Source organism: Amborella trichopoda, chromosome 1 (genome assembly GCF_054954075.1).
Source record: "Amborella trichopoda isolate Santa Cruz 75 chromosome 1, AtrichopodaSantaCruz75HAP2 v2.0, whole genome shotgun sequence".
NCBI classification, from domain to species: Eukaryota; Viridiplantae; Streptophyta; class Magnoliopsida; order Amborellales; family Amborellaceae; genus Amborella; species Amborella trichopoda.
In genome coordinates, this window is record NC_142336.1 from 6,015,491 (window position 1) to 6,159,669 (window position 144,179).

At 33.9% G+C, this 144,179-nt stretch overlaps 5 protein-coding genes and 1 long non-coding RNA gene across 23 annotated transcripts; 1 reads left to right on the forward strand and 5 right to left on the reverse strand.

The window, feature by feature from the left end:
• Nucleotides 1-15,782: 15,782 nt before the first annotated feature.
• IPT2 (tRNAisopentenyltransferase 2) lies at nt 15,783-27,828 on the reverse strand. 5 transcript variants are annotated; one of them, XR_016044672.1, is made up of 11 exons: nt 27,643-27,828; nt 27,403-27,457; nt 20,219-20,298; nt 19,686-19,754; nt 18,976-19,072; nt 18,776-18,897; nt 18,286-18,360; nt 17,747-18,126; nt 16,701-16,776; nt 16,409-16,560; nt 15,783-16,172 (listed from the first exon to the last, which is right to left on the reverse strand). XR_016044672.1 is itself a non-coding variant. In XM_006832817.4 (11 exons), the coding sequence occupies exons 1-11, from the start codon at nt 27,793-27,795 to the stop codon at nt 16,026-16,028; spliced, it is 1,401 nt and encodes a 466-aa protein (XP_006832880.1). In that variant the 5' UTR covers nt 27,796-27,828; the 3' UTR covers nt 15,783-16,025. The 5 variants fall into 5 exon arrangements, 2 of the variants coding, with proteins under 2 accessions (XP_006832880.1, XP_088708313.1); XR_016044684.1 differs by having other exon boundaries at nt 18,695-18,897; XM_006832817.4 differs by having other exon boundaries at nt 17,747-18,121.
• Nucleotides 27,829-44,646: 16,818 nt separating this feature from the next.
• LOC110006357 (protein ZINC INDUCED FACILITATOR-LIKE 1-like) lies at nt 44,647-66,350 on the reverse strand. Its single transcript, XM_088855353.1, has 15 exons — nt 66,171-66,350; nt 63,900-64,056; nt 54,155-54,195; nt 52,755-52,815; nt 52,500-52,602; nt 52,274-52,376; nt 52,000-52,038; nt 51,834-51,896; nt 50,305-50,520; nt 49,108-49,195; nt 47,709-47,794; nt 46,626-47,540; nt 46,407-46,495; nt 45,262-45,305; nt 44,647-44,706 (listed from the first exon to the last, which is right to left on the reverse strand). Exons 2-12 carry the CDS (start codon nt 64,045-64,047, stop codon nt 47,400-47,402), a joined length of 1,089 nt encoding a protein of 362 aa, XP_088711479.1. The 5' UTR covers nt 64,048-64,056; nt 66,171-66,350; the 3' UTR covers nt 44,647-44,706; nt 45,262-45,305; nt 46,407-46,495; nt 46,626-47,399.
• A 14,120-nt stretch (nt 66,351-80,470) lies between these two features.
• LOC18426157 (protein ZINC INDUCED FACILITATOR-LIKE 1) lies at nt 80,471-92,459 on the reverse strand. Of its 14 annotated transcripts, none has more exons than XR_016049850.1 (18): nt 92,394-92,459; nt 90,537-90,725; nt 88,179-88,219; nt 86,613-86,673; nt 86,352-86,454; nt 86,126-86,228; nt 85,847-85,900; nt 85,691-85,753; nt 85,206-85,255; nt 85,022-85,097; nt 84,269-84,484; nt 83,604-83,691; nt 83,302-83,387; nt 83,020-83,127; nt 82,459-82,525; nt 82,257-82,345; nt 81,152-81,195; nt 80,471-80,905 (listed from the first exon to the last, which is right to left on the reverse strand). XR_016049850.1 is itself a non-coding variant. In XM_020662379.2 (18 exons), the coding sequence occupies exons 2-18, from the start codon at nt 90,682-90,684 to the stop codon at nt 80,769-80,771; spliced, it is 1,512 nt and encodes a 503-aa protein (XP_020518038.1). In that variant the 5' UTR covers nt 90,685-90,725; nt 92,394-92,459; the 3' UTR covers nt 80,471-80,768. The 14 variants fall into 14 exon arrangements, 6 of the variants coding, with proteins under 6 accessions (XP_020518038.1, XP_020518037.1, XP_088715157.1 ...); XR_016049864.1 differs by lacking the exon at nt 83,020-83,127 and adding an exon at nt 83,128-83,214 and having other exon boundaries at nt 82,481-82,525; XR_016049863.1 differs by having other exon boundaries at nt 82,481-82,525; nt 83,020-83,214.
• Nucleotides 92,460-126,235: 33,776 nt separating this feature from the next.
• LOC18426159 (acidic endochitinase) lies at nt 126,236-127,539 on the reverse strand. The gene has a single exon (XM_006832820.4). The coding sequence runs from the start codon at nt 127,255-127,257 to the stop codon at nt 126,349-126,351; it is 909 nt and encodes a 302-aa protein (XP_006832883.1). The 5' UTR covers nt 127,258-127,539; the 3' UTR covers nt 126,236-126,348.
• Nucleotides 127,540-128,505: 966 nt separating this feature from the next.
• On the forward strand, nt 128,506-129,192 carry LOC148783499 (uncharacterized). The gene is made up of 2 exons (XR_016044458.1): nt 128,506-128,755; nt 128,891-129,192. It is a non-coding gene; the product is annotated as an uncharacterized LOC148783499 (long non-coding RNA).
• Nucleotides 129,193-132,994: 3,802 nt separating this feature from the next.
• LOC18426160 (acidic endochitinase) lies at nt 132,995-134,155 on the reverse strand. The gene has a single exon (XM_006832821.3). The coding sequence runs from the start codon at nt 134,027-134,029 to the stop codon at nt 133,121-133,123; it is 909 nt and encodes a 302-aa protein (XP_006832884.1). The 5' UTR covers nt 134,030-134,155; the 3' UTR covers nt 132,995-133,120.
• Between the last annotated feature and the right edge of the window lie 10,024 nt (nt 134,156-144,179).

Genomic DNA, 144,179 nt, shown 5'->3' on the forward strand with positions numbered 1-144,179 from the left:
TCTCTTCACTGTAGTCACCGCTCTTTTCACTGTTTTCACCGGCGCTCTTGCTCACGCTTTACCCAAGATTTACCCAACGCTCTCTCTCTCACGATTTACCCAGTGCTCTCTCTCTCACGATTTACCCAACGCTCTCTCTCTCTCTCTCACGATTTACCCAACGCTCTCTCTCTCTCACGATTTACCCATCGCTCTCTCTATCTCTCGATTTACCCATCGCTCTCTCTCTCACGATTTACCTATTTTCACTGGCGCTTTCTCTCTCTCTCACGATTTACCCATTCTTTACTGACGCTCTCTATCTCACGATTTACCCATCATAGGTGGTAAACAACCAGGCCGTGTTGCTCTCTCTCTCTTCACGATTTACCCATCATAGATGGCAAAAACCAAGCCGTGTTGCTCTCTCTCTCTTCACGATTTACCCATCATAGATGGCAAAAACCAAGCCGTGTTGCTCTCTCTCTCTTCACGATTTACCCCTCAAACCAGACTCCCTCAAACCAGGCTGAAGCAATCGAGCTCGATTTTAGCCCTAAATCAGCCCACAGGTACGAAAGAGAGTTTATTATTATAAAAATAAAAAATAAATTATTGTTATCTCTGTAAAAATAAAAAATAAATCGGGCTAATGGTTTCTAGATGGTTTTCTCTTTGATCTCACATGTAATTTAACTTTTATAGATTTTATTTAGGTAAATTGTTGATGATTTATATTATGTGACATTCCTTTTGTGGCTAGATAGATTCTTCGTGCATGTATTAAAGATTTAAATCAGAGAGAATAAATTGAATCCACGTGTATCTGTTTCTCAATCTTGATTATCCACTTTGTTAAAATTATCTAAAAGATTAGAGATTGGTTTGAATGTGGTATATTTAGGGCTTGAATGTTATTGGTAGTTGTAAATTTTTTTTTGAAATTGTTTACTTTTATATAAAAAATTGAAACTAGTATCTTTAGGGCTTAAATGTGGCATCTTAGCAAAGGTGTGACTCATTGTGAAGTTAGCTGTACAAAAAATTTACTAAAAGAGAGAGCCCGTTACAGGGAGAATGTCGGGATTATAGAGTTGCCTTTTTAACAACAGAGAGAAAAAATAAAAAGATCAAAACATGTGTCCCCTATGGTGCGCTGCAAATCAGAGAGAATAAAGTGTCCCCCTTTGGTAGATGTAAATTTTTATTCCCTATTGTGAATTTATTCTCTACTGGCTGGAATTGAGTTTATTTTGTTAACAATTTTGGATATGAATAATCCATCATATTATTCTTATTAACTTTAGTTCATTAAAAAATAAAATTATGCGTAGCTCTTTTTTTTTCGTAGGTTATATACCCCCAACAATATGCATACCTCATGTTAAAATTTAATTGTAGTTCTTTGGAAAAAAATTCTAATAGCTTGCTAAACTTCCGCAAGTTCAAGGCTAGTATTAAGATGTTGTAATGCAATGTGTGGAGTGTAAATTATTACAAATCTTGTGCAGGACAAAAAAAAGAGGGTGATAACAGATTGAGTTATTGTATTTTTTGTGGAGAATTTTGATCAAGTGTCGATGGCACTTTGGATTATATTGGTCATGATGCATGTACATTTATGATTGACAGTAGTACTAGGTTAGATGACATGCAAAAATACGTAGCAGAGTGGTTCTCACTTGACATCCACTTAATATCTTTGAGGTACTTTGTCCCGATAAATAAAAGATTTATTGCAAACTTATTCAATGATGATGATATTATTAGGATGTTGAACGCCCATGAAGGTAAGAATGAAGTGCTTGTCTATGTATTTGATGGAAGTACTTCACATAATACTACACAGTCACAGAGGTCAGACCCCTACAATCCTCTAATGTTTTAGTCTTTGTCTCCGAACAACGCATTACACCGAGGTTGCTTAGCACATGGGAAAATGCACTTTCTGGGATAGGGCAGCAGTTTGAATCTTTAGAAGATTTTCGAGAAGCCTAAGCAAACCATTTCACAGATGGTCTTGTTAAAAATGAGAGGTATCGTGTAAAGGCGAAATGCAAGGGTGAAGGATGCAAATGGGAGATGTATGCTCGGAAGCTTGGCAAAACGAATGTTTTCATAATCAAAACACGGATAAAAGATCACTCATACAATATTGAGACAAGCAAAGATGAGCTTCACAGAAATTTATTGCATCCTTAATCAAGGATAAATAAAGTGATACTGCACATTACAAGGCTAGAGAAATTATGAGTGATTTGTCTCAAGATTATGGATTAGAATTACCTTATTGGAAGGCTTGGCAAGGAAAAGAAACAACCTACCTTATTGGAAGGCTTGGCAAGGAAAAGAAACAACCATCAAAGACATACATGGTTCGCAAGAGGAGGCATACAACCAGTTACTAGTATATGTAAACCGTATGATGGAAACGGATCATAGTAGTTATGCGACAGTACAAGTATGGCCAGATGATCGATTTCGTCGATTGTTCTTAAGCTTTTACAAGTCAATACATGGCTTCAAAAATTGACGTCTTCTACTTCTATTTCTCGATGGGACATCATTGAAGGCACGATACCTTGGGACTCTACTTGCTGTTAACTCACTCGATGGGGAAGGACAAATGTTTCATGTTGCATTCGCAATTGTGGATGCTGAAAGTACCGATAATTGGTTATGATTTATGGAATTATCAAAAGTTGCTATTGGGACGGATCATGAAATCAGTTTTTTGTCAGATAGACACCCTGGGCATATAGGGGTGATCGCATGAATTATAAAGTAAATATTATTAAGAATGTCGGGGCTGCCAAATAACAAGTTTGCCTTGCAAGAATGCTTGTAAAGCCCTTTAAGTAATGAATAGGGATCTCGTTGACTATTGTCAAGAATATTTCACAGTTGTAAAATTTCGTGAAACATATTCCATAGCTATCATGTCAGTTACCTCGATCGACTTGTTTGGGTGTAGTTTACGTGAACAGCTTCGTTCAAAGGGAGTAAGAGTACTTCCACCTCACTCAAGACGCCCCCCTGGCCGACCTAAAAAGAAGCACATCGAGTTACAGGAAGTACTAGTACAACCTATGCACTGTAGACGGTGCAAAAGAACTGGTCATAACAGAGCAACTTGTAAAGCACCCACTTGAAGGCACAAACTTGCACTCAGCTTAATTATTTTTCCTTTTTAATTTGTAGCACCCACTTGAAAGCATATACTTAAATGTAACATACTGTTTTTTTATGTATTTAGGTTAAAGAAACTTAATATAAAAAACATACTTTATTAGCATCCATTTGTCTTCTCAGAAGCATACTTTATTAGCACTGATATCCATGCATGATCATTTCATTATTCTTTCTTGCGCCTTTTATTTTTTATGTTTCTTAAGCTTCTTTATTAGCACCCACTTGTCATCTCAAAAGTATACTTTATTTACATTTTCTTCTCAGCAGAAAATTTTACAGTTGTGTACTTATATAAGTGTATTGTACTCGTACAAATGTAAATTTTGCAGTCATTTCCTTTGACTTGGCAACCATATGAAGAGTATAGTCCATGAGATACACTAAGTAAAGAGAATGTGTTGTGCCAGTCATATCTGATACGTTTCAACATTACAGAGTACTATATGTCAAATCGTGTATTACGGCAATTTGGGAAGATACAAGTGATTTATGTTGCGCCACCCAAGTGGGATAGGAGGAAAAAAGTTGGTTTACATCCCACAAGTTGGATTGATGAGTTGAGTACCGAGATAAGCGACTGGCGGCAACAAGAACCAATATTGTCAAGGCAGACGTGGATAATATGGAGGAGTGCCTACAAATGAATATATGGCCTGGTACAGCATATTCATCGATAGATATAGAAATACTACCATGTGCCCCCCCTTGCAGTCGCAATCAAATTTGCCTCCCCTCGCAAGCCATGATTCTAAAAATACTCCCATGTGCCCCCCCTCGCAAGCCATGATGACGAGAGGAGATTGGTATATTATCTAATTTATGTATTTTATTTTTTATTGACTTAATATGCATTCAAAGCAATTTGCTATTTTGTTTTTCATTGTTTACTTGCAGCAATTAACCTGTATAGGGATGCTACAAGTTGCACTTAAGGGTGAAGTATTAACAAGGGAATCAAGATATTATGTACAAGCGACCCATGATTTGCTATTGCAGAACACTCCTATGGAGATAAATACCGAGGAGACGGTAGAGGGAGATGGTGGAAGTGAGCGCGATGAGAGAGATGAAGAAAGTGAGAGCGACGAGAGAGATGGTGGAGATGACGAAAGCGAGAGCGAGGAGGCAGATAGTGGATATGAGGAAAGCGATACTGAGGAGGGAGATGGTGGAGATGAGGAAAGAGAGAGCGAGACCGAAGACGAAAATGAGAGGAGAACGAAAAGCAAAAATAACAAGAACAAAAATAACCAAATTCAAGTTGTGTCGATCTTGCATGAAGAATCAAGGTGGAATTTGGAATCACGAAGAGAGGGAGATGTCCAGGCAGAAAGGACTAGAGAGGAACCCGCTGTAAAGGGAAAGGGTATTACCAGCTAGCAAAAAAAATGGTTGAAGCGAAGAAATTGATTGACATGCATTTTTTTAGATGATACTCGAATATGTTATTTGAAAAGTGTCTAATGCAAGTTATAAACGCTATGAACCTTATTTTGAGTTGTATTTTTTAATTAATATGTATTTTTTGGTTTCTAAGAGTGAAATGCCAATCTTTTTGTACAATTGAAACTACTCTATCATAGTAGCCAACTAATGAAATGTCCCATTCTAATAGATTTTTTAACTTTGAAGTGGCATGTCTTCTTCTTACTGTTGGAATTGTTGAATGCTAGTTGGGTAGCTGAGACCCTTTCCCAAGGTTACTTTTGTTCTTGGAATATTTCTACTTCTCTTGGATGATACTATTCAATGGGCACCTTGAGACTTTAGGAATGGATGTAGATTATATTTATGTGAACAAGTGATTTTCATTTTTCTTTTTATTTTGACATGAAATAATATTCTTGACGATGATATTGTAGCTGTGGTTGTGTATACTTAGATTGATGTCCGGTACAATGCTGATACCAGCTTGCAAACATCAAGTACATGATTTTGGGGGGCGGTCCGACAATTTTGGGGGGCAGTCCGACGATTTTGGGGGGCGGTCCGACATTTTAAAGGGGCGGTCTGACATTTAAGGTCACTAAAACTGCCCCAGTCCGACATTCTAAGGGGCAGTCCGGCAATTAGATACGGCAGTCCGGCATTTGGAAGGGGCAGTCTGGTGTTCAATGTCACTGGAACTGCCCGATCCAGCGTTCTGAGAGAAGTCCGACAGTTTGAAGGGCAGTCCGACGTTTTCGAGGGGCAGTCCAGTGTTTAGTGTCACTGGAACTGCCCCCAGTCCAGCGTTATGATGGGCAGTCTGGCAATAAGGAAGGTCAGTCCAGCGTTTTCAAGGGACAATTCGTCGTTTAGTGTCACTGGAACTACCTCGGTACGGCATTCTGAGGGGCAGTCTGGCAAATATAAGGGGCAGTCCGGCATTTGGGAGAGGCAGTCTGGCGTTTAGTGTCAGTGGAACTGCCCCAGTCCGGCATTATGAAGGCAGTCCGGCAATGAGGAAGGGCAGTCCGGCATTTTCATGGGCCAGTCCAGCGTTCAGTGTCACTGGAATTGCCCCTATCAAGCCTTTTGAGGGGCGGTCTGACAGTTTGATAAGTCAGTCTGGTATTTTGTAGCGGCAATCCGACGTTCAGTGTCACTAGAACTGCCCCGGTCTGGCGTTTTGAGGTGCAATCCAACGGTTAGAGAGGCTAACCCAACGTTTGTATATGACAGTCCAGGGATTTTTGTTGTTGACTAACGATCCGATGTTTTACAAATGCGATCCGACAATTATAGAATTATGAGAGGGCGATCTGGCATTCGTAACATTGGTCCGACATTTCTTTTTATTAGACCCGAAAATGAGTTTTTAAATTACGGAAAGGGTACCTTCGTCAGAAAAAAGTTTACTTTTTGTATTGGGGGGTATTTGGTAGAAAACATGCTTTTCGAGAAAAAGTTGTTGGGAAATCTAAGATGGGGGGGGGAGGGATTGGGCGCTTATGCAATTTTCCCTTTAAACTATAAACGGCATCTCCCTCACTCTCTCTATATTCCACGCTTTAAATTACATGCTCAATGTTTTAATTCTTATTGCCAAAACATTCGATTGACTACTCAGGCGGACGAGGGTATCCTAGGAATTACGGGTGGCAACGGGTCAGGTCCGGTTGGACCTAGACTCGGACTTTGACCCGAATAGTATCCAAATTTAAAATTTGGACCTGTACTCGAACCTTTCGGGTCCTCGGTCTGGTTGGATTCATGGCCACCCTATGACTATGAGTTTTTTTTTTCTTTTCTTTTTTCCTTTTTTAACCAGAAAAAGTTTACAAGAGTCGAAGCTCTAAACAATCAAATTAGAGCCCATCTCAAAAATATCACTAAAAGAGGTTGTTTTGATGCCCAAATATCCTCCAATTGATCATCTCGATATCAATATGCATTAACATATTTGCTCGAGCTACACTATTTTTGAAGTTTAAAATTTTATAATTAAAGATGAAAATATATCTATACAAACCGCGCCCTTTTTTATCATCATATACCCTAAGACTATGAACTTCTTCATCTTCTTCTTCTTCTTCTTTTTTGCTACTATAAATGTTGCCAATGTTGTGACAATATGAACACCAAACGCATGCCTAAAGACACATGATTGCCATCATATAACTTATGACTACGGGTACGGGTCGCGTCCCGTTGGACCCAAACAGTATTTGGATCCAAAATTTGGACCCATACCCAGACCTAAGGTCGGGTATACCAGTCGGGTCCCGAGTCTAGTCGGGTCCCGAGTCTAGTCGGGTCCAGTTGCCCTACTAGGAATCAACCCAAGAGTGAACAAATTTTACACGTTCTAAGCCATTGTTATCATGATCCTAACTTGCCACTAAACCGTCTGGTCAAACTACTCGTCGAATTAGTTGATCTAATTTTTTAAATAATAATAAAAAGAATAATAATTTAAAAATATAAGATACGTCAAAAATCTTCACCTACATTTCTTTTAGCTATTTTAAGTACAGGTTAAAACTAGTCAAAAATAGAAATAGGATATACCCAACATTGTTCAATTAATCGAACCAATCAAAACTAGTCAAACATTAGTTTTGACTAGCTTTTAATAAAGGGAAAAGTTTATATAAGTTTGCAACCTTAAAATGTAAAATCACATATGCACCTCAAAAATCTATCGGAAACGTCGTTTTAATGTAGAAAAACCCTCTAATTGATCATCTCGACATCGAGATGTATGAATATTAAAAAAAAAAAAAATATTTGAGCCCCAAAAATAGGGCATCTTGCAACACATTATCTAGACCGTATATTTTCAAAATTTCTATATGTTTATAGATCTACTTGATTTTAACCATTTTTGAAGGTTCAAATTTTCTAATTAGATATTAAAATAGTTTTTAAGATAATCCTAAAAAAATTTTACAACAAACTTACATGTTATGATAAAATTTGGTGGTGCGCCTTAATTGAATTGTTTAAGGTTGCAACCTTATAAAAACCGCACCCTTTAATGAAACTAGTTTTTGCTTTGTTGGGGTGGAAATGGGTCGCGTCCAAACATGTGTGAAGAGTATCAAGTTTCTCTGAAGAGACTCAGTGTCAATTTTTCATATGAGTATATAGACTTGTCTTTTATAGACAAATTAAAGATGATAAAATATAGAAATAAATCACAGATTCCTCTATACTATACCCAGACTTACTATAAACACAGAATATTGTATCTACCATTTCCATATATATTGATTACAATATATACCTTCCATAATAACCTGGTATACAATATATACTTTCCTTTCACACTTCCTCTCAAACTCAAGATGCTATGAGAGAGCAACTGGAGTTTGAACGCTAATTGCGAAAACGAGCAGTTGGATTTTCAAGTGTATAACATGACCAGTAGATGCAGTATTTACTATGCCCAGATTGCTTGATTAACAAGCACAGAAAGCAGCGACAGATTGAGAAGCCTCATGAACAAATGGCCTTAAGAACTAAGGGCCATATCAAAGTAAGCTCGATCAATCAGACAAAAAATCCAGACAAAGTAGTCAAGATAACTGAGAGAACATAATGGCACTTAGAAGAGCTAACAAAACTCGATGTAGATCCCAAACAGATTCAGCAGCTCACAGACCATAACAGACATGATCAAGTAATAAGACAACAAACTCGATCAAACAACACGAAGATGAACTTTGATTTTTTGTTTTTTTTTTTTTTTTGGATGTGGCAGATTTTCCGTTTTCATAGGACATTTTTCAAAGGTGGAGTTGACAGATCCATCATATGAGGCGGTTTTACATAGGGTTTCATATCAAATTTCAAAGTGATTTTTTTCAGAGGCCGTTAGTCTAACGCTAGTTGATTTCAGAGGGAAGCCAGTGATGTCAGATATTGTGATTTTTTAGAAGCCATTTTTCAAATGGCTGTTTTCAATTGACATAAAAGTTAGCGTTTTAGATTTAACGGTTTTCATGGTATTTTTTATTTTATGATTTTTTGGAGGGTTTACTAACTAATCTGGCTAGGACTGAGCAAATGGGTAATTTTTTAAAGGCAAAATGGTTGTTCTTTAAAAAGGCATAACATGATTTTTTTTCCCTTTTTGTTGGTGTTTTTTGATATTTCATAAGGTCGATTTTAGGGGGTGTAGATCTTGTCCGTTTTGGGGTCTTTTATATTTTTATTTTATTTTACAATAAAAAAATTTATGAAAGCTTGTTGGAATTCCATTGGCACGAAACTAGGCTTTGATGAGAGAGGCTTATGGATGTTGAAGGTGGTATTTATTTCTCTCTCTAAAGGATGGGCTTAACAACGATAAAGCTTTAACCTCTATGAAACGTGAAGGCATGGCCCACCAGAAGGAACCTTTAACAAAAGGCTACCAGGGTAGAGAGAGACGAAACATCGAAAGGAGCTTTGAAGGACGTTTCCTTGAGACAGAGAGAGAAAAAAGCATCAAAACGGCAATTCGGTTTAGGGGAAATCGAACCAGGAACAAGAATTAGGTGCTTGCTGGAGTCTCAAGTGCTTGTTTTCCGCATAGGTTTAGGGGAAAATCGAATCAGGAACAAGAATTAGAGATGCTTGCTGGAGTCTCAAGTGCTTGTTTTCTGTAGATCGCTGGCCAGGATTCCGGCTAAGTCAAATTTCAGACAGATTTGGACCTTAAGATCAAAATCCAGAGACAACGATGATGAATCTTGCTTTGATACGATGTAAATAGTCTCAGTGTCCATTTTTCATTTTAGTATACAAACTTATGCTTTGATACCATGTAAATAGTCTCAGTGTCCATTTTTCATATTAGTATACAAACTTATCTTTTATAGACAAATTACATATAAGAAAATATAGAAATAAATACCAGATTTCTATACTATATTACCATAAATACAAGGTATTGTATCTACACTTCTTATGTATAATGATTACAATATATACCTCTCATAAGAACCTCTTATATAATATATAAAAAAAATATCTCCTTAGACTTTATTTTCAACTCACTTTTTTTTTAACCAAAAATTTGAAAACCTTTCTTCTAGCCTTCGAATAACTTTATTTATTTTTATTTCAACTTTTAACACAAACAAATTAAAAAAAACATTTTTTTTCTGACTCTCTCTCTCTCCTGACGCGTTTCAATCTCTCTCCATGTAAATCTCCCGAATCCCTCCCTCTCTTTTTCTCCACCCTCTATCTCTCTCTCCGCAACCAAAGCAGAAACTTTCGCCGAAAAGTTCACCAAGACTTCGTGGGTTTCGTCGCATTCCGGCCCTTTCACCAAAAATGACTTTCTGGTGCTGGAAAAATTTCTATTCTGGTATAAGAACACGCACTTCTCAGAGTAAACCCTAGCTTCTGATACACCATTACAGTCGCTTAGAGCTTTGGTTTTTGCTTCACTGATTCAGCGGGTGCAATTTCCAGGGTTTTGATCACTTCTGCATTGGGCAAAGTCATAAATTTTAGAGTTTGTTCCTTTGATGCAGACGCCGCGACTTGAGGAATTTGTTGAGGATTCAAGGCAATCTAGGGTTTCGGCGTCTTGAGGAATTTGTTGAGGATTCAAGGCAATCTAGGGCTTCGTTTAGGGTTTTCTGGAGCGGAAGTGGTAGGGTTGTCCCATTACATTGAGATGAAGCTGGAGAGAGAGAGATGAGACTCCGGTTGTGAGTGGCATTAAGAGTAGGAGGATTGGGAGGAGGTAGAGGGAGAGATTTGAAGACATTTGGAAGCAGGATGGAGTTGCAGTAAAGAGAAAGAGAGAGAGGGAAAGATGAAAGAGGCCCTATATTCTGGCCTTTCTCTCTCAAAGACTGAACACCACTCTCCCTCTCTCTAAAACGGTAACATCCATCTCCATTTCTACTCTCTAGCAAAGAATGAAAACAACCTCTCTCTCTCTACTCTCTCAAAGAAGGAAAATGGAAAAGAGAGAGAAAGAGTTGGGGGACATAGAGAGTGAGAGAGAGGGGTTTGAAGGAAAATGGAAAAGAGAGATAAAGAGTTGGGGAAAGAGAGAGAGAGGTTTGGGAGGTTGATAGGAGGAGAGAGAAAGGGAAACATGTAACTAATGTAAAGAGAGAGGTTTAGAAACACTGTTTTTTTTTTATTTGTTTGTCCATGCAAATTAGTAAAAAATAAATGAAATATGTTTAGGGGGATCAGAAGATATAATAGAATGAATTTCTTTGTAGTAAGATAAATTTTGCAAACTGAAAAATAAAAATAAGGCTTATAGAGATATTTTCTCAAATATATACTTTCCTTTTGAACCCTAAAAAACATTATGGAAAAAAAAGCTACATGTTCTGAAAGAAAAGCTGGAAAATAAACCTGTGGGCTAAAATAGGAACAATCCACGGGATCCATAAGGAATGGATGTAGTTTATCTAATTGAAAACATCCATCATGGATTGCTTAAAAGGGAGGAATCGTATTAATGGTCATGGGGACTCGAATACGAAATACTTTCATGTCATTGCCAACTTTCAATGAAGATCAAATGTACCTAGCTAAAAGTCTCGAGCGTCCCATACCAAGACAATGAGACAATGGAAGTCATCATAATTAGCCACTTTCAGACAGCATTTCAAAAGGAAGTTCGGCCCAACACAGATACTTCTTCTATCCTCTTCTTGAAACTATCTAGCTGAAGTGCCTAGCTGCAAAGGTTGTTCCAAATTCAAGAAATTAGAGAGGGTACAATCTCGCTAGGCAAAAACGAAGGCCCCTGGACCTAATGGTTTCCTATCACTTTCTTTCAACACATCCGAGGGATGAGCATTTTCTTTGGTTCCAGAAATTCTAAGGGTAAGGTGAACATAGCCATGAATGCCACCTTTATACACTCGTTCTAAAAAAGGATACGACCAAGTCCCTACCCTGTCTCGTGAGTCTTAGCCTATACAAAATGCTGACCAAAGTTCTCTAGCATCATGGCCAAGGGCTGTGCTCCACGAGGTGGTAGTCCTCCAATAGTCTTCCTTTGTCACATATTGTCAGATATTAGATACAATATTGGCGGCTCATTAATTTGTGGGCTCTAGGCACAAGGACAATAGACCAAAGAATAATCCATAAGCTACATTAGGATAAAGCCAATAATAAAATTAATTGGAACATCTGTCGAAAATTATGAAGCTAATGGATTTGAGAGTCAAATGGCAAACCTGGATCGAAATGTGTATGAAATCCACTCATTTTTGTGTTCTTATTAATAATAGTGCTCGTCTTTCGAGCCTCAAGAGGTATAAGACAGGGGACCCCTTATCCCCCTTTGTATTCACTGAAGTAGCTGAATCCTTTGATAATATACTAATGGCCAGAAACAATAAAGGTATGATGCCAGGATTCCACTAAACACCAAGAGGCTTAGTAGTGTTACATCCGCAATATGCAGATGACACTTTAATATTTTGCAACACTGTGGAATGTCCTCTAATGCTTTGAGGTAGTGATGCCTGAAAAATGCGTCATTGAAAGCATATGATAAGTTGAAGAGCCTAAAACACTGACCCATCGGGATCAATTTTCCCTAGATTCCTCCATACGGTGGGAAAATGGTTTATATATAATTAGGATTCAATAAGGAGTTCCAGGGATTTTCTATCCCTATTACCATTTACATCAAACTGATATGCAGGTTCGAATACCTTGGATTCAGGTCTTCAAGTACATACAAATTTAAGAAAAGAAATATATGGGGAATAAATGCTCACAACCGAGGCTATCTTGATTACCCCTTGTTGGCAAATCAGGATAACTCAAATCCCTACTTGATGTGGTGAGAACCCCACAACATTGAATCCAATACCCAAATAAAATACCTAAGAACAACAATGTGTGTGTGCAATATATTTAGAAAAAATAAAGAAACAAGAAAGACAAGTAAAATGCGAAATCACCAAACTTCAACACAAATAAGAGTGAAAGAAAACATAATTACGTGGTTCACCCAAAATGGGCTACGTCTACAATCAAGAGGGCAAAGATGCATTCACTATCCAATGAAGAAATTTACAAGTTTGGGGTTTTATAGAGATTACCTCATACAATAGCAATGAAAGTTCAAATAGATATTTTTTACCATAATACCACCATCAATCGAATCCCCACTTAGTCACCGTTGACCAAGACTGTCACCACAAAGAATCGTGATCAAATCCTGCCCAATACAAGGGCCACAATGGTGCTAGGGTTTGTACAAGAAACCCCTAATCTCTACCTCCCAAAACTTCTCTACACTTTTTTTTGTTCTTTTCTTTATGTTTTCTTTCTCCAAAAATGCTTTTTATGGGCCTCCATAAAAGGCCCATTTTCTATGACAAAAATACCTTTTAACAAAAGAGAAAATATTAAATGAGGGTGATTTGCATCACCGTCCCAACAAATTTACACCTTGATGCAAAGTCACACCTTTGCTTCTAAACATATTTGGTTATTCCCTTTTTGAAAAACCTAAGGAACTTAGCCAATTTCACAAGCTCTAGCCCAATAATCTCCATGTGTATGCTTTGCTCATCTTCCTTCATGCTTATGCTTCTCAAGCAAACTCCACCTTCTTCAACACTCTCATTCTTGAGTTCTTGAGGCCATCTTGCCTTCACACATGCTCTACTGAAAAATTTTCTGCACACTTACAACTGGTGCTTGATCTCATATCATCGAGATCCCTTACATAAGTCTCCCGCGAAGCCTTATTTATATTTATAACCTTGGCAATGCTTGCCCATACTTCTCAAACTTTGAAGTACCCATTTCACTCCATTCCATAATTTTTTTCTTAGGCTAAACACAAGCCAATCAAGAAAACTACAAACAAGTGAAATAACAAATCTTATACAAATCATGGCAATAATCAAGGTCAACATGCAACACTCTAATTACATCGGCCCTTCTTTCACCAAATTTAAACATTGGCCCAAAGAAAATCCATGTGGTGTTTCTGGCTTCACATCCCCTTGTGAAGTCCTAAATCTTCAATTTTTCCATCTTGCCAAATATCTTCATCAAGACCTTGCTTTATGCCATCGAGATCTTCTATTGCCAAACCATGTACCTCCTTTTGAGTTTCTTATTTCTTTACAACCAAATTTACCTTTTCACTTACAATTGTGCTCCCTAATAATTTATAGGGTAAAGAAAAATATCAACACCAAAAGGCATATATGACTTTTTCTTATTTGAAAATTTTAAATAATGGCTAAGCATGATTATGACCTCCTTGTACTAAAAATAAATGGTTGCATACTAGACAAACCCTCTTCTTATTTTAAAATTTTAAGATACTCTTCTGTCCCCCCAATATCAATCTCATAGAAGAATGATTTAGAGCTCAAAAAATGCTGCAAATCAAATCCCCTTCATGGCAAACTCTGAACCATCCATCTACGGAACTATTAGGTATGCTCCCCTCCCCATAAAACTCTAAGCCATCCATCTATGGATCTATTAGATATGCTCCCCTCCATGGCAAGCTCTGAACTGTCCATCTATAGAACTATTAGGAATGCTCCCCTCCATGGCAAACTCTGAACCGTTCATCTATGGGACTATCAGGTACCCGGTTTTGAGAGCTTTAAAGAATAGTAAGTTTTTGGGTGTTGAACCATTCACTTTAATGGCTGGCTGGTTCTAAATTTTTTTTTTCCTAAATTCTTTTCCATATATTTTGGCTTGCAGGTGCAACATCGAACTCAAAAGGAAAATATTTAATGGAACAATTGCACAATTGGTAGACAAAACACTATGGGATTTAATTCACCCCAGAACCATGGGGACCACCTTTTTACATCTCTAAAAATCACTTTGAAAGAGAAAAAACATCGACTTGGAAGATCAGAAGATATTCCATACCCCTAGCCAGTTCAGGCTCGAACATTAGACCATTCATTTGAATAAAAACATGATTTAGGAATTTTGCAACTCAAAGATGTTTTTTTTTTTTTTTTTTTTTTTGTTGGTAAACACAAGAATGGCACAATCACTCCATCCATTAGGTCCAAGTTTCGAGATTTTTTTCTTTGTTTGGACTTCGGGTCTAGTTTGGTCAATAGCATACCTCCAGCCACTCAATCATACATCCTACAATCAGAAACTAGTTGTGACTTCCTTATACTAAAGATAAATGGACTCATTGTATATTTTTCTTTCCTTTATGTATGACCTTACCCAACCAACAAACCGAGGGCACAAAAGCATCAAGAGAGGGATTGGACACAGATGGGAATTCTTAGGGCAAGCCCGGACTCAAGAGCACAGCTAAGCTCACAGCCAGCAGTGAAGGATCAATGCGGCGGCTAGGCCAAGACAAGGATCGAGGAAACCTTAGATGCAAGTATGGATGAACATAATAAATACAACAAAACAAACACAAACCGACGGAACTACTTACAAAACTGCGATTGATTAGGCAGAACTGCTGAAGCTAGTTGGGTAAGGTGGTCGGGTTGTTCACATAGGCATGGTAGTCCTCAACTGCTTCAAACTTGTCAGGCTGCCGTCAAAGTTTGTGATAGTTGTTTGGTAGGCAATACTGCATGCCCCCATTATTTCCTCAAAACCTGAACCTAACCCTAAATCTTCCCCTACATGGAACATGAGACTCGAAAGAATTAAGCCGAAGCTCCTCAAAAATAGCCTTCTCCATGAAGATCTCCCATACGCTCCACCCAAATTTCTTCAAAACCATCACTTTCCCTCTGCAAACCATCCCGATCCAATTTTGCCTGCCCCTTTAACTCTTGCCAGAAGCTTCTCAAAAGAAATTGATGAGAAGCAACTCGTCAGCGATAAAATTTGAACCAGTAGATTCCTTACTCAAATTCAACCCCACTCTATTTCCAATCAAAACAGACCTCTTTATGCTCACGAGCTTTCAAAGACAGCAATCATGGATCAAAACCCTTCACCTTTACATGATATTCCTTACTATTAATACCACCATAATTTAGGTTCGTCTTTGCCAAACATGATCAGTTGAATGGTGAGTTTTTCACTGTAAATTGGGTCATCATTGTTCTTCTGAGCAATCCAATTATCCATAATCGTCAAATTATGCACCTTCTAACAGCCACTTGGTCGATGAACCACGTAACAATAATTTGATCCCAATGGACCACCATACATGAGATCTAACAAACATAGAGTCGAGAAAACGAGCATCAAATTAGAAGTATGACTGGCATAAGAAATCGACAATTGTGCATACTAACTGTCACAAACAGAGGAGACTATACCACACTCAATTAACAACAACCCACAATCAACCAAAAACACATAAAAGGCCATATAGGTGCAAACCACAGTAAACATCTATGGGGGGAGAGAGAGAGAGAGAGAGTCCCCATAAGATGGTCTGCTTGGTATCTAGTTGAAGTTGATGGGAGCTAACAAGAAGAGTCATCAGGAAGTTGTGTTTGCATATTTACAGTTTGAGATGCCCTCTTGAGGCGTGCAACCCGCCTACGATGGCCACGACCCTGTCTGTGCTGCTCCCATTCATGAGCTCCTCGTAGAACACGAAACCCACAGTACTGCAATTAATTCTCATGAGATAATCACCCACAAAAGTTCGGGTAAATCTCAATCTCTCTCTCTCTCTCTCTCTCTCTCAACAACAAAAAAGAAATGGAAATAAATGTGGCAATCATGTTGACCCCCCAACCCCTTCCTCCTCACACACACACATGTGCGCGCACGCACACACATCCAATGAAACAAATCAAAGGGTCACAATTGTAACACTCTAGAACTGATGAAGCATACTGACCTCACAGATATATTGGGTCCACAAATCCCTTGATGCCAAATTGCTAATCTTTTCCGACTGAATTCCTACAGTGGCTTCATCTGACAAGAAAGACTTAATAGTATCCACACAGGGTTCAACTACTAGCTTTAGCCATGACTCGCTCGATTTGCCTGCACAGAAAGAGAGAGAGAGAGAGGTATGTAAGGATTATCAGTGGAAGCTAAAGAATTGAGAAAGGAAACCGCTCTCTGACAAGAACAATATTATTCTGAAAGAGCAATTCATTACTAAGAAATAATGTGAGGCATACATATGAAGAAGTCCGTCGCATCGAAGTAGTGAATGTTCCATCCAAAGTATGCCATTAATCTATTGAGCCTCCGTTTCTGGAAAGTTACCACAAATTGTCAATCATCAGCTGAAAATACTGAACCATCTTCATGTTATAGACTAAAGAAATTGTGACTTTTTTTTTCCCTCAGGGCAAGCTCTTTGTGCCCCCATACAAGCAAATGAGTTTGAAGACCGACACTCATGATCTTGATTAAGGGCTAAGAGAAAGCCAATAATAATATCATACATTAATTACAGTCTGACGAGAATAATTGATGCTAGTTTATGACAAAGTTAGCAGCTCACTTCCAAACATCCAGTCAAAGATCAGATAGTTGTTAGTCTCTAGACAAATATAAATTATGTATACAGAGACATGTATCATGGTTTCCCTCTTTCCAGCCATTAACTTATTAAAAAATGTACAGCACTACAAATAGTTGAAATTGCATATATGATGAAGTTTGAACTACAACACAATATAGAATCTCCTTGTCCATAATTAAACCACTGGAGAAACATCCTTGCATAACATACAATCCCAGAAACCAATCCTACTGCCTCACCAATCCAAAACCTAATATCCTTCTCAAACCCTAGAACCAACCCTACTAAGAGTAATATCTTATTTAAAGGAAAACAAATGAGTTTCTGAATTATTATTAAAAGAAAAACAAATGAGCTTCACTATCTACAGTGAAAAAAGCAATAATGTCAGGTTTTGAAATGGTTATGAGCAGTTTGGAAATTGGAAAGTGGTCAAACTGGATTAACAGAGATAATTAACAAATACATAGACTCGACATTAACATTCTACTAAGTCTGAACCATGGCACATTTTGGCCAAATGTATGATAACAATTATGGTGTGGACACTGATTGGTAATTCGCTTTTCCTAATTCCCATTTCATACAGGATCAAAACTTAACTAAGGAACATTCTAACACAAATAACAAAGGCAAACTTAAATAAATACAATGAAGTTATGAGTTATCTGAACAAGAAAGAACAATCACACTCACTTGACGTCTAACAAGTCTGCGTGTGTTTGCCTTCATCTTGTCAATGGCTCCACATAGCAAAACTTTGTCATTGCTTTCTACAGAATTAATGAGTGCCCTTATGTCTGGATTTGGGATATCGTTAGTTTCCATGCAACTTTGTTGAGTAGGGTGGTAAGATCTAAAGAACTCCTCAAACTCGCGAACGCCAATGGCTTGCCGTAATCCTCTAGTATAATCAGCATTTGGTTGGTATATTTCACAGACTTCATTTAATAAACCGTCATTGATCATGCTTTCAACTCTCTGCTCAACAAATGTATCTAGTACACACAGAGAAGCATCCACCCAGAGAAAACAGCAATCAAATCGGAAATTATCTGATCTACCCCACTTCTGCCCTGCCAAATTCAAACATCAAAGCATTATTTCCATGTAACAATTCTGTCAAACGGTTTATTGAAAACATTGTCATATGGTTTCTAAAGAAAGATACAACAAGCGAAAAAGTTCATTTGATAATTAATCAAAGTGGTAAGCAATTAAACAGGTGAACAAACCTCTGAGCCCTTTCCCTGAAAGAGTTTACTAGGGGGGATTCCTGTAGTTCCATAAAGATGAAGGTAATGATTTATCTGCAGAAACCAAACATAGCTTACAAAATGGACAAAGGCACATTATATCTTATCCACCAAAAAGAACTCTTGACACATAAAGGTCCCCCAAAAACCAAAATAAGACAATTTCTAACTCAATACACTAGAAGGTCAGCGATGTAAATGCAGGCTTGCAGAGACAACCCCTAACAAGTTCTACATGTAAGTAGGACATGCATGGGAATCAAGTTGAGTGTAATGCAATCATGAAGGAGGTTAGAACAGTGAAGCTAATAAAGATGGGGTAAATGACGTGGTTGTAGAATAAATAGCAGAAAGCTATGATAATCCAGATACGGTAAACCAATTTTACCCAACAAGGACCAAATTCCAAGAGCTAAATGAAACATTTCAGTCCTCAACAAGCACAAACTGGAATAGATTCCAGTCTTACTTTTCGCTGGTCATTTGGATGAATCCTTTTCGCTGCATCAGGATCAATCTCTTTAAGACGGTCATAACCATGATTTACATGATCATGACTGGAGTCACAAGTTACATCTGGTCTCACTTCTCCTGAAAGAAGAAGATTATCAAAATTGCGGACAAACTAAGATTTGAATTTTGAGCATAAACAAATATTTGATTTGTTACCTAGAGGTTCATTATGAAAGCATTCATCCACAGATTCTATCATGCATTCATCCATTGATTCGATCATGTCATCATGCAGAAAAGGAGTCACAAGAGCCTGATCATGTTACACGAGTCATTAGCTAATAATAAGATTCATTTAAAAGCAATATGATGACATTCAGAATAAGAAAAATTCTACGGAGCTCAATACCAGCTACAAGAAAAAATCTACAGAGCTCAATATCTCCTGAGTTCAGTACTTGAGAAACTGGATCATAGTACAGCATAACTTGGTAGTTCAACCCCCAACCCAAACCCACCCAACCACCACCCCCCTCTCCCCCCCCCCCCCCCTTCCCCCCAAAAAAAAAACACACAAAAAGAAAAAAGAGAAGAAGAAGAAGAAACAAAGGAATTCATATGTTTGCAGTCCTCAAAGCAAATGCTACTAACAATAAATTTAGTAGCATAGCTTTAAGCAAGGGTACCATTCTTTTTCTCCCTGACATTATTATTTGTTTTGCCCAACAATGTAGTGAACATTTCCCAGATTTGTGATCACCAAATAGCAATAAAAGCAAAATCAATGAAAAGACATGTAATGTAGTTATTGTAGCCAAAAATAATATTCATTGAATCCTTTTATAGGCTGCGGATACTCTAAATTATGTAGGAAACATCATTTACTTTGCAAATATTACATGAGCTCAAAACTCATGGATAAATACCTGAATATAGTAATTGGTACCACCAACAACTATAGGCAAACCATTGCGAGACCATATCCCTTCTATTATCTGGATTGCAGCGGTACCAAAATTTCAAGCCAAATACAAGGATATAAGAAGTTTGTACATCTAACCAACAAAGTTAAACTTGTGCTTAATGTGCACGCTAGAAAACAAAGCAAAACACCTAAACCTGATTTCGGAAAACCAAACCTTACCCCCATCAAAGCACTGCTGCAAAAATAATTGAGGAAAATTTATCGAATTGCCAACAAGATGAACAATTTAACACTTTACCCATATCTTTTGATTTAATTTCATATCTAAACAAAACACGTGGTCTTGTGTTGGAATAGTAGCAATTGGGCAAAATGTAAAATACTTCATCTCCCATGGATATTTTAACAAATTTCCCTAAATTAAATATCAGATATATGTGTGTAATAATGTAATAAAACGTGAAAAAGGAAAAAAAAAAAAAGTTACATGTTAACAATCAGAAACCATTCAAATAGAAAAAGAAATACACTCACAGGAATGGCCATATCACGGAAGTCCTTGGATGTAAAATCTCTATTTGCTCCAATGATCCCCAAAAGATGATGTGGAATCCCTGATTGCAGAATCACAATCAAATAAAAAAAGAATTGCTAAGAAGAATAATATATGTACCAACAAGAACCAACTCATTTCCCATTAAGAAGATCAATAGGATTACAAGCAAGAGCATATAAACCAATTCCAACTACCAGCATTACTTAATATGTAAAATTTTCTGGTATCAAGACAATGAGAAATCAAAAGGAAACTTGGACACTCATGAAAATCTAAATACTGAATGCCTATTTCACAAGATAATATTTATAACCATAGCTCTTACAACCCAAACTCCTTTGTTATGTTTGTAGAGGATAAAATCCAAAGTTTGGGACAAATACAAAGGAACTGCCTACGTCCATAGGGTTCCAAAGTTCACTTCCACTAATGAGAAAAATACCATGCAAGTATGGAGAATGCAAGGGTTTACATGTTCTCTTTCACAAGCCCTAAAACAAGTTTTTTTCTCTCAAAACACCCAGCCAAAGGACTAAAGAAAACTCAAGACAATTGCCTACGTGATTCGGCAATTGCCTACTTCCACAAGGCAGCAAAGTTCCCTTCCACTAATCACAAAAATACCATGCAAGTACAAAGAATACATGCCTTTGCAAGCTCTCTCTCACAAGCCTTAAAATAGGGTTGTTTTCTCTCAAAACACACACCCAAAGGACTAAAGAAAACTCACCCTTTTCTCTCTATTTCTTCTTGTAATAATTTTCTCTCTCTCTATAAAACACTTCTATAAAGAGGAGACCCACGTGACCCATCTTTCTCTCTCTATATCCTTGCCTAATTTTAATAGATTTCCCTAACTTCTAATCTCTCAACTTATTAATGTGAAACTTTCAAAAAAAAAATATTTCCCTAACTTATAGGAGTTAGTTTCCCACAAAATAGGAACTCCTCATTTGCCTCAACCTAATCACACGATTTCCAAAACCATAAGGATTCAAAGCCCATAATAATAGGAAACCCATATTTTTAAAAAATATGGCTTCACTGCTTTAATATTCTACTGCTTGAAGACATGTTTCCACTCTGACTACTATGCTCCGTGAAACTCCTGCCCAACAGTTACTAATCTTCAAGTAACCACAAGCCCCAAGAAAGTCTTGTACCAAGTGAACTTCCCCTTCTCAATTGACTTAGTGAACATATGTGTCAAATTGTCAACAATATAAATTTTCCACAATAAAATTCTTCCATCCTCTACCACATCGCAAACAAAGCGCTATCGAACATCAATATACTTAATCCTATTATGAAAGGCCACTCTGGTAATCACAATAATATGATATCCCTTCTTGCACAACTTGGAAGTCACCATGTAACCCATTTAGCCAAATTGCTTCTTTAGATGCACGAGTAAGTAAAGTACACTTAGCCTTTGCAGAACACAAAACCACCACAAACTTCTCATTCATAATAGTACAAAAGGTGGCAGGGGCATTTGTTAAAACCTCGCTATCCAACTAACTAATTGCACCACCTCCCAAAGAAAAACATACTCGGTAGAGCCCTTCTTTTATCCAAGTCACATGCAAAATCAATACCAACATAACCAACAACTTTCAAATCCATCCTACTGTAGAAAATACCAGCATTATAATTTCCCTTCAAATAACAAAGGATCCATTTGTTGGCTTTCTTTCTTCTGCATGGAATTGTCATTGGAAATAATATCTCGGCTAATAATAATCTTGTGGTCAGTAGGATCCCCACAATTTGTACCCACTAGTACCATCAATATAGACAAGAGAAACACATTTTTGGATTTGGCATCCAACTCTATTCTCTTCTCCTTTGCAATCAAAGAGTATGCATCACACCCAAAAACATGGAGGAATGAAAAATCAGCACGTTTACCTGTCCAAATCTCTTATGGTGCCTTGTAGTCAATAACAACACTGGGAGACCTATTAATTAGGAAACAAGATGTACGAACGGCTTCTACCCAGAAACAATGCCCTAACCCTGCACCACCCAACTTACACCTGACATGCTCTATAATGGTACAACTCATCCGCATAGCAACACCATTTTGCTGAGCTTTTAACCCAGTGATGAGGTTTTTATCGCGAAGTATCTTGAGTCCATGTTCGCTCATGTGATCCAAATGTGCATATGCCACGCGATGACGGAGTCCATCTCTAGAATATCATCCTATCTGAAGATTGTTTCTCCAACAAGTCTGTCCAAATTGCCTATTAACTTTACTTTTGCAACCACTAGTTCTCCGTTTGAAATTTTCAGATATCTATTTCCACCTATAAACTTGAAACATTGCTCATCAAATTTTCCCAAATATAAGAGACTCCTGAAACCCAGAACATGTCTGCCACCCAAAATAGTGCATGTTTGAACATTTTGATTCTCACATCTCTGACTACCTTTATTTTATATGAGTCATTGTTTCCCATGTAAACAATACCTCCATCAGGCGATTGGTATTTATAAAACCAATCCTTGTGTGAAGTCATGCGAAAGGGTGAACTTGAATCAAATAGCCAATACTACAAAATTTCCTTCCTGCCAATAGAAAAGATTTTTCCATCTTCAAAAAATTCAATTTCTTCTACTAGATTTCCTTAAGATTCAAACTTGGCTTCTTATGAGGACAAGATTTAGGGGCTTCCAGGTTTCTTTTTTGTGCATTAGGATATTTCTTCACATCGCCTAAATTTTCACAACCCCAACCCTTCACTTTCCTCGACTTGGATCTTGACTAACCCCTTCATGTAGTTCTCTCCATTAATCTACCCCATGCTACAAATACATTCCCAAAGGATTCCTTACCAGACCTAGACTCCTCTGTAAGAAGAGTTGAAAGAACAAAATCAAATTCAAGAGACTTTGCACCACTGAGATTCATGATCAACCCATCCCATGATTTTGGCATAGAACAAAATAATATGGCTGCTTTATCTTCCTCACTGATTTTTGCATCTAATGCCATCGACTTGCTAGTCACGGCATTAAACTCAAGTAACCTTGCTAATCAAGGCATTAAACTCAAGGATTCCTTACCAGTCTTTCGCCTAGACTCCTCTGTAAGAAGAGTTGAAAGAACAAAATCAAATTCAAGAGACTTTGCACCACTGAGATTCATGATCAACCCATCCCATGATTCTGGCATAGAACAAAACAATATGGCTGCTTTATCTTCCTCACTGAATTTTGCATCTAATGCCATCAACTTGCTAATCAAGGCATTAAACTCAAGTAACCTTGCAAAGAAGCATCATCACTCATCTGGAGATTATAAAGTTGTTGACAAAGAAAAATTTTATTAGAAAGAGACTTACCTTCATAAGCATTTTTCAGCCTATCCAATAAATCTTTTGCCATATTTTGAGGAGACATTGAATAAAACAAATTCATCTAAGGCCGAAATAATATTTGCCTTGGCCAAATTATCCTTCTCATCAAACTCCACATCATCCATCTTTATAGGTTTCTTGACTTTGCCATTTAAAGCCACTACACAATTATTTTTTGCCAACATCACATGTATCTTTAACTTCATGGTTGAGAAATTCGAACCATCAAATTTTGGGATTTTATATTTGGTTGAACTTCCTCCAACCATCTTCAAAGATTTGTGATCCGCCGACAAACGTGTCCAGCAAATATCTCAGACCCTAAGGCTCTGATATCAAATGTAGAGGATAAAAATCAACGTTTGGGAAAAATAAAAGGGAAAGAAAAATAGTGAAGAAAATTAAAAGAGCAAAACACCAAGGTCTACATGGTTTGGCAATTGCTTGCGTCCATAAGGCAATAAAGTTCTCTTGTACTAATCAGAAAACACTATGCAAGAATGGAGAGTACAAGGCTTTCAAGCTCTCACAAGCCCTAAAACAGGATTTTTTCCCTCTAGAATACCTACCCAAATAACTAAAGAAAACTCACCCTTCTCTCTCTTTATTTTCTTGCTTTAATTTTCTCTCTCTATAAATCACTTTTATAAAGAGGAACCCAAGAGAAGACCCACATGAGCCATCTCATTCTCTATATCCTTTTTCCTAATTTTAATAGTTTTCCCTAACTTATAGGATTTAGTTTCCCATAAAATAGGAACTCCTATTGTGCCTCAACCTAATCAGGTGATTTCCCAAACCATCAGGATTCAAACCCCATAATAATTGGAAACCCATAATTTTAGGAAATATGGCTTCACTATTTTAACAATGTTGATAGAGCGCAGAACACGTCGATTACCCCCCAAGATTCATAGATTGCCAACTTCATCATCATCATCATCATCGTCAAAGTATTTTCCCAACTAATTGGGGTCGGCTACACGAATCCTGACCCACCATTCTGCTCTATTAAAGGTCATATCTTCAGTGCGACCATAAGTCCTCATATCTTTTCTCACTACTTCCAACCATGTCCTTTTGGCCCCTTACCCTTTTTGAGCCTTCAACTTGAACTAACTCACACCTCTTAATAAGTGTTGTACTGGGTCTGCGCCACACATGGCCAGCCCACCTAAGTCTACTCTCACTCATCTTATTGCCTATTGGTGCCACACCTAAAGTTATGGACGACTTAACTAGGCACCCATAAGTCATCTATAACTAAGACAAAGAGGTATGGGCTCAATGCTGACCCCTGATGTAGACCTATTGTCACTGAAAACTCACTCATCTCTCCACTAGTTGTTCATACACTAGTTAGCGTTCCATAGTACATATCTCTCACCCAGTCGACATAGTGTCGGAAGACTCCTTTCTTTTTCAACACCCACTAAATCAAATCTCAAGGTATTTTATCATAAGATTTCTCTAAATCAATAAAAACCATGTGGAGGTCTTTCCCTTTGCCCTTAGACCTTAGACCATGTGGCCAAGATAATAATGGTGTGAATTATCGCCCATCCAATGTCTTATAATGCACAACAAACACTAACAAGAAATCAAATACTAACACAGATAGTGTGAATCCATTGAGGTGATCAAATTCTTGGAAAGAATCCAATGGGGAATCAAAATCCTGACCAACCTCATAAACTTAATGTGGTGTAAAGTAATGAATGTAGCATTGAGTAACAAAGCCATACCAAGAATAGCAATAAACAAAATTTGCATAACACAACTTAGAGATATGATAGAACCCAGCCATTAATTAGTTACTGTAGTATGAGATTTACATTTGCGGTATGGAGGATCCTAGGTATATTCTGACAAGTCAATACTTGATTTGTGCCAAAGCTTCAATCATTCCCTCTAGCCAGACCTGTGAAGCTCAAGTTGAGAGGAAGTTAAAAAAGAATCCAACATGGCAACCAGTTAAGGTGTTCGCCGGGATGAAGGATGGTATTATAACACGTTATGCTCGTGCATTGGAGATTAAAGAAGGTACTTTTCCAACAAATCGAGCTGTAACTTTGAGATCTCAATTCCAGCCATTGTTTACCGAGGCGAGCAGCCTGAATTTTGTACTATCATACATGGTTTCTCTAGAAACAAAGCACATTGTAAGGCCACTACCAATTGCAATTCTTTATAAAATTTGCTGACAAATTAAATGAAATCTTCCCAGATATGGTGTGTACTTTAATCAAGTATCTTGTTCTCGATTCTTGAGTTGCCATCCATAGTGAATACCACTTGGATCCGATAGAGGGAAAAAATTTGGAAAGATGTTAGGATAAGCTTGGCATTTAGTACAATTAGAATTAAAAACTAAGGACCTTTGATGGTAGTCTTGGGTCGAATTTCCTAATGATAAGAATTTAAAGTTAAGCATAACGTTGTTATAATATATGTTACAATACAATCACAAAGCATACTGCTAAGACTTTTCCTATTTACAATAGTTTAACAGAAGCATGTTGACTTCTTACCAAGGTTTAGGAATTCACCTCGGCCTTGGCCAAGGCGAGTTTCTTGGACTCAGCCGAGTCATGTACAGGGAAAATTAAAAAAAAATAAAAAAAATAAAAAAATAAAAAAATAAAAAATAAAAAAGGTTTAGAGGAGTAAATAAACCCAAAAGCAACCTTAAAGAGTCCAAATGAGCTTTTAAAAAGTGTATTAAAATTAAAAATAGAGTTAGAAAAATCTGATATACAATTGAGGACATTTTATAAAATCCAAGAAAAGGAAAATATAAAAACAGGAATTGTAGCTCATCTGGTAAAGCACTTGCTTTGTATGCGAGAGAGCATGGGGTTCACGTCCCTGCACCTCCAATTTCTTCTTTAGCCGACCCCAAATAATTGGGATAAGGCTTGGATGATGATGACGACGATAAAAAATGCTCACCAATCTTTGCCAAAAACAACAAAATTTAATGAAAAAATTATAAAACAATCCCATATTTTTTACAAAGTTTTGGGATTTTTTTTAATGTTTTTTATGTATGTCAAGTTTACACAAAACTTGGGGTAACCCAGCCTTGTCCATAGGGTGAGCATGGGCGAGGCCGAGTTACACACCCAAGTTGGAGTGGACTTGGGTGAGTCCCATAACACTGCTTCTTACATTGAACTCGGGCATTGGTTGTAGCTTCCTAGGAAACTTTTCTTTCACATTCATAATGTTCGTTAGGGTGTATCATTCATTAGATGGGTGGATGGATTTTAAATTTTAAATACATAACCAAGCAAGCAATTGAATGTGTAGAAATGTCTATCACCTTATGGGAAGTTCTTTGTTTTTCCACCCAAACTTTGAAGTATTATATGTTCAGAATATTGCACATAATAGCCATAACTTTCATACAGGAATGAGTAACTAGTTAATTTAAGAACCACTCATTTGAATCATAATTTTAAAATAATTACTTGAAAACGCATAAAACTTCAATAATTCATACAAATTCAGGAAAACTACACGACTGCAAACAAATGCACGAATAAGAGTAAGACGAGGGGCATGTAAACTCATCAAATTTCCAACTCAAATATTATAAAGAAGCTAAGTATCAAAATTAGATATTATACACAATCTAACAATCAAAAATTGATTATCTACCCAACTAAAACATAAGCCAAGAGAAAAGGAACAAAAAAGAAACCCAAATTATAGAAGAACGAAGAAAACCTGAAAAATCAGCAAATTCTCGAAAAAAAAAAATTTGAATCAATAAAGTTGGGCTTTTTTATTACCTTTCCTTTCTTCATATGTCACCTTATTAGTGAGAACATCCAATCCTTCATAGACCTGTAAACACAAACCAGGTAAGGCGCGATGAGTTAGAGTTAAGGTCATGAGAGAGAAAAGGACGACCATGAGAGCTAAAAACAGGATGAGTAGAGAGAAAGGAGAGGAAAGGATGAGGAGAGAGAAAGGAGAGGAAAGGATGAGGACAGAGAAAGGAGAGGAAAGGATGAGGAGAGAGGAAAGACCTGCATAGAATCAGCATTTACAATTTCGGCTGAAAAATGGGAGGCAAGATCAATAGCGAGCTTCGATTTTCCTGCACCAGTCGCCCCTAAAACGACCACAATTTTGGGTTTAGGGTTAGGGTTTATCAATGAATAAGCAACGTGCTCGTCCATAACAGAGAAAGACAGAAGGACAAAATAAATAAGCCAGGAAAGCACACTTGACGCAAAAGGAACAGAAAAATGGGAACCCCTCACTTTAAACTCGTTAGTTTTAAACGCGTCACTCGTAACCAGCGGTTTAAAAAACGGATCGTTGGGCCCAAAAAATCCATCTAGATCGGTGATTCGCATGAGGAAAAGATCGAATCGGTCGGATTATGCTATAAAAAAATATTTAAAAAAATTATTAAAATTTATTATAAATATTATTTTTTAGAAATTCAATAAGAAATCAGGTACTATATTATTAATTTTTCATTTTTTTCATCAATACGTGAATATTGAGATATTTTTCTTATGTATGAATTTATTTTAACCATTAAATTACATCACACAAAATAAAAATCATGGAACTATCATTGATGAAGTATATAATCATATATGGACTATAATAAAAAATAGCTTTTTATAAGAACATTTTAGTTTTTTTGATAAAAACTTTTTATTTTTTTTACAAGAAATGTTTGTCGTATTACTCTTTTTTCTTTTTTTTTTTAACGAGAACCTTTCTTTTGACAAAAAATACTTATTGTATTATTATTTTTTTATAAGAACTTTTTTTTTTGGACAATAACTTTTTATTACTTTTTTTTTTGAAAAAAACCTTTTATTTTTTTGACAAAAAAAAGAAATTTGACAAGAAAAACAATTGATAAGAACCTTTCATTTTTTTTTATAAGAAACTTTTTATTTTATTGATAAGAAAAAATTTGACAAAAAGCAAATTGATAAAAAAAAAAAAAGCCTTTCATTTTTTTGATAAGAAAAAAATTTGACAAAAAGCGAAATTGATAAAAAAAACCTTTCATTTTTTTCTTATGACAAAAAATACTTGTTGTATTATTATTTTTTTATAAGAAATTTTTTTTTTGACAATAACTTTTTATTGCTTTTTATTTTTTTGAAAAAAACTTTTTATTTTTTTGACAAAAAAATGAAATTTAACAAGAAAAGTAATTGATAAGAACCTTTCATTTTTTTTTATAAGAAACTTTTTATTTTATTGATAAGAAAAAAAATTTGACAAAAAGCGAAATTGATAACAAAAACCTTTCATTTTTTTTATAAGAAAAAAATTTGACAAAAAGCGAAAATGATAAATAAAAACCCTTACATTTTTTCTATAAGAAAATAATTTGACCTCAAAAAAATAAAATTAATAAGAAAACCTTTCTCTTCAAGAGGATTTAAACCAATGCCCTCCATACACAAAAAACATTTTATAACCAATAAGCCACATGCTACTTAATGATATTAAAAGCGCAAACAAAATATATAATATATTAAAATGCCTTCACATTGTCCCACATCGAAGAGGTAGAAAGAAATTATAGTGAATAAATACCTCTGTATAACTAATGATGATAACGCGTGCGAAGTGAGGAGAGTCACGTTTTATGTACTTTTTAAAATTTACAAAAATGCCCATTGAAGAATCGGCGGGCCATGAGAGAATCATGACATCACATGGCGATTTACGCCAGTTCTTCTCTAGAATCAGGCGATTTCCGGAATTTCACTGGAACCGGCACGGGTGACTCGCCGACTTTTGAATCACTAGGGGTAACTTTTGTTGCTTCGAGAGCGTGTGTACGATGCTCCTGCATGAGAATACTATATATTTACTCCCTCATACAAAAGACTTACTTGGGATATTTTCTTTCTTTTTTTTTAATTTTAGGGTTCATTTAAGTAGAATTAGATGATTATTTCCAAAGAGAGGAATTCGAATTTGGTGTTCTTAGACATCTAGATCTTTCCCTCAAAAAATTGGATTGTACCTCTATAATCTTAGGATACCCTATTTTTTTAGGCACATAGAAAATGAGTTTTTTTTTTTTCTTTGAGGTAGGTGAGTGGATTCTAAAAATTGTATCCCTGATATTTGGGAAAAAACAATAGCCAAAAGATATTATAATTTCACTTTCTATTTAATCGAAGGGGGAAAATCCCACTTAGGATTCAAAACTCGGGATGTAACCTCTTCAACCCATGGATTAACTTCAATAAATAAATAACTAATCTAATTGTACCCTCTATGCATTTGGAAAAAACAATATCGCGAGATTGAATAAAGGCTATCCAATTTTTAGATGGCAATATCTAAGTGTTAAAAAGCTCAAATTTCAAATTTTTTATTTTGAAAATAATCATCTAGTGATTCATAGGTGGTTCCCAAAATTTCAGATTAAAATAATCCTCCGATATATGTCTTCTTACCAAGGGAATAGAGGTAAATTATGCTTCCAACAGAGACCACTATACTTGCTCAAAAAATATTTTTCATAATTTTGTCGAGCTTGAGCTGGGCTATTCTGACCCTAGCTCAACAAAAGTCCCAATAAGGCCCGCCTATTTTGACGAGGCTAAATGGCCATGGCCTATTGGGCCTTGCTAATCAACTAAAAAATAAGGAAAATGTAGGGCTTGGCCGGGCCTATTGGATTTATGTGGCCTTTAAAGGCCTTATGAGTGTGTATTAAAATACTTTTATAGTAAAACATAAATTCAGTGGGATTATGGTCCCTCGAAGGCCATACTAAGAGAATGATGTTTGCTTATACCGGACTGTGCTTATCGATCTAAGCTAGTCGGTTGGAAAACCCAAGGTATTTGGGCATAAAGAATTAACCGATGAGGTTTTTGAGTCAACCCTTGATGAGGTCGAAGCTTATGCCTAAATGAGTAAGCCGATGGATTGTGTGACCCTTGTGTGTGATGGTAGGCCTACTGAGATAGGGCCAAAACCCCATCCATGTTCCATCACAAGGCATGCATATCGATAGATCGTTTGAAAAGCCAGATATCTACCTTTGGATGAAGCGTATGCATGTGTGAGAGATACCCCTATGCGTCATAGAGCTGTGGTCGCATCAAGTCGTGGTGAGCTTGACTTGTCTCTAGGGGAGGACCTGTAATCCACAGACTGAGATTGCGATCCCTTGATTCATCGACTTGACTTTGGTGATCCGCTAATGAGCCCCTGCTTGGATGTGGGTCATAGGAAACACTGCAGTTCGATAAAATTAGTGCGGTCTGTAGTCTACAGTTGAAAGTGGAGTACCCCATGATGACAGTTTGAATTTCTAAAACCATATGGATCATTTTCCTCATCATATTAATTTAATTGTATTCTTTTATTATTGAAATGATTTTAGTTTTATTATTTAAATTTTTATGAATCTCTCAATATTTTATTTATGATTTTTGGACTTATGAAAATACAGTTATTGATTTTACAAAGTTGTAAAAATTCAAATATATATTAATTCGTTTTATTTAATTTTAAAACTTTTTATAAAATTACATGGAAGCCCAAAGTATACATTGGCCCACTATGTGGCATGTGGGTGGAGGCCCACATGTGCCACAAAAGGGTGGCATGCCCCACCCTTTGGATTCTTTTGGTAGCTTTGTGTTCAAGTTATTTAAATATAGAAAGTGTATCTTATGACATATGGTCAATTTGTTAATATAGTAAATATTAACCATATCTTATCTATTTAAGATAGTAAATATTAACTTGATATATTATTATGGAATATATGAGATAGATAATGCAATTTTATGGAATGCATGATATCTTTATTGGATTTAATTTATTTAAGTACATTGATGGGAAAATGGTTTAAAGAAAGGGGGATAATGGTTCATGCACCTTTCATAATATTGATAGCCCATTTATGGAATGGATGGCTTAGATCTCTCACCCTGCAAGTCACCTTGATCAACGGTTCATATTCAATATCAAGAAATAGATAAACTATAGGAAACCTTAAAGAAACCCTAGATCTAAATTTCACTATAAATAGGGGTGCTCTCCCCCCATCTCTATATACCTCTCTCTCTCCCATACATTCTCTCTCCTCCCTAGGGGCCACGCTCCTCTCTCTCCTCTCAGGTTTTTTCTCTCTAACCCTCTCTCTCTCTCTTAAGACCCATAGGGGGCATGCCCCAACCCTTGGTCTCCTTTTCTCTCTCTCTTTACCTAAATATTTAAGGGTTAGGAAAATTAGGGTTTGAGCCTAATTATTTTAGAGTTAGGATTTTGTAGAGATTTAAGGATGGTTACCTAGTTTGATCGAAATTAGCTTTTCCGGTTCGAGATTGAAGCTAGACCGCTGATCCTGCGCCATTGGATGTGGTGACTCGGTGTGGGGTGTAATAAGCCCGATTGATGTAATCTCCGATATCTTCTCTTGTACTTTCTTGTTTTTTTATTTTATAGTTTCAAGCATAGTATTAGGTTGTATGAATGGCATCAAGTAATTGAGATTTATTTTATTGATGTGTCATTTATTTATTTTTAGAATTTCTATCATTTGTAATAAGACCATCTGTGAGTGATCTTGTTGCCAAAATTATTAGGGCTGATTATTATTAAAAAAAAATGTATTTCCCAACAAAAGATCACATAGGTCTTTCTTTCATTGGTATCAGAGATGGTTTTACTTAATTACCATTAGGAGTCTTTTCTTATTTTTCTTTGCTTAAGAATAGAAATATATAGCTGCTCATACTTTCATCTCAGAGATCCTGAAAACCGAAAGGTTTGATGGGACTAATTTTGTTTCTTGGAAAAGAAAAATCAAATTTGTGCTCTAGGAGGAAAACTTGCATGAGGTACTCTTTAAGGACCGACCTCGTCGTTCAATTGACGACTCATCTCAAGTCATTAAAGATGAGTACGTCAATTGGAAGAGGATGAATCTGGGATGTAAACACATTCTTTTATTTGCCATGACTAATTTATATGCTTCTGAGTATGAGTCAATCTATACTGCAAGTGAGATTTATGATAAACTTGAGAGAGAGTATGTTGAACCATCTCTTATGAAGCAAACCATGGCTATGAGGAGGTATAATGAATTAAAGATGGTAGAAGGTACCAAGTTTGTAGATCATGTGCACGTGTTTCATGCGCTAGTCAGAGAGCTAAAAGACACATGCATGAAACCTAATGAATCTATGCAAGTGATTCATCTTATGAATTCACTTTCGAATTCATGGGAAACCTTCATATCCTCCATCTCAGCTAGAAGGAAAGCACCAAAACTGGATGAGCTCATCACTACAATCAAAACAGAAGATGAGAGGAAAAAATTCAAGGCAACTATTGACAACAACTTCAAGAGAAGCCGTGCATATGGTAAAATATTCACCTTCTTTTAAATTTAAGAAGGGAAAGGGAATAAATAATTTTGGAAAGAAAAGTGATTTCAAAATGAAAGATTTTGGAAATAACGGAGCAAAGAGAGACACTCGAACATGCTTTATTTGCAAAAAAATGGACCACAGTCAATAGTTGTCGATTTAACAAATCTGGAGGGACCAATAAGGAATTGGCATGTTGTTTTTTGAGTCTATGCTGGCTGACCCCAAGAGAGTCTCTTGGTGTCTTGACTCAGGTGTTATGACACATATCACAAACACCAATGATGGTTTCCATTCTTTCACTCCTATGGGGTCAGGACAACAGCATATTTACATGGGAAGAAATCAGAAGACTAATGTTCTTGAGGTTAGAAATTTTGAGCTGAAACTGAAGAGTGGGAGCACCTTGATCCTAAAGTAAGCACTTTATGCTCATGATATGAGGAAATGCTTAGTTTCGGTTCCTAAGATGTCTATGACTAGATTTATAAGCACTTTTATTGAGGAAAAAGTAGTGGTCAAAAAGGGGAAAGATGTGATCATGACTGGATGACTTGTAGATGGGCTATTTACTATTGAAATAAAAGATAATGTTGTTTATGTCTCGTCCCTTAATGAATTGGATGCTACCCTATGACATATGAGGTTAGGATACATTAATATCAAAAGAATTGAAATATTAAAAAGAGACGGGATTCTTCAAAATTATAAGGGAGATTCATCGAAAGTGTGCGAGTCTTGTGTGCAAGGAAAATTAATAAGAAAACATACCACTAAGGCAAAAAAAGCTACTAGCGTATTGGAAATCATTCATAGTGACATATGTGAACCTATGAATGTGACCACCAAAAGTGGAAAAAGATATTTTATCTCTTTTATAAATGATCACTCGCGATATAATCATGTGTAATTCATGCAAAATCAGAAGCTTTAGAAAAATTCAAATAATATAAGGCCCAGGTAGAAAATCAAATCAACTTGAAAATTAAAATCCTTAGAACCGATAGAGGGGGAGAATACTCATCTGACATTTTCAAAGAATTATGTATTGAAAATGAGATCATCCATCAGTACACCATGTCTAATACTCTTGAACAAAATGGTGTAGCTGAGAGAAGGAATAAGACTTTAGTGGAAATGGTAAGGAGAATGATGAGGCATGCAAATCTCTATTTTGAGTTTTGGGGAGAAGCCATATTAACGACATGTTACATCTTTAACCGGACTCCGACAAAAGCTGTCACACTTACTCCTCACGAAATTTTCATAGATTGTACTCCCTCCTTTGAAGACGTAAGAGTTTGGGGTTGCTCAGCCCATATCCTTATCCCACATCAAAATAGAACCAAATTGCAATCCAAAATTATCAAATCCATTTTCATTGGTTACCCAGATCATAGTAAGGGGTATCGATTCTACAACCTTGAAACATGTGTGGTTATTGAAAGCCGCGATGCTCACTTCTTCGAGGAAGAGTTCTTTGAAGCAAGAGCGAGTAGAAAACAAACCGACTTTTATGAGGAGACCCAAAACAAGGATATAGTTCGATTCCTTGAACCTGAAACTTCTAAACAAACTCAACCTGCTCCTGAACTCCCTATAGAAAGTGAACATTTACCTGAACCAAGACGGAGTAACCGAGTCAGTAGACCACCTCTTTACCTAGAATATTTTGCCTACCTTGAAGAACATTGATAAGGTTAGGGAAGATCCAGATTCAAAACCTAGAACTCACCGTGAACCCTTGAGCTGTCTTGAAAAGGAATACTAAGTAGAAGCCATGAAAGATGAGTATGCTTCCATTAACCAAAACCATTTATGAGAATTAGTACCTCTACCTCATAAATATAAGGTCATTGGTTGTAAGTGGATTTTCAAGAAAAAATTGAACTATGAAAGGAAAATAGAAAAATACAAAGCTAAGTTGGTTGCAAAGGTTTTACGTAGAAAGAAGGGATAGATTATGAGGAAACATTTTCCCATATTACCAAATTTCCATCCATCCGAATTCTTATAGTTATAGTTGGCCATTTTGACTTTGAGGTTCATCAAATGGATGTCAAAATAGCCTTTTTAAATGGGGATTTAGAAGAAAAAATTTATATGACCCAACCTGAGGGATTTTGGGAGAAAGGGAAAGAGAACCTAGTATGCAAACTTAATAAATCCCTTTATGGTCGGAAACAAGCATCGCGACAGTGGTATATAAAATTTCAAGAGATCCTTGCTCTTGCAGGGTTCTCTACAAATAATGAGGATTATTGCATATATCAAAAGGTCAGTGGGAGTGATATGGTCTTTATATCGTTATATGTGGATGATATACTAATTATTAGTAGCTCAATTGCCCTAATAGTAGAGACGAAAAATTTCCTTGCACAACACTTCGATATAAAGGATATTGGAGAAGTTTCATACGTGTTGGGCATCAAGATAATAAGAAACAGGAGAGAGAAGACTGTCCAACTTTCCCAGGTAACTTACTGTAAAAGGATATTGGAAAAGTTTGATATGAGTATGTATAAGCTCATGTCAAACTCAATTGATAAAAAGACGAAGCTTAATAATAAAATGTGTCCTACCGAAGACATGGATATAAGAGCCATGAAGAGGGTGTCATACAGGAGCGCAGTTGAGTCCCTTATGTATGCCATGACGGGAACAAGGCTTGACATGTCATTCGTCATGAGTTTGGTGAACCGTTTCCAAAGTAATCCAAGAGAAGAGCTTTGAAAAGCTGTAAAAAGAATTCTGATATTTAAAGATGCGCTTACATATAAAGGGGGAACTTAAATAACAATATAGGGATATTCAGATTCAAGTTATCGCGAGGATCCAGATGATGCGAAGTCTTTATTTGGGTAAGTGTTTATACTTGGAGGGGGTGCGGTTTCTTAGAAGTCAAAGAAACAAGATATTGTGGCCTTGTCCACCATGAAATCTGAGTATGTAGCATGCTGTCTAGAAGCCAAGGAAGCCCTGTGGATTAAGAAGTTTCTTAATCAATTTAATTTTCATCTTGTACATTGTGAGGCACTGCGAATTTTCTGCAACAACACTGCGACTATTTATATCGCTAGGGAGCCTTGGTTTTACAAGAACTCCAAGCATATTAAACCTTATTTTTATCACCTAAGAAATGAGGTGAGATTGAATAAAATCGAGATCAGCTACATATCTACAAATTTGATGATTGCAGACCTTTTGACCAAGGAAGTTGTCCCTAATATTTTTGTAAGACATGTGAAAGGGATGAGGATGAGAGAAAGTGAAGAAGAAAGAATGTAAGGCCTTCAAAGGCAAAGTGTGAGATGTTGGGTTTATAAGTGTGTATTGAAATATTTTTATAGTGAAACATAAACTCAATGGGAGTGTGGTCACTCGAGGACCATACTAAGTGAACGATATTTGCTTATACCAGACTGTGCTTATCGATTTAAGCCAGGCGGTTGGAAAATCCAAGGTACTTGGGCATAAAGAATTAATCGATGAGGTTTTTGGGTTAGCCCTTGATGAGGTCGGAGCTCATGCCTAGATAAGTGAGCCGAGGGACTGTGTAACCCTTATGTGTGATGGAAGGCCTACTGAGACGGGGGCCAAAACCTCATCCATGTTCCATCACACGGCATGCATATTGATAGATCGTTCTGGAATGCCAGATATCCAGCTTTGGGTGAAGCGTATGCATGTGCGATAGATACCCCTATACGTCATATAGCAGTAGTCGCATCAAGTCGTGGTGACCTTGACTCGTCTCTAGAGGAGGACCTGTAATCCACAAACTGGAATTGTAACCCTTTGATTCATCGACCTGACTTTGGTGACCCGCTAATAAGCCTCTGCTTGGATGTGGGTCATGGGAAACACTGGGTCAGTTCGATAAAGCTAATGTGGTCTATAGTCCACAGTTGAAGATGGAGTACCCCATAATTACAGATTGAATTTCTAAAATCATATGGATAGTTTTTCCCATCATATTAATTTAATTGTATTCATTTTATTATTGAAATGATTTTAGTTTTATTATTTAAATTTTTATGAATCTCTCAATATTTTATTTATGATTTTTGGACTTATAAAAGTACAGTTATTGATTTTACAAAGTTGTAAAAATTCAAATATATATTAATTCGTTTTATTTAATTTTAAAACTTTTTGTAAAATTTCATGGGGGCCCAAAGTTCACATGGGCCCACCATATGGCATGTGGGTGGGGGCCCACATGTGCCACAAAAGGGTGGCACACCCCACCCTTTGGATTCCTTTGGTAGCTTTGTGTTCAAGTTATTTAAATATGAAAAGTGTATCTTATGACATGGTCAATTTGTAATATAGTAAATATTGACCATATCTTATCTATTTAAGATAGTAAATATTAACTTGATATTTCTTGATATATTCTTATGGAATATATGAGATGGATAATGCAATTTTATGGAATGCATGATATCTTTATTGAATTTAATTTATTTAAATATATTGGTGGGAAAATAGTTTAAAGAAAGGAGGATAATGGTTCATACACTTTCCATAATGTTGATGACTCATTTATGGAATTGATGGCTCAGATCTCTCACCCCACAAGTCACCTTGATCAACGGTCTATATTCAATTTCAAAAAAAAGACAAACTATGGGAAAACCTAAAGAAACCCTCTCCTCCCTAGGGGCCACACCCCTCTCTCTCCTCTCAGGTTTTCTCTCTCTAACCCCCTCTCTCTCTCTCTCTCTTAAGACCCATAGGGGGCATGCCCCAACCCTAGGTCTCCTTTTCTCTCTCTTTTTTACCTAAATATTTAAGGGTTAGGAAAATTAGGGTTTGAGCCTAATTATTTTGGAGTTAGGGTTTTGTAAAGATTTAAGGGTGGTTACTTAGTGTGGCCGAAATTAGCTTTTCTCGTTCGAGATTGAAGCTAGACCGTTGATCCCGCACCATTCGATGTGGTGACTCGGTGATGGGTGTAATAAGCCTGGTTGATGTAATCTCCGGCATCTTCTCTTTTACTTTCTTGTTTTTTTTATTTTATATTCTCAAGCACAGTATTAGGTTGTATGAATGGTATCAAGTAATTGAGATTTATTTTATTGATGTGTCATTTATTTTTTTTAAAATTTCTATTGTTTGTAATAAGACCATATGTGAGTGATCTTGTTGTTAAAATTATTAGGTGTGATTATTATTAAAAAAAATATATTTTTTCTTATAAAAGATCACATAGGTCTTTCTTTCGAGGCCGTGGCACTCAACCCATTTCCAACCCTAGTTATGAAAGAGAGGCTAAATTGACAAAAAAGCGTGTGGCTCGTATACGTTCTCATGGCTAACATCCATTACAGTCTTAGAGCTTCTTTGGATGCAATGATTGTCTTTGACATTTCACTATTTCAATCACATTAATTCTAATTGATGAATTATATATTATTTGGAAGTTTCCAAAAATATTACGTGAGATAAAGAAGAGGCAGTTTTAAATATGCATTCATATTTTTTAAAAGTTAGCTTTTAAGTTTGCATAAAGTTGCAAACTTTTAAGTTTGCATAAGGTTGCAACATTAAAAAATCAAAGTAAGGCACACCTACAAACTTTACTACAAGATATAATTTTGGTGTCGAAAATTCTTAGGAAACTTTTAACTCCAAATATGGTTCATATCAAGTAGATCTATAAACTCTTGAAGATCTTGAAAATGGACGGTCTAGAGAATATATTACAAGATGCACTATTCTTAGACCTTGAAATCTTGTTTTTGTTTTTCTCCCATATCCCTACATTTTGAGGTCCAAATGATCAATTGGAGGGTTTTCCAATGTCTAAACAACCTTTTCCAAAGGATTTTTGTGATACACTTTACTTCAACAGTATAAGGTTGACACTGTGTATAAACTTTTTCCTTTACTTAATGCTGAAAAGCATATATTTTTTGCTAGATATAACTAAAATCAATGGAAATTATATAAATATTTAAATAATTTAAATAATATATTTTATTTTTCGCTAGATATAACTAATAATCAATGGAAATTGTATAAATATTTAAGTATTTAAAATAATATATTTTATATGACACAATATTCATACCAAGTAGCTAACAAAATAATATTATCCAAATAATACTAATTTTAGATAAGATAATCTATTACAGATCGAAATTGTATGAAGATTTAAATAATTAAAATTACATTCTACATAGCACAATATGCATACCAAAAAGTAATAGCTAACAAAATATTATTATCCAGATGATACTAATTTTAGATAAGAAAATCTAATACAGATAAATTAATTGTCATCCAAATATGCCCCTATCATGAAAAACATATTTTTATTGAATTTAAAACGAGTTTTTCTAACTCAAGTCCAATTTTTTGAGAGCGCAAATTGTAGTTCGGTTTTTTTAACAAAAAAATTTAGAGATGGATTAAGCTCAAATCTCGAATGTCCACACGTCTCCGATCACACACCTATTAAAAAACCTTATATAGGTTGTTCATACTTCTCATAATCACATACCCATAAGAAATACAAAAAGATAATTTGAAAAGAATAAAATTACCAAAAAACATCTAAACTTTGTAGGGACACGGTATTTATTTTTATTGAACTATTTTTAATATTTTTATAAGTGCATGATGGTGAGAAGTATAGATGCACAAACTTGAGCTGAATCCAATGTATATAAAAATGGCAATTTTGCTCTAAAAAAGTGGAACTCGAGCATAACATATAAAATATCAAGAACTATTTTTAGATTCCAATTATAAAATGGAAATTTTCCAAAAACTAAAAATTTTTAATTATTTATTTTCATATAAAAATATATGCAAGATTTCAGCCCAATATACTAGCAATGTTCATCTATTGTATGTTAGATATGGTGATATCCAAAATCACCTATATAAGGAAATCTCATATTATGTGGGATTGGGATTGGGATTGGAATTGATATTGATAAATTTCCTAAAGGAAATAAAAATCTAAACAGAGTAGAAAACTTAGGTATACCTCTTGGTTTTGAGATACATGTAATATCTATAGGAAGTTTCATATTTAGTATAGAGTCCTAACTTTATGTATAGGGGATGAAAGATAAATGCGCTATTTGGGTCACCATAAGGGATAGATAACTTACTCTAGAGAGAGAGACAGGGGCCTCGAGAGGCAAGACGTCCCCTTAGCAAGAAGAGAGCTTCCTATGGAGAGAAACGTCATGAATATGTCACTTTTAGATTGAGTGCCCTTAGAGAAAAGAGAGCTTCTTATGGAGAGAAACACAATGGATGTGTCTCCTGTAGATTGAGAGGCCGGTTTTTTTGTAAAGAAGTGATTCCAACAAAGATTTTGGGTGGTTTTCCTTTTTAGTGAGAGAATGCCTCTGTTGTTCTTAATGTTCTCCTCATGGATAATGGTTTAGCTGTGGAATGGAAATGATATCTTCTTAGACAACGGTTTAGCTGTGGAATAGAGATGGGTTTCTTCTTGGATACTGGTTTAGCTATGGAATAGAGATGAGAGAGAAAGTTTTGGTTGCTCTCAAGGGTCTCTTTTTATACAGCAGTTTAGTTGTGGAATAGAGATGGGTCTCTTCCTGTACAATGATTTAGCTATAGAATAAAGGTGAGCGATCAACGGGTGATGTCGATCGAGAGACCAAGTCTAAAAGGTTTTTCTCGACTGGGTTTTGTCGAGTGTTAGAGAGATAACTCTATGTCCCAAAATCTATGATGTCGCTTTTATTGGTATAGTGGATTTCAGTTTGTCGTACCCATGGATGTAGCCCTCTTGGGGTGAACCACGTAAATCTTTGTGTTCATGTGGCGTATATTTCATGCTTTATTTCTTGTATTATGACTCGTGCTCTCTTCTATTTTGTTTCTAGTTGGATAAGCATACGATCTTAGTAGGATTCAACTTTTGGGATTCCTCTTTCTGTATAAAAAAGGGTTCTTAAAACCTAATAAGTAGTATCAGAGAGCATGACTCAATATAAGGTTAGTGTTTGTGCATTTGGTTTAAGAAAAGCACATGGCAGAGTACGTGAGTGTTTTATTTGAGGTGGAAAAATATGGTGGCAAACATAATTTTTCCAGCAAGAATGATGAAATAATTTATTTGACAAATGATGAAAAATTCATAAAGGTATTCATTGAATGTTGGCATGAAGAGCAGGTGATTTTGATATTAAGGTGTAGATTATTGGATATGGTGATATCCAAAATCACCAACATAAAAAAATCTCATATTATGTTATTGATAAATTTCCTAAGGGCCTGTTTGGAGATAAGGAAATTAGGAATCTTAGATATTTGAAATTTAAGAAAATCTATGGATTTTCAATATCAAAAATTTTGTCATTGATTCATCAAATCTCTTGTTTTGATAAACTATACAAAATTCATGGATTCCTTGCAATCACTTCCATGTCCATTCTTTGATAACAAAACTTGATACAATTTCTCTCTCTAAAATTTTTATATACTCTCTCTTTCTCTAAAACTCAAAATTTAAGATAGTGTATCTAAATTTTTTTTGAGATAGTTTATCTCGCTAAAATTTGACATAGTTTCTCTCTCTAAAATTTAATATACTTTTTATCCAAATTTAAAATTTGAAATTGTCAATCCAAAATTTTTGAGATAATTTCTGTATCTAAAATTTTTAGGTGCTTTACTTTCTCTAAAATTTAATATAGTTTCTTTTCTAAAATTTTAAGATGCTCCCTCTCTAAAACTTTTACCTTCTTCAATAATTTTGAGATAGTTTCTCTCTCTAAACATTTTTAAGTAGTTTCACTCTCTAAAATATGATATAGTTATTCTCTCAAATTTTTAAATACTTTCTCTTTCTAAAAGCTAAATTTTTTGATAATTTCTCTCTAAAAATTTTACGATAGTTTATTTTTCTAAAAACTTTTATGTACTTTCTCTCTCTAAAACTTCAAGTTTGAGATAGTATCTCTCTCTAAAATTTTGAAATAGTTTCTCTATTAAAAATTTGATATAGTGTCTCTCTAAAATTTGATATATTCTCTCTCTTAAGTTTAAAAATTTGAGATACTTTCTCTCTCTAAAACATAAATTTTGTGATAGTTTCTCTCTCCAAAATTTTTGAGATAGTTTCTATCTCTAAAAAGTTTTAGGTAGTTTCTCTCTCTAAAATTTGATATAATTTTTATCTTTGTAATTTTAATATATTTTCTCTCTCTAAAATTCCAAATTCGATATAGTTTCTCTCTAAAACTAAAAAATTGAGATAGTTTATCTCTCTAAAAAATGAGATATTTCTCTCTCTAATTGTTTTTTGGCAGTTTCTCTTTTTAGAATTTATAATAATTTCTCTCTAAAAGTTTAATAATATTTTCTCTTTCTACAATTTTAAGAATACTTTCTCTCTCTACTTAAGACTTGATATAGTTTCTCTTTCTGAAAATTAAAATATGAGATTGTTTTTCTCTCTAAAACTTTTGAAATAGTTTCTCTCTCTCAAAAATTGAGATAGTTTTTCTCTCTAAAAATTTGCATGTACTTTATCTCTCTAAAATATGATAGTTTCTCTATAAAACTTAAAATTTGAGATTGTTTCTCTCTCTAAAAGTTTGAGATAGTTTCACTCTCTAAAATTTTTTGGTACTCTCTCTCTAACATTTTAACATGCTTTCTCTCGTTAAATGTTAGAATTGATATAATTTCTCTCTCTAACATTTTGAGATAGTTCATCTCTCTAAAAAAATTAGTACTTTCTCTCTCTAAATTTTTAACATACTTTCTCTCTCTAAAAGTTTAACATACTTTCTCTCTCTAAAAGTTAAATTTTGAGATAGTTTCTCTCTCTAAAATTTTGAGATAGTTCATCTCTCTAAAAAAATTGGTACTTTCTCTCTCTAAAATTTTAACATACTTTCTTTCTCTAAAAGTTAAAATTTGAGATAGTTTCTCTCTTTAAAAATTTAGGTACTTTATCTCTCTAAGATTTTCATACCTACTAAATGCTCTCTATGTTTCGGGTTGAGGGAGCCAATGAGTGAAATCCATGGGCATTGGAAATGCAAAAAAATAAGTTTTGGTGTGGAAATGAAATCATGGAAAAGTAGGTCTTATTACCATGATTTTGATTTTCTTGATTTTAAGTATCTTATGGAGAGAAACACCATGGATGTGCCTCTTGTAGATTGAGAAGTTGGTTTTTTGTAGAAAAGTGGCTCCCACGAAGAGTTTGGGTTATTTTTTCTTTTAGTGAGAGAAAATCTCAGTTGCTCTTAATGTTCTCCACCCGGATAGTGGTTTTACTATGGAACAAAGATGGTCTCTTCCTGGGCAGGGGTTTAGCTGTGGAATAGAGATGGGTCTCTTCCTAGACAGTGGTTTAACTGTGGAATAGATATGAGAGAGAAAATATCGGTTGCTCTCAAGGGTCTCTTCCTGGACAACGGTTTAGCTATGGAATAGAGATGGGTCTCTTCCTAGACAGTGGTTTAGCCGTGAAATAGAGATGAGAGATCAACGGGTGATGCCAATAGGGAAAGCATTTCTAAAAGGTTTTTCTCGACTGTGTTTTGTCGAGGGTTAGAAATGTAACTCTATGTCCCAAAATCTTTGATGTAACTTTCATTGGTATAGTGGATTTTAGTTTGTCGTGCTCGTAGATGTGGCCCTCTTGAGGTGTACCACGTAAATCTTTATGTTTTGTAGCGTGTGTGTTTCATGCTTTATTTATTGCATTATGGCTCGTACTCTCTCCTATTTTGCTTCTAGCTAGATAAATACATGATCTTCGTAGGATCCAACTTTTGAGATTTCCTGTTTCCGCATCTAAGAGGGTTCTTAAATTCTAATATTGTAGGACTGGCAATGGGTGGAGTAACTTGGTCCGAAAAAGTAGGGATATGCCAGGCTATAACCGAGCCACCAAGGTCTAAGGGCTAGGCCAAGCCTGTTCCTAGGACACTGTAGGGCCAAACATGTCTGACCTTATGCTTTCCCCTATTTTTATTTCTAATTTTTCCTTTAAATAGGCCTGGTCCAACCCACCTTGGCCCAAATAGGACCAAGGTCCCTTTGGCTTGGTTCGGGCTGGGCAGGGCTTGGGTTATGCCCCATAGGACCGAGACTAGGCAAGGGCTAGTGCCGGTCGAGCCTAATCCTAGCCCCTTGTCAGCCCTATTCAATCCATATTTCATTACTTGCAAAACCATATAAATCTTAGTGTATATCCTTTGCAAAAAACTAGAAAAGAAAATTTTCATCATTAGATCATTTGTACATATTAGCACACACTCAAGTTTCTTCCATTTTAAGATAAAAAAAACTAAGAAGTCCTAAAATTGATATTAGAGTAAGAAGCTCAAACTATAAAGAAAGGATCCTCTTTGCCATGTTGCAACTCTTGAGATGACTATTCATTGAGACGCAAATTTCCATAAAGGGAATTTTTATTTGCACGTCTTGGTTTGTTTCTCTTTAATCCTAGTTGCTTTGTTTTTCAATTTCTAAGATGAAAGTGGGGGATGTTATATGGTAAGAGGGAGAAAAGTAAGTGTAGACTTTGAGGAACTTGAAGAGGAGTTATATTTATATGATAGTCAGGCATTTATAGTGTAAATTCTCATAATAATGAATAAAAGGAAGGAGAAAGGATATTGTAACGCAAAAGAGTAACTTCAATTGATATTTACATTGCCAACCCACCTGCTTCTTCACCCAAGAATAATGAGCCTGCAAAATAGGGCAAATAGTTATTGTACTTGTTTTGTACAATAATAAACATAACCAATGGGAATGGGGTTTGAGGCATCGGTGGTTAGGAGGGCGGATGCTTGAACATAACATTCCACCCTCTATTCCCACCTAAAGCACATCAAATAATAATAATAATAAAATAACAATCTGATCAACCCACAGGTTTCTACTTCTCTTTCTGCACTTCATGGTATGATTTGGTGCAAGATTTCGGCAAAAAGGGTTCGATTGTTAATATGAGCACCAAAATCATCAACAAATTCAATGTGAAGAAAACCATAGAATCACCTACACAATAAAAAATGAATTAATTTGCAGAAAAGAGAGTATGAAGCTCATTAAACTTATAAGAAAATGTAGCTACTTGAATAATTAAACTGGCTTTCAGTGGTTGAAATTTAGTACTAATCAATCTTCTTTCTATTTGTAGATTTGTAAGTTTCTTTTGTTTTAATTAATTTTTTTGTCACATTGTCAATTGGAGATGGCATTGTTGCTAGAGATATTCAAAGTCTTGTGAAGTAGTAGTACCTTGGTAGAAGGAAGCATCTTGGCGAGTTTGGCACCATGAAAATCTATTAAATGTAGAAGCCTTATATAAGAACATGTAATACATGATACCACTATCGCGATGCAAAAGGAATACATCCCTACTCTATATTGTAAATTGTAAATACCCCCTTTATGTTCTTCATTAATAAAATTATAGTGAAACCCACTTCACTTTCAGTTTCTCAATGGTTTATCATTGATTGCATGTTTAAGTCTCTAGTATCTCTTTTTCCCATGTCAAACAGACCTACTATTTAACAAGCAAACTGGATTAAGGTTATCATTTTAACCAATGTTAAAAAACAAGCTCGAGTCGCCAAGTCCAAGTCATCTGTACAGACTTGGCAGATTTTGTACAAGTGATAGTAATAAAATACAGGAAGGGGCCGAGCTTGGCCGGTTCCTACCAGGATTCGGCACCTTGTCGAGTCCCGAGTAACATGGGCAAGTACGAGGGGACTTGACCAAGCTCTAGACTACTGTTTGTAAAGCCATACTTGATGTTGAATTGCATATTTATATATCTGTATGTTTTCGCTTTAAATCGAGAATGGGAGAGCCGCTTTTTGAGATTACTGCCAAAACAGAATCCTGTAAAATTCCTTTATGAGAGACACAAAAGATATATTTCTCCAACTAACCTTGTAGCTTTTCATCATGGGACCCACATTTAGATGAAGCTAAGGTACAATTTCATTTGGAAAAAGATGGAGACATGTGCACACCAAGAATCATGAATGTCCATTTTTCAAATTTAAGTTTATCAAAGTTTGTAAGATAAGAGAACAATCTTTAATGTTAAATCATTGAGAGACAAACGCGATTGAATAGATAGAATTGTGATTATTATGTTTTAATCACTATGGTCAAGAAAGTCAATTTGTTCTGGTTTTTTTTCCCCAATGATTTTGTTGGCATAATGTTTCATTGTAGTTGCAGAAATATATTTGAGATAATGTCCGGGACAATTGCTTGGTCTCGCTCAGTCCTTTAGTTTGATGCTTTATTAATGTCGAAGTAATTTGGATTTCAATGCAAAACATATTTATTCATGAGAAGTTTACTTTCATGTATATTGATAGTTGATTAGAAGCTATAGAAACAATTGGATACAATATACTTACATGGCACCTGCTCCTGCTGGTCCTACTGCTTTGAATAGGGACATTGGTGTCATTACCATCCCATTTGCAGCACCTCTTTGGTGTCGAGGCTTTATTTATGTAAGGGGAATATTATGAATGTAAAGGCTCATATAAGATAACATGAATAAATTTAAGATAGTATTGAACTTAATTGATAGATAAACGAAGGAAATAGGGATTAAGTCTAAAAAAATATACCACTGAATTGTTTTGTAGAATGAACAATGCAGTTACAATTGTAACCTATGAAAAGTTGCATACATTAAACAACAGGAAACAATTAGTACAAGATAAGAAAAATAAGCGAGGAAATAAAAAGAAATGAAACACTAGCATATAACTATTAATAGAAAAGGATATTACTTCACAAATGGGTACATAAGACTAAATACCATGCAGAAAAAATGATGGGCATCACAAATTATTTAACTTACATAATTGACAATCCATTCTAATTTAGAAATTGCCAGATATGTTGATATTTAGATCCCTGACTTGTGTTAGGCATTAGTGAGGAGCTTGCCACTGTTGGGATAATCCTTACCATTTCCTTACTGGGAAAGTCTACTCGAGTCAGAGAAGCGAGTTCTCTTTTGAGCTTGAGAAGCGAGCTCTTAATACTGATAGATTAGGAATGTTTGTCACGTATATTAAGCCTGCTAATCTTGTTGGCCACCCTTCTACCTAAGGAATTCCCCATTTTTCTTTGCCATTTTCAATTTTTTTCCCCATGTAATGTTTTGGAAGGATCTAAATATCATGAGTCAACCTATCCTATGCGGCGAGCGCAAAGGCTTCAATAGTCACTTCTATTTCTTCTAAAATGATAAGCTTAAGGGAAGAACATCATAAACTTAGTTATAATATTATCATTTTTGATAGCATGCAATTAACATGTTCGCTTATCTCCTGAGACAACCATTTGAAAAATTTTAACCAATTTACTATCCAGCAAAAGAAACTACATGGAAGTTATAATTTACAAAGATAACATATGCCACTTACCGAGAGAGAATTCTTTAACAAAGATGCACAATTAATTGTGAATCTCAAAGCAAAACCAGAAAGTGCTGCTATCGATGGATAGCATAGTAGCAGCGGTACAGTTAAAACCTGCAAAGAATAAAAATGTGAAAAATGTAACCTTCGATTTTATTTTTTTGAGTGACCCACTATTCATTACTTTGGCACATTTAGACACTCATAGCGTGTAGAAACACAAAATGGAATATTGGTTTCCCTTCAAAATAAAAACATTAAAAAACCTATTTGAGGACATACAGTTCCAAAGCGGATCAATGAAATTGGACCGAGGATCTTCTCCACCTTTGGAAACAGGTAAAGTTGAAGAAGTAACAGACCACAACCTATGCGAAAGAGGTGAATAGAAATTTATGATAAGATTTCAATTATGTCATAGTAAATAATTTGAAAAGCATAAGTTCAATAAAATATCTTAATCTACGATATTTATGGCAAAAACACACGCAAATAAAGCAACTCTCCATTCAGCATGACTGCTGTATAATAAAGAAAGAACCTCACAAATAATAACCAATGATATCATTAGCTTCAAAGATTGAGAACTAAGAGAAAATGCAATCCCAAAATGGACCACAAGAAAATATTTAAAGACAAGTAAAGGGTGACCTTTCCAATTTCGAAAAGTGCCAAGCATGATACATGCAGGTTGGTGTAGGCAAAGATCCTGATGCACGAAGGGTTACGATACTGATGCAACCTAACCTGTTGTGCTTAGTGACGGTCTAATTGGATATGCTTTCAGTCATCGACTGACAGACATGAAGGTATGAGCTAGATTTGTGTCAGTTGGGTTTTTTATTTAATAGATTTGCTCTTGCCGAGTTGTTTTTAACTACAGTGCCAGCACAATATTTTACTTAAGATCTTTACAAAATTTGATCAAGCATTCTATTGGGGTATCATAGGACTGCTCCCAGTGTCATTCTTGCATTAATGAGTGAAATAAATTATTGTAAAGCATATATTGAAGAACAAATATGGTGTCAAACATGCATTTATTAGACCCAGAAGAGCAATTGAAGACCGTGGAAGGTTTAGGAGCCTTATGAGCATCCTTGCAACAAAATTTTGAATAGGAATTGCCTGAAAAGTACCTTGCAACTGTCATCCTTAAGGTTGAATCAAATTTCCAAGAATAGGGCACTCAAATGTAAGAAATGTATTGGAAATATTCATTCCTCAGCATACAGTGTCAAAATATTCATTTTGGAGAAACCCTACGCAAGTGAAGAAAGCCTAAGAGCAGGTAGATTTCTTCAATGTCTAGGCTTCCCTTCTGTCAAATATGCATTCCTATAACTTGTTTGATAACCTAGTGGCTTGCTGCTTTTTCCAAGCAACCAAACTTCAAACAGCTATAATTGAACCATAGTTTGAGATAATAATGTCATCAAAGTCCCTACAGAACAAATAATACATCTCACTGCTTATGATTTATCTATGCATATTTTGTGAATATCGGGTGACAATGACCAAGCCAAGGCTCCTGTTTTCACTTGTCTCATTTCATGCACTTATAATCACAAAAGGGGATATTCTAGATGAATGAGGCTGATCTTGAGATTCCACTTATTTTAGCAATGGAAAAGAGGAAAAACCTCATAAAATTGTAACAAATAAATGATGCATCTCATACCAGAGATTGCAAGAACCTGGCCGACATCCTGAGATGAGAGTCCCATTCCACCAAGTCTTCCAGGGCTTACAGCCCAAAGACAAAATATCTGTAAATGAGAACTTGGTTATTTAACTGATAATATTTTCATGTCAATTGCAAAAGAATGCATTTATCAAAATTTTGTAAAACACACATAAATATTTGTCAGAATGGGGATATGAAGATGCCAGTGATATGCGCAATCAACATCCTTATATAAAGAGAAAATTAAGAAACAGAAGTGCAATAACAAAGAAAGATGCTTCACAAGTAAGCATTAATCCCTCCAACTACTAATTCATCATCATCATCATCATAGCCTTATCCCAACTATTTGGAGGCAACTCATGAATCCTATCTTGCCATTCTGTTCTATCAAGAGCCATACCCTCAATAAGACCATAAGTCGCTTATGGAGAATGCCCTAACATGAGTAGATAACGTGGATTCAGAATTCATGGAAATTTAAGGAAAAGTTTTACCCTGGCTACCTAACACAACCCCCCTCCTTTACCCAGGCTAGGGACTGCATGACCAGTAGGGGGCAGGCCAAGGCGGTACAACTATTAATTCGTATGATATCAAAATAATTGAATTCTTTAAGCTTAGCTTGTGCCAACATTATGGTTGCTCAAGTATTGTCTTGCTTTATGTTTGTTTACCGAATTATCTTATGATTAATATTTATTTCTACATCTTATCAATCACATAACTACAAATCATACGTCAGGTGTTTTTATTCATTGTAAGTATAAAACTGTTAATTGTTTTTTTTTTTTTTTCTTTTTTGTCTCTTGACAGTGAATAAAAATATCATATGCCAATTTTCTGAGGTGCTTCCACTGTCTAGGTATTAAGTTGAGAAATTATGTTCTCTAAACAGAAACACCCTGCAGTTATGCAACTCTAAACTTCTCAAGAACCCTTTAAAAAACACATTCTCCATCTAGATAAAAATAGATAAAGGCAAGTTGTGTATACACAGGTGATCTTTTCCAGTGACAAAAAAGTAATCACATGAAATGCACAAACAAATATGCAAATAAACTACACAAGATGAGAGGCACACAACTTGATTGTAGATCATGTTTCAGATATCATGAATTGACAATATATTGATATGTTGTAGCTGAAAAGGAAAAGTCCATTATATGAAGAGTTCGTAGGAAGACCTACCTCTGTGTAGGAAATGTCAAAAAGTGAAAAAATGCAGTATATAATTATATTGGACATCAATGGCCAATTTTTCCAGAGGGATTTTTGAGAAGCTTGAGATCTTCCTTCAACTTCATCCATGTTTTCTTTTGTAACGAAACCATATGAAGCAGTTTCTAGTGCATCAGAGTAATCAAATACTTCCTCTCTCTCAAGGTGATGCATATGTAGTGTTTCCTACAAAAACAGTCCACGAGTCATTATAACAGCTAATTTTCAGACCTATTTTTTTCCAATATTCCATATCACATTTATATTTTTGAAGTTGGGGGTCTGCAATTATTCATAGTTGGATCCAGTAAGATTCACAACTAAAATAGAATCAGGCATGAAGGCTCCAGTAAATTTAGTATTGGAAAGAAGAAAATCTCCATCTTTGATACAAATGTATAGATCGACTTACTTGAATGACATAGTTCTTACATACAAATATGTAGCAATATGAGTTAAATGACAAGGAGCTTATATATTCATACACATGCAATATGTCTATTTGTGGGATCTAATCCATTATCTTAAGTCTACAAAAATCAGTTTTTGTTTACACTGTCTCAAATAACTAGAATGTCCTACCAAGTTTTTCATCAGTGTTAGTCAACTGATCCAGACAAGTTTTGAATGTAGAAGTGTTCATATCTAGTCTTGCAATTTCACAAGAGTGTGAAAGCATTTTCTTAAATCGCTAGATAATTTACTTAGAAAATCATCCCAATCAAAGTAATAATACCAATAACAACCAACGCAGTAAATAAAATGTATATAAAGAAAATGATGACACCGAAAGTAAGGCTGCTATTAACATATGGCAAATGTGGTAGACTAGGAAACTTACAGGAAGTCAAAAGGAACCAATAAACACACCAGCTGCAAAGACTGATATGCAAAGGCAAGGCAAAAAATATGGGAACCTGTGATGTAAGACACGTTTTAGGATCAAACAAAAATTTGATACATGAAGCAAACAATAAAAGTATAAATCTACAAGGCTCAAAGGAGCTTGCGATTCCGTACCTCCCAAATAATGAGCTTTGGGAAACTATAGTCGGATATTATCTGCAGGCTGAGATATTTCCTTATTAGACCCACATACTAAGATGAACAAAAAGAAAACTAGCGAAGATAATTTAATTTCTTGAAGAAACCAATGGAAGAGTAGGTTATTATCCAAATTATAACTCATATATAAAACAAATATCATCATCACTATTTTAACAAGATATAGAAATAAAATTGATTAATCCCAAAGTACAAGACTGTAGTTTTGATCTGCTCATGGGTTTATACAATGTTCGTGCCATTCAAACTTACTTGACGACCTAAGTGACTGCAGTATAAGAGGTTTTTAAAGGCTTCTAGCAATAGACATGGCATTTCTTGCAACTCTTTACTTTAACATTCAAAATATTTGGAAACTGAAAAAGAATTTTAGTTTATTTTGGAAAATGCCACAGTTTTTGGTAGCTACTGTACAGAGTAGATGTAACAAATACCTGTGCTAAGAACCCCCCTATTGCAGGACCAACTATTAGACCTACTCCCCATGTTGCACCTACCTGAAAATAAATATGTACTTATTAGAGCATTTTTCATACTAATTTACACATTATCACTATGGAATTTGATTGACAAGCAAGGTTCGTACAATAGACAATCCTAGAGCTTGATATTCGTCTCGAAGAACTTCAACCGCATAGCCTGGAAATCACTCAATAGAGATGATTGAAATATGTCGAGACTGAAAATCTAAAAAACAGATAGACAACTCCATGTATCTCAAGCATAACATCAATTGACATTAATATTAAATGGAAGGAATGCTTGAATGGATGTAAGGCCAATTTCTAAAGTTCCTTATAACTATGATCTATCCTGAATACCACAAAAAAAAAAAAAGGATCATTGTGAATATTGCACCAATAAGATTTTGTACCTTTATTGGGCCCAGCAAACCATTGAAAGAACCTTGGAGAAACCTCATTGCAACTGCCATCCATAAGTTCACACTAAGCCCAAATAGAGTGTTGAATAGTACTCTGGTACAAAGGTTGACCCAAGATCATCAATGAACATTATTTCAAAATCTGATCTCAAATATGTTCTCCCAATTTTAATAGTTCAAACAAAAAAAAAAAGTCAGACAGTTCAATATTACTAACATTGAAAAGGTCCCCAGTATTATTACAGGTTTACGGCCATATCGGTCAGCAGCCATTCCCCAAAGAAATGAAGTAAAAAATCTTCCGAACATAAATGATGAACCTAAATGAAAGATTAGCAATATCAGCATCATATGTTAAACATTCATGCTTAAATACTGCTTCTCTTTACCAACACCTGATGTAGGTCATAAAACATTACAAATATGACCATTTCAATTGCTAGCCATAAAAGGATTATTGAATAAGACATACCAACAAAACCAGCGTAATATCCAATATCTTCCACCTTATTTGCAATATTGAAGTCACTTATCTGCAAAATTCAAAAGACAATGGGGTAGAGCAAAATTTTGAAAGGAAATTTTTTTTGACAATAACACAGAGCTCATGAACAGAATTACACTTAAGACATTTAGATAGATGCAGAGGCAATAATAGTCACTAAAAAAAGTACACTAAAAAAAGATTAGTTGCAAGTGGCAAGGTAACCCCATTTCACTATATTGTTCAATGGAAATAACATAAATAATATATTTTTTATTTATAGACATGGACCCCACCCTACCTGGTGGATTGGGTCAGATCCAAGACAATTGGACCCTACGCTGGTCCGTGTCTAACTTAGTACTAGTCGGATTGGGTCTAGTTCCGGGTCCCGGACCAAGACCCATTCCCACCCGTGTATGTATGCACTTCAAAGGAACTTTCTAGATCTATTCTAGAGCACTTAACCAATATGTTGAGGAATGTATGTCAAGGAATGTTTTTATCAATGAGGTACAAGTTTTATGCTATGATTGTTTAATGAAGCTATTTTGATCGTTACTAAACAACTAATTAACTTTATGCTTTGAAAGGCTATTTTGAACACTCCCAAACTGGTAATTAATTTTATGCTTTAGAACTCAAGCTAAGCTTACACTTCAATTGGAAGAAATCGAGGTAGATTCATTTTATTTTCAGAATAACTGCTGAGGAACATTAATTTTGAGGGACATTATCCTTGAAAACATCCTCCTGTTGGAGTAAGCAAAACTGTAAGGTGCTACTACCTAGTGATCCTAACCATATAAAATTGGAAGTTTACTGATAAACACTATACAGAATCCATGAATCCAAGCAAATCATCACTAAAATAACCATGAAACCTCGAATAAATTTAATGTTGGTTGGGATAGACTATTTTTCTCGACTCCATGTCACATACCTATGAACCATCATGAGAACTTGTAGTCACATAGCCTAAGAGCAAACAAAAGGTGACATGACAACTAAAATTTGCAGAGTATACTGTAACAATGGACCCATACAGCATACAAATGAAACTTTTTCCATACTACCATTAAAACTTACTCAAACTATCAAGGGCATCTTCTTAATTAAATCCAAGATTATTATACCTGCCAGTGGCATGAAAGTATACATTTTCTCTCTATTGAAAAGATAACCAACCACAAAGCCTTTCACCAAAAGGTACAAGAGAACATTCTTATGAACAAAAACACACACACTCTCTCTCTCTCTCACTCACACACACAAGGACGTGTGCATGCACACTTGAATGATTTAAAATTCAGAAGGTTATAAGTATCATACAAAATGATAAGCAACAGCTCAGAATGCATTTGCTGAAATTTGTATAGATTACATACCATGAAGTATAGAAATGGGAACAATGAAGCAATTGGCAGAGCTGTAAAAAGGTAGATCATTCATAGAACACATGTTAGTTAAGAATGTTCAATTTCCAAATACATTTTCAAGCATATGGGACTTAGTGTTCTGTTTCGAACGTGAAAATTTTCAACATGTTTGTATGACTTTTCTATCAACACAAATGAAGCAGTCAATAAAAGAAACACAACAGAGCACATTTAGCCAACCCATCAAAGCCACTCCAACTGCAAAGAAGTAAAAGCATGGATATATAATGGAAACCATAGATTTCAGCAGAGTTATGAGACATTTTTGCCGTGTTATGAGACTCGGCCGATTCCTGTCGGATTTGGCCGAGTTGCTCCGAGTTTCATGTAGAACTTGGAGGGCATAAAAAAAAAATAAAAATCCCAAAAAATAGATAATTATGGGATTGCTGTATGAAATTTTTATATATAATTTGTATTTCTATTGGAAAAGATTGGGGAGCTTTTTGTTTCAGTATTCCTTATTTTTATTGTCCTTCTATTGAATTTTTCTTAAGGACCTCGTTTCTATGCGGTCAAGCCCACGTATATAGAAATACAGTCCTTAATTTTTAAAGATATGTAATCTCTAACGTGGAGATCATAAATATGAAAAATAAATAAATTTTAAAATCTAAAAATAATAATTCTAATAAAAAAACATTTGGGCCATCAGTCTCCATTGTTTTTACATGGAACAACCTACTTGCATCCATCTTTAAGATGGATGTAGAAATACCGTCCAGCTCACCTGAAACAATTTTCCTTTTCTAAATGGCCCTAAGATTCAATTTTTTTACAACCATTTTTATATACTTTTTTAAGGTTATTTGGATCTTTGAGGTTGCTGTGAGTTTTATTTAACCTTTAATACTTTTACTTTATTTTTAATTATTATTTAAAAAAATTCAAGGGCTTTGGGCCTTGTTCAGCATACTCGCCCCAATAACTCACCTCGGACCTGGCCCGAGTGAGTACCTAGACGGGTTTCTGGATATTTTTTGTTGGGAAAGTTTATATAAAGCCTAGGTTCTAAACAATCAAATTACAGCCTACTGTTAAAATTTCCCCAAGAGAGATTGTTTTGATACCCAAATATGGTCAAATTGATCATCTGGATATCAATATGCATGGACATCATAAAAAAATGGATTTCAAGTTTTATAATTAAATATGAAAATATATTTTAAGGCTATTACAAAAATTTCCAATATTAAAAACATATTTCTTGACACTATTTGAAGGTGGGCTCTAATTTGATTGTTTAGAGCCTCCGCTCTACAGAAACCGCACCCCGTTTCGTTTTCATCTCTGATGTGAATCCTAAGTAAGCTAGAGGGAATTTTTTTATTTAGTTCCAATTAAGGTTGATGAAAGTTTTGTCGATAGAGATCTGAGTAGTTCGTTCACTTACTGTGCATGTGTATATGAAGGGATAAAAGGCACTACTAATTGTACCCCGAGTTTGGTGTAAAATTCCTACAATTTTTTTTTTAAAACATTTCAAAAAGTGGTAAAAAGTATGGGGCTGTTCTACAATTTTTTATATATAATTTGCATATTTTTAGCAAAGATTTGTGAGTTTTTATTTGGCATAATCTCTACTTCTATATTATTTTAGATTTTTTAAAAATGTCCCACTAGAGGGCCGTAATCTGGTACTGGTCCCACCTACGCAGGGTCTCGGGATGGGTGAGATAGTAATGGTCATAACCTTTGGCTTTTTTTATGTACAAAGTAGCCGCTCTCAGGCTTCCAACTAGTGCTCTTGTTCTACTCGAGCCCTTTACCGTCACACTAAGTGACCGCCCCTTTAAATGTCCACTAACTATAATTCATTTTTTTTTTTAGAAAATATTTTATTATCCTCTATTTTAACTTCTATATCTCATCAGACTCAAGAATTGAAAATATTACTTATAAGCAAAAGATCTCTATCTTTTCTATCTTTCAACCCCCTAAATCCTTTTGACCATGCATTATTGACCTCAACAACATATGAAATGACTCTCTCTCTCTCTCTCTTTAAAACTCCAGCTCACTTTCACATCATCATCTCTTTTTCTCAAAACTCCATCTCTGTCTAAAACCGAAACTCCATCTCTCTCTCTCTCTCTCTCAAAACTCTGTCTCTCTCCCTAAAACTCAAACTCCATCTCTCTCTAAAACCCTAACTCCATCTCTCTCTCTATAAAACTCCATCTCTCTCATACATGAAGGTGTGCTCGTGTTCGAGCTCAAGCTAAACCCTTAGCTGGTAAATTCATCAATAAGCTAAAAGAGAAAGAGAAAAGATGGAGTTTTAGAGAGAGAGAGAGAGATGGAGTTTGAATAAGACGTCATTTTAGTATTTGTTTAGATAAAAAATTTATGGTAAAAAAGGTTCACGGGATTGTAAGATAGTAAAGATCGAGACCTTTTGTGTACAAGTAATATTTTCAATTCTTGGGTCTCATGAGATATGGAAGTTAAAAAAAATAGAAGATAAGGAGATATTTTTCTTTTTTATAAAATCCAATTTTCTATACATTTTTAAACTTATTTAGAGTTTTTGAAGTTGTTTTTGATTTATTGATTTTCAGTAGCTTCTTTTTATTTTTTTCAAATCTTTTTGTTTTTCCTTTTTTTTTTTTAATTTAGAAAAAGGTTTATATAAGTGTGATGCCTTAAACAATCAAATTAAAGGCGCACCTAAAAAATTCACTAGATTTTTAAGTGTTGCAATGTATTATCTAGACCATCAAATTTCTATAAGTAGTGCATATTGTAATTTATTATCTAGACTATCAATTTTCAAGATTTTTAAATGTTTATATATATGCTCGATCTACAGTTTTTTTAATCTCTATTTATAATTCAAGATGAAACTAAATTTTAAAGCCATCATAGAGATTTATGGTATTGAAACAAAATATTTCCACACTATTTGGTTGTGTGCCTTACTTTGATTGTTTAGGGCCTCAAACTTATACAAACCCCACCCTTTAATTTATCTAGGGCTTTTGGCCCTATATAGGACTCTCGCTTTTGCCAAAGGCTGAGTCCTTTTTGGCCGAGATGAGCTCCTAATAATTGGAAAAATAAAATAAAATAAAATATAGGAAAAAATTTATATAAGGTTGCAACCTTAAATGTAGAATTAAAGTTGCACCTCAAAAATCCATCAGAAAAATGTTGTTTTAATGTTGAAAAACCCTCTAATTGATCATCTTGACATCGAGAAGTATAAATATGGAAAAAGAAAAAAATTGAGTCCTAAAAATAGTGCATCTTGCAACATATTATCTAGACCGTCAATATACAAGATTTTCATATGTTTATAGATTTACTTGATTTTAACTATTCTTTAAGTTTTCAAATTTTATAATTAAATATAAAAATAAATTTTGAGATAATCCTATTAATTTTTTACACTAAAATTACGATGAAATTTGAAGGTGCACCTTAATTGAATTGTTTAAGGTTGCAACCTTATAGAAACCACACCCTAAATACCACACGTTTGAGAGGTTAGAAGTATCGAATTTAATTATAGCTTGAGGGGATAAGTCATAGTAAGTGAAGGATGAAGCACATAGGACTCAGATGCATATGCATTGTAGTGATTTAGGGTAAAACAAGGAAATCTTAAGAATTTTATTTCTTGTACCAAGTTGTTTCTCTGCCCTTTTTGTCTGCGTTATACATACTTGTTATTTCAAATCAAATATTATTTCACGCAACAAAACCGTAGGGCTGAGAATGGATCGGATCGGGTTCAGATCTACCAAGATCCAAATTCAGATCCAAAAAATATATGGGATTTGGATTTGGATCCGAACCCTATCGCATCTACAAAATTTGGATATGAATCTCGATAAAAAAAGTATGCCTGGGATCTGGATCTGAACCCAATCTAATCCAAAAAATTATTTTATAGATTTTTTATATCTATGAAATGCTATATAATATATACGTATGTATATATAAAATAATGCATAATATTTTAATAACTGGTTTAGATCCAAATCGAATCCACCTATGCTTGGATTCAATTTGAATTACTATTCGGATTCAAATTTTGGATATGGATCCGATCTGTCGGATCCAAATCTTAAATCCATACCCAGATTCGGACAGAGTATGAAATTCGGGTTTAAGATCCAAACAGGGTAAACTTTCAGCCCCACAAAACTGCATAGAAAGTCACAAGATCGATAGTGTGAGGAGGACAAAGGGAGAGTACTTGGTGCATTTGTTATCTTGGGTCTTTGACATTTGTATTGCCCATTTACATGTAGGATTCACATGCTAGAAACCCCATGTCGTGATTTGCATGTAGGTAACATACATATTCCAATTATATTATTAGACGGTGCAGATTATAGGACATTTACCATTTTTTATAGATCAGGTTGGCACCAAAACTAGATCCAAATCAACTACAGATTATAAGGCATGCACCACTTTTGATGAGGCAAGTCCTACGAATAAAGGGAAACATGGATCCATACAAGGTTAAGGAGTAAAATCATCTGAGATTTTTCTTGACATGATATTAGCTGACATGATCAGCACCAAAATGCAAGTAGTGCAAAGTGACAACGACAGATGAGAATGATCAAAGAAGGCTCAACGACATTGAAAAATGTACAAAAATGTCTTGACGAAAAAAAAAATTAAGGACAGTGACCTCTAACGCCTTCCCTCTGAAGTTTTCATTCCTATTAGCCTTTTGGGTTAACTCCTTGTACCCGTCAAGTTCAAAACTTTAGGACCATTAACCCGTTAATTATTATTTTTTTGTATTTTTTTACAAATTTGATTTTTGGTTTTACAAAATGCCAAACCTATACATTAGTCATCCATATTTTTATAAATTTTATTGATGATAATTATTAATTGTTATATTTCATCTCTTATAAATATTTTGATAAATTTTTTTAATAAATAAATAATAATAATCCATTAACAATAGTACAAAATATCTTGAGTAATCGTTTTTAAGTTCAAAAGATATTGATGTAATTATAAAATAGGTTATAACAATGGTTTAAAAAGCGGATTGGTGACCCAGATCGGGCACCTCAAAAACCAATCCCGATAGGCGAATCGGCGATTCAGATCGGGAATCGGTCGGATTAAAGCTTCAAAAAAATCCGAAAAAATTATTAAAATTCATTATAAATGTTGTTTTTTAAGAATTCAATAAGAAATGAGGGTACTACATTATTTACTTTCATTGTTTTCATCAATTTATGAATATTGAGATGTTCTTTCTATGTATGAACTTATGTTGACCATTAAATTTACATCACACAAAATAAATCATAGAATTATCATGGATTAAATATATAATCATATATGGACTACAATAAAGAGTTGACTAAATCGCTGAAAAATTGGCCACTAAAATCTCGAATTGGAGGAAAATCCTAATCCGCTAAAAAACCCAAATTATTACAACCTAACTAACTATAATATTATATTCCAACAATATTTTATAATTATTTTATTATATAACTAATAACAAATCCAAAATATTTTATAATATCATCTAATTTAAAATGTATTATTGACAACTGTAAGAAAAATAGTACACTACATGATTTATAATACAAAAATTAATAAATAAAATAAAAGATTTGGCTATCAATGTAAATTATTAGAATGCGTACCAATTTTTTTTAATTTTTTAAGTTTTTAGAATAAATTAGTGGAAGAGATTGTTAGTAGAAAGAGAGAGATTTCAAATGCCCTTATTGTATGAATCCTATCTTTAAATTAATATTACTAAATTTATGTTAAAGACCATCATGTTATAAAAATAAAAAATATAATTAGACCATTTATTCCTAGGTTGTATTAAGAAATACCTTTTATTTTTTTGATAAGAAATACTTATTGTGTTATCTTTTATTTTTTTTTAACAAGAAAAATATGATACTTGTTGATTATCTTCTTCTTTTTTTTTGACAAAAGAAGAAGATGTTGTACTATATTTTTTTTTGCTTGTTGTATTACTTTTTAATTTTTTTATCCTATGAGCTAGTACTAATTTTTTAATCCTAATTAACTAATTAATTAATTATTACTCATATAATGAAATAATACCATGATATACTAGCTTAATAGACTTTTATGTTTTTTTGGTAAGTAAATTTAAATTTTTTTAGTGAAAGATAGGGGTGATGGGCACCTAATTATTATTTTTAATAATTTTTTTATTTTTTTATCATCAAATTTCATTGCCACAATCGGACATACAACTTTCTTATTCATGACGGGCGTACACCGTCGTACGTACACCATCGTGCGTACACCATCTCACTGCAATTTATCCCAAGCTAATAATATTTGCCAGCGTTTTTTCAACTCCCAGATATATCCCACATCGAAACGATGTGAGAAGAATTGATACTATAAAAAAAACCCAACGATGTGTGTGTGTTAATTGTTGTCTTGGCAGCGTATTGCACGTGGAGACTTTTTAAGGAGAGTAAGACCACGTAAGGTGGAGTGCAATCACGTGGTGGGAGTAAGGCCACGTAGAGTGTCATGATTGACAATCACGTGGAGAGTAAGGCCACGTAAGGTGGAGTGCCACGTGGGGAGAAAAAGGTGGGGGGAGGGGAGTAAGGCCACGTAAGGTGGAGTGCCATGACAATCACGTAGGGAGAAAAAGGTGGGGGAGGGCAGTAAGGCCACTTAAGGTGGAGTGCCATGATTGACAATCACGTGGGAGTAAGGCTACGTAGAGTGCATGATTGACAATCACGTAGAGAGTAAGGCCACGTAAGGTGGAGTGCCACGTGGGGAGAAAAAGGTGGGGGGAGGGGAGTAAGGCCACGTAAGGTGGAGTGCCATGACAATCACGTAGGGAGAAAAAGGTAGGGGAGGGCAGTAAGGCCACGTAAGGTGGAGTAAGGCCACGTGAGGTGGAGTGCCATGACAATCACGTAGGGAGAAAAAGGTAGGGGAGGGCAGTAAGGCCACGTAAGGTGGAGTGTCATGATTGACAATCACGTGGTGGGAGTAAGGCCACGTAGATTGACAATCAAGTGGGGAGTAAGGCCACGTAAGGTGGAGTGCCATGATTGACAATCACGTAGGGAGGGGAGAAAAAGGTGGGGAAGGGGAGTAAGGCTACGTAAGGTGGAAATCACGTAAGGAGAAAAAAGTGGGGGAGGGGAGTAAGGCCACGTAAGGTGAAGTGCCATGATTGATAATCACGTGGGGAAAAAAAGGTGGGGGAGGAGAGTAAGGCCACGTAAGGTGGAGTGCCATGATTGACAATCACGTGGGGAGAAAAAGGTGGGGGAGTTGATCATCACGTGGGGGGAAAAAAAAGGTGGGGGAGGAGAGTAAGGCCACGTAAGGTGGAGTGCCATGATTGACAATCACGTGGGGAGAAAAAGGTGGGGGAGTTGATCATCACGTGGGGAGAAAAAGGTGGGGGGAGTTGACCATCACGTGGGGAGAAAAAGGTGGGGGGAGTTGACCATCACGTGGGGAGAAAAAGGTGGGGGGAGTAAGGCCATGTAAGATGGAGTGTCATGATTGGCAATCACGTGGGGAGAAAAAGGTGGAATATGAGTTGGCATAAAAATGTGTTATTCACATTTCAAAAAAACTAAGTTGGGTGCATAAAAAGAAAATCGGATTGAAAAATGAGTAAGGTCACGTAAGGTGGAGTGCTATGATTAGCAATCACGTGGGAGAAAAAGGTAGCGGGAGTGCCCTGATTGGCAATCACGTAGTGAGAAAAAGGTAGGGGGAGGCCATGGTGGGTGCATAAAAAGAAAACCGGATTGAAAAATGATGAAGGTCACATAAGGTGGAGTGCCATGATTGGCAATCACATGGGGAGAAAAAGGTGGGGAGAGTAAGGCCTCCATGATTGGCAATCACGTGAGGAGAAAAAGGTGGAGTGCCAATTGGCATAAAAATGTGTTATTCACATTTCAAAAAAACCAGGGTGAGTGCATAAAAAGAAAATCGGATTGAAAAATGAGTAAGGCCACGTAAGGTGGAGTGTCATGATTGACAATCACATGGGGAGAAAAAGGTGGGGGGAGTAAGGCCGCCATGATTAGCAATCACGTGGGGAGAAAAAGGTGGAGTGCCAGTTGGCATAAAAATATGTTATTCACATTTCAAAAAAACCAGGGTGGGTGCATAAAAAAAAACCGGATTGAAAAATGAAAAAGTAGGAACCACCTGGTTTTACCGATACTGCATTTGGATCGGTTATCACCGATACCTGATCAGGATCGCCTGATTCCAGATCAGATCGACGATTTTTGAAACACTGGGTTATAATATTAAAGAAAAATTCATTTTCTTTTCATTTCTATATTTATAGAGTGGGATCCACGAAGGTAAGATTGGTTTAAGGCAATGGAAGAGATATGGAAAGAAGCATTTCATAAAATAAAAAGATCAAATTTGTAAAAAGAAAAAAGAAAAATACAATTAGGGGGCTAAGAGTCTCAAAATTTTAAATTTGAAGGGGTACAAGAGATTTTGGTGAAACTAAAAGATTAATAGGGATGGAAGTTTCGGAGAGAAGGGTAAAAGTCATTTTCCCAAAAAATAAAAGGTTTGGCTAGCAATGGGTTAAAAATTTGGCCCAAGCCCAAGGCTCAAACTCGGCTGCTGCCCAGCTGCACGCGTTCTAAGTATGCACATAAATTGGAAATACCTAGAAAGCCCCGGGGCTCTATCTCTTTCTTGAGCTCCCATAAACCATGGGACTATAGCAATCTCTCAGTTATAAATCTATTATAATATGAGAAATTTATTAAAATAAATCTCATATTTTAACTATGGAAAATTGTTTCATATGGCCAGGACTGCATTTCTACATTTGCGGTCCCCGAGGTATAAAGCATCCATCTTAAAGATGGATGCAAATAGGTAGTCCATCTAAAAACAATTGAAACTAACGGCCCAAATGTTGTATTACTAGAATTACTATTTAAAATTTTCACTTTTTTTTTTATATATATATTCATAATCTCCATGTTAGAGATTACATGTCATTAAAAATTAAGTCAAAAAATATATCTCAAAAGAAGATTTTTAAGAGGTGACTCATTTCTACATGGACTCATACAAACCGTATACTTTAACTATTTAATATGTTATCTTTTTTCTACTATTCAAAGTCAAAATGATACATATTTTGATGGGCATTTTGAAATTAATTCAAACATATGGAGTAAAACTTTAAATATTTAATCTCAAAGATCTAATTGACAGATCTCATATTTAATCCCATAGGTTAAGAAAATTTAATCTCATAGATTAAGAAACATTTAAGCGTCCCTAAACTTTTTTAGATAAAAAGTATAATACAAATTCCAAAATAAGTCCCTGAATTTGATACTTCACAACAAAAATGCCAAAAATTATTAAAACCAAAGTCTAAGATCTTAATCCAAGACGCCACCTGAGCCTTAGCTATCAGTCTAGGTTTTCATTCTGAGTGGCGTATTAAAAAGCCACTAACTATTTCTAAAACCAGATAAGGTCATGTGTTCCTTACTGATCTACCCAAAAAAGAGTTCCAAAACATTCTTAACGTTCTTCAGTTCCCAGGATCATCAGCAAATATGCATTTCTGGCTCAATGCATATTCCATAAGTAAGTCGCATTCAAAGAACAAACTAGATCAAATAATAAAATTACAAATAGATTAAGTAGTAAATAGTTATGCAACAAGCCAACTTACCATTGCATAGGACAACCACACCAATTGATATACATTCTTTGAAAGGAAAAGCCCCATTTAATTCCTTTATTTGATCTTGCTTACAACCTGGACAATTCTCATGGTAAAACTTGCCAATCTTCAGCAAAGCTTCCTTGTATTCAGCCATTAATTGGACCTTTCAGCATGAAAAGAGTATATCAGAAAAACAGTATTCAAGTAAATACATTTCCCCCCTTACTCTTATTAACTGAATGGTACCATCCAAACTAAATAAACCCATATTAGTTGAGTTCCCATCTCATAACTTGATAATGTTACTAATACTTCACCGACATCAATGTGCTAGTCATCTGTCACTATTTAACTTAGTTGATATAATATTAACTAGTATATGTTATGATTATATATATAATGAACAGCCAATTTCTAAATTCAAGAAAAAAAAAAACTAAATTATGAACATATCTATTTGCGAAAATCGAAATATGGACAATTTGGTTATTTTAAAGATTGCAAGAAAATTAAAAAATATAATATAGCACAAAATATAGGTACAATTTAAATAGAAAAAATATATAGTGAGACCATTTATCTTTGGTACAAGGTGGTAATAATTAATCTTGACGATTGGATGTGATATTGGGTGGCTGCATTTATTTCATTGATCAAGCTCTGAGTTCAAAATAAATTTTTTCGAACTTCGTGATAAGCTATCAGATTTCACATCATATGGTTGAAAATAATTGTGACCTCATTGTACCAAAAATAAGTAGTCTCATTGTATACAATCCCATTTAAATAACAATTAAGTTCTAGGGATTTACACGTAATTTACTCTATAAAGTATATAACAAAACACACAAACATACATTACTTTTTTTTTTACTGTGTACAAAGATTGACTTAAAATTTCTTTCCTATAAATAAGATTGCCACAAATTGATCCAAATGTCGGTGCCTAAATTTCTACCGGTGCCTAAATTTCTACCATCTAAATATAGGCTTTTTGTATAGAGCAGGTGTATTATGCTCCCTTGAGAGCATAGTTTACTTCTACTCCCTCCGTCCAATTAACTACTTGGAAGGATTTTTTCAATAAGAAAATTTAGAAAGCTCTTAATAATTACTAGGTGATTATTCACAAAAAAAAAAAGAATTTAAAATTTGAGTTTTTTAACACGTAGAACTCATTATCTAAAAATTGGATGGTCCCCCATTTAATCTCAAGCCATTATTTTTTTCGAGGGTACAGGACATAAATTTTTTAGGACACAGTTCCCATAAGTCCTGAGACTTGTGTAGAAATGTTCCCCATTTAATAATTTATTTTTGAAATATATTTTGACCCTAATAGGTAATCCCTAAAATGGAAATCATTCATGTGCAAAAATAATAATCATTAGAAACTAAAAGTGACATTTTTTTTAAGGAAATATTTATACTGTTGATTTTACTTTTGTTTTTTTGGGGACCATCATTTATATCCATCTTTGGATGGATGGTTTATGCGACACAAATGTAGGAATACGTCCCCCGCATATAAAATTTTTTTTAGTTATATTTATTGAGGTTAATCTATGGGATGAAAACTTTACATGGGGATCCTAAAATTAATTCTAGGTGGGGATTTACCTGAGGGAGTAACTGAACATTCTACTCGTGTGGCAGTAAAATATCTCTCGGCTTCTGTATGCATACATAGAGACATGCTCTGAAACTTGTGAAATGCAAATAACAAGAATAACGTAATGTTGAAACACAAGGCTCAGACTCGCGAGTCAGCAATTTCAGGAGTCTAAGTGGTCTATGCAGACTCGGTTGAGTCTGTCAACCCGATTCAGTACACTTTAGGTCACTGCAATTATGCTTAAAAATATGATTTAAGGTTACTTGATTCCTTTGCTGAAAATTGTGAGATTAAAATTATGGACAAATGGAAAGTTCCAAAAAAAATAAAAAATAAAAAAGATTATGGACAAGTGGATTACTCTTCCACTTTAAAATGGATTAGTTATCCCAGAAAATCTGAAAATTTGAGAAAAACCAGAAATTAAATAAAAATGAATGCTACAGCATAAAATAGTACTACACTATAGACATAAGAATGAAGAAAAAAAAAAAATCGTGCAGGAAAAAAAGAATGCAAGAGGAATGCATGGTATTATACCAAAAAAAAAAAAAATACACCCACATAAAATAACAAGCTATATGATTAAAGAGAGCAAGGAAATGGATAAATAACTTCAAATTCTACATGTATTTGCAGGGATGGTAGAGAAGGACTATGACCTGTAGGTTCGTCTATGTTTATGCCAGTCGTACACCGTATACGATCAGAAGAAGAGCAATTGCTGCCTTTGAGTTGTACTCATATACATATACGGTATGTATCAACCGAGAAAAAAATATACAGTCGATATACGGTTCAGACTTCGGAGGCTTCGAGCTCAGCAAGTAGAAGACACAGAGGAGAGGCTCCTTCTGGTTTATATAAAGACCACGGCTAGGAATTGTTATAGTTAATTAATGACTGATTTTGGATGAATAATAGAGTAATATGATCACTGAAATTGCATTAAAAAATATGATTATTGAATTGTATTCTCTAATGACCTCATCTTTCTCCCTGTCTCCCTCTTAAAAGTAAAAACCCTCTCTCTCTCTCAAAGGAGTACCAAGTTTTATGCTATTCTCATAGAACATGCATAGTGTAATTACGCACTAAACGCTTACTCGAAGGCCATTTTTTTTTGGTAAAGAAAATTGTCATTAAACCAGAAAAAACGGAAAAAATACCACAATATGAAGAAAATAGAAAATATTGGAAAAATCACTAAAAATTTCTGACAAGGTATTTTTAAACAAACAGAATTGATAAAGGCGTTTTTTTTTTTTTCAATATTATAATTAACAAAGGTATTTTTCTCATAATAATGGAGGTTATTTTAAATCCAAAATTTTTTATGCTCCCGAGGAAGCATATTGTTCATTACTACCTCGGGCAAAACCCAATTTAGGAGTATTCTTAGGACCCCGAATTTTGGGGATGTCACCTCTTCAATGCACAAGCTATACTCCATAAATTTTATTTCCAAAATGCATTCTCTATCAGCTTGAAGAAAATAATGCCGCAATATTGAATAGAAACCGTCCAATATTCAATGGGTGAGATCTAAGTCTTAGAAAACTCAAAATTCATTTATTTTTTTTTTTATTTTGAATGTAATCATCTAGTGTTTTTTCAGGTATTTCCCAAAATTGCAGCTAAAAAAAAATACCAATTTAGTCTTCTGACCGAGATAGTAAATGTACAGTATGTCCCTGCCAGAGCATAATATACGAGCTGTTAAATTATTTCGAAATAACGGCTATTGTTGCTATTTGAAAATAACGATTGTTGCACTGATATGTATCCGCCGTTATACCATATGAAATGGCCAACATTTGGGTAAAGTGGCCTTTTACCTAAGGGTGCGGTTTGTATGGAGCCGAGGCGCTAAACAATCAAGCAAAGCGCACCTTCAAATAGTGTCGAGAAATGTGGTTTTATTATCGGAAATCTTTGTGATAGTCTTAAAATATATTTTATTATTAATTATAAAATTTAAAGCTTAAACAATAGTGTAGATCGAGCAGATCTATAAAGACTTGAAAATCTTGAAAATTGATGGTAAAAAAATACATTAGAAGATGCACTATTTCGAAAACTTGAAATCCATTTTTTTTCTCATGTCTATGCATTTTGATGTCGAGATAATTGATTTGAAGATATTTGAATATCAAACAACCTCTTCTAACCAAATTTTTGAGGTGGGCTCTAAATTTCGTTAGAAGAGGTTGTTTGATATTCAAATATCTTCAAATTAAGAATCTCGATATCAAGATGCATGGACATGAGAAAAAAATGGATTTCAAGTTTTGGAAATAGTGCATCTTTTAACGCATTTTTGGACAATCAATTTTCAAGTTTTCATAAATCTGCTCGTTCTACATTATTTTTGAAGCTTTAAATTTTATAATTAAAAGTCATGTTTTAAGGCTATCACAAAGACTTCTACCATTTACTTTTTGTACAACAAAAAATAAACACACTATATTGATGTGAGACCAGATTGTTGGTGTGCATTATTCTTCTGTTCAAAATCTCAGGAAATTTTTTCAGACTTTAAGCACGATCAATGGAAAACCTGCCATTCGATGTCTCTTTGAGCACCGTCAATGCAAAAGAACAATTTAAGAGGATTTTTCAATCGGAAATATTTTGATCTACTATTCAATCATCAAATAAATATTTTAAAAGAAAAACAAACTTTAGACATTGAGTTTCGATACTTAGATCTATTGCTTATAAATTGCACGGTATCTATTCAATCTTAGGGCATTATTTTTTTTTCCAGATCCATTAGGAAAACTTTTCAATTCATCTTCTTCTTCACATTGAACGCTAGGTTGAGGAGATTACATTTCATAATCTGATATCATAAAAGTATGAGAAAAGTTTATATAGAGCCTAGGCTCTAAACAATCAAATTAGAACCTACCTCAAAACTTCCACTAGAAATTGTTGTTTTGATATCCAAATATCATCAAATTGTTCATCTTGACATCAAAAGGCATAGACATAAGAAAAAAATGGATTTCAAGTTTTGGAAATAATGCATCTTGTAACATATTTTTGGACCTTCAATTTTCAAGATTTTCAAGTTTTCATAGATCTGCTTGATCTACGCTATTTTTTGTGCTTTAAATTTTATAACTCAAGATGAAAATATAATTTTACGGCTATCACTAAACTTTTCAGTATTGAAACCATATTTCTCGATACTAGTTGAAGTTGGGCTCTAATTTGATTGTTTAGAGCCCCGGCTCTATACAATCCGCACCCTATATATTCCTAGACAGAGTTTTACCGAAGAAGTGAAAGGAGGATATACTCGTGCTGGACCATATAATCTTTGGGAGTAGTTTGTATGAGGTTGAGGCCCTAAACAATCAAAGTAAGGCGTGCCGTCAAATAGTGTCGAAAGATGTTGTTTCACTATTGAAAAACTTTGTGATGGCCTAAAAATTTATTTTTATCTCTAATTATAAAGTTTAAAGCTTAAAAAATAGTATAGATTGAGCAGATCTATGAACACTTGAAAATCTTGAAATTTAATGGTCTAGAAAATACATTACAAGATGCACTATTTCCAAGACTTGAAATCCATTTTTTTCTCATGTTCATACATCTCGAGGTCGAGATGATTGATTTGAGGATTTTTGGGCATCGAAACCACCTCTTCTAATCAATTTTTTGAGGTGCACCTTAATTTTATTGTTTAGGGCCTCACCCTTATACAAACTTTTTCTATAGCCTTTTGGTATTACATTTTTATAAATTTTTAACTTTAGAAGGATCCCTAGATGGATGTGAATGACACTTGCTTCAAGAGCGTCCTTCCACAAGTTTTGTATATACTCCCCTTCAAGTAGGTAGGAGACAAAGGCCAATATATTGTATGAGACAGTGATTGCTTGTAAGCCACATATTTCTTTGTACTTCAAATAAAATATATGGTCACTAGTAACAAATAATAATTTGGGAGTACTATTACAACTAGCATGCACCCTTCTGTGCCTCAAAGGCTCAAATGAAAAGCAATAACTATGAAGGGCCACATTATTGAGAGAATGCGGCGAAAAGTGGGTACACAAAGTTTTGGCAAATTAAAATGTTAGGGCTTACAGTGCTAATTGGGGTTTTTACATTACGTTGATGGACTTCGAAGATTGCATGACATGTACGCTTGGGTTCCCTAAAGGGTGTAGCTCTAAACTGTTGAGAAATGCGGCAAAATGTTAGGTACACAGGGTTCGTGGAAATAGAATATTAGGGTTATGACTTCGAAGATTGCATGACATGTACACTTGGGTTCCCTAAAGGGTATAGCTCTAAACTGTTAAATGCGGCGAAATGTTAGGTACACAGGGATTGTGGAAATAAAATATTCGGGTTATATATATATATATAAAGTTTATATACAACGGAGGCTCTAAACAATCAAATTTGAGCCTATCTCAAAATTTTCATTAGAAGAGGTTGTTTTGATGTTCAAATATCTTCAAATTGATCATCTCGACATCAAGAAGCATGGACATGATAAAAAAATGGATTCAAGTTTTAAAAATTGTGTATTTTGAAATGCATTTTTGGACCGTCAATTTTCAATATTTTCAAGTTTTCATAGATATGTCGATCTACACTATTTTTTAAGCTTTAAACTTTATAAATAAATATAAAAAGATATTTTAAGGCTATCACAAAGATTTTCAATATTGAAACCACATTTTTCGATACCATTTGACAATAGGCTCTAATTTGATTGTTTAGAGCCTAGGCTCTGTACAAACCGCACCATATATATATATATATATACAATATTCTATAATTTTATTAATAAAAAAGTGTTATAATGATTTCAAACAATAACAACATCAGACATAACTAAGGAGTTGGGCACATTGTTACCTTCCCTGTAAACATGTTTGAACGTAACATTCATACCACGAATGTCCATAATTTCCATCCACTCCCATTTCAATTTTTACCTGACTCTTGAAGTAAGGTTGCAACATTTGATAACATTAAAATAATCACCGTCAACAATACAAAAAAGCTGGATATCCCACTATTTGATAATTTTTAGCTTTTGTAACACTGCTAACAACTCCACTTTGTTGGCCGTTTTTACTGCACATAGACCTGCAAAACAAAAAATAATCTCATCAAGATGATTCCTCACAACTCCCCCCACTTCAGGTGGTCTCGGGCTGCCTAACGGGTTATTGTCACAATTTAACTTAATATTGCCCACCACCAAGGCTTCCCAACGCCCTTTGTGTTTCGTCTTCACAACCCGTTGCGATATAATATTAATAACATTCACTTCCATATCAACCTTAGATACACTGAAATCTTCTTTTGTAACAAAGAACCAACTACATAAAATATGTTGTATCGGACATTAGGGTTTTATATTATGTTCGGGCTTTTTTGCATCTTTGATAGACCCCTGACCCAGCTCGACGCTGCCTGGCCCTCGGGCCACATTTTGTGTCCCAGGTCCTAATTTTTTTAGGGCCAGACCGAGCCACCCTTAATTTGCTCATGTACTAACCATGGGAAAAATTTTCATGCAAAAGATGTGTACATGCACCATAGAGAATCCACCACTTGCTTAATGGTTGAGGGTGGGAATCAAACATAAGATTGTGTATAGTTTACTCTCGTAAGATTATATCGTGTAGTAAACTATACAAAGGAAACTATACACAATCTTATGTTTGATTCCTTTTTCTCAAAGGAAATAGAAATTCCTTTTTCTAAAGGTCACAGGCTAGATTGAGAAGGTTGGGCCCCAGAATTCAGGGTCCTAAAAACAATCTTAGCTAAGGTTTTATCTAAAGGAGTGAATATATATTTCGCTAAAGCATAATAGAGTGAATTTATGATGGAAATTCATTGGAGTATGGTTATTCCCCACCATCTGAGGGTAGAAGTGAATATCATGACTACTCTGTGAGTGCATGTTTGGTACTCGTACCCAACGTCCACCATTCATATTTGTCTATAGACAGTAGGAGATGAGTTGCTCTTGACTTTTAAAGTTACTTTTACTTTAAGGGGTACATGTATAGTTAATAGAAACCATGGATATCAGCTAAGAGTACCCATACTAAGGTTTTAAAACGTGGCGATTTTTGTCTGAGATTGTCAATCCAAATGGGAGTTGGTTGGGACTGAACCGATTCTAGATGGTATAGGTCCCAGCCCAGCTTCCCCTACAACTCTAACCCTTATATATATATATATATATATATATATATATATATATATATATATATATATATATATATATATATATATATATATATATATATATATATATATATATATATATATATATATATATATATAAAAGCTTATCTAATATTTTTTCTAGTCTCAACTAAATTTGCACTTCATAAACCTTTATTTTAATTTTAATTTATTTTTATTTTCATTTTTTGAATTATTGATTTCAGACCCGATCCAAATTATTGATCTTACGATCAGACACAAATCTGGGTGCGAACGATCTGCCTCACTGGTCCAAAATTTAAAACACTGCCATATACCATAACCAAACATAGTACTCTAAACATCACACACCATATACCTACATCATATCTTAACAAGTGATATAAGTTTCCTCTGTTAAGCTATGGATTGGAAGTGCGATGAACACTTAAAACCTAACACATAATCCCATGAAAATAAATCAAGAAAGCCAAATACTTGCACACTTTCTTGGGGGTGTTTGCACCTATTTATGATTTTAACCATAGTAATTTTTTCTGAAGATATATGTAGATTTCCTAGACTACAAATACACATAGAAACATTCCCATGTACCTTAGGGTCCTAAATCATTAGAATGTACTCATAGAATCTAAACTTTAGTCAAAATTTCTTCCTAAGCAGAATATATCAAAATAACCTAAAACCTAAGCTTCTATCAAAATAAACCTAAAACCTAAAATAAAATTCAATTATATATATTGTTTAAGGTTGTGGCCTTATATAAACCACACCGATATGTATATGTATATGGGATTGTATATAACGAGACTACTTACTTTTGATACAAGGAGGCCACAATTACTTATAACCATTCAATATGAAATATGATAGCTTGTGTGTATTATAAAGTTCGAAAAACTTTCTTTTGAACTTTGAACGTGGTCAATGCAATAAATGCAACCACCCAATTTCACATTTAATGGTCAAGATTAATTGTGACAATCTTGTACCAAATGTAAAGGGTCTCATTATATACCTTTCCTATGTATATATACCGGTCTTACACGTGATCATAAATAGCGTATGGCCATAGATCAGGTTTAACCCACAAGGCTGTTGGGTTAAAACAAAAAAAAAAAAAAAACAAATAACAAAACAAAACCATGGCGGTTGGGTTGTGAAGGAGAACAGTCTTTCGTCCAAGAATCCTAATCACTCCACCGTGAATTCTTTTTAAATTAGGAGCTCCTTTTAAATCTCTAAGTTTTCATATGATCTTTGATTCACTAAAAGTTCAGAAAGTGAAATGCTTTCAAATTCTAAAAACCTCAATATATTGTTGCTTAAATGGAGTATAGAATGCTTTTCAGGAGAATTAATTTGGAGCAGTTTTAGAAATTCTTTTCTTTTCTATGAATATGATCTTGAGAATCCCTACCACATGTATATTTTTAGGGGCATGACCATGTGTTGGAGGGCACTGAGCAAACCACGTAATCCGTACTTAATAAACGAAAGGAAAAAGTTTATATAAGGTTGTACTATACCATTTATTTTATTTGGGCAGTGTAGATAAAAGATGTGATAATTTTTTATATTGTCTTAAAAGATTTATAGTATCTATATTCTCTAACTAAAATGAATGGTATATAAGATTGGTTGTTACCTGATACAACATCCTAAATACAAAATAGGTGGGGTTTTTATGAGTTAGCGGACTCTCATGCACACATATGATCACCCTCCCAAATTCATCTTAAGGATGGACATTGGAACCAAATCTTCATAGATCCCTGATCTAGGCCATGATGGTCATAAACATGGTAAAAAAGAAACAGAATTTTAAAATGCAAAAGTGTTTTTCTTAATAAAAAAATAAAATTGCACCATCAATTTTACATTTTGGTCTAGCGCCCTTTTTAATGTCCATCTTAAAGATGGACGTTGGGCTAGGGAACGCATGCTTCCACTGTCTAAAATAAAACTTTTCTAGTGAAAATTGCAGCTCTTCTTGTACATGCTTTATAATACTTTTGTGCTTAATTGCTTCTTTCTTTTAAAAAAATAAATTAGGGATGGCATTTTTAAGGTGCATTTGTTTTGCCAAAAATCTCATGTTGAAAAATAAGTTAGGTGAAAAAGGGGGGAGAAGGATGGAGTGAATTAAGAAAGGTTAAGCTTAGCCTTCCTGTTTCGGGTGCGCTTAGCGCTTTCTCGAGATTATATTTGTCCCATTTTGATACTGTCAATGGTGTGCATAAGATATAGCAATTCATCATCGGAATACAAGAAAGCTGAAAGTCTCTTTGTATATTTAAAGGTTTAATGCCCCCGAACCAGAAGTCCACTGTAGGATACCAAAATTGTGTAATCTTGGAGAGAAAAACAGAGTAACAAAAAAGTAAAGAGAGAGGGATGAGTACCATGTTATGCTCTTAGGAATTCACAAAGAGAAAATGGTATGAGAAAGTGTGTACATCGAATGGAAAAAAGAACCCTTTTATAAAGCTTCAAGAAGCAACATATTTACTCTTAGAATGGTTACATGCACTACCACGTTAACAGTAACATGTTACATACACCACCTTAATCTCGACCTCTATGATATGTTATAAGCCTCCATCTCTTCAATGGCTAGTTTTAAATACTACTCAACTTACATTTTCCTCTTCAAATAGGGACCAAAAACCTACACATATCTCCCTCTCTACAAAATAAAGCTTAGAAAAACCACACAAAACCTTTTTTTTTAACAAATACTACGTTGTTTCATTGAATAATGTCATAGGTTGCAACCAAAGCATAGCAAATGCAACATATATAAAGAAAGGCAAAAATCAATGTAAAGAATTAGTAACCACTAGTGACCGCTCCAAAGCACCATGCCTCATTAGTTCATATGAACATATGAGCCCAACGGCTCAAATTGAATCTAGGCAGATCTGACGGTCATGACTTCATTTTGTATTTGAATTTTAAGTTTTTTTTCTACAAATCCAAATAACTTAAAATTTTAGGCGTTCATGCTTCTCATCAAGGCGCACCTAATAAAAATATTTTAAAAAATAATTCGTATAATAAATTAACCAAAATACCCCCGAAACATTTCAGGGGTATTTTGATCAATTTATTTCTTGCAAAATATTTTTTTGATATTTTTATTAGATTATCATATTTTTTAAGAACACACATCTAAAATTTGAAATTATTTAGATTCATAAAAAAATATAAAAATTTAAATACGAAATGAGGTTGTGGCCGTCAGACGTCCCAGATTCAATTTTGGCCGTTGGGCTCATATGAATACATATGTTCATATGAGCTAGTGAGCTAGTGGGCTAGTGGGCTAATCTCAAAAGGAAAAGGAAATAGAAAAGTATGAACTAGGTAATCAATGAAGAGAATGAAGAAATGAAAGATATAAATGACACTTGATGAAGAGAAATAAATACAAAAGAAAATAAGCTAGACTATGAATAAGGAGGAAAAGATCGAAAGGGATCGAAATATAACTAAATAAAGATAATAAATATTACATTAAATGAGGAAGAGGAAGAATGTAAATAGGATCATAAATGAGGTGAAAATAGGGAAAATTACATAAATATTGCTATTAAATGAAAATAAATACAAAAAGCAAAATAAGAGAAGAAAATGGTGCTTTAAGACGGGCTCCCAAGCCTAGTGCTCAGAGTTGGCATCGATTCAGATCAATTAGTTCTACAGTGAATCCCGAGTTTTCAGTTTTTAATTGGGCAAATAGAAATAAGAGGAAGAGGGTCCTGAAAGTCTGATTATTCAAACCCCCTTTGGTCTGATAGGGTAGCTCGAAAGGGTTAGTAGCTTGGTTTTGGATTGAGGGGTTTACGAAGAATGAGGTTTGCTCAAATGGGTTCACCTTGGGGCTTTTTCTTAACCACAAGCTTGAGCTTAAGATCAAGAATTTTGAATATATACTACTCTCATGATCAAAAACACTTGGGGAAACAAGAAATTACCAATGTGATATCCCCCCCCCAAGAGAGCACTTTGGTCTTCCACAATTCTAATTTAATCTGAAATCTCTTCAGTACTGCATCCCAAACCGCCTTTGACAACCTAGAGTTAGAGATGGGCATGCCAAGATAGGTAATTGGGAACCTATCAACCTTACTTGCCAAGATACGTAATTGGGAACCTATCAACCTTACTCTGCAATTAACCCCAATGATAGATGTCTTTTTAAAATTAACCTTCAAGCCCAAATCACCTCACAGCAAAGAAGGAATTTGTTAGATATGAAATTTCCTAACCATTAGCACCACAGAATATTAAGGTGTCATTTGTGTATTGCAAATGGGAAATAAGAAGACCAAAAGTGGAAACCTTAAAACCACTGATTTTGCTCAACCTCTTTAGACAACATCAAACCGAGAGCTTCTGCAACCAATGTGAACAACAAAAAGCGACAATGGATCTCTCTGCCTGATGCCTTTGGTGACCCCGAAAAAACCTTTTGAAAAACCATTAACCAGAATTGAAAAATGAGCATAGGAAAGGCAATCCCAAATTCATCTTTTCCATTTAATATCAAAACCCATACGCCTCATCACTTCCATAAGAACTTGCTATTCTACCCTATCATATGTCTTTTCCATATCAAGCTTCATAAGAACCCCTGGCTCACCATCTAATACTCTTGAGTGAATGTACTCATGTGCCACTAATATGCTATCCATGATTATTCGATCCCGCTAAAAGGTGGCATGGCAATACTATCTTCAATCTCTCAGCCAAAAATTTCTCTACAATCTTATAAAGAGTCTCGAGTAGATTGATTGGCTTAACATTAGCAATTGTTGCTATAACATCTTTCTTGAGAATCAAGGCTAAGTATGTTGAGTTAATATTTTTATCCATAATTCCCCTCTCCATGAACTCAACTAACGTAGCATACAAATCTACTTTTTCTAGATCCCAAGCTTTTTGGAAAAAGGTGAGAGGAAGACCATCCGATCTCGAAGACTTACTTCTCGATAACGGCGAGATAGCATTCCTCAACTTCTCCAAAGAAACTTGATCTTTGAGACACAAAGAGGAGATTGAAAGAAAGACCTATGTGATCTTTTGTTGCGGAAATACAATTTTTTTTTTTTAATAATAATCACCCCTTGTAATTTTAGCAACAAGATCACTCACAGATGGTCTTTACAAACAATAGAAATTTCAAAAAATAAATCTCAACTACTTGATGCCATTCATACAACCTAATACTATGCTTGAGAATATAAAATAAAAGAACTTAACAAATAAAAGAAAAGATGCCGGAGATTACCTCAACCGGACTTTTTATACCCCACACCGATTCACCACATCCAATGGCATGGGATTTGTGGTCTAGCTTCAATCTCGAACCGGGATAGCTGATTTCGGCTAAACTAGATAATCACCCCTTAAAACTCTACTAAAACTTTAACCCCCAAAATTAACTTAGATCTAGAGAGGAGAGAGAGTTCCACCTAAAATTTGAAAAGAGTAAATTAGAGAAAGAAAGATGGAGGAGAGAGAGAGGGGCGTAGCCCTCTAGGAGAGAGAGAGGTTGTATTGAGATTGGGAGAGAGCACCCCTATTTATAGTGAATATTTAGGTTTAGGGTTTTTTAGGATTTTCCTATAGTTTGTCTCTTTCATGAGATTGAATCTAGACTGTTGATCAAGGTGACTTGTGGGGTGAGAGATCTGAGCCATCCATTCCATAGATGGGCCATCAACGTTATAGAAGGTGCTTGGACCATTATCCCCCTTTCCTTAAACCATTTTCCCATCAATATATTTAAATAAATATCATCCATTCTATAAAATTGCATGATCCATGTCACATATTCCATAAGGATATGTCAAATAATATCAAGTAGATAAATACTACCAAATATAAATAAGATAAGATCCATATCAATTCAAATTGATCATATCTCTTTAAAACAAACTTGCTACAAAATAGATAAAGCTATGGTCAATATATCCCTTCCAAGATTTGACCACATGTCACAAATCACATTAACCTTATCTTAAAAGCAAACAAGAGAATTCAAAGAGGGTGGGGCGTACCACCCTTTTGTGGCACATGTGGGCCCCCACCCACATGCCACAAGGTGGGCCTATGTGCATTATGGACCCCATGGAATTTTATAAAAAAAATGTTATTTTTAAAATTGAATAAAATAATTTAAAATATATATTTGAATTTTTATAACTTTGTAATAACAATAATTGTATTTTTATAAGTCCAAAAATTATAAATAAAATATTGAGATATTCATAAAAATTCAAATAATAAAACTAAAATCATTTCAATAATAAAATGAGCACAATTCAATTAATATGATGGGAAAATGATCCATATGGTTTTAAGAATGCAGTCTGTAATAACGGGGTACTCCACCTTCAATTGTGGATTACATACCACACTAGTTTTATCGAATTGACTTAGTATTTCCCATGACACACAGTCCAAGCAGGGGCTCATTAGTGGGTCACCAAAGTTAGGTTGATGAATCAAAGGGTCGCAATCCCAGTCTATGGATTACAGGTCCTCCCCTAGAGACGAGTCAAGGTCACCACGACCTGATGCGACCACAGCTCTATGGAGCATAAGGGTATCTCTCGCACATGCATACGCTTCACCCAAAGGTGGATATCTGGCTTTCCCGAACGATCTATTAGTATGCATGTTGTGTGATGGAACATAGATGAGGTTTTGGCCCCCGTCGCAGTAGCCCTACCATCACACACAAGGGTCACACAATCCCTCAGCTCACTCATCTAGGCATAAGCTCCGACCTCATCAAGGGCTAACTCAACCCTCATTGGTTAATTATTTATGCCTAGGTACCTTGGGCTTTCCAACCGTCTGGCCTAGATCGATATAAACAAACATCATTTGCCTAGTATAGTCCTCGAAGGACCACACTCCCATTGAATTTATGTTTCACTATAAAAGAACTTCAATACACACTCATAAGGCCTTTAAAGGCCACATAAACCCAACAAAGATAGTTTGTTGAAGGGATTGTATCCAAATAAACTTCAAAAGACTAGTCAAAAGTGAGTAATCCGTGAAAATGTTTAACAAACTCCTTGTCCTAACCATCAATATCATCCTCCCTAATATTTTGAAATTTGATAGCCAAAATGTCATTTTGCATGGGCCTGGTATTGGCAATTGAATGAAAGAAATCTGGTATTCAAGTATCCTTCTTTCAGCCATAGCCATTATACTCTCAATCGCTGCATCAAGTATATGTCTTCCATTTTTAACAATTCATGCAACGTATGATGAATTATCTCATTTTCCCCTCCAACTCAGCAATAATGACACTATTCAACTGAATTTGTTAATCAATCTGCTGTATATTTTGTAAAACTCCCTCCAATTTGTCTTTGACATAAAAATTACTACTCTTTTTTCACTCCAATAACTTGTTCTTGACCTTTAGAAGTTTCTTATGCACCCTATGCCAAGCCCATCCATGCACAATTGTATTTTCCCATGTTCTTTTTACCAACTCCCCCACCTCCTTATCTTTTAGCTACACCAAAATCTAATCTAAATGGTATGGGCCCACTATTCATATTTTTTATATTTAACAACAATGAATTAAAGATACTATTGTTACTCCAAGTGTACTAAGCATTGCTTATGGGAATATCCATTAGGCCAAACGTAGAATAAAGTCGTTGAATAATCTCATCTGGCTATTAAAAGAAGGGTGCAGGTGGCATATGGATGCATTCGTAAAGTGCACCTTCAAATTTTATCATGATGTATAATTTTGATGTAAAATGTTCTTAGGATTATCTCGAAATCTATTTTTATATCTAATTATAAAATTTTAAATTTTAAAAATGATTAAAATCAAGTAGATTTATAAACATATGAAAATCTTGAAAATAGACAGTGTCGATAATATGTTGTAAAATGCACTATTTCTGAGACTTTAAATTTTTATATTTTTCATGGTCGTACATCTCAATGTCGAGATGATCAATCAAAACGTTTTTCAACATTAAAACTACCCTTTCCAATGGATTTTTGAGGTGCATCCGTAGTTCTACATTATAAAGTTGCATCCGTATATAAACTTTTTCCATAAATTAGAGTAACATTGTTGATAAAAAAAAAAGGCTACATCCTCAGGTGTTGTGGTCCTAAAACACTTCTAGTGTGCTTTTACTAGGGAGACCTAATAGATAGCATGCTCCCATGGGAGCAGAAAATCACTTGGGCTACTTATCTAAAAAAAAAGAATATCTTTTGGGCTCGCAAATAATAAAACGGCAATGACCCAATACAACGGTTGTATCACAATATAATGCAACAACACTTTTAGAAAACCATGTTTGTGGTATTTGTATTACACCAAATTTTACACACACACTCTCTTCATCTCAATAATCAATCCCAAAAAAAAATAGTTCAATTTGAACCCTAAATATGGTCAAAATGAATCCCCTTCAAACTAGACCATTCATTTTGTGAATTTCAAAATCTTAACCTTTATAAATTCAAAATCATTTTTTTCCTTTTTAACATTGTTCATCTAATGATAATAAAACCATCCAAAAAAATTGGAAATGAAAAATTCCTTCTAAAGCCTATATCTAAGCGTCTCACTAAAATGAACGGCCTCTGTTAATTGGACTAAAAATATACTTTCTAAGTTGTGTTTTCATTTTTTTCTTTTTTTGTGATTGTCCATTAGAATGAAAAGAGTGCATATTTCAAATTTTGGATCAAACAAATAACCATAAAATAGATTTTTAAGATTGTTGCATCATGTTACTATACAATACAACGGTTGCATGTTGCATGAAATCATTGCCCATAATAATAATAATCAAGACAAAGGACGAGAGTGTCCATGGCAAAACGGTAATTTCAATTGGTATCCACATTGCCACCCCACCTGCTTTTTGCTGCCTATACAATGCACAGAGGACAATGGGCCAATGTACCAAGCAAAAATAGCTATTCTACTTGCTTTATAAATCAAAAAAAGATATTTCCTTGGAGAGACAATTTGATCAACCCATAGGTTTAAACTTCTCTTTCTGCACTTCTTCGTATGGTTTAGTACATGATTTTGGTAAAAAGGATTCAATTGTTAAGACCACCACCAAAACCATCAAGACATTCATTATGAAGAAAACCATCGATACGCCTGCGCAATCAAAAAAGGGATTAATTTGCAGAAAGTAACGAATCAGAAATGGGGTCATTTTAAGGAACCAAACTAGCTAGTTCAGCCTTATCAAAAGGCCAAATTGAAAGTAGTGTTGTCTTCTTTATATATGTATATATGTGTATGCATAGAATTGCCCTTTTTTTATAAAGAATTTGTTTTTATTTTTTATTTATTGTGGATGGACATAAAATTGTTCATAGTATAAACGTCTAACAGCAGTACCTGGAAAGTAGAAAGCATCTTGATGAGTTTGGCACCATGAAAATCTGCAAATATACAACCATCAAATAAGAATATCTAACACTCAAGTGTAAAATCTACAAACAAGATAAATGATAATTAAAAACCCATCAAATCAAAGCAGGATATGTCCGAGGTGGGCAGTCAGCTCGAATCGGGGCCATACAATGATTTGCAGTGCAAGCATAAATGTTGCCCAAGTTTACTATGTTTTCATAAATTTTGCGAATGTCACATAATTTTATTATTTTGTTCTATTGCATATAAAAAGTATATGCCATTATGTTATACACAGAATAAGCCACTTATTTTTCTGATAAATTACAGTAAATACCCACGTTACATTTAGTTTAGTTGTGCGATGGTGTTTGACTCCGGTATCTAGTTTGCTCACATGAAATCTAAGCCTATACTAGGGTAATAAATTGTAAGCCTATAATGCATAGAGGGATGCATTATTTCACTTTGAACTGAGAATGGAAGAGCGGGTTTTTGAAATCACAAAAGCTATATAGTTCTTTACCTAGAAAAACATAATTATCCTAACTTGATAGCATACATGGCATCAGACCCCCATTCAGGATATTTAGAGCAAGTGAATGTGGCATTTCATAGGCAAAAAACGGGAAAATGTGAGTGAAAAAAAGGCTCCATTTTTCAAGATAAATAAGATTTTCTTTTAATAAGTATGAGATATAAAATTCCTCTCCTAGAGTTAATTATCAGGGAAAAGAATAAGGAAAACTTCTAGATTTTGTGTATTTAGTAAGATAACAATGTTAAGAAATAAAGGTGGCTGCATTGGAAGATGTGATTTTATGTTAAATCATTACAGGCAAGAGAGGTCTTTTTTCAGTTGCTTTCCTGGCATTATGCTTCGTTTTAAAAAAAAGAACTATATTGAAGATATGATTAACCAATTGTTTCTCTGTTGCTTAGTCCTGTATTCTATGCTTCATTAATTGAAAATTATGCGAAATGATTTTGCTTTCAACACTAAGTCAGAAAACAGAATAATATCATGAGAAATGCACTTTCATGTATTTTGATACATGATAAAAAAAATAAAGGTATACATTATACTCACATAGCACCTGCCGCTGCTGGTCCTACTGCTTTGAATAGGGACATCGCAGTCATTGCAATTCCATTTGCCGCACCTCTTTGGTGTTGTGGCTGGAAACAAATATATGTAAGGGGAAATTGAGAATGCAGAGCCCACATAATATAATGAGAACTGAGTAGATTATTGAACTCTGAGAATGAACCGATATATAAAAAAGGAATACATTGGGGTTAAGCAAAGAATACCACTGAATTGTTTTGCATTATGAACAATGCAGTCATAATTGTAACCTGTGATAAATTTAAACATTAAGCAGAAGTAAGCGATTGGCACATGAAAGATAGAGTGGGAAATATAACAAAAAAGAAAATACTTCATCTATGGGCCTGCGAGACTGAATAACCAACAGAATAACTGATGCGTAGAAGGAAAGGGATACAAAAAAATAGAAATTATCTAAAAAGAGATGATGGGTGTGACAAAATAAATTGGCATCATTGTCTTCCATACAATAAATGCTCATTTTTGGTCAAAAACTACTAGAGGTGAAGTTGTTTAGTCTGTCATGCAGTAGCCATACTTGCTAACTTTGGGACGGTCTTTTGCCAAACTGTAGAAAATCATAATCTTGGGGTATCATATTTGCATTTTGTACATCCAAGAAATAATTTCTCAGCATATCTCCTTGTTAAATTCAAATACGTGAAGATTTTTTTTCTTGTTTCTTGGAAGCAAAACAAATTGATATGGAACACATTCTTACACAGAGCAACCAAACACTTACAGACACAGAATTCTTCAACAAAGAAGCACAATTAATTGTGAATTTCTGAGCGAAACCAGTAAGCTTCGCTATCAATGGGTAACATGCTATCAAAGGTATGGTTAAAACCTGCAAGCAGAGATCATATGCAAGATGTAAGTTTGGTTGGATAAGTCCCCTTTAATTTCTTTAGAATTATACACCCCTTGGTTGCACCTACAATGCAATCAGTCCCCAAATGTAAGCCTGATTTCCTATCAAAAATAAAAATAAAAAAAATCCAGAATTTGATTGAATGTATACCCCTCCAATTCGGGCCAATGGAATGGGCCCAAGGATCTTCTCTACCTTTGGAAATAGATAAAGTTGTGAAAATAACAGACCACAACCTAATGGAATAAGAAAAACAAACAGATTAAGATAACATTTCGAACAATATAAAAGGAAATAAATAGAGAAACTCTCAAGTCTGACAAATGTTTTTCTAGAACATGCATTATTCTACCATATTTGTGATAAAGACAAGCAACTTAATCACAGTTTTCTATAACAATATGCCAAACATGTAATGAAGTAAAAACCTCACAAATGTGTGCATTTCATACCGGAGATTGCAAGAACTTGGCCCACATCCTGAGAAGAAAACCCCATGCCACCAAGTCTTCTAGGGCTGACAGCCCAAAGAGAAAATATCTGTAAATGAGAAGTTGGTCAGTGAATCATAAAAGTTGTGATGCCAATTTCGTAATGTCACTGCATTAAGATGTTGAGATACAAAAACATTTTCTAAAATGAGCACATCAAAATTGCCTGTGAAATGTGCTACTTATGGAGAAAACATTTAGAAAAAGATGTGAGATACCAAAGGAATGACCAAACAAGTGAAATTACTCATGTATATGATATCATCAAGTAATTGGAGACACACAGGACATAGAACTTGCAGAAAGGTGCTAAGCTCAGCACGAATGGCATATTTTTCTGGTGTGTTGTTTTAGGGAACATCGCCTTATATTCAATATTTAATTCTAAATCTCATTTCTTATATTTCACATGAAATATAAAGAAAATATGCAATTTACACAGATACAAATGACATTTTTCTAGTATCGACTATCTAAGCCAATGGACCACACAGATAGATACAAAAATATAAACACAAAATAAAAACCGATTGCAGATTAAACCAAATATATTGCGGAATGACAATATACTGTCTCCTAGTTACAAAGAATCAGTCCATATACGAATTGTTCACAAGAAAACCTGCCTCTGTGTAGGACATCTCATGAAGTGAAAAAATGCAGTATATAATTATATTAGCCATCAAGGGCCAATTTTTCCAGATGGATGTTTGAAAATTTTGGGCTCTTTCTTCAACTTCTGCCCCATTTTCTTTCATAACAGAACCACCTGAAGCAGCTTCTAGAGCATCAGAGCAGTCAAATCCTTCCTCTGTCTCTGGGTGATTCATGTGTAGTGTTTCCTACAAAAACAATCCAAGAGTCACTAACCACTATATCATAGCTTATTTTTTAAAATTAATTATTGAAAATCGAAATCATTTTTGAATCATTGAATTTGTGGACCTACTGTTGTAAATAGTTCTGTTAAATAAAGGTACAAAAACCACTCCCACATATGTTGGTCATTTGTTACACATAATGGCATGCAAGGACTCAATCCATTATTCCAAATCAATGAAATATGCTCACTTTCTTCCATATTACCTACAAAGAACTAGAGCCCTTAAGAGTCATAATTTTTTCCCAGAAAATTTATCCAAAGAAGTTTGGATTGATGGAAATTTTCACATTTTCTTACCTGCTCTACTATTTCCCAATACATATGACATTCAAAAGTATTGAGTGTGAGGACATTTTCTAAGATTGCAGGTTTAATGTCTCACGAATGAACTATTAATGCAATAGTGACCAATTAAGCCAATAAAATGTATACATAACAAAAGGCGATACCAAAAGTAAGTGATGGTATTAACATAAATGGGATGGACTAAACTTACTGGAAGCCAAAAGGAAGCAATAAACACAATAGCCGCAAAGAGTGATATACAAAGGCATGGCAGGAAATACGGAAACCTGTAAAATGAGACATCTTTCAAAATGAAATACGATATTTTATACGCTGAAAAAAAAATTGAAACACAATTAATCAGCGAAGCTCAAAAAGACATAGTGACTACATACCTCCCAAATATTGAGCTTTTGGAGAAAATATTTGGATATTTATCTGCAGGCTGAGATACATACTTATTAGTCATGCATAGATAGATGCACAACAAGAAAAATTGAGATGAGCAATTTTTTTATAAGAAGAAACAGGTGGAAGAATATGTTGTTTATCCAATTTATAACACATACATTCTCAAACATGAAGATCATCATCATTGTACCATGAAGAAAAAGAAATAGAACTACATAATCCTAAAGCAAACATACAGCAACCACAAATTGATCATGGATTTCATAGATGTATGTTCGATCGAAATGTCACGAGATACTAAGGTAATTAAAATAAGAAATAAGCTTTTGAAGGCTCCAACAGTGGTCATCAACATTAGATGCAATTCTCACTTCAAATATATATGAAAATAAAAAAGATCCTTAAATCAATTTTGAAGATGCAATAGTTTCAGTGGCTATTGTCATAGAAGAGTAGATATAAAACATACCTGTGCGAAGTACCCTCCTAATGCAGGCCCAACAATTAGACCTATTCCCCATGCTGTACCAACCTGAAAAGAACATTTTGGATTGAAAACGTATTTTTTTGGACTGGTTTATTACATAAAATAATTGAAAATTTATCAATGGACCAAGCTGCATACAATGGACAATCCCAAAGCTTGATATTCTTCTCGAAGAACTTCAGTAGCATAGGCCTGGAAGTCATTCAAGAGAAGATAGAAAGATATCAAAATCCATTCTAAAAGCTAGTAAGTGCAAAAGTGTATTGTCTTAATTTATGACATCTAAAAGACATTTGCAGTTAATGAATGAAACACAGGAATGGACCTCAGGCTAGTTTTTAAATATTGATATTGTAAGTTTCAAAAGATCCGTTTAACTATGATTGCATTGCATGCTGCATCATTAATACTTTGTACCTTTAAAGGGCCAAGCATACCATTGAAAGATCCATGGAGAAACCTCATTGCAATTGCCATCCAGAAGTTCACACTAAGCCCAAAAAGAGTGTTGAATACTACTCTGGAATAAAGATTGATCCATACCAAAATGAATATTATTAATTCAAAAATTGTATCTCAATCATCAACCTCACAACTTTCAAGGATGGAAAAATAATAAATTTTACGGTTTATGGTTACTAACACTGATAAGGTCCCCAATATTATTATTGGCTTACGCCCATATCGATCAGCAGCCATTCCCCAAAGGAATGAAGTCAAAAATCTTCCGAACATAAATGATGAACCTAAATGGGAAAACCAGACCATCAGCAAAATATGACAACCATTAATACTTAAATACAGCTTCTACTTGTTACCAACACCAGATGTACGACATCAAAGGTCGTGAACTATATACTCATTCAATAAATGGCCCTAAACATGATTGTTGAATTGGGCATACCCACAAATCCAGCATAATATCCAATATCTTCCACCTTTTTTGCAATATTAAAATCTCTAATCTGCACAAATAAAAAAAAAAATCATGGCCCTCCGTCAAGAACTAGAGCAAAACTTTTAAGGGGCAACTCTCAACAGAACAACATAACATATAAACAGACTTTAACTTGAACATTTAGGTAATTGCTGCTGCAACACTCCACTAAAAAGACAAGCTGCAACTGGCTACATAATCTAACCTTGGCCAGCATCTCTAGGGAACTTTTTAGACCTCACCTAGATCATTTTAAGAAACTTTTATCAAATCACTAAGCAAATGATAGCCTTATGAGGCTATATTGAATATTTATAAAATTAAATCGACTATATTTTTTGAAATTCAGGACCAGTTTACCTTCAATTGAATTCCTTGAACTGCTGCACATAATGAACTTTCTTGCGAACTCCTCAAGTCATCGTACTTTTTATTTCTTAGTATTGCCTTGTGATGGTCATGAATATTTTAGCTGTTCTTTAGTTTCTCCTAGGATGTGCATGGAATTGAATTCCCTTTTGCTGTTTTGGAATGGGTTCTCTTATTGTGACCGACCTATGGCAAATGAGAATGCTTTGACAAGCATCATACATATTCTATATTATGTTCACTAAATCAATATGGTAGCTAGTTTATGTTTACTACATTGACATGATCATTCCTTCCACTTGACAACTTCACATCCCTAGCACTGGAAGTTTCTCTTAACTGTCTAGAGATTTAGTGAAGCAGTTCTTCTCTCTAATTGTCAACCCAGAATCAATGGTTTCTTTGGCAATCTGGGTGAACTTGCACACTACACTACACAACGCAATGTTAACAAGAATAGTTTATCATCAGGTCTCCTCTACCACTAGGGAAATCTATCAAATCATACCTAAAAGTTGAAGTAGTTAACATCTCACTCGGTTCTATTGACCTAATTTCATATAGCCCACCATTCTTTTCTCTAATTGTCAACCCAGAATCAATGGTTTCTTTGGCAATCTGGGTGAACTTGCACACTACACTACACAACGCAATGTTAACAAGAATAGTTTATCATCAGGTCTCCTCTACCACTAGGGAAATCTATCAAATCATACCTAAAAGTTGAAGTAGTTAACATCTCACTCGATTCTATTGACCTAATTTCATATAGCCCACCATTCTTTTGATCACATTTCAAAAAGCCCATCAAAAAACACATCATCATGAGTCATAAATTGTTGAAAATTGACGGATGGGTAAATCTCTCATTAATAAGTTTTCCTAATTTAATGCATATATGAAGATGATCGTGTGAGGTACAAGCTAAAAGGAGAAATTATGCTTCTTCAAAACCTTTGTAGATCTATCTCTCTCTCTCTCTCTCTCGCTCTCTCTCTCTCTCTCTCTCTCTCTCTCTCTCTCTCTCTCACACACACACACACACACACACACACACACACAAACAGACTAGAATGACAAGAAAAACAGAGGGTCATAAATATCATAGGAAGTGATAAACAATGACTTAACATGCGTCTTCTAAAGCTCATGTAGGTGACGTACCATGAAGTATAGGAATGGGAACAATGAGGATATTGGCAGCACTGTAAAAACATAGGAAGCGAACATTGTTAGTTAAGAATATCACTTGCCATTTGAAAACAAATAACTAATGCTTTATTTCAAAAGTGAAAACTTCTAACCAACCAAAAATAAATAAAAATTAGGGATTAAAAAGCATTCTAACATATTTATCTAACATATTGAAGGCAATCCCAGTGGCAGCCAGGTGAAGCCTTAGACACATCAAAAGCTATAGGCCACTGCTTCTCGTTTATGGAGTCATAACATGCTGGTAACTTCTAATAAAAAGAAAATGGTGATACAAAAATCTACTTAGATTACAGTTTTCTAGGAGCATTTACAACATAGTTTTCAGCAATTCATTGACTCATATGCATGCACATAAAGGCATACAAGACTTTAATTACCACTGAAATATGCAAAAAAAAAATAAAAATAAAAATAAAAATAAACCATAAATATGCATGAACAAAAAATAAAATAGATATATAAACACTTACCCTCAAATTGAGAGGTGGAAGGTGTCAAAAACAATATAATTTGAGAGACTCTTAAGTGAATAATGAAGCATTTAGGGCTGATATACAAGTTACTACAGGCCTAACAGATAAATTTTAAGCATATATTTTCTTTTATCATGGTCATTCTTTATCTCCATCCTTCTTTGTCATGTGAGGAATATGCTCATCATCTTTCATAATCTTATGCTCTTTTTAAAATATGTATAACACAATGATGCAATAGAAAAATACTTTTCCCCTGCTTAGAATCAAATAATCTGTGGTATTAGCTAGTGTTCAACATAAAAAAGAAGCAAGAATTTCTCTATATTAGAGTGCCACTAAATTGCACAAGGAAGTGTCGGATTTTCTTCTCATTGCATATAGAACACCAACCAATCCAATTAAGTACTAAGAATACAAGGTATCATCACACTTAAATGGTTTGCTGCTTCTTGTGAGGAGGAAAAAATAGGAACTATACTCGTAATACATGTACCACTGGAAGAGGAAAGAGCTAAGGGCAACATTGCCCATATTCTAACAAGCCCTCCCCCCAAGGTATAAGGTGGTTTATTATTCCAAATTTTTTAGCCTAAATTTTGAGCCTATCATTCCCAACTCTTTAGTAAAGATGCCTGCTATCAAATGTTATGTTAGGAAGATGGGGCGTATGGATATGTCATTCTTTAACCTTTTGTTGAATATGGTGGACACTTTAAATGGCATTACAAAGATAGGTAGTAGAATAAGCCATTCTTCAACCTTCTTTGAATATAGTGTGCACTGTAAATAGCATAACCATTTATGGTGAGAAAACAGTGATGAGCACAACATATCAACATCCGGGAAGGTAGTGACAACCAGGGATGAGGCTAGTGATAATACCTTTTCCAAGTCATCTCTTTAATACCCACTATTCTTATAACGACATCATGCTTACTCTTTCCAAGGCTTTGCATGTATTGTTTCACCATAAACCTCACTATTTTAGAAAATTATGTCATCCTTGTGTACTTAAGTTGCCAATAAATCTAACATAAGCACGTACATCGATTTCTTCTATATCAACAGATGTTGTCCAATTACACCCCTTCACTAGGAGAGTTCATGAACTACAAGAAACCATATTCAGTCATCCAATTCTTTAAGTCATCACAGCTTTCTGATCATTGTCGTAAAAACAAGCTGAATTGTCTGGTTGCAATTTCTCATAATACAACAATCAGGTTGCAATTTCTCACAAGCTCCAAATGATTGCAACGCTTCACTCTTTTATGCTTACCTTATTCAGTATTCAGGTTCATTTCCTCTGCATTTTCACCTGAGTTGTCATTGTAATAAAGACATTGACTCCCAATTTCCTATCAACCTTAATGAGCTAAAAAAACTCAATTAACCTAGTATAGAGAGGGATACATGTTAGTGAGAATTAATGCCTTAAACGTATGCCCAATCAAGAGGCTTATCATAAAACAGCTCTTGTAAACAGTTGTTAGAAAAAGAAGAGCTACATTTTTCATGAACTTAGATGATGCAATGCATAACAAATGCTCTAAAACATGCATCCAAATTTGGTTCCCAACTACAATTGCAATCCAATGTCTGCTTTATAATATTAAAATTTGAATCAATTCCATAAATACCGACACATAATCTTAATGCATATAAAAACTATATTGAAGTTCATCACTTCCTAAAGAGCATTAGCAGATAATGCATTCACTAGCTCAAATTTATATTATATGATGATCTTGCGTTCAAAGACAAATATAAATAAAATTAACACAATTGCAAATGGATTAAGTAATAGTAGTTTTACAATAAGCCTACTTACCATTACAAAGAACAATGACACCAATAGAAGTACATTCTTTCAAAGGAAAACCCTTTTGAAGTTCCTTGACTCGGTCTTGCTTACACCCCGGACAGTTCTCATAGTAAACTTTATCAGTCTTCAGAAGAGCTTCTCGATACTCAGCCATTAGAACCAAATCTTGAACAATTGAAGTGAAGATGAAAAAACCTATCCAAACACTAAATTCTTTTCAACAATCTTACTAACAGGATTTCAATTATCTAAACTAAACACATGTTAGTTAAATGCTCTTCCCATACTTAGTAAAAGAAAAGGTTTTTGAGAGTTCTTACACCATATTCTCCTATCTTTCTGTTTTTTTCTTTCTTTTATATACAATAAGGGATATACTTCGTTCGACATATATGAATCAAAATAATAAACAAAGAGAGAAGCCAAGAATCTCTACCTTCTTATAACAGAGATCGCTGAACTAAAAATACACTAGAAAACAAATTCATGAATAAATAAAAAAACCTATTTTCTCAATATATCATCACCGAGATAGTCTCAAACTATAAAGAAGAAATACGTTTTGTATAAACTGAATGCTCTTCTCCGACCTTATCAATAAATTAGGTATTTCTTTAGTAAAATAAATTGCATATTATTTTTCTCTTCTTGCTTTTCTTTTCTATATATCAATATCTGTATAAATAAATTAAAATCACAGCTTTATCAACAGGTTAACAAGTTTACCCGCTTGAGAATTTCAAAACAACCATAAATGTAATTCGTTTAAAAAAAAAAAGGCCTTAATAAAATTAGAACTATGAAATAATTTCGAGTGCATTGAGGTATACACCACCAAAAAATTAACAAATAGGCTCTAGAAAAAGAGACAACAGAAACAGAAATGGAGAAGCCTTCGAATTACAAATTTCATAAAAATAAACAACGAAACCTAAAAATTACGTAGAATAATAAGGAAAATCCACTTGAAAATATTTTTAGTTTTTTCTCTTGTGAATTTAGAAAATATTCGAGCTTATATGCGTATAAAACATAGAACATTAAAAAAAAAAAAAAAAACATTTGATTTGTAGCCATTTTTTACTTTTTACCGTCTTCAAAAATAAAAATTTCAAAAAGTGTCCCCTATAGATGCGCAAATTATGTCCTGAAATCGATCCAGATGCCTGTGCCGCTGCCGCCTATATAGCGTATAACTATACGCTTTTTCGTCTAAATATACGGAAGCCAGTGGCGTTTAAATTTTAAAAAATGAGAAAAGAAACAGAAACAGAAACAGAAAAATGAATAAATAAATAAAAGAAAAAAAAGGCATATAAGATGAAAAAAGTTTATATAAAACTGCAACCTTAAAATGTAGAATTACATATGCACCGCAAAAATCCTCAAAAGGAGTAATCCTTCCTCTTTAAAGACAGAATTTCATACCCGAATGCGCCAAAAATTTCGAAAAATAAAATGAAATAAAACATCAAATAATTCACAGAGAACTGATCCAGGAAAATTTAAAAAAACCAAAAATGGAATACACATAACAACAAAAAAAATGAAATAAAATTTATACAATTGTAAAATGGAAGGAGTGCACTGCAAAAACATACACTGTATAAAAACACAAAAATCTTTAAAAAATGATCAAAAGGGAACAGGACAATGGCTATAAATACCTCGAAATACTTATAAAATAAATAAATAATAACGTATAAAAACACAAAAAGCTTTAAAAAATGATCAAAAGGGCACAGGGCAATGGCTATAAATACCTCGAAATACTTATCAAAAACAAATAAATCCTCGAAACAAGATGCGTGTAAATATACTGCCCTAATACGATCCATATAAGATCAAGATATAATAACTCACCACCTCTGAGGTGTATGAACAAAATATATGGTTGATATACGATTCATACGCTTCGAGCTCTGCAACAAATATGAATCTGAATGTGTTCATATAAATAGAAACGCCCGCCAAAATTAAGTTTTTAATTAAGTGATTAATTATGGGGGATACAGCGGACACATAAGACGTTGGAATGAATTTAAAATGATGCTCATTATCGTATTACGTCTTATGAAGAGGGACACAAAAGAAATAAATGTTAGAGAGAGAAAGTAGAGAGAGAGAGAGGCGGTGACAAATTCTAACACCAGTGACTAAGGGGAGAGAGCAGAAGATAGTGAGAGCGACTTAACATTCAAAGAGAGAGAGAGAGAGAGAAGAGTTAAAATTCGAGGAGAGAGAGAGAGAGAAGAGTTAAAATTCGAGGAGAGAGAGAGAGAAGAGTTGAAATTCGAGGAGAGAGAGAGAGAAGAGTTAAAATTCGAGGAGAGAGAGAGGAGAGAGAAGTGATTGGAGAGGAAACGGGATGTCAGCGCTTCCGTCAGTCGGCGGCAAAAGCCAAAATGTTTTCTTGTACTAATTTTATAAGGGAAATTCAAAAGATTCTATACTCCCGCAGGAGTATTTGCCCATTTACTCCTTTTATGTAGTAAGGGTGCCGTTGGGACGCGGTTTCATGAGTGTGTAGAAATGAGTCACCTCTTAAAAAAAAAAAATTTGAGATAGATTTTTGGATTTAATTTTCAAATACATGTAATCTTTAACATGGAGATCATGAATACAAATAAATAAATAATTTTGAAAAAAATATATATATAATAAGACCATTTATTTTTAATACAAAATAGTCACAATAATCTTGACTATGGGATGTCAAGTTGAGTGGTTGTAATTATTACATTGGCCAAACTCAAACTTCAAAAAGAACTTCGCGACACATCCAAGCTATTGAATTTCACGTTAAATGATTGTAAAGAATTGTGACCACTCTATATCAAAGGTATATGGTTTCATTGTATATAATCCCTTTTAAAAATTAAAAAAAAATTTTTTACTAAGAAAGTATTTGAATTTTAGTTTCAATTGTTTTTAGATAGACTACATATTTGCATCCACCTTTAAGATTGATGCTTTATACGTCGTAGACTACTGCAAATATAGAAATGTGGTCCCCATTGCATGAAACATTTTTCTTTATGTAAAAACCTAATGTAAGAGTAGTTTTAGGATTTTAAATTATGGAGTTGTAATCTCTTCAACCTATACATTTAATCTCAATAAAAAAATTTCAAATTGAATTTTCTATGTACTAAAAAAAATAAAGAAAAGTATATAACGAGACCGTTTATTTTTACTAGCAATAGATTATGTGTTGCACATTTTAACTTACGTATTATTTGTTTAGCTAAAAATGATATATAGTTAAAAATTATAATTGTAAAGGAAGTGCATTAGGGCTCGAGTGGTTAGTTGTTGACATTTAGCAAACCTACATCTCAAGTCTGATGCCTACCTTTGAGCCACCCAAAAAAAAAATAAAAATTGTTGTTATAGAGATATTCATAGTTTTTTTTTTATTATTATTGAAAATCTTGCCTTTTGGACTTATTTTCATATTTGGAAATCTTATTTCCTAACTCTTTTTAATGGGGAGGTAACCACATTAATAGTATATTTTGTCACCCTAAATTTAGTGGGCCACCTATCCTATTCTGTCTGTTTCATTTCTCTTCCAAATGAACATCACATGCCCGACCCTTAACTATGGTTTAATAAATATATAATAGATAACTAGGCATCAAAACATTTTATTTGAAAAAGTGAGAAAATTTATTCACTTATAAGTAATTGTTTTTAAAAAGCAAAATAAGTTTTCATAACCAAAAGTGGTTTATAAAAGCATGACTTTATATTGTGATTATGTGCATTTTTTTTATGGAAAAAATTTATATAGAGCCGAGGCTCTAAACAATCAAATAAGAGCCTACCTCAAAAATTTCACTAAAAGAGGTTGTTTTGATGCCTAAATATCCTCGAATTGATCATCTCAACATCAAGATGCATGGACACGAGAGAAAAATGGATTTCAAGTTTTAGAAATAGTGTATTTTGTAACGCATTTTTGGACCGTCAATTTTTAAGATTTTCAAGTTCTTATGGATCTGTCGATCTACACTATTTTTGAAGCTTTTAAAATTTATAAATAAAGATGAAAAAATATTTTAAAGCTATCACAAGGATTTCTGATATTGAAACAACATTTCTCGAAACAATTTATGGTAGGCTTCAATTTGATTGTTAAGAGCCTAGGCTCTATACAAACTGCACCCTCTTTTTATTATTAATGCCAAATTATAAAAATTTGAAACGGTTCCTAGGAGCCAAGTTATTTATCACATATGGTCAGCATAACACCCTAACCATGAGGTTAACATTGCGTAGTGTACCCTATCTAAGAGTAATTTTAGGACCATTTAAAGCTAGGTTAAAAAAAGGAAAATTTCGTACAAAACCCTAATTCTCTATTTTATTTAATAGTAGACTCTCCTTCCATTTATTTTTCATGCGGCATAAAAGAATCCTTAAGGATTTCAACCTACCCGCTCATCTCTTATCTCTCTCATTTAATCACTTTTGACTATAAAAATTAGCCCCAACAGACATTTTTATACCATTTCAACCCAATATGAGTGGGAGATAAGGAGCCCTCAACGTGGCATTGAAGGACTGTAAAGGCAAAAAATATAATAAAAAAATATTTTTGAAACGTTCTTGGGTTAAAAGATATAATGGGGTGGATTAAAAAAGTTTTTGGGTTAAAAAGTTTTTGAAAAATTTTTTGGTTGAAATTGTATAAAAAAGTTTGTTGGGGCTAATTTTTATGGTCAAAAGTGTTGGAAATAAGGCATATAAAGCCATTTTTCTCCTGAAAATTCATTTTTTAATAATGGTACAAAAGCCATATTGAAGTATATGTAAAATCCTATGCAGTTAACTGAGGCAATGCCATATATATTGGTCCATTTTTTAGCTTTAATATGATGTATTACTGGAGGAAAAAACTCAGTATCACTAGAGGCAAAACCCAGATGTGTGTTTGGATTCCTTGTAAATTGTGGGAATGCTTAGATTATATGAGTCATTAGTGGACTAATGACAGGTTTAAGGTTTAACTCATTACATAGGATTAACAGTTTGGTGACAACTTGTTAATCCTAATTAGCTTTACTTAAAGGAATTAAGGCAAGAGTTACACTTGGATCTCAACTCCTATAGATCATAAATGTGAGAGTTACTAAATATAGATGTTCTCTATAAAATGAAGTTAATCCCTCTAGAAAATCAAGAGAGAATGATAGAAAAGAGATGAATGAGATTCACCAAGAGGACTCTCAAGGTAGCATGTCACCAGATGGCTTGGTCTATAGGATTTGGTACGGAATCTTAAATTCCTCGTGTGATTGAAGGACATATTCGAGTAAGTTATTTATCGATTTTAATTTTATTTATTTATTATTATTTTTATTGGGACTCACAATGGTATCAAAGCAAGGTTGTAGATTTATGTTTGTAAAAGATGATAACCTTGTAGAAAACATGTCTACATTAATAATGTGGGGTGCGTCCTAACAACAGTTAAATTATGTTTTATAGATACGAGCTACTAGATGTATTTTTATCCAATGCATTATCTGTGGTTTTTTTCACATTATTTTGACTTACCTTAAAAAACCCATGATTGAACGACTGTTAAAGATATCATACAATATTTATATAGATTTATTTTCTATTTGATTATTCTTGTATAAATTAGAAATAGACTTATGTGTGAACTTATGATTATGCAGACTGCTTAATAGCTAAGTGGGAATTGAGTTCTTGACTTTGAACTACCAATCTTAAAATCATTTCCATAAAACAAAGGCAGCTATTTATGCTAGGGAACAATGCTTGCAGTCAATACATTTTTTAGGACCTTATGCCCTGGTAATTCTAGTTCTAAAGCCTAGTCTTTATTACTTTTCAATGTTATCCAATTGTTCATATATATATATATAAAAGCATGCAACTCACATTAACAATTCCTTCTCTCTTACCTATTAGAAAAAGAAAAAGGAATCTATTATTTCTTCTATAAGGGTCCTTTGGTTATTCCACTCATGTATGAGTAGTAAAGGATGCCAATAATATAAATCAAGTGTCGGGCACAATAATCCTTCCTGCCTATCATCTTTACATGCCTTTAGAGTATTTTATAAATTGGATTTTTTAAGAATATTATGATGATTAATTTACCCAAATTCTATTACAAAGCATTTGTGGTAAGGTCTTTATTGTCTTAAATTAAAATTTAGCATGTTTCAATTATAAAGCATTTGTGGTAAGTTCTTTTTTGCCTTAAATTAGAATTTGGTAGTTTTCAATTATAAAGCTTTTATGGTAAGTTCTTTACTGTCTTAAATTAAAATTTTGTAGGTTTCAATTATAAAGCATTTGTGGTAAGTTCTTTGTTGCTTTAAATTAGAATTTGGCATGTTTCAATTATAAAGTATTTGTGATAAGTTCTTTATTGCCTTAAATTAGAATTTGGGAGGTTTCAATTATAAAGCTTTTGTTGCAAGTTCTTTATTGTCTTAAATTAAAATTTGGCAGGTTTCAATTACAAAGCTTTTGTGGTAAGTTCTTTATTGCTTTAAATTATAATTTAGGATGTTTCAATTATAAAGCATCGGTGGTAAGCTCTTTATTGCCTTAAATTAGAATTTGACAAGTTTCAATTATAAAGCATTTGTGATAAGTTCTTTATTGCCCTCAATTAGAATTCAACAGGTTTCAATTACTAAGTTTTTGTGGGAAGTTTTTTATTGCCTTAAATTAGAAATTTGTGGGCATTCTATTTTATCTTAATAGTATGAAATGAATTCAAATCATTGTGCAGTCCTATTTTGAAATTTAAGTTTCTCTCTCTCTCTCTACCAAGGATAAGCAAGTCTCTATCTCTCACTCTTCATTATTTAAAAATAAATAAATTATAGAAAAAGCTTGGAAGATATTTCTATTTATTTCCAACATGGCCCTCTCACAATTGTACATATTATGATGAGACAAATATTGATTATCAATTTTATTTAAAGAGATACTTGATTTGAAAATTTTCATGGTGATTAATGATTATGAATATTTAAAGTTCAACAATATATGTATATTTGTGCTAAGATTTTATTCACCTTTCTTTCTACAACCATTAAGAATATTTTGTTTAGATTGATAATGTTATTTATTATTTTTAACCAAGTTGTGACTTACTTTTCGGTATTTTTTTATTAGTATTCTTTTGTTTATTTAGAAAACTAAAGTTGTACCCATGAGGACATGATGCTGAGCTATTATTTTTCAATGAGATTGAATTATCATATTGGTGATAGCTGTTCATTAGATAGTAGGATTAAATCATCATTTACCAAATTAGAATTGAATTTGTTAGCTCTATAATTATCAATGTCTATTTAAAAAGTGAGAGCAATTATTGATCTAGCATGCTAGACTACATTGGATTAATTTTTGTTATTATGATGACAACCATATATTGAGAACAGTGGGAGCCATTATTGAATAGTTTGATAAAACCATCAATTTGAAACTTATTGAACATGTCAAAAAGAAATGATATTATATTTCTTTCTTTTATTATTGTTAAGGTTGAGACCACTTAAAGATTTCTTTCTGTATATAATAATACCAACAATTTTGTCAAATTATTATTGTTTTTATTATTTTGATCTATGATCCGAATCTGAGCTTTGGACTTATAAACCAGTTGTGGACGACTTGTTTAAGAAACAAGTGAAAGCAATAGGAGAAAAAAAATAGATGTAAATAAATTTCAACGTGTTGGTGAGTAATTAGTAAGGTATATGAAAAATCTCATGCAGGTAGCATGAGACAATGCTATATACAAAACTATCGAGGCAAGAAATTCAAGTGTGGTGTTTGACCACATTGGCAAGGTATATGTGAAATCCCATGCAAGTAGTATGAGACAATGCCATATACAAGGTTATTGAGGCCAGGAAATCTAAATGTGGTGTATGACCACTCTGATAATGTATATGAGAAATCACATGTAGGTAGTATGAGGCAATGCCATATATAAAACCATTGAGGCCAAGAAATCCAAGTGTGGTGTATGACCACATTAGCAAGGTATATGTGAAATCCCATATGGAAAGCATGAAGCAATCCCATGTACAAGGTTATTGAGGCCAAAAAATCTGAGTGTGATGTATGACCACATTAATAGGGTATATGTGAGATCCTATGCAAGTAGTATGAGGCAATGCCATATATAAGGCTATGGAGGCCAGGAAATCTAAAAGTGGTGTGGGACTACACTGGCTAAGTATATGAAAATCCCATGTGGAAAGCATGAGGCACTGCTCTCTACAATATGTTAACGGGCCTTCAAGCCAAGTGGAAGTTGTTGGAAACGTGGCCCATCAAACTTTTTTTCTCCCGAAAATTTATTTTTCAATGATGGTACAAAAGCCATATTAAAATATATGTGAAATCTCACGTGGTTAACATGAGGCAATACCATATATATTTATCCATTTTTTAGCTTTAATAGGATGTATCACTAGAGGGAAAAAACCCAGTATCACTGGAGGAAAAACCCAGTGGTGTGTTTGGATTCCTTGTAAATTGTGGGAATGCTTGGATGACATCCTATTATATAAGTCATTAGTGGACTAATGACAAGTTTAAGCTTTAGCTCATTACATATGATTAATATTTTGGTGACAACTTGTTAATCCTAATTAGTTGCACTTAAGGGAATTAAGGCATGAGTTACACTTGGATCTTAACTCCTATAAATCATGAATGTAAGAGTTACTAAATAAAGGTATTCTCTATAAAAGGAGGTTAACCTTTCTAGAAAAGCAAGAGAGAAAGATAGAAAAGAGGTGAAGGAGATTCACCAAGATGACTCTCAAAGTAGCCTGTCACCAGATAACTTGTTCTATAGGACTTGATATAGAACCTTAAATCCCTCGTATGATTTAAGGCCAGATATGAGTAAATTGTTTATCGATTTCAATTTTATTTATTTATTATTATTTTCATTGGGACTAACAAAAAATGAATAAATGAGGGAGATAAGAGATGAGGGGGTACTGTGAAATCCTTATAAATTTTTTCATGCCGCTTGAAAGAAAAATAGAATAAGGGTCTACCATGAAATAAGATGGGGAATTAGGGTTCTGTTCGAAATTTTCTCAAAAGAAAATTCATGTATACTCTTCATGGACCTAGAATAGCTAAGGTTAAAAGGTGATCATCTAATGCCTTTACAAAAGAGATAAAGTTACTCAAGAAGTTATTCCCTCACCTCTTAGATTGCAAATATTGAATTGGAAATCTTACCTTTTTAAGCGTTTGGCTCGGGTGAAAATATTTTTTAGAAAATAATTTCACATGAAAGAATTCTCTCATGCGGTCAAGCATGGGAATAATTTCATACCAATTGGTCTTAGTGCATATTTTCACACCAATTGACAATTTAAAAATATTCCCACACTTAATTGCAAGAGAGAACTAAAATGTTTTTTAGAAAACATTTTCACACGAACCAAACGTGTCATAACTTCTTTGAAAATCTTATTTCCTAAGTCTTTTTAATAGGGAGGTAACCACACTAATAGCTAATTTTATGGGCTACCTATCCTCTTATGTCTGTTTCGTTGGGTATCTCATCCAAATGAACATCATACGCCCCACCCTTAACTGTGCGTTTAATATACAGAGGATAGATTAATAGACATCAAAACCTTTTATTTGAAAAAATTGAGAAAACGTGTTTATCTATAAGTAATTGTTCGATAATGTTATTTGGAAAAAAAAAAGAAAAAGTTTTCATAACCAAAAGTGGTTTATAAAAGCATGACTTGAATATTGTGAAAAATATTTTTCTCAAGGTGAACTTAGATTTTTTATTAATGCCAAATTATAATTTTAATTTACTTTTGAGTGAAATTTTAAGTTTCGAAAGTACAATGGAAATAATGACCAATTGATTTTTAATGTATAACATTTATGATTTTCATGTGATATGGACTATTTTAATTAATATAAAAATACATTTTAAAATTTTTATTTTGAACTAATATTAAATAACAAATGTACTATGTAAAAATATTGATAATTTAAATTGTATTTTGTATGTTAATCAATGATATAACTTAGTTATAGATTTATCCCATAGATATAATTCTATTAGATTTAATAATTGAATTTTTCAATATTTTGACATATTTGAGTGGCAACAAAAAGAAATTATTATTAATATGATTTCAATTTTCAAGACTTTAACCTTCTGTACATAATTTATAATTTTCAAAACAATTATTGAGAAGTAGTAGGTACGTAAAAGTTATTTTGAATTCTATCTATTTCTTGGACAATTTAAATGTTTTAAGTGAGGTACTCCTTTCAATAATTTTTGAAACTTATAAACATTTTATTGAAATGATGAGGTTTCTATAAGGCCTAGGATTTATAAAAACAAAATAAACCCTCACGTCAAAGCCTCGTCCAAAAAGCACTTTCAGCAGCGGGAATCTCCATGATAGCCCTGAAATCAATTTCCAATACCGACAATAAAATTCGAAACTCAAAAAATAGTATAGATCTTATGGATATGTGAACACTTACTTTTAGGACAAATTTGGTGGTGTAGATAATTTGTTGTAATGTACACTATTTTTAGAATTTAAAATCCTAATTTTTTTGCCCAAGCATAATGTTCAAGCTGAGATGATCGATTTAAAGGCTTTTCAACACTTGAATTGCACTATTTGATGAGTTATGAAGTGAGGCTTTACTTATTTTGATAGGGCTGCAGCCCTATGAAACCATTTTCCTTATATGTAGATCTAATGGTTGCTTTGAACAAATAAAAGTTAATGTTTTGTAACGCATTCCTTCTGCTTTTGACTTTAGCATTTGTTACTACATACGTTGTCTCATGTCCAGCTAAGTTCCCAATGGGGTTAAAATATTGGTTCGCATGTTTTCTTAGGAACAAAACATGCACTTAATCCCTTAGAAAAGAATTTATTTGATAGTATCATGTAGATCTAAAATTTGGGTCTTGTATTTTTTGGCTGAGGGAGTATATAATTTTGAGGGAACATAAAATCAAATTATGTACATTTTTGTTTGAAAAAGTACGCCATTGTATATAGCATGAACCCACCCTGTGAAGGTCCTGTCGCATTTGTTTGTGTGCCATGTAGTCCCAATGACTTTTGTCTGTCAGATTTAAATTTGGTAGCTGTAAATGTATCATTGACTAGACTCAAAGTTCAAGAAAAAAATTATCAAATTAAGGTGCACCAACAAAAATAAAAAAGAGAAGTTTACATAAAACTGCAACCTTAAAATGTATAATTAAGGTACACCTAAAAAATCCATCATGAAAGGTTGTTTTGAAGTAGGAAAGTCCTCTAATTGATCATCTCGCTATTGAGATGTATGAATATAAAAAGAAAAAAAAGTTTGGGTCCCAAAAGTTACTCTTATAACACATTATATGGACCATCCATTATTAAGATTTTCATAAGTTTATAGATTTATCTATTTTGAATAATTTTTTAAATATAAAATTTTTATAATTAGAGATAAAAATAAATTCTCAGGTCATCCTATGAACTTTTAACATTAAAATTACATTTTCTGATAAAATAAATGATGCACTTTATTTTTATTGATTAAGGTTGCAACCTTGTACAAAAAACAGCACCCTTTACTAAATGGAAAAGTTTATATAGAATCGGGCTCTAAACAATCAAATTAGAGCCTACCTCAAAAATTTCACTAGAAGAGGTTTTGATGGCCAAATATCATCAAATTGACCATCTTGATATCAAGATGCATGGACATGAGAAAAAAAAATAGATTTCAAGTTTTGAAAATAGTGCGTTTTGTAACGCTTTTTTGGACTGTTAATTTTCAAGATTTTCAAGTTTTAATAGATTTGTTGATCTACATTAATTTTGAAGCTTTAAACTTTACAAATAAAGATAAAAATATATTTAAAACAATCACAAAGATTTCATTATTGAAACCATATTTCTCGACATTATTTGAAGGCAGCCTCTAATTTCGTTGTTTGGAGCCTAGGCTCCATACAAACCGTACCCTTCACTAAATACCTATAATTCTCAAATTTTCTCTCCTACAAAATGTATCAATCTTATCTTTCTCTTGAGTGTAATTAGGGGTGGCAATGGCGGCCCGCCCGTTGAGTCTGCCCTCTAGGCCAGCCCGGTCTTAAAAAACTAGGGGCGTCAGGGCAATCTTGGCCTTATGTTTTTTTTATTTTTAGGGAAAATGACCTCTAACCCCTCCTCAAAATTTCCATCCCCATTAACCTTTTGGGTTCATCAAAATCCTTGATACCCTATCAAATTTAAAATTTTGGGACTGTTAACCTCCTAAATATCTTTTTTTTTGTTCGTTTTACAAATTTGATATTTTTATTTTACAAAATGCCAAACCCTTCCTTTAGTCAGCTTCCTTTCCTTTCTCTTCTATTGCCTAAAACAAATATTACCTCCATAAACTCCACTCTATAAATTTAGACATGAAATGAAAATGATTTTTTGTTTTTAATATTATGACCTATTTTACAATTGCATCAATATCTTTTGAACTTGGAAAATGATTAATCAATATCTTTATTACTATTGTTAATGGATTATTATTATTTACTTATTCATTTAATTTATTTTTTTTTTGAAAATACTTGTAAGAGATGAATTACTTAACAATTAATATATTGTTGTTGTTATTATTATAATTATTATTAATTATAATTGTTATAATTATATTTATAATAATAATAATAATAATAATAATAATAATAATATTAATATTAATATTAATAATAATAATAATAATAATAATAATAATAATAATAATACTTATTATTATCATCATCATTATCATCATCAATAAAATTTGTATATCAAGTAACCAAAAAAAAAAAAACGAATGACTAATATATGGGTTTGACATTTTGTAATCAAATTTGTAAAGAGAACAAAGAAAAACATGATGAGGGGGTTAATAGTCCCAAAATTTTAAACTTGGCAAATTTTAAACTTGGCGGGATATAAAGGATTTTGGTGATCCCAAGGGATTAAAAGGGATGGAAATTTTAGGTAGGTGGGTGTAGGTTATTATCCCTTATTTTTATTTGTGTCCATAAGGATAGACCCTGCCCAAGTATGAATGTCAAGCTTAAGTTGTGGCTCCTTTGGCTCAGTCTAGGCCAGTATTACAAAGTGCAACTCGGACCAAGTAATCGGTCCTAGCCCGAGCCGATTATTTGGGTTGAGTCCGAGTAACTTAGCTCGATTAGTGCCGAGTACTTTAGTAGCAAAAAAAAAGGTCAAAAAATTATAAAAAATACCTTTTAATCTAAAAAGTTTAAAGTAAAATTAAGAAAAAAACTTCAAAATAATATTAAAAGCTAGTAAAAAAAATAGATTTTAAAAGATTAACTTGTGATTGGGGGTATTTTCAAAATAATTCAGAAAAAATGAAATATGAAATAATAAGTATCATGACCGAAATGCTTTGCAATCTTTACCAATGCATTTTACAATGTGTTTTAATATTCTTTAATATCTCCAAGTTGGAGACCCAACTCGCGACAACTAAGGCTCGGCAAGGGCCCGAGCCCGAGTAACTCGACCGAGTAAAACTACTCGCCCAATTTATCAATCACGAGTCCAGGTCAGCTTCATACCAGCCCTCTAAGGACCTACACCAAGCTTGAGCTAGAGCCGGTCAAGCCAATGAGTCTCACCAAAATGAGGTGGTGACCTCGAAAGAGACTTAAAAAAATAGATTTTAAAAGACAGTCTATGTCGAAGTTTTGTCCTTGCCTCTAAGTCTCTTTCGAGGTCTCACCAAAATGAGGTGGCCGACTTTTTATAAATCCTCACTCTCTCTCTTTTATGGCACGTGATTATGATGCGGAGGACTTTACGGACCATAGAATACCAGTCAACCACGGTTCTTAAATTGAAAAAACAAGGCCAGACACCACTTGTACTTATCAAAAAAAAAGCAAATGATTAAGTTGGTTCTTAGATCACGAGACCTTTATTAAGAATAACTTTTGGAGCTTCTCATAATCGCTCTAAACTATCATACAAGCTCCTATAATATATATATATATATATATATATATATATATATATATATATATATAGTATTAAAAACACAGGCAAAAATGAATATTGTTTCACCCCGCTATGGACTTACCATGTTTCTGACGGTTTATTGAATAGACCTACAACGGACGGCGCAATATTTGTGATGCTTCTGCATGAAGTTTTTACAGTCACGGATCTAGCATGTCTGTGATGGTACCGCCACAGACATGCTAGGTCTGTGGCAGTCGTTTTATCCACATTGTCTAATTTTTTCGGACGGTGATGAGCTTGCAGGAGAAATCACTTTAGCATTTCGCCTATAAACGTTGCATAGTCTCTTCTTATATATATAGGAAAATTATTAAAAGCGCTATAGGGCAAAAATGAATAGTGTTTCTATCTGTAACGGCTCTTGTAGAGCCGTTGTGGTTTTGCCTGAAAAGTTACAATGTCTCTCGTAGATCTGTTGCGGTTTCCCACATTTTTGGTGTGAAAAATCGATCGCACTGGACGTGCTTTGTTTATTGTTGTCCGGTGCGGTCGATTTATCCATTCCATTTGAAAATATCGGACAACGTTGAGTCTATGGGCAAAATTGCGAAGTATCTTCCTATATATATATATATATATATATATATATATATATATATATATATATATATATATATATATATATATATATATATATATATATATATAATGCAACCGCATCTTTAGAAAACCATATTTTTGGCATTTGTATAATCCCAAATTTTGCACACACAGTCTCTTCATCCTCATAATTAATCCTATGAAAAAAAGATAAAATTCAATTTACACCCTAAATATGGTCAAAATAGTTTCCATCCAACAATGAATCCCGACCATCCATTTGGTGAATATCAAGATCTAGGCCTTAACAAATTCAAAATCACTTTTTTCTATTTTAAAATTATTAATCTAATGATGATAAAGCTATATAAAAATTTTGGGAATAAAAAATTCCTTCTAAGGCCTATATCTAACCATCTCAATAAAATGGACGGCTTATATTAATTGGGCTAGAATGAAAATTTTCTGGAGTATTTTTTCAAAATTTTCTTTTTGTGATTGTTCTTTAGAATGAAAATAGCGTATATTTAAAAATTCATGTCAAACAAATGTCTCTAACAAGGTTATTGAAGATGGTTGCATTATACCACTATATATATATATATATATGGGAATGATCTTGTGTCATTGTAATATAATAAAACTACACTTTTAGAAAAGGGAAAACTTCATATAGAGTCGAGGCTCTAAACAATCAAATTAGATCCTATCTCAAAAATTTCACTAGAAGGGATTGTTTTGATGCCCAAATATCCTGAAATTGTTCATCTCGATATCATGATGCATGGATATGAGAAAAAAATGGATTTCAAGTTTTGAAAATAATGTATTTTATAATGCATTTTTAGACCGTCAATTTTCAAGGTTTTCAAGTTTTCATAGATTTGTCGATCTACACTATTTGTGAAGCTTCAAACTTTATAAATAAAGATGAAAATATATTTTAAGGCTATCACAAAGATTTCCAATATTGAAACCGCATTTCTCGATACTATTTGAAGGTAGGCTCTAATTTGATTGTTTAGGGCCTAGGCTCTTACAACCCGCATCCTTTAGAATATATCATATTTGTGGCATTCCCCAAATTTTTCACACACACTCTTTATATCCCAATAATAAATAAATATAGTTTAATTTGCACCTTAGATGTGGTGAAAATGAGGCGCTTCTAAAATCATTTTTTCCTTTTTAAGCATTGTTTGATCTAATAGCAATAAAGCTATTTCATAATTAGAGATGAAAAATAAAATTTTAGGCCATGACAAATATTTCTAATATTAAAACAACATATTTTGGCACTATTTGAGGGTGTGTCTTACTTTGATTGGTTAGGGTCTCAGCCTTACACAAACCACACCATTTGATTATTGGGACCTACAAATGCAATAAAATATCTAAAAAAAAGTTTATAGTTGCAATCTTCTTAGTAGAAATAAAGTTGCATTAATATATATTATCTATTTTATTTGGACAGCGTAGATGGACATTATCTTAAAAAACGCATCAAGTATTGACATTGTTTTAAAAGATGTATCAAAATACACTGTCCAAATAAAAACAATAGTACAGAGTATGGTAACCGTATTTCTACAAATAAAATCAACGGAAAATATCTTCATACCCTATATTTTTAGGTTTCATTTCACAATAGACTGTTTTGAAAGATATATTGGGGCATAAAAATTATAGATTTTATTTTTTCTAACTTCCTGAGCTTCTTTAAACTTGTTTTTTTAGGATAAATAAATCTAAAAAGACATGCTTTTTCTAAAAGCCATCCTCCCATGGTTCTCTCTCTCTCCTCGCATCCCTTCTCTCTCTCTCCATCTTTTCTATCTCTAACTCCTCACTCTCTCTCTCTCCTCCCGCTCTCTCTTTATGTTTCCATCTCTCTCCCCTCACTCTCTCCTCCCAAATATACAGTAAGTATACAGAGAGAAAGCGAGGTGCTTGGATGTACACAAAAAGAGAAAGAGGTGTTTGGTGAGGGGTTACTAGGATGAAAGAGAGGTGTTTGGATAAACATAAGAAGAGAGAGAGGTGTTTGGATGAACACAAAAAGACAAAGAGGTGTTTGGTGGCGAGAGGTTACTAGGATGAGAGAGGTGTTTGGATAAACATAGTAAGAAAGAGATGTGTTTGGATAAACGAGATAAGAGAGATGCTTGGTGGCGAGAGGTTACCTGGAGAAGAGAGAGATGTTTGGATAAATACGAAGAGATAGAGGTGTTTGGATAAATACAGGAGGAGAGAGAGTGAAACACACAATAAGGGAGAAAAAAAGAAGTTTGAGGTATATAAATGAAGAGATAAGGGATTGAGTTTAGAAAAAACATGTCTTTCTCATATTTATTTAGGTTAAAAAATAGGTTTAAAGTGGCCAGCAGGTTAGAAGATATTTTTTGAAATATTGAATTTATTAAGAAAGAAAAATCTAAAAATAAAAGATATAGAGATATTTACCCTAAAATCAAATCTTTTACAAACCGCAGCGAATGTATAATGTCAATATAGTATTTGTTTTTTTCACTCTTGACATGCAGTAAGTGCTAGACCAAGAACATTAAAAAATGACTTCACATGCCTCACGTTGTGAACATATAAAGAGAAAATTACGCAGGCGCATTATTTCCCAGCCTTTATTTACCATATGCTGTAATTTCAATATCGAACAAGACGAGAGGGCCCAAGAGGACTAAAGAAGAAAGAGATAAACTATTTACTCCCTCAGGCAAAATATATGTTGGGATACTTTTTACATTTCAATTTTTGGGAGGCTAAAAGTAAGTGTCCTGGAGCTTAAAATTCAAATTTTTTTTTTTTTTTAAAAGTAATCATGTAGTACTTTTTATATGGTTTTCAAAATTTTAGACAAAAAAAATCAATGTACCCAGGTGTTTTGGCTGAGGGAGTAGATGCAATGCTCTCACTTTGGGAGCACAGTGTTAGGGGTGGCAAGGAATAGTTTTTCGGGTCCAAAATTTGGACATATACCTAGACCCATTGGGTCCCGAGTCTAGTCAGATCCATTGCTATCCAATGACTGTGAGCTTTTTTTTTTGCCCTTTTTTTCATCATCATATGACTATGATTGTTTTTTTTATGTGCGAATAATACTGCAAATGTTGTCAATAAGGTCACAATATGAACATCTAGCATGTGTCTAAAGATACATGATTGCCATCATATACCCTATGACTATGGGTACGGGTTGGATCAGGGTCCAAAATTTGGACCCATACTCAGACCCGAGGTCGGGTATACCCATAAGGTCTCAGGTCTAGTTGGGTCCATCACCATCCCTACACATTCTATGCACTCTATAAAAGAATTTGAAAACATTAGTGATTTTCTTCTTGTTTGGTATTGTCATTGCCGGATAAGTGAGTCATTGTGGGAAAAAAAAAAAAAAACCGCCACGAGAGAAAGTTGCCATAAAATACCCTATGACTATAGGTACGGGTTGGATTCGGTTAGACCCGGGTCTAAAATTTGGACCCATACTCAGACCCGAGGTCCGGTACACCCGTCGGGTCTCGGGTTTAGTTGGGTCCATCACCACCCCTACACATTGCATGCACTCTATAAAAGATTTTGAAAACATTTATGATTTTCTTCCTGCCACGTGATAGGGGGGGGGTCTGATTGTAATTTTGACCCAAAAATAACAAGTTCCTATTTGGTAACAAAGGGATAGACATGTGTGTACGTAATTTAAAGAGCCATGTTGCCGGTTCAGAACAGCCTCACTTGCATGTGACATACCCAGGGTTTAAAACTCAGCGAGTCGAACCGGACTCGCCCGGTTTGACTCAAAAATCGGCAGACCTCGTGTCGGTTCCACTACAATACCGAGAATCGCCCGTGTCTAGATAGAACCGGGCAATTCCCAATAGTGAATCGTCGAGTCACTATTGAGACTCATCCAAGAACACAGGCTGCACAGTGTTCTTCACGATTTCATGGTTTTTTTGACATTTTCTTATTATTTTTTATCTTTTTCAGCTTTATAATCGAATTTTGCAAGCTTTCTTTTAAAATTTTCAGTCATTTTAGTTAATAAAAGGTAGTAAAAATCACCGATTTTGATAAAAAAAAATTGAATCTGTGAAGAACCGTAAAAATGTTTTAGGGTTCCGCCATTTCTTTGATTTCAAGCAAAAGAGGGCATCATTTTTTGTAAAATCTGAAGGTTATTGATCGTAAGAGTGTTGTTCAGAAGTTTTTGTTCATAAATTGTGAGTATTTCGGACGAATACATATCAAATTTGAATTTGAAGCCACTGGCGCACGAAAAATAGGTAAGATTTTTTTTTTTTCCGCCATTCTATCAAATTCACTTACTATTTTGCAAATAATATGTTAAATTTATAGGCTTTTGATTCGTTATAGTGTAATTTATTATCACATATATTCAATTTTATTTTATTTATTCAATTTGAGTTTGATTTTTTAGAAAAAAGACTGATGTCTGTGGAGAAAAAATAGACTGCGATTTTTTTTTTTTTTTTCGCCATTCTATCAATTTCACTCAATATTTTATAAATAATGTGTTAAGTTTATAGGGTTTTGATTCGTTATAGTATTTTTATCATCACATGTATTCAATTTGATTTTATTTATTTAATTTGAGCTTGATTTTTGAGAAAAAGAGGCTGATGTCTGTGAAGAAAAAATGGACTGCGGTTTTTTTTTTTTTTTTCGCCATTCTATCAATTTTACTCAATATTTTACAAATAATGTGTTAAATTTATCGGGTTTTGATTCGTTATAGCGTTGTTTATCATCACATGTATTCAATTTGATCTGATTTATTCAATTTGAGCTTGATTTTTTAGATTGAATGACTGATGTCTGTGAAGAATTGTGTTTTTTTTTCCCCTCAATTCAATCGATTTTATTTAATATTTTGATAATAATGTGTTAATATTATAGGGCTTTGATTCCTTATAGTGTTGTTTATCAAAACATGTATTCAATTTGATGTAATTTATTTGATTTGATTTTGATTTTTGAGTTGGAATGACCGATGTTAGGTGGGTCTGTGAAGAACTGCATTTTTTTTTTTAATTCATGATCAATTTTTTTGAAAAATCGTGATTTTCTGAAAAATTGTGACCAGTTTTTTATTATCATGAGGAATTAAACAATATTTTAAATTTTTATTGTTAAATTTTTTGCTCTAAAAATTGCATGTTGATAGATTATTTATGCAAGAAAATACTTGTTATTATATTTTTAATGCAAAACTATAATTTTTTAATTTGTTGTTAATGGAAAAAAATACATTAACAAATACATGTTGTTAAACTGTATTATATTTTTAATGCAGTTTTGCATTAAAAATGTATTTTTAATTTTTTAAATTTTTAATGCAAAAAATACATGTTGTTAAACTGTATTATCATGAGGAATTAAAGTGAATATCATTGTAAAAAAATCATGGCATGTATGATAATTATATTGTCTTTCATTTTTCAATTTTATTATTAAATTTTTAATGCGAAAAATGTATGTTCTTGATAATTGAGTTGTAGCCATGTTTGGAGCTCGTATTTTTTATTATATGATCTTGCATATTTGTAATTGAGATGTATGACTATTTGTGATCATTTCAATTGAGTTGGGATTGTACCCACTATATCATTGTAAATTTTATTTGTGGCATTGTGAATGACTATATCATTGTAAATGGTTTTTGTGTCAAATATACGTGTAGTGACATTATGGATGACTATACTATTGTAATTTTTTTCTTGATTCTAAGTGGGACTTGTACAGACTTTTTTTATCTATAATGTTGCATAAATATTTATTTTTCTCAATAGGAACTAATTCATGTTTGTCGAAATGAAGATTTGTGACAAGTCCATATGTATTGGCATTGTGAATTACTATACCATTGCATAAATAAATTATTTTTCCCAATAGGAACTAAAATATTTTTGTTAATAGAAATATTTTACATTAACAACAAATATAACTTCATGAACTACCCCTATATATTATCACTACACATGATGATTATTTTTCATGTTGAACTGTCAGGTTAATTTTTAACCTTTTACATATTAAAACAGTTGAACCATGACAAGATCTGCAAAATACCCTGCATGGCAACATGGGGTCAGACTTGATCCTAACAAAAAAGACAAAATTATTTGTAATTACTGCCAAAGAGTGATAAGTAGTGGGGTACATAGGTTCAAGCGACATTTGGCAGGTTTCTACGTGCAATAGTGTTTCTAATAATGTAAGAAAGCAGATGGAGACATCTCTCAACGCTATCAAAAGTAAAAAAATTGCAAAGCAGAGGATGGATGAGGAGATAACTAGTTTATATACGCCATCAAGCGGGAATGATCTAGAAGAGCAATATAATAATGACTTGGAGATGACCACAAGAATGAGTTTACAGGAAACATACCAGAGGGAACGCGGGTTTAGAATGCCTGGTGGTTATGACATGGACATGCATGATGGGCCTAACTCAGATATGCATGACGGCCCCAGCTGGAGCATGTATGGCCCGTCCAGCTCAAATATGTATGGAGGGGTTGGTGGCAATATGTATCAAGAGAAATCAGACGTTGAAAAAATTATTTCTAGCTTATCTAGGAGTGCCAGTATTGCAGGTTATGGTCTTATAGACCCATTTCTCTCAAAGCCTAAGTCAGAACAGATGACCCTCAAAGGCATAGTGAAAGGTATGAGAAACATGTTAGGCAGATATGTTGGTAAATGGCTCTACGATAAAGGGATCTCCTTTGATGCAGTCAATAGCCCATATTTTCCACCTATGGTCAACGCAATCCAGAAAGCCGGGCCCGGGGTAAAACCTCCGACGACATATAAGCTCAGTGGGCCAATATTAGATGAAGAGGTAGAGGAAGTTAGAAAGCTGATTGAAGAATATAAACAGAGTTGGCCAAGAACAAACATTACTCTCATGAGTGATGGTTGGTTCAATAAAGTTAGTAAAAATGAGTTTTTAAACTTATTGGCCTATTCCCCAAAAGGTACAACTTTTTTGTCTAGCAACGTATCAGGGACGAACAAAGATGCAAACTTCTACGTACGCTTATATGATCAAATAGTGGACGAGGTGGGAGATAAGCATGTAGTCCAGTTTATTACGGACAATGCGCGTGCATGTGTTTCTGCAGGCACCAAGTTGATTGATAAGAGGAAGCATTTAGTATGGACCCCGTGTGTTGCACACAACATCGATCTTATGTTAGAGAAGATCGGTGAGATCAAAATTGTGAAGGAGACTCTGCAGGAAGCGAGGTTGGTATCAATATTTATATATAACCATTCTAAATTTTTTTTTTTTTTTCAGAGAACAGTCTAAGAAAAAAGAGATAATCAGGCCTACCATAACCCGCTTTGCGACAGATTACTTGGTTGTGGACTTCATTCGGGAATCTGAAGGTACAATAAAGAGATTGTTTACCAGTGAAGAGTGGTTAATTGACCGCCTCTCGAAGTCCAGTATTGGGCTAAAAGTGGACGGCATAGTCTTAATAAGAGGTTTTGGTCTCGATGTTCTAGTATCGTAGAGGCCACTACCCCTTTGGTCACGGTGTTAAGAATGGTGGATGCTGATAAGAAAGCTACTATGAGCATCCTTTATAAAAGTATCGAGAGGGCCAAATCAGCTATTGGAGAGAAGTATAGTTTTGCTAGTAAAGTGATCGAGATTATAGAAAGAAGGTGGAACACCAAATTTGGACGTCCAATTCATTATGCAGATAAATATATATTTATGTCATTAGAATGTTTCATTCTAAACTATTTTTTTATGAAATTTTGAATGACATTTCTCTATCTATATATTTTATAGGTTACTACTTCAACCCAAATTTTTTCTATTTGATACCTGAACATCCCCACAAGATTATGGAAGGGGTCAGATACATTATTGCCAGGTTGGAGAGAAGCCATCGCAACCAGGTAGCAGCAATACAAGAGGTATTATTTAATATTTGGATAAGAACTTGATTGAGTTATTATATTTGTGAGGAATAATGAACTAAAATGAAATATTTTGTTTTAGCTTGTTATGTATAGGGATGCTACAAGATCCTTTGGAACTAGACTTGCTAGGAATTCTCGAACTAAGATGGATCCAGGTTATCCCCTAACTAATATTTTGTCATTTCACATATTTAATCTTATGAATTGTTCTTGCCCTTACAATGCTTTTTGCATTTCAATCCAGCTGAATGGTGGGAGATATATGGTAGTGATGCACCTCACCTAAAGAGGATAGCAATCAAGGTGCTCTCGCAGACATGTTCTGCTACTGGCTGTGAGCGAAATTGGAGTACATTCCAATGGTTGCACAGTACTAGGAGGAATCAACTCGTTTGGAGAAGCTTCATAAACTAGTCTACGTTCATTACAACTTAAACCTCCGAGATCGACAAATAAGAAGGAAGCTTGAAGATTATGGGCCAATAGACTTGGACGCAATATTTGTCACAGATACAGCAAAACAATGTATAGTATAATAAGAGGAGTTAATGTTGCACAAGAGAGCGTTCCTTGAGGCTATCGGTGAAGAAGATCTTGAAGAAGGTGATGAGCAGCATGAAAGAGGAAGTAGCCCACCAACATATCCACAATTCGTCAGAGATGTCGGTGATATTACACTTAATGAGGGAGAGTAGGAAGGGGGTCTAAGGGAAAATGAGACAGATGATGATTCTGAGGCCACCCAATCCCAGCTAAATTATTCACATATCGAGTCCCAACAATAAGAGTGTTGGGATGAGCACGATAGTGTAGGTGAGCATGAAGGATGGACAAGCTTTGGGGATTTTGGATTAGGACCACAACAAAACACTAACACTCAGGGATTTGGGTATAGTCAGGTACCCACTAATTTGGATGATTCGTTTTTAGAACGAGTCAATGAATTGTCACGCGAATTCAATCAATGGCACCAGCGTAACCAAGATGAAAAATGACTTCGTCTGTCATTTTATTTTTAGATCATATGTTATGAATTGTATGCTTTATGTTAGTTCATTTATGATGATATACTTAATCCATGATAATTCTATGTTTATCCTTTGGTGTGATGTAAATTAAATGGTAAATAATAGTTCATACAGGGAAAGAACATATCAATATTCGCATATTCATGCAAAGAAATGAAAATTCTTAATGGAATACCCTCATTTCTATTGAATTCCTAAAAAACAACATTTATAATGAATTTTAATGATTTTTTTCGAATTTTTTTTAAGGTTTAATCCGACCAAGTCAACCGATTTCCGATCTGAATCGTCGATTCGCCGATCCGGATGGGTTTTTGAGATGCCCGATTCGGGTCACCGATCAGCTTTTTAAACCACTAGACGTACTCGTAACTACAAAAAAGGAGGTCGAATTCCAAAGTTTGGTGGACCCTATGTTGTCCTATGTATGGACACGTGATTGCTCGCCAACCTCTTTTTTGTTTTTAATCTCCAATTCTCATGGAACACAGTTTGAACACAAATAAATGTTGTGTACTAAAGTTAATTAATATGACTCTAAGGTCTGGTTTGGTTTTGATTCAGATTTCTAAGAGTCATTTTTGTTGGAAAAATTGGGCTGTTTGGTTTGCTTAGAATTGATATTTCCATTGGAATTGAGATTTTCGTGGGATTCTTGAATGTTTATTTTAAACCTAAATTTTGAAAATTTCAATTCTACCAAAATAGGTAGAATTGATATTTCATGAAAATGATTTTTTTTTCCGGAGAACAAAAACAAAATATTAAAAATTTTAGAGAAAAAAATTATATCAAATTTTAAAGAGAAAGCATATCAAAATTTTAGAGAGGGAAACTATATCAAATTTTAGAGAGAGAAAGTATACGAAATTTTTTAGAGAGATAAAATATACAATTGTTTTTAGTGAGAGAAACTATTTCATTTAAAGTTTTAGGGAGACCATATTAAAATTTTAGAGAGAAATTATCTCAAATCTTAAATTTTAAAGAGAGAAAGTATCTTAACATTTTAGAGAGAGAAACTACATTAATTTTAGATAGAAGAACTACTAAATTTTTTTTAGAGAGAAATATCTCAAATTATTTAGAGAAAGAAATTATCTCAAATTTTAAGTTTTAGAGAGAGAACATATTAAAATTTTAGAGATTGGAAACTATATCAAATTTTAAATAGATAAACTACTAGAAAATTTTGATAGAGTGAAACTATCTCAAATTTTAATTTTTAGAGAGAAAAAATATCTTAAAACTTTAAAGAGAGAAACTATATTAAATTTTAGATAGAGAAAGTACTTGAAATATCTAGAGAGAGAAACTATTTAAAATATTTAGATAAAAAACTATATTAAATTTTAGAGAGAGAAAGTATATTAAAATTTTAGAGGGAGAAACTACTTGAAAATTTTAATAGAGAAACTACTTGATTTAGAGAGAGAAACTATCTCAAAATTTAACTTTTAGGGAGAGAAAGCATCTTAAAATTTTAGAGAGACAAACTATATCAAATTTTAGAGTAAGAAAGTACCTAAAATTTCTTAGAGAGAGAAACTATCTTAAATTGTTTAGAAAAAAACTATCTCAAATTTTAAATTTTAGATAGATAAAGTACATTAAAATTTTAGAGAGAGAAACTATATCATATTTTAGAGAGAGAAACTACCTGAAATTGTTTAGAAAGATAAACTATTTGAAATTGTTTATGGAGAGAAACTGAAATTGTTTATGGAGAGAAACTATCTCAAAATTCGATAGAGAAAAACTATCTCAAATTTTAAGTTTTAGAGCGAGAAAATATCTCAAAATTTTAGAGAGAGAAAGTATATCAAATTTTAGAGAGAGAAAGTATATAAAATTTTTAGAGAGAGAAATTATCTCAAAATTTTTAGAGAAAATTTCAAAATTTTGACAGAGTGTACTAAATTTTAAAGAAAAAAACTATCTCAAATTTTTGAGAGAGAGTGAATTTGCATTTCCAAAAAAAAGATATTCTAGACAATCCAAATAGGGAATTTGTATTTTCTTGATTTCTACCAAATACGATCTAAACATGGAATTAACATTTCCAAAAATCTTAATTCCAAGATTGACTATTCCCGGGATTGAAAAATCCAGAGATCCAAATATGCCCTAAGGGTACCTATAGGCTCCTTGCAATTTATGTTGTTTGTTCCCCATAAAACCTATTATTATAGAAATGATGCATTTTCTATAGGAAAAAGCTTATGTAGAGCCTGAACACTAAACATACAATCAAATTAGAGCTCACATCAAAAATTTCACTAGAAGAGGTTGTTTTGATGCTCAAATATCCTCAAATTGATCATCTCGACATCAAGATGCATCAATATGAGAAAAATATGGATTTCAAGTTTTGAAAATAGTGCATTTGGTAACACATTTTTTGACTGTCAATTTTCAAGATATTCAAGTTTTCATAGATATGCTCGATCTATACTATTTTTGAAGCTTTAAATTTTATAATTAAAAATGAAAATATATTTTAAGACTTTCACAAAGATTTCTAGTATTGAAACTACATTTCTCGATACTATTTGAAAGTGCGCATTACTTTGATTATTTAGAGCATGGGCTCTATACAAAGCGCTTCCTTTTCTATAAGGTTTAGTTCTATGAAAATAAAGTAAAGCCTCACTTGGAGTCTTCATTCGAAATGCACTTTGGGCATTAGAAATCTCTATGATGGCTCTAAAGTCAATTTCCAACGCCGACTATGGCAATTGAAAGCAAAAAAATGGTATATATTTTATAGATCCTTGAAGACTTATTTTTAGGGCGAAATGGACAGTCTAGATAATGTCTTATAATATGTACTATTTTTAGGGCACGAAGTCTTAATTTTTTAAAAAACCATAATGGTCAAGGCCAAGATAATCCATGTGAAGGTTTTCCATCACTAAAACTACAATTTCCAGTGAGTTTTGGGTGAGGCTTTACTTGTTTTAATGGAGCTGCATCCTTATGGAAATATCTATCATATTTATGTTATGGACCCAGTTTCTATGCGGCTAAGCTCAATTATGTAGAAATGTGGGCCTCTTAAAAAAAGTATTTTTGAGATGGATTTTAAGACTTAGTTTTTAAAGACATGTAATCTCTAACATGGAGATCATGAATATGAATAAATAAATAAATTTTAAAAACCAAAAATAATAATTCTAGTAAAAAAACATTTGGACCCTTAATTTCTATTGTTTTTAGATGAAACACCTAGTTGCATCTATCTTGAAGATGGATGTGTTACACTTTATGGACCGCATATGTAGAAATGCGGTCCAACTGGCATAAAATAATTTTCCTTATTTTACACTTACTGGGCTATTCCTTGGTCTTTATCCCTAATAAGTGGGATTGAAGATTTGAGACTATTATACTATAGGGGTATTTTGAGCATGTGGATATTACTTTTTGGGTTGAGTCAGGGTTAGAGGAGAGCAGTATTGCACCTTGGGAAATGCAATAGTGAAACTATTGATGTACTCACACTAGTGACATCTCAATTATTCTTTTTTGTTTTGGTGCGGTTTATATAAGGTGTTAACCTTGAACAACCAAAATAAGGTGCATTTCCAAACCATGTCAGAAAATGCAATATTGGTGTGGAAACCCTTATTATGGTTTTAAAATCTATTTTCACCTTTTAATTATTCATTTAAAGCTTCAAATATAATTTCAAATCAAGTAGATCTCTAAATGTTTGAAAATCTTGAAAATAAATAGTCAAGATATGTGGTGCAAGATGCACTTTAGAACTTGAAATTTTTTTTTCCATATCCATGTATCTCAAGGTTAAGATGATTAATTAGAGGGTGTTCCATCATCGGAAGAAACTTTACAAAGTTAAGATGATCGATTGGAGGGTGTTCCATCATTGGAAGAAGCTCTACCTGCAGGTTTTTTAGATGTACCTTACTTTTATAGTATGAGATTGACACTTTATATAAACATTTTCCTTTGGGGGAATATAAAATGAGACCATTTACTTTTGGTACAAGGTGGTCAAATTAATCTTGACCATTGAATGTGAAATTGGGTGGCTGCAATTATTCTATTGACCAAGCTCAAACTTAAAAATAAAATTTTTCGAACTTTGTGATACATCCAATATATCAAATTTCACATGGGATAGTTGTAAGTTATTATGACTACCTTGTATCATAGGGGTCTCATTGTATACAATATCTTTTCCTTTTTGTTTTATATAGTGTTCTTGATGTTCACTATTATATTATCTAGTTTTTTCCACAATGTCATCAACCCAACCTATTAGGACATTTTGCACAAACCATGACCTATAAATCGTATGCAAATTGTGGTGCTCACAACAGGTACTCATCAACTGCATAATCCTCGTGGAATCTAGATCCAAAATTTCAAATGTCGATAATCTCAACCATGATAATTATGAATTTAAAAATTAAAAATATTAAATTTAAAAATGAATTTTTGGACTTTATTATTTTACTAATTCATAAATCATCACATCTACGATATTTTTCTAGCTATAAAACGACATTATGGGAAACTATAATTCCAAGAATTTGACATATATTTTACATCCTAAAACCTGGAAAACTTAGGTAAACTCATGAGTCCAAAGTCTTTAGATTTTCGGCCTAGACCGAAGCAAAGTGAAGCTCTAATGCCTTTGCTGCGGGCTGCTTCAGCTTGCTAATGACTCTGTTTTGGGCCGCTTCAGCCCATTTTGGTCTAATTCGGTCTTTTTGGCCGAAGTACAAAATTGTATTTTAAAAAGACAATTCTCTTTTAAAAAGACAATTCTGTACTTCGTCCCCGCTTCAGTATGATTCAACCTCTTTAGTTGAAGCTCCGGCCTCTTCGGCTGAAGCATAGAATCGTCTTTTTTATTGAATTTTTTATTTTAATTTTTTTTATTTTAAAATATTTATATATATATATATATATATAAATATATATTTATTAATATTTAATTTATTTTAAAATTTTGAAGTCTCCTCCAAATCGGCCGAAGCACCGATTTGTTTTATTTTTAGACATTTTATAAAATTTTACGGGCCCGTTTATTTATGGGCAAGCTTTCTATGCTTCTCCTACAACATAAAACTTATATACTTCCCCTTATCCAACTGTCCATTCTGAATGGAGGGCTAAGATTGCCCCAATCATAATGTCACGTCTCTATACTATTTTTTTTTTAACTTTTTTTTATATAAACTATTTTGACACCAAATTTTGGACGTCCAATCCTCTATTAAACTCGCACTAGCAAAAAATATTTTAAAAATATTTTCAATAAAATAAAATGACTAAAATATCCCTAAAAGTTTTAAGGGGTATTTTGGTCATCATATGTTATCACAAAATTATTTTTAATATTTTTTAATACATACATCCCAATGAGAAGATGACACGTACCAAATTTTATATTCATAAAATTTGTATTAAAAAAGATTAAAAATAAAATACTTTAAGACGTCGGATCTAAGATCAAATGGTGAGTGGTTCACTTGATCAAAATTGAACAGTTGGATGATAAGAGAAGCATAGATATTTTATGCTGTAAGGGAAGTATAGAAACCTTTTCCTTTTATAATAATACTCTTTTGTATTGATGCATATTCCAAGTCAAGATTGGTGGGCTGCCTTTTGAATCGAAAGCTGTCTAGTAGTAAAACATGTGATAAAAAAATGAAGAGTTCAAAGAATCTTCCTATTAAACTCTTTGGACCATTAACACTATCAAACAATGTGATTCCATCTCTCTCAATGGAAGTGGTTTCTGAGGAAGTAACTAATAATCTATGGAAGAGTGTTTGGTGAGTCAGCTGACTCACACTGTTTATGTGCCGTCTTCTTAAAACATATATCTTAAAGATGTATTTTTTATTTAAAATTTTAGAGTTTAATAATCTCAACCATATGACAATGATCTAAATTTTGAATTTATATATATATATATATATATATATATATATATATATATATAAACAAGACCTAAGGGACGTATCACATTCTCTCTCTCCCTGTCAATTGGTTATTTTGATCACTACAAAAAAAAATACCTTCTTCCTTATGTTATATTATTTCCTTATACTTTATTAGATACAGCGAAAAAGTATGCGGGGCCCACTAGAGCATATCATTCATTGCTCCTTCGCGTAAATCTCCCGCAATAAGTAAATCTCCAGCTATAAATATTTTTTGGGTGAGGTTGTATAAGGTTAATATTTTAAACAATTAAGTAAGGTGCACCTTTTGATGATCGTGAAAGATGTTGTTTGAGTGTTAAAAATTCCTATCATGGTTTGAAAATCTTATTTTCATATTTAATTATAAAATTTAGAGTTTCAAAAAAAATATTTAGATTTAACAAAAATACAAACACGTAAAAATATTGAAAATAGACGACTCATAATATATTACAAGATACACAAGTCCTACAACGTGATTTGCTTTTTTTTTCGCACCAATATATCTTGAGGTCAATATGATTAATTTGAGGGTTTTTTTTATCATAAGATGACCTTTTCCATTGAGATTTTGAGGTGTGCCGTACTTCTGTTGTATATACCTTATGGGTCTGTTTGATAACTAGAAGGTATATTATGAACTGCAAATTGAAAGTTCATCTTTGTTGGGAAGAAAGAAGTTACTGTAAGAAGTTCTGGGTTTTTGTATTTGATAATTTGTTGGAATATTAAAAAAGTTCTGGTTGCTGTGTTTGATAACCTCCTAGAATGTTAAACCTCAGAACTCGACATTATGCTTTTCATTGTTCGCAAAATCGTCCGATCTAACTGCTAACCGCTCGGTTAGATCGGAATCAGCCAGTGACAGGTTTCCGGTTTTGGGCGATTAGGGTGATCAAACAGTATTTTAAAAATAAAAATTTTAAAAAAATTTATATAAATTCTCAAAAATAAAGAATTTGATTTGTAACGCATTTTTAAATATTCTTTACATTATGGTAAAGATTAAAAATTGTTTTGGTCATTAATACTCACTTTTATATTTTCCATCTTTTTTAGAAAATTTTAAAAATAGCCATTGAAAAATATAAAATGGGTTAAAATCCATTTTTTTCATTAATTTTCAACTTCATTTGAATGTGTTTTGTTTAATCATTCTTTATATGTTTTTCATATTTTAGTAGATTTTTTTGTATTTTTTTTATTTTTTTCAACAATTTTTTTACTACTCGAGACTTACCCGATTAGAGCGGTTGAATCAGCCGGTTTACCAGTTAAGCCAGTTAAACCTCCTCCATGACCATGTCCGGTTAACCGTTTCAATTCGATTTTACGAACACCGATGCTTCTTCAAGTAATTTAATGAAATCGTAAAAAACCCTGGCACGTCCCTAGTTTAAACCAACCACGATCTGAATGCCAACAAAAATAACAGTATATTTCCTCATAGAGCTGAGAATTCTCTCGTAACATCCACACGAAGGTCCTCAATAAAGAATTAGAAACTTACTTAAATCACCAACACATATAATTTAGTATAAATTCATTAATTAAAGCTTCAATTTACACAAAAAAAAAAAAAAAAAACCATAAAAGTATTCTACAATGAAATATTCGCAATTAACTCAGAAAGTCGCTTACATTGATACTCTTCATTACAAATTACATGAAGTGACCATTCAAGGAGCAGTGATAATTCAAAAGCTATTAACTTTACAAAAATGTGATTGCTCATAATAGTGTTTGCACTTCCATTTATCATCTCAAATAAAATAGAAGAGTAACTTAAAACTAGATATTTCAGAAATTTCGACAAACAACAAGGAAAAGTCTTTTACTTTAAAATACGATGGATTCCACAAATTCATCAGCAATTGCTAAAAAACACAGATAAAATATTCAGATTGACTCATATTCATAAAGAAATCATCAATACAATTCAATCAATGCGCTTAAATAAGGAATTATCTCAAATTTCAAGGTACCCAAACTAAATTCATCAAGATTCCCAATAAACATATCAAAACACTAAAAGGTTAAAAAAAAAAAAAAAAAAGGCTTTCAAAGCATCAGATCATTAAGAATAAAAGATTCCATATTTAGAGAATCGGAGCAAAATATGCATCATATTTCATTGAATACACATGAAATATGTAACAAGACTCTGTATATCCACCCACAAAACAAACAAACCAAATGGAAGACCTTAACAACCCATAGCAAACAGTGAAACCCTCAATTGAGAAAACAATATGGAATATTCAGCTAAGAATTGATAGAATCCACATCAATTTCTCAGTCAAAGCCCGGAGTTCCACCTACGAACAAATATATAGAAATAAAAAAAGATAAATATACTAGAAAAATCATTCAAACTCTAAAAGTTCCAACTTTTGTGATTCAGAAGCAAAAGTCCCCTGTTTTCATAGTACACATCACCTAAAACCCAAAATCCATGAAAATCCACCAAAAACCTAAATGCCCAACTGCATGCATTTAGGTACTTGGCTAATTTAAGTTACTAAAATTCAAAAAGTCACTAAAACAAAGGTCTAATTTGGCAGGTTCCAAAGGGGTCAACAATTCTCCTGGTGCGAGTTCTAGAGCAAACACCCCAACTCTAAAAGCGTTATAGGGGTACTTTGGGTATATAGATATGTCTCTTGGGCATTGTTATTTGAGATAATCCATACAGGTCTTTATGTGTTTTTTGGGCATGATTTAAAACCTAAGAATTTCTAGATCGTCGATCCATATGGGAATTGGTGGGGATGGAGTGTGGTCCCTAAAACCGCTTGTACTATTTAATGTTTTTTTATGTCCTTTCAAAAAATGATTCTCACCCTATAAACCCTTATTTTAACTTTTTCTTTCTATTTAAGCATTTTTTGATATTTTTTGGATAACTTATCAAATCCGATTCAGACCTTATCTTGATCGCCATCCAATGATTTGACACGGATCTTTAGGTGAACGATCCACCCCAGCAATCCAAATTTTGAAACTTTGGCTTTTAGCTCAAAGAAACATTTATGAAGAGAGAGCCATCCTATGCCTTTTGGTGTAGTTATAGTGAAGCCACTTATGATTTTGCTCTTGGATGTATTTACATATGTGATGAACCAAATCTTTATATTCCTCTATTACATTTTTTATTCTACTCATTTTTTTTTGTTCACTATTCGTGATTGTGTTTCTCGGGTCTGCTAGGTTTTTAGGGTTTTTCAGAATAAACTGATATCTATTATAGTTAAAATCAGATAGCATAAGTCAGAAACTGTTTCTCTAAAAGTAAACTAAACAAAGAGGCAGTTGGGAGATGCTATGGCGTTTAAAGGGCCATTGCACAGCTTTAGATACCTCCAGTTATGCTCAAAATAGCCCAAAGTACCCTCCTTGATATTGAGTGAAGCCTTCATCAATGGAGATGATATTGAGTGAAACTACGGGTGGCAACTGATCGGGTCGGGTCTGGGTCAAGAGGACCCAAACACATACCAAAAATTTATATTATGGGATATGGACCCGGACCCAACCTGCTCGAAGTCATTGGACTCGGACCCAGACCCTATCGAACCCAATCCAAAAATAAAATTATCTAAATATTTAAATATATTTCATAAATTTGTTAAATATATACTTGTGTTATTTAAAGCTAAAAATATATAGTCATATTTATTTAAATATTTCAATATCATATATAAAATTCGAGAAAACTTAGGTGTGGCTCCAATAAGCGATAAGATGAGAGAAAGTAATTGGCTGGCCATGTACAGAGACCCAATATAATATTTGTTAGGAGGTGCAAATTAGTTTAAGTGGAATATCCAAAAAAGCAAGGGGTAGGTCCAAAAGGACATGGTTGAAGCAATGAGAAAAGATATGAGAACTTGTAGCCTCACTGAAGGTCATATCCTTAATAGAGTAGAATGACAAACCAGGATTCAAGTAGCCGACCTCAAATAGTTGAGAAAAGACTGATGATTATGATGATGTTATTAAATATTATTTAAATATCAACACTATTCAAGTCGGGTTTGTGTCAGGTCTACATGGGCCTGACTCGAACTCAAATAGTATTCGGTCCAAGATTTGGACCTAGACCTAACCTCCTCGGCCCAATTTTTGAACCCATACCTAGACCTGGTTAGGGTCCACTTGTCGATCCCGAAGTCGGGTCCAAGTCCATTGTCACTCTTAGGTGACACCAAGAAGACATGGTTTTCTATTAGGCTGCGCTTTTTCTGAAAGATTTTTTTAAATTTAGCAAAAGTTCCGCGTTTGACGCATGATGTCATCTAAAATTTCATAAAGTAATCTTCCAACCAAAGTTCTCATTTTTTTGTTAAAATATGAAAGTTTAAGTTTTTAGGGTAGGAACTTAATCTTTCATAACGTTTTTGTTTATCACTATTCACTATACAAAATATAAATACATAATATAAGTATTATTAATTTGATATAATATAATATGATATAGTATTACTATAACATAATATAATATAATATAATATAATATAATACAATATAATATAATATAATATAATATAGTATATATATATAATATTATGTATAATGTATATTTTATATTATTATATTACAAAAAATATAAAAATATTTAATAAGTATATATTATATTAAATACATATTTATTATATAATATTTATATTAAATACTATAAATAATATGTTTATTATATTATAATATATAAATATCTTATATCATATTATATATGAATATTTGAATTTCTTATATTATATTATATGTTATATATAATACAAATATATTTTTTAATATATAATTCAAGTGATTTCTACTTATATTACTTATTATATTGTTTACTGATAATTATAAAAAATTTAGAAAGCAGAAAATATAAAAAATTTAGAAAGCAGAAAATATAAAAAAACGATGAAACCAGAAAGAAATTATAGTTTGCAAAACATGGAACATAAACATAAATATTTGATTATACTTCTACTTAAGGTAATAATTTAGAATATTTTTGGTGTTAAATACAGATCTTATTGAATGTAACATTTAATAAAATAATTTGTTTGTTAATTCTATTTTTGATATCATGTGGCTTATTAAATAATTCTTGTTAAATAGTATACACTTATTAATATGAATTATATTAATGGTAATTAATATAATTCATATTAAATGTTATTAAATGTTATCAAATATTATTGAATTTTTATATAATCATTTTATTAAAGATAAATATGGAATTTAAAAAATATGAAATTTACTAGGTATAAAATAAAAGTTGAACTGTAAACAAAAAAAATTAATCTGTCTTGGTAGTAATTTTTTTCATGTTTCTAACTTCAAGAAAGGATTGTGGAAATTGAGAAAACTAATAGAAAAATACAAAAACAGAAAAACAAAGAAAAAGAGAATAGAATCTATTTTTATTTTACAATTTTAATTAGAAGTAATGTTAGTTTTAATTATAAAATAATTCTAATTTCTGATATAGTGTAAATTAAATTATATTATCTACCTATATAATTTGTATTTTCGGTTAATGATTTGTAATTTTTTTCTCCTTTTCTTTCGCATTTTTTGGTCTATAATTTTTCATTTTCATTTATTAAATATCTTTTTTGCATATGTAAATATTAATCTTGAAATTTTGGAAAAAATAAAATGGAAAATGTAAAAGAAAAAAGAAAAATATTATTTTTTGCTCTCTCAATGTACATGTAGCTTATTAACATGAATTATATTTATGATAATTAATATAATTTGTAAACAATATTATTAGATATTTTTAGAGACATATATTCATAAGTTTGTCTTCACAATGCAAATAAAAACCTTTGGTCTTGCTCATCAAAATACTTAAAAAGAACCCTTGGTCTTGCTCATCAAAATACTTGAGATCATACCCAAGATTGCAAACCCCAAAAGATAAAAAAAAAAACATGAAGAGGTGTCAAAGAAGAGCATGTATGGATTGGGAAACTTATTGCAATGTTGCAGGTAATAAACATGAATATACACAAACAAATACAATTCAAGATAACAAAAGATAGGGAAAATACATACACAAAAACAAATTGAGGTGTAGATGACAGAGCACATAAATAACATAAAGGTTTTGAGAGAGAAATATACATTTATTTACTACTACTGTACAAGTAGTTATGCAATGTAATTTTGCCTAAAGATATCAGACATGGCTTTTGATGGAGGAGCTGTAACCAGTCTGATCGTCGTAGTACTTGGACCACAACATGACCCCTCCATACTTTTTTGAACCCTTGATAGCAGGAAGCACCTGGGAAGTGAGGGTATCCGCGGGAACGAAGCCGCTACCGGCAGCTTCAGGCGCTGCCGGCAATCCCAAGAAGATCTTTGTCGCAGGGATGGACGACGTCCACTGCTTCCATGCATCCTCCAAGTTTGTAAGGTCACCCGACGTATACTGGCATGGAGGATTGTTGTAAAACTGCACCCAGACATAGTCGAAGAGTCCTGTCTTGAGGGCTCCTCCGACCCATGCGTCGGGAAATGGACACTGTGGAGCGGCGCTCAAGTACACCTTCTTTCCTCGGCGACTGAATCCTGAGAGCGTCCTCGCTAGCTCGTCCCAGTGTAGGTTTGTTCCCCCCTCGATGTCGAAATCAATACCATCAAGCACTGCATCACCCAGGGGACGAGACGACGACTGTCCTCCAAGATAGTTGTTCCAGAGGTAGCGTGCGACTTGTTTCGCATCGTCAGAGGAGGCGAGGTAGTAGCTCCCGGCACCACCACCGATGGAGAGTAGGACCTTGACACCCTGCTTTTGACAGGACCTTATGTCGTCACTGAGCCCAGTGCAGCCATTGGAGTAGGGGTCGCAGTGGCCAGCGAGGTTGATCTGCGGAGTTTGTCCGTTGCCGAACGTGGCAAGGAAGGCTATGTTGACAAAGCCATAGTTTCCGGTAGCGCAGGTCTCCGCAAGGGTGCCCTCGTTGCCATTTTGGCCCCAGTAGATGGCAATGCTTCCGGCTTCGGACCGGGCAACGACCAGTGCCAACACAAAGATGCAAAGACAGAAGATATTGTCCTTGATGGAGAAGCTTGGAATGGCCATAGTTGAATTGCTAGCAACCACCAAGGCAAGATGTATTATCAGTAGTAGAGCAACCTTGGGTATCTACCATAACACCACTAGTTGTTAGCTTTGTATGACAAATCCTCATACCACTGCTCTCCTTTTATACCCTGCTTCACTGCTAAGTGGGTTTGTCTTTGCACAACTGAGTATATGTCTTACGGACTTCACTTTTAGACCCATCTTGGATTAGGGCTGCCGGGCCAGCCATGGCCTTAGCCTGGCCCTATTTCGCCTGAGGATCGGCCTAGGTCTGCCTTGGCCTAAGCCCAGCCCTCAGGCAACATTTTGTACCTTAAGCCCCAGTTTTTTAGGGCCAGGATCACCAGGCCGGGCCGGCCACATGACCCATTCCCACCCTATCTTCGATCTTAGGATGAGAATTCTTTACCTTATCATTATAGTATTATAATATAATATACAAGCGATAATACAAGAGTCTTCCTCTTCATTTTATTATCAATATGAAATGTTTTTGTTTATACTGCCTTATGTGAGAATGAAACATTTTGCTGTTGTCTTCTCTACTTGTTATGATTGATAGGACTTTGGGTTCCATTCAATTATTTGTGTTTGGGAGTTTAGCTTGCTCCAACAACCACGTTGTCATCTTTGTCTCTAGCAAAAACCATTCATTGGCTATTGCATACTAGCTCCTTATTAATCCTTGGTTAACAAAACATAAAATAAATAAAAAGAAATGATCTTATAGGACTCTCCCCCACTCATGTGTGTAGGACTTCAAAGATCATCATTAAATTTAGCACAGATCTATAAAACCTACGTGTGTAGGATTTCAAAATATTATCATTAAATTTAGCATAGATCTATAGAACCCATGTGTGTAGGACTTCAATTGATCATCATTAAATTTAGTACAGATCTATAGAAAAATCAAGTTCTACATCCACACCCATGCGATAACTTTTTTAAATATCCATGCCAATTTTATTAGTGATCATTTGAAATCCTACACACGTATAGATGGAGGAGGGTCCCATAAGATCATTACTCGTAAATAAATTAAACCAAATATGTGCAAATACAAAAGAAATTTGTGTACATGCACCACAGAGGTACATAAATCAATATATTAATTTTAAAAAATTTACACACGGATCAGTAAATTACAGAATGAGATCACAATTGTTCTAAGTTACCGACGACATGACACGCTTTTTTTATCCAAGGTACCCTATTTCCTGTAAACTGAACACAGTACAAAGGTTTCGTTTTGTTATGTGATTTTTGCGGCCCCTTTCTCTCTCTCTCTCTAAATGGGGTAGTCGGAGGATTAGCTGGGTGAATGGGTATGGGAAGAAGTCCTGCAGAAGCTTGTTTTGGAACGCGAGGGCTCAGGAGAAGAAGGCCATGAGAAAGCTGAGGTTTCTGTTTTTCTCTCACTCTCTCCTCTCTCTCTCTACATCCTGTTCCCCAAACTGGAATTTGATCGCTGAGAAGCTAGGAGGAAGATCAGGTATTCAGTTTTCAGCTATCCTCTTTAGTGAGAGAGAGGGAGGGAGAGATTCTATAGAGAAAAACAGGGAAGATCTTGTGAGAGAAAGGGGTGTTTTAATGGCTTTTGTTGCTGGGGTTCCTCTTTTTTTTGCAGGGAAATATTGTGGATTGAGCTGGTTTAGTCAGTTGAATCCAAGGATAAATCGCAGAGATTTTAGTGAAGAAGAGGAGGAGAGATTAATGGTGGCTCATATACGTCAAAAAAAAAGAAGAGATTAATGACAGCTCATAGATTGTATGGCAATATAGCTTTCTGAAGTTTCTTCGTTCTCTCATTGCTGTAGATGTTGTATTCCTTGCCGGATGGGTGCTTGATCCATCAATTCATCGATGGAATCCAACTTTGGAGCACTATACTGGACATAGGTCATTGAATTTGAAAGCGTGATTTTCGCATTACATGATCCGCAAATTAATCGTAATGGCTACACTCTCAATGCTATTAAAGAGAAGTATCAGACGACCAAGTTTCAGTGCGCAGCCAATCTTCCTTCGCCCCAACTACTTTGAAGAGGGGTTTTACCTAAGTTGTACGCGAGTGGGCTTACCAGAGACCTGCCCGTTATTTCGAACTTCGAACATAAGTTTTAATTTTGTAAAATAAAAATTTTCGGTCCGGTATTTTGAATACCGGAAAGCAAATTCAAAATTTAAAAACTTAAAGAGCAATCCGATAACTCGAACATTGGATAACTGTTTTTTGTTTAAACGTAAAAAACCAATTTGTCCGGTGTTTAGTTTATCGGACAGGGGATTAACTTGGAAAAAAACAATGACCAATAATTTGTTTGTACGTAATTTAAGACAAACGTGATCTCATTTTGTAATTGACCTAATATAGTTCGTACGTAAATTTCTCATTATTTTATGGCTTCCAAATTTCGTCGGATTAAGGCACCAAAGATCACTTTTTTTATGGTTATGTATAGAATTCCACTAGTAGAGGGGAAGAATCATACTTAAAACGTTATATACTATATCACATTTAGGACTAGTAACAGGCCGGGCTAGCCCTAACCTATCCCGGGGCCAGCTCAAGCCCGGCCTAGCCCGGATCGAACCAAAGTAACCCTGGCCCAATCCAAGCAGGGCAGCGGGCCAACTCTATCCTTACAAAAGGCCTGGCCCGGCGACTCTATCCTGGCCTAGCCATCGTGCCACATTTGGTGGCCTAAACCCTAGTTTTCCAGGAGCGGGCCTACCATGCTGCACCGAATCACAAGTAACCTAGGGATTGCAACTCAAGGAGCCTGCCATATGAGAGGAGCATTTTTTATTTTTACCGGGGAAGATAGCTCCTGGGAGCTCAATCAAGTTCTAATATTTTCATTTAAGATCATGGATAAATATAATCACTTTTTCAAGTATATCTGGAGCTCTATTAACTTTAATCTTTTCATTTAGGACCATGGATAAGTAAAATCACTTTTTTCAAGTTTATATTATGTATACTCATAGCTGCTTTCTCTAGAACATCAACAACCCCCCTTCTCTGCCATTATAAGCTTCTCTGCCATCATGTTTAAATGGTTACCACCTTCATCCATGTATCCTTCTTTGCAAAATCCATGTACAAGTGTATATGACAGTGTCCTGTTAGGAATTAAAGCAGCATCAATCACACTACCAAAGTCAACCCACTTTCACCTTTTTTTTGGGTAAGTAAAAAGTCCCAATTTCACTTCTTTTTAGGTAAGTAAAAAGTAGTAGGTCGGTCGAGATTTGGGTCCTATCATTTTGGTGGAAATGGAGTCGAGGATCTCATCATAGGACTCGACAATACTTCGGCCCATGCCCATAATTAAGTAAGCTAGAACCCATTTTCACTTAGGTAACACCATATAAGAATCGTATCATTGAAGTTTCCAACTTCATCATTTAAAAAAAAAAAAAAAAATTCTTGAGAGCATGGACATTGTTTTACTCCATTCATGGCCACTTTATAACTCTTTCTTTTGGTGCAATAAGTTTTTATCGGAGATAGAGGCATGCCTTCCCCACTTAATTATCCAATAACAATAATAATAATAATAATAATAATAATAACAATAACAACAATAAAAACAATAATAAGAACAATAATAACAATAATAATAATAATCGGGCTTAAAAGAGGAATCTTTGTTTTGTTAAAACCATTTTTTTAAGGGCTTTGGCTTCTTTGCTTACAAAATGTTGGCATTAACTACGGCAACATAGACAAAAATATTCTGCAAATACACAAGTGTAACTAATCGTATAAAGAAGGAAAATTTATATAAGGACCTTGAAAAACAACTGGATATTGAGTGATGATTCATATTTTTGAGTCTTTTCGCTAAGGTCCACCACTGCACTCTTCTTATTTTTTTCAATTTTACCTATGCACAATGTTTGCAATATTAGCCTGCTTTTTTTGTTGAATTTTCTTTTTTTGGTGTTTATGGATGTCCGATAGGCTGGAGTATATTAGCGGTGAGTCTAATGTTCTAAATATCGGATTATCCTAAACTTCAATTTGCCATTTCCCAATATCGTTAATATCGGACCACTCAAAACTTTAAATTTTTTTTTTTTATGTTTCGAGCAGTAAGATATTTGTAACACGGAACCACTAGACCTGCTTAAAACTTTTATAGACCACATGGTCCAATGTTCAAAATATCAAACGACTTGTTATAGGATTGTCTAATGCTTGGAACATTGGACTGCTAGGCTTGCTTAAAACTATCGTAGGCTAGGAAGTTTGTTCATCCTGATATCGAACTGCCCACTATAGGGTTGTACGATATTAGGAGCATTGGACCGAGCTTTTACGGACGAAAAAATCAAAATAAAAAAGTGATCAAATATTGCAAATTTCAGACCAGGGGGAATAATTGAATTGAAAATAAAAAAGGATGCAAGGTAGACCTTGGCATAAAATACTTGAAAATATGGATCATCATGTAGTATCCTTTTTTCTTCCTTTTATTTATTTATTTTCAGGTCCTTAAGTAATTTTTCCTATAAAGAAATGGTAATGAATGAACTAAAATTTATTTATATAAAAAATATTGGTGCACTTAAAAAGTAAATTTATAGGCTAAAATATCAATTCTCTAGTTTATTTAATATTTAGAGATCTATATATCTTCTCAGCCAAAACATACATACATGCCATTAGTTAATTTATACTAAATTTCTTAGGATAAAGTTTATATAAGGTTGCAACCTTAAAATGTAGAAATAACGTGAACATCAAAAATTCATCATAAAAGGTAGTTTTGATGTTGGAAAACCCTTTAATTAATCATCTCGACATCAAGGTATATGAATATTAAAATAAAAAAAATTTTGAGTCCTAAAAATAGTTTATCACGCAACACATTATCTAGACCAATCATTTTCAAGATTTTCAAGTATTTATAGATCTACTTGATTTGAACCATTTATGGAGTTTTAAGATTTTATAACTAGAAATGGAGATAGATTCTCAAGCCAACCTAAGAATTCTTTGCATTATATTTATGACAAAATTTGGCGGTGCTCTTTAATTTGATTATTTAAACTTACAACGTTATACAAACCACATCCAATTTCTTTTTTATATATATATATATATATATATATATATATATATATATATATATATATATATATACACGTGTGTGTATGTGTCATAAAGATGCTTATAAGAACCCTCGAACTTATTAAAGTCAATCGAGATCATACGAGCTACAGCCTACATGAGGAAGTGTGGAAGGAGAAGAACTAGAGGGCATATGTGGATTGAGAAACTTATTGCAATGTGAGTGGTATTTTAGGTAGGGGTGAGGTTTGTATAGAGTTGAGGTTTGTATAGAGTTGAGGCTCTAAACAATCAAAGTAAAGTGCACCTTCAAATAGTATCGAAAAAGGCTATTTCAATACTGAAAAATTTTGTGATAGTCTTAAAATATACTTTCATCTTTATTTATAAAATTTAAAGTTCTAAAAATAGTGTAGTTTGAGCAGATCTATGAAAACTTGAAATTCTTGAAAGTTGATGGTCCAAAAATGCATTACAAGATGCATTATTTCCAATTCTCATGTCCATGTATCTTGATGTCGAGATGATCAATTTGAGGATATTTGAACACGAGAATACCCACGTCTAGTGAAATTTTTGGGGTGGGCTCTAATTTGATTGTTTAGAGCCTTGGCTCTATAGACAACATATGGTAGAAGACAGGGAAAATACATACACAAAGACAAAATCAGATGTGGATGACAGATCGCATAAATAACATACAGGTCGAGAGAGAAAGAGAGATTTATTTTCTACTGCACAAGTAGTTTTGTAATGTGATATGGCCTAAAGATCTCAGACATGGCTTTTGATGGAGGAGCTATAGCCAGTTTGGTCATCATAGTACTTGGACCACAACATGACCCCTCCATACTTTTTAGAACCCTTTAACACAGGAAGCACCTCTGAAGTGAGGGTATCAGCAGAAATAAAGCCACTCCCCGCAGCTTCAGGTGCCGCCGGCAATCCCAAGAAGATCTTTGTTGCAGGGATGGACGACGTCCACTGCTTCCACGCATCCTCCAAGTTCGTAAGGTCACCCGACGCATACTGGCATGGAGGATTGTTGTAAAACTGCACCCAAACATAGTCGAAGAGTCCTGTCTTGAGGGCTCCTCCGATCCATGCGTCGGGGAATGGACACTGTGGAGCAGCGGTCAAGTACACTTTCTTTCCTCGGGGACTGAATCCCGAGAGTGTCCTTGCGAGCTCGTCCCAGTGTTGGTTTGTTCCCCCCTCAATGTCGAAATCAACACCATCAAGCACTGCATCACCCAGGGGGCGGGAAGATGCGTGTCCTCCAAGATAGTTGTTCCAGAGGTAGCTAGCGACTTGTTTCGCATCGTCAGAGGAGGCAAGGGAGTAGCTCCCGGCACCACCACCGATGGAGAGTAGGACCTTGACACCCTGCCTTTGACAGGACCTTATGTCGTCGCTGAGCCCAGTGCAACCATTGGAGTAGGGGTCGCAGTGGCCAGCCAGATTGATCTGCGGTGTTTGTCCATTGCCAAATGAGGCGAGGAAGGCTATGTTGACAAAGCCATAGTTGCTAGTGGCGCAAGTCTCTGCAAGGGTGCCCTCGTTGCCATTTTGGCCCCAGTAGATGGCAATGCTTCCGGCTTCGGACTGGGCAACGACCAGTGCCAGCACAAAGATGCAAAGACAGAAGATATTCTTGTTGATGGAGAGGATTGGAATGGCCATGGCTGAGTTGCTAGTAACTACCAAGGCAAAATGTATTATTAGTAGTAGAGCAACCTTGAGTATCTCTTAGAACACCACTAGTGGCTTGGTATGACAACCCTTGTAGCATGGGTCTCCTTTTATACTCTGCTCCATTGTTAGTGGGTTTTGCCTTTGCACAAGTGAGGATATGTCCTATGGACTTCACTTTTAGACCCATCTTGGACCTTAGGATGAGTTCTTCGCATATTCTTTAACCTTGTCATTATAGTATCATATGTAATAAACAAGGGATCATCATTATGGGATAAACATAATGGTCTTTTTCATTTTATTATCAATGTAAAATATTTTAATATCTATAATAGGGCTGCCATTGAGATCAGCTTTGGCCCTAGACGGCTCTTGTCCCCACAGGACGGCCCGGCCCTAACCGGGTCGAAGAGGCCCTTGCCTAGGCCCGGCCCTAGTCCTATACCCAGCTGTCCTAGCTAGGCTAGAAAAAATAAAAAATAAACCAAAGAAAAAGAAAGGAAAATAGGTTTGGGCCTGGCCTAACTGGGCTGCCAACCAGCCCTTAGGGCTGTGTGGCTTGGCCCAGGCCCTAGTTTTTAGGTCCGGGCCACAGGGCCCACTGCCACCCCTAATCAATATGAAACGTTATGTGAGAAAGAAACAATTTGTGGTTGTCTTATCTACTTGCTATGATTGATAAGAATTTGGGTTCCATTCAATTCTTTGTGTTGGAGACTTTAGCTTGCTCCAACAAGCACGTTGTTATCTTTGTCTCTAGCGACTACCCTAATTCATTAGCTTTTACGTGGCAGCTCAATACTTAAACTTGTTAAAGAAACATAAATAAATAATAAATAAATAAACCCCAATAAATATGTGTGGACCTGCAAAAGATTATCTTATGCAAAAGCATGCTAATTTTCCTTGGTACCCTAAAATAATCAAATTGTTGTTTAACATAATATAGTATGGATTTTCTACGAGGCATAGGCTTTATGAAAACAAAAGAAAACATCACTTCCAATTCTCGCCTGGAAAGTACTTTCAGCAACAAAAATCTCTATGATGGCTCTAAAATTAATTGTCATCACTAACAATGATATTTGATACTAAAAAAATGGTACAAACCTTACGGAGCTATGAACATTTATTTTTAAAGCAAAAAAAATTGCCGAGATAATTTGTTATTATATACACTTTTTTTCGATCTTGAAATCCTAATATTTTTACAACCATAATGTTCAAGCCAAGATGATCGATATAAAGGTTTTCCAATACTTGAATTACAATTTTAGATGATTATGAGGTATAGGTTTACTTAATTTCATAGGGTTGCAGTCCTATCAAACTATTTTCCATATAGTATAGCTTTAAGAAATGGGTGCAATTGACATACGGATGCATCTGTAGCTGTAGAGGTAAGGTGCACCTTCAAATTTTATCATGGTATATAATTTGGTTATAAAATGTGCTTAGGATTATCTCAAAATCCATTTTTATATCTAATTATAAAATTTTAAATTTCAAAAATGGTTAAAATCAAGTAGATCTAGAAACATATGAAAATCTTGAAAATGGACGGTGTAGATAATATGGCGTAAAATGTACTATTTATGAGACTTAAAATCTTTTTATTTTTCATGCTCATACATGTCGATGTTGAGATGATCAATCAAAGGGTTTTTCAATATTAAAACTACCTTTTCCGATGGATTTTTGAGGTGCATCTGTAGTTCTACATATAAAGTTGCAACCTTATATAAACTTTTTCCTTAAAAAATTTGCATGGATGTTTCTTTGTATAGACATTGACAACATTGTATACAGTGTCAACGTCTGTATCTTGTCCACATCATGTGGAGGGCTGTAAGGTTGACAAACACCCTTCCTACTGTTAAGATATCGTATTTTATTTTTTAATTTAAATATAGTATGTATCTAAATTTTTGATTGTAGGTGTATTTTCATAAATATAAATAAATAAATAAAATTTTAAATAAAAAAATAACCAAAATATCTATAAATTTATTTTGACCAATATTTTTTATTCAAACTATCCTTCCGTAAATTTTATTCAATCTTACTTATAACAATGAACCTAAAACAAAAATTTCATAGTAATATCATTTTTAATACATTAAAAATGAGATTTATTATTGGCCCTCGGATGAGCATTGTTCAATTTGAACCTTTAAAAGATGCATGTGCTCCTTTGAAGTGTCCACATGTTATGGACACAATACCAACCCTTTGTGTAACTACAACATATAAGGAGGAAAAATAATATAGAGAAAAAGACATAAACCCCTCTCTCTAAAACTATATACCCAAATAACCCCTTGTTATTGTAAATATCCCATGGACCCTGCATGTTAAACAAAAAGGACCTTTAACCCCCTTTTGACTTTTTTTTTTTCTTTGTCCAAATTATAGAATTTACCTTTCTTTTATTTTTTTAATCATGTTGGTATTTAAATCATGTAAAATCTTTCTTTTCTGTCCTGTGGAGCTCTTCCTCCCTCTCTCTTTAGCAACCTTTCTAGAACGCTTCTATCTCTCTCATCTCATGAACCTCGCGAGTAAGTTAAGAGAGGCATCATCAACTCAATCTTTCTTTTCTTGAACACTTATATCTCTCTCATCTTATGAACCTCGCGAGTAAGTTAAAAAAAACATCATCAACTTAATCTTTATGATGAGGTTATTTGAAAAAAAAGAATAATAAATTCTGTAATTTAGACAATAAAAAAACTAAAGATGGGGGCTAAACGTCTTTTTTATTTAACTTGGAGTTCCATTGGATGGTTATTAGACCAGGAGGATAGTTGGGATAACGTTTGAGATGGGGGTTATATGTATTTTTCTCAATAATAAACTTCATGACAAATTTCATAGGATTAAAGCACCACCAATCACATTTGTTTTATTGTTGAGCTTCATAATTCCACTAATGACTGGTAGAGGGAAGAACAATATATGCATATTACATTTAGGGTTGGGCTAGCCCTAGCCTATCCCTGGCCTCTATATAGCCAGCTTGAGCCCAGCCTGGCCTAGCGTGGACTAGAATGAAAAATCCCCGGCCCAATCGATGAAATGCCAGGCAGGACAATTCTATTTTGTCCTAGGCCAGGCCTAGCTTGACTCTTATCCTGGGCCAACGGCTAGGAGCCCAGGCATTTCCTAGCCCTTGAGCAATTTGGCAGCCTAAACCCTAGTTTTCCAAGATTGAGCCTACCAAGTATTGGAAATTTGGCAGCCTAAACCGTAATTGATAGAGAACTCCCCTTGAAGAAGCACTTCTCTACCCCGTTTCTCCTTGCTCGGGATGCCCAGGCTACCAAATTTCTAAAACTTGGAACCCCAACTTTAGGATGCCTTTAGAAGATCATGAACTAGATGAGTTTTTGATATGGGTGGTAATGGATCCGATCAGACCCTGGACCTAACTGGTTGACCTGCCCTCAGGTCTAAGTGTGGATCTAAATTTTAGACCCTACAGGTCGAATTTGGGTCCAAAACCTGGACCCCAATACTATTCGGGCAGGGTACAGTCGGATCCAACCCGAATAATATGGGTGTATGTGGGTATTCATAAAGGTTGCCAATATATTTGTTTCTTATGAATTTCTAGTTATTACATAAAATAGTAAAGAATATGGGTATATGTGGGTATTTATAAATGTTGTGCAATATTGCAATTGTTGCCAATAATATGGGTATACTTAAAACCTTAGACTGCTTTTTTTGTTTTTATCTATATGGATGTATGATAAGTTGAAAGTATATTAGTGGTCAGTCTAATGTTCTAAATATCAGACTGCCCTATACTTCAATTTGCCATTATATGATATTTGAGACACATAACCACTAGATTTGCTTAAAACTTTCGCAGACCACACGGTCCGATGTTCAAAACATTGAACTATTGCTATAGGATTTCCTAATGCTTGGAACATTGGGCTGCTAGGCCTGCTTAAAACTTTCGCAAGCTAGGCAGTCCATTGTTCTAGATATCAAATCATTCACTACAAGGTTGTATGATATTAGGAGCAATGGATTAACCCTAACAAACTAAAAAATTAAAATAAAAAAGCAATCCAATATTGCAAACATCAGACCAGAGAAAATTTTGAAATAAATAAATAAATAAATAAGGTGTGGGTGCCCTTTGACGTAAAATAATTAAAAATATGGATCATCACCTAGTATCCCTCTTTGGTTTTTCTTTCAGGTCCTCACATAATTTTTCCTATAAAGAAATGGTAATGAACGAACTAAAACTTATATATGTGAAAAATATTGGTGCACTTAAAAATTAAATTTATCGGCTAAAATATCACTTCTCTAGTTTGTTTAGAATTTATATATTTCAACTAAACTGAAACATACTTGCAGATTATAAGTTAATTGTATATGTATAGCTTCTGTAACAATCCTAAAATTTCAAAAAAAAAAAAAAAAAGAAAAAAAAAGAGGAGAAAATATGCTTATAAATAAGTGATGTTCTGTTTGAATATGATGGTCCTTGGGGACCATCACTGTTTTCAAAAACTTTTGCTTTGAATTAACTTTTGCTTTGCCTTTACTTTTTTTCCTTTCCCCGCTTTTGCCTCCTGCTGCTTGCAGCTGGCAGCGTCCTTTAGCGGACGTGGTTTTCGTACGATAAACGTTTGCTTTTAACGCGACACCTCAGGTATGAGATAGAGCGTAAGAAAATAATATAATAATACGTTATAAGAATTTAAATAGGGGATGTGAGCACTCCCACCCTAAAACAAAACTTTGAGATCTCTCTCTGGTCGAAACACAGTGAACTTCTCTCTCGAACCAAAAATTTTTATCGGAAGCTCCCTCTCAAATAATTGTGGGTAAGTGACATCGTCTTTCTGAAAAATAGTTTATTTTTAATAAATAATGATATTTTCGTCTAGGATCTTTATTTTATAAGTTTTGTATGTAAGTGACATCGTCTTTCTGAAAAATAGTCTATTTTTAATAAATAGTGATATTTCCGTCTAGGATCTTTATTTTATCAGTTTTGTGGGTAAGTGACCTCATTGTCTCGAAAAATAATCCATTCGTTTTAAAAATAAAATGAAATAATTATTTTTGCTTATTATCATGAATTTTAGGCGCGATAAATTTTATGCGCACGTGACCTCATTATCTTGAAAAATAATCTTTTTAATAAAAATTGTGATATTTCTTTCTACTGTTTTGAAATTTTGGACATTGTAAAATTCATGTGCAAATGACTGCCTTATTATTTAAAAATTGACATTTTTGCAATTGATTACAGTATTGTTGTAAAATGTTTATTTGTAAATTGACATTCCATAAATTGTGATAATTCCGTATTCTTGAATTTTTATAAGAGTTTTTCTATACATATTAAATTGGCAATTACGCTAGAATGCCTTTACAAACTGCACCGTTTCCAAAATTTGAGCCCAAAATATTTGATTGGTTATTTTTGAAATGTTGTAGAGTGTGACTGTTATTAATGGTTTAAGTGAAATTCATATTAATGGTTTCAGTAATATGTTGAGTACATGATATTGCTGCTTTCGAATGTTTAAAGAGATTTAGAAATAATTTAAGTATGTAAGTGGACTCATCCGGTTCGCCGGTGAGGTATAAGTGGACCTATCCGGGACGCCGGTAGGGATTAAGTGGACTCATCCGGTACGCCGGTGAGGTATAAGTGGACCTGCAGGGATTAAGTGGACCTATCTGGGACGCCGATAGGGATTAAGTGGACCTATCAGGACGCTGATGGGGTATATAGGTGACCTACTTGGGACGCCAGTAGGGTATTTTGTGAAATCCTTTGAATTATGCATTGACGCGTTAAAGTGTTATGTGCATTTCAATTATTCGGATTATACTTAATTATGCATTTATTGAAAGTGAAACTGTTGATGCATTTCTGTTAATAGATCTTCTTTTTGAAAATATTGATATCTTTCAACCATGATTATTTTTAGGATTATGATGATCACTTACTGAGTAGCCAAACTCATCAAACTATGGTAAACATTTTTCAGGATAACTGCGGTTTCATTTGTGTCCTCGTCAAGATCAACTTTGGGAAGATATTGTAGTTTTGCTTAAACTTTTTTTTTTTTTTTACTTTGTAAGAATTCGTCAGTGTAAATTTGTCCTATCAATAGATGTATATATGTTTTGTCTGTCACATTTTGGGGTGTGACAATTATGGTATCAGAGCAAAATACCCCTATCTTTTTCAGTAATCAGGTACACAAATTTAGAGGACTAAATTTCTTTAAGGAGGGAAGAATGTAACAATCCTAAAATTTCAAAAAAAAAAAAAAGGAGAAAATAAGCTTATAAATAGGTGATGTTCTGTTTGAGTATGATGGTCCTTGGGGACCATCACTGTTTTCAAAAACTTTTGTTTTGAATTAACTTTTGCTTTGCCTTTACTTTTTTCCTTTCCCCGCTTTTGCCTCCTGCTGCTTGCAGCTGGCAACGTCGTTTAGCGGACGTGGTTTTCGTACGATAAACGTTTGCTTTTAACGCGACACCTCAGGTATGAGATAGAGCGTAAGAAAATAATATAATAATACGTTATAAGAATTTAAATAGGGGATGTGAGCACTCCCACCCTAAAACAAAACTTTGAGATCTCTCTCTGGTCGAAACACAGTGAACTTCTCTCTCGAACCGAAAATTTTTATCGGAAGTTCCCTCTCAAATAATTGTGGGTAAGTGACATCGTTTTTCTGAAAAATAGTCTATTTTTAATAAATAGTGATATTTCCGTCTAGGATCTTTATTTTATCAGTTTTGTGTGTAAGTGACATCGTCTTTCTGAAAAATAGTTTATTTTTAATAAATAGTGATATTTTCGTCTAGGATCTTTATTTTATCAGTTTTGTGGGTAAGTGACCTCATTGTCTCGAAAAATAATCCATTCTTTTTAAAAATAAAATGAAATAATTATTTCTGCTTATTATCATGAATTTTAGGCGCGATAAATTTTATGCGCACGTGACCTCATTATCTTGAAAAATAATCTTTTTAATAAAAATTGTGATATCTCTTTCTACTGTTTTGAAATTTTAGACATTGTAAAATTCATGTGCAAATGACTGCCTCATTACTTAAAAATTGACATTTTTGCAATTGATTATAGTATTGTTGTAAAATGTTTATTTGTGAATTGATATTCCATAAATTGTGATAATTCCGTATTCTAGAATTTTTATAAGAGTTTTTCTATACATATTAAATTGGCAATTATGCTAGAATGCCTTTACAAACTGCACCCTTTCTAAATTTGAGCCCAAAATATTTGATTGGTTATTTTTGAAATGTTATAGAGAGTGACTGTTATTAATGGTTTAAGTGAAATTCATATTAATGGTTTCAGTAATATGTTGAGTACATGATATTGCTGCTTTCGAATGTTTAAAGAGATTTAGGAATAATTTAAGTATGCAAGTGGACTCATACGGTTCGCCGGTGAGGTATAAGTGGACCTATCCGGGACGCCGGTAGGGATTAAGTGGACTCATCCGGTACGCCGGTGAGGTATAAGTGGACCTGCAGGGATTAAGTGGACCTATCTGGGACGCCGATAGGGATTAAGTGGACCTATCAGGACGCTGATGGGATATTTTGTGAAATCCTTTGAATTATGCATTGACGCGTTAAAGTGTTATGTGCATTTCAATTATTCGGATTATACTTAATTATGCATTTACAGAAAGTGAAACTGCTGATGCATTTCTGTTAAAAGATCTTCTTTTTGAAAATATTGATATCTTTCAACCATGATTATTTTTAGGATTATGATGATCACTTACTGAGTAGCCAAACTCAACAAACTATGGTAAACATTTTTTAGGATAACTGCGGTTTCATTTGTGTCCTCGTCAAGATCAACTTTGGGAAGATATTGTAGTTTTGCTTAAACTTTTTTTTTTTGTTACTTCGTAGGAATTCGTCAGTGTAAATTTGTCCTATCAATAGATGTATATATGTTTTGTCTGTCACATTTTAGGGTGTGACAATTATGGTATCAGAGCAAAATACCCCTATCTTTTTTAGTAATCAGGTACACAAATTTAGAGGACTAAATTTCCTTACAGAGGGAAGAATGTAACAATCCTAAAATAACAAAAAAAAAAGAAAAAAAAAAAAAAAAATATGCTTATAAATAGGTGATGTTCTGTTTGAGTATGATGGTCCTTGGGGACCATCACTGTTTTCAAAAACTTTTGCTTTGAGTTAACTTTTGCTTTGCCTTTACTTTTTTCTTTTCCCCGCTTTTGCCTCTTGCTGCTTGCAACTGGTAGCGTCCTTTAGCGGACGTGGTTTTCGTACGATAAACGTTTGCTTTTAACGCGACACCTTAGGTATGAGGTAGAGCGTAAGAAAATTATATAATAATACGTTATAAGAATTTAAATAGGGGATGTGAGCACTCCCACCCTAAAACAAACCTTTGAGATCTCTCTCTGGTCGAAACACAGTGAACTTCTCTCTCGAACCGAAAATTTTTATCGGAAGCTCCCTCTCAAATAATTGTGGGTAAGTGACATCGTCTTTCTGAAAAATAGTCTATTTTTAATAAATAGTGATATTTCCGTCTAGGATCTTTATTTTATCAGTTTTTTGTGTAAGTGACATCGTCTTTCTGAAAAATAGTCTATTTTTAATAAATAGTGATATTTTCGTCTAGGATCTTTATTTTATCAATTTAGTGGGTAAGTGACCTCATTGTCTCGAAAAATAATCCATTCTTTTTAAAAATAAAATGAAATAATTATTTCTGCTTATTATCATGAATTTTTGGCGCGATAAATTTTATGCGCACGTAACCTCATTATCTTGAAAAATAATCTTTTTAATAAAAGTTGTGATATTTCTTTCTACTGTTTTGAAATTTTAGACATTGTAAAATTCATGTGCAAATGACTGCCTTATTATTTAAAAATTAACATTTTTGCAATTGATTATCGTATTGTTGTAAAATGTTTATTTGTGAATTGATATTCCATAAATTGTGATAATTCCGTATTCTTGAATTTTTATAAGAGTTTTTCTATACATATTAAATTGGCAATTATGCTAGAATGCCTTTACAAACTGCACCCTTTCTAAATTGGGAGCCCAAAATATTTGATTGGTTATTTTTGAAATGTTGTAGAGTGTGACTGTTATTAATGGTTTAAGTGAAATTCATATTAATGGTTTCAGTAATATGTTGAGTACATGATATTGCTACTTTCGAATGTTTAAAGAGATTTAGAAATAATTTAAGTATGTAAGTGGACTCATCCGGTTCGCCGGTGAGGTATAAGTGGACCTATCCGGGACGCCGGTAGGGATTAAGTGGACTCATCCGGTACGCCGGTGAGGTATAAGTGGACCTGCAGGGATTAAGTGGACCTATCTGGGACGCCGATACAGATTAAGTGGACCTATCAGGACGCTGATGGGGTATATAGGTGACCTACTTGGAACGCCAGTAGGGTATTTTGTGAAATCCTTTGAATTATGCATTGACGCGTTAAAGTGTTATGTGCATTTCAATTATTCGGATTATACTTAATTATGCATTTATTGAAAGTGAAACTGTTGATGCATTTCTATTAATAGATCTTCTTTTTGAAAATATTGATATCTTTCAACCATGATTATTTTTAGGATTATGATGATCACTTACTGAGTAGCCAAACTCATTAAACTATGGTAAACATTTTTCACGATAACTGCGGTTTCATGTGTGTCCTCGTCAAGATCAACTTTGGGAAGATATTGTAGTTTTGCTTAAACTTTTTTTTTTTGTTACTTTGTAAGAATTCGTCAGTGTAAATTTGTCCTATCAATAGATGTATATATGTTTTGTCTGTCACATTTTGAGGTGTGACAATTATGGTATCAGAGCAAAATACCCCTATCTTTTTCAGTAATGAGGTACACAATTTTAGAGGACTAAATTTCTTTATGGAGGGAAGAATGTAACAATCCTAAAATTTCAAACAAAAAAAAAAAAAGGAGAAAATATGCTTATAAATAGGTGATGTTCTGTTTGAGTATGATGGTCCTTGGGGACCATCACTGTTTTCAAAAACTTTTGCTTTGAATTAACTTTTGCTTTGCCTTTACTTTTTTCCTTTCC

Excerpts from the sequence above, each read along its gene's own strand:
- LOC18426157 (XM_020662378.2), bottom strand. The coding sequence starts at position 92,440 with ATGAATCGTATATCAACCATATATTTTGTTCATACACCTCAGAGGTG. Across the intron at positions 90,737-92,393 it reads GTTCATACACCTCAGAGGTG|TGTTTGGATAGGTTTTTTCA; the intron begins GTGAGTTATTAT and ends AAAAGAATTTAG. Across the intron at positions 83,128-83,301 it reads CATTGGCCCGAATTGGAGGG|GTTTTAACCATACCTTTGAT; the intron begins GTATACATTCAA and ends CTCTGCTTGCAG.
- LOC18426159 (XM_006832820.4), bottom strand. The coding sequence starts at position 127,257 with ATGGCCATTCCAAGCTTCTCCATCAAGGACAATATCTTCTGTCTTTGC.
- LOC110006357 (XM_088855353.1), bottom strand. The coding sequence starts at position 64,047 with ATGGCTGAATACAAGGAAGCTTTGCTGAAGATTGGCAAGTTTTACCAT. Across the intron at positions 52,377-52,499 it reads ATACTGGGGACCTTTTCAAT|AGTACTATTCAACACTCTAT; the intron begins GTTAGTAATATT and ends CCTTTGTACCAG. Across the intron at positions 47,795-49,107 it reads CCAGGTTCTTGCAATCTCTG|GTTGTGGTCTGTTACTTCTT; the intron begins GTATGAGATGCA and ends TCTTTCGCATAG.
- IPT2 (XM_006832817.4), bottom strand. The coding sequence starts at position 27,795 with ATGGACGAGCACGTTGCTTATTCATTGATAAACCCTAACCCTAAACCC. Across the intron at positions 27,458-27,642 it reads TAAATGCTGATTCTATGCAG|GTCTATGAAGGATTGGATGT; the intron begins GTCTTTCCTCTC and ends TTGTGTTTACAG. Across the intron at positions 18,898-18,975 it reads CTTTCATAATGAACCTCTAG|GAGAAGTGAGACCAGATGTA; the intron begins GTAACAAATCAA and ends TTCTTCTTTCAG.
- LOC18426160 (XM_006832821.3), bottom strand. The coding sequence starts at position 134,029 with ATGGCCATTCCAATCCTCTCCATCAACAAGAATATCTTCTGTCTTTGC.